We start from the raw sequence: 144,055 nt of genomic DNA on the forward strand, positions 1-144,055 counted from the left end.
CTTTCAGTACTTCTCAAAATTTGGTTACAGTTCGTTATTTCGAAGGTTTGTTAATTCGAAAACGAAATAAAGTTCGTACTTTCGAAAGTTCGTTAGTACGCACCTTTTTTTTTTCATTAACTAAATGAATAAAGAATCTAATTTCATATTCGGATGTATACGAACCTTCGGAATAACGCCACAAATGTTCGGATTAACGAATCTGTTGTTGTTGTTGTTGTTGTTGTTGTTGTTGTTGTTGTTGTTGTTGTTGTTGTTGTTTTCTTCGGATGAACGAACATCTAGGTATAGCATATGGAATTTTTGTATTTCAGTATAACGAACCTTCGGAATGACGAATCTTATTTCATCACCCCAAAATTTATACGCGACGTTTACAGAATACTATCAAACAAGCACACGATGTCACTAAGTTTTGTCCAAATCTGAGTCGTAAAAGCTAAGCAGGGCGCTCTCAAAACATAGACTAGTACTTTGATCTCTTGGTCAGAGGAATTGCTTGGTGAAATCGACGTAGACCTGAATTTCTTGTAAAGATTGATCGAACGCCGTGTTGTGTCAAAGCTTTGCGATCGTGCGATACGTCGTTGCTTTGGTCCTTTGGGCGACCATGGAATTTCTCCTTCAATCCTGCACAAGCCAATAAAGTAGTATACTGCCCTCTCTGGCAATAATCCGTACACGCGATGACATTTCGCTTGAGGTGGGTTGTATTTTTCCCCGTACATTTGTTTAGCTTTTGCCTTAATCTACTAACCAGGGACTGAGCTATCTATATAGCTCTACACCTTGTGGTCAGGACATGAGAACTAGGAAATTAAAGATACTGCAGAAAACATGGGAGAAAATACAGCTCACATTTTGTAATATGATATATACAGAAAACAAAATAATAGAAGAATAATCAGATCGAGTATGATTGTGATAGATGACTTCAACTGGGAAGAAATTAGTGAATACAATTGTAGTTGACATGCATAAGCATTGATGGTATCATGCAATACCATAATTTTATCATCCCATGATATGATTTAATGTAAGATCATTTACATAAAGAGGAAAGTTAAATGACTAAACTTTTTCTTTACAATTGTTCACATTTAACTGCTTTTCACCTGATGAATCAAATCCTAAACAGGAGAGGTATAATGTGAAATAAATAGAAATCGTTGCAAAGATGGAGACAGGACGGTGACCATGATCATGTAATCTGATAACCGTGAGAAACATCAGAATAGTGCCTGATCCCAAGGCTGAAGTCATCATACCCAACCTTCCATAATCCAGCCTCACTGTATAGGACCTACAATATGACAATTTAAGCTTGGGACAAAATAAAAGTTTTAATTGGTTGTAAGAGAATTTGTGTTGATCACCACAAACTGGAGGAGGAAGAAAAAGGAGGAATGGCATAGAAACAGTCTGTCCTCATGCACACATCCTAACTGACTAACAATCTCTCCTAAGAGTATAACTGTCTGTAGTAAGTATCTACAAGCATGGACGCAAACACCCTCACAAGCACTCCCCATAATATATTTCTTTCTCTCCCTCTATATATTTGTCTCCTATCTACCCCTCTCTCACTGTCTATCCATAACCCATCAAATCTACTATATTCTCTTTCCTCTTTTCATCATCGTACCCTCGCCAGACCTTATATATATTTCTCTTTCTCTTCCTCATTTGTCTCCTATCTTTCCCTCTCTCATTGTCTACCCATACCCACTGAATCTATCATTTTATTCTCTTTCCTCTCTTTATCATCCTACCTTCACCCTTGCCAGACCTCATACACCAGCTAGCTCCTTGCCGTGTTGCAAGTCACGTCGCCCTAGTTCCCCATCCAAGACCCCCATCCTCCTCCTTCCCCCCCCCCCCCTCCCCCCATGTTACGGTTTCCTTCGGGAAGTCACAGTAGAAGGAAACTGAAGAAGTGTTGCCATGACAACCAGTTCCCATCACTGATCCTTTAAGAAAACACGATAGTCTGCTACTGAAGTCGGCAAACAAAATTCTTGTGTCATTCTAGCCAAGGCACTTGTGACAGGTCATAGATATAGCTTTAATTTCTGTTTTTAGCAGGGAGTATATTTTGGCAGCCATTCTAACAAGGTTTGTTCTAGAAAACAGTGACTACCATAAAAATGTTAACTAATATGTGTAATGTGACAATGCAAGTTAATCAGAGCCCTTTGTTTTATTGAAAACATTTGGTTTGCTATAACATAAAGAAATTAGTCAAATTAATATGTTATTATATATGTATGTATATAATATATATATATATATATATATATATATATATATATATATATATATATATATATATACTGTATATATATAATATAAATATGTATATTTTTTTTTCTGTAGAAGTGTTGGATATAAAGGTCATACTGCACTCAAATATTGATTTGGACAGGCTATTAGACCATCATAAAGTGCATTCCCAGAACTTTCTAACTTATTCAGCATGTTCTATTTTTTGTTCTAGGTGTGTGAGGATTAGCAGCATACTCTACACAAAGCTTCAACCAATACTTTCTGGTAAAGGTTGCTCATGTAAAAGTACATTTCACATATGTTACTGTTCCATAATAAGCACTAATCTATAGACAAAGTGCATGATTATATTATACCTCACTTTAGGAGTGAAGTTTAGTAACAAAGCATATGATTTGAAAATCTGAGTGCATAATAGAAGAAAAGTTTATTTTCACTTTTATTTCCATTGTTTATGAATACATGTAGGTAAATAGCATTATAGAAGAAATCACATACATAAACTATCCAAGTACTCAATTGTATTAAAGATTTTTATCTAGCAAAGCATGTACACCATCAATATTTTCGTAGTGTTCATAAGCCTGGAAAGAGTAGCTCAGTGATGTGTAAAAGATCCTCCTTGAATCTTCTACTTGAATATACCTCAATGAACTTTAAGCAAGGGAAATTCCACCACCCTAAGGTCAAAGTACACACTAGACTTTCCTCCCTCAAGGCGACATTTGTTACAACAAAATTGACATATTTGTTATTCTTATGGGGGAGGGGTGGGAGTAATGAATGGAGAGTATGACTGAGGTGAAGGGGAGGGTAACATGTGACAATATGCCTTGTAGTGTTTCTTTTTGTTTGTTTCAGAATGTTTATGATGCATTGCAAAAGTTTGACAAGTAAGTTCATGCACACTGCAAACATGTAAATAATGTATGAGAGTTGGTAGTACAACATTGATATCAATAATTCTGTGTTTGTATTTTTCACATTGTGCTGTAGATTTTCCTCTTCTGTTCCTACAAACAAAACAAAACAAAAATCACCAAAAGGTTTGATTGATTACAAACTTGGCTGCATAATAGGATGGAGAAAGCTAATTTCATCTTCTATGCAAAATCAATCTCGCAGTCATCATTACTACTCTCCCCCATCTCTCTCTCCCTTTCTCTTTTTGTATCTCTCTCCCTGTCTGTCTGTCTGTCTGTCTCTCGACCCTTATCTGCCCCCTTAGTATGTCTTTCTCTCTCTCTCTCTCTCTCCCTCCCTCAGTCTCAGCTGTCTGTCTTTCTGTCTGTTTGTTTGTCTGTCCGTCTCTCCTTCTCTCTCTCCATCCGTCTCCATCTCTTTCTCTGTCTGTCCCTTTCTCTTCCTCCCGCTTCCTCCTTCCCTCCATTTTGCTCAATGTGAGATGTGAAAGGTCACCCATTGCATTGTGGGATACAGGAAGTGTGAAGTCATATGCAAGGCATTCAAGTATTCTATGCATTTGCTTTGCTCACTGTACAGCAGCGTGTGTATAATGCACATGATGTGCGATTCACCCCAAGCACGGCTCCAGTGCCCCTCAGATGAGATGCTGTTGGCATATGACTTAACTCAAAGAGCATTTCTAGCACTCTCATTATGGGTTCCACGTGGACGCCCTCTGTCCCTGCAATTTGAGACGAGCATCAAAGATGTTCAGATTCTGAAGTTCTGTCAGTTGCTTCAATCCTATGGAAAATATTGTCATTCTTAATTGTTTAACCCTTTGTGTGCTGTGAGTGCAGATTGACACAGAAAACCCCATAGCATTGTACACACTGTCCAAAGTCCCTGGCTCAGAAAGGGTTAAGATGAGAGGGTTGATTGTTTTCTCAATGTAAACACAATAATAAACAAACAAACAAACAATACACAAGTACAAAACAAACTGATTGGCCACTATGTTCTATATATAGGCCTATGTTTGCACTATTCTTAAATGCTTCCTAGCTGGATGTCATGTATTATTTCATCTTGTTATGTTTGATGTATTTGTCACTGAGAAATATGAAAATAGATTGAAAATGAAATTGAAATTGAAATGAAAAATAAATCTGGCTCAGAGTGATATGAATCCTTGAGATTTTTGTTATTCTTTTTCAGGCTGATTCTGGATATGTTTTATTATTTCCATAGGCAATCCATTGGCAGGGGAAATGTCAAATGATGAGCACACTTCATTTGTTTGTTTCTTTCTCTTTTTTCCCCATAGTAGCTGGATCGTACTTGGTAACTGGTTTCGTGCAGCATAAACACTTATCAATGTTTCAGAGCTGGACTGAAAATAATGCATCAATGTATACAAGCTTGGAGGATACAGAGACCATAGAAATTGTCATATTTGCAATATCGATATTTTAGATGTAACATTTCAGCTTTTTCTGTTTAGTTTGATCAATAGCCAGATAGGATATCATTTTTTTAATGAGATGGGGAATGGGAGGTAGATGGTGTTTTCATTTTTCTTTAGTCGGATGAGATGGAGAGAGCGAGAGAAAGAAAGAGAAGATGTCTCTCTGAATAAAGCATGATGATATCTGTGTGTATGTATGATTGCGATTCTGTGTGTAATGAAGTATGCATGATGTATAATGGTTTTTTAGCTGACAGGTGGCTGAGAACATGGTAAATTATAAATCATGGCAGGTGCAGGTGAAATATATACCATATGCACATATGTATCAGTGATATACCACACATGTACCGTAGGCCTAGATTTATCTATAAGCAAGTTCTGAGGAATTTGCAGGGTATATCACTCCTTGGGTAGATTTGTTTAAAAAAAAATCAAAGCAAGGAGCATGAATGGTACCCACTGTGAGAAGATCTTGTAGAGGATATCACATCACACACTTCCATCAGCACAACAAATTTCCTCATAACACGAACTTTTGAAAAATATATAAATTCATACATATTTATAGGCACATATATATGAATATAATAAGTATGATTAAAAATATACCTATTATATATTTTATAGTAATATATCAAAGATAGAAAAAGTAGGCATACATGTCATGTGCACACATTGCTTTAAAAAAGAAGAAGTTGTAAGGCATATAAAGAGATTATTAGGGACATAAGATTGTCAGGGCATTTATCAGGGAGATTTATAGGGATTTATGGAGATTTATCCTTCTTGGGCTCAACTTGGGACTTGGGGCTCTTGATTAAGAAAGTGTCTTCCATGGTAGGTCCATTCAGAAATTCTACCATAGAAATTGTAAATTGCTAATCCTTGACTCATATGATTTCTGACCAACCAAATGAGTGATGTCGGACACATGTTAACATGCATTATAGGCTACATCTTATTTTCAAATCTGAGGTCCCCAATGAAATAGACTCCTCATGGCTTAAGCTGGCAAAATCCCTGATTGCAACTCTATCTTGCATTTCAAACCGGCTATTTTAAAACCAAATGCAATATGGATTTGACTTAGATTTTGAGGGCTTGTGCAGATCTATTAGTTCGAAGCAAATATCAAAATAGGAATATCAAATAATCCTTGTACATCCTTGTATGTTTACTCCAGCCATACATAGGCCTATGTGTGCATTCTGCATTGTCATGATATCATATTTTTCATTATTAACCCCTTTCACAATCTTCATGTCAATCATGTTTGACATGAAATTATTGTCCATGTTTGACATGATATTATTGTCCATGTTTAGATCCTGGGGAATTTTATGCTGCCTGGATGTGTGCCTAATGGAACACCCAGACCAATAAAAAAGGGGAAAAAATGAGATTGTCCTAATGCTCGTCTAGTGCTGTCATACAAACAACCTCATCCAAATTAACCATTTCCTCAATAATACACTCCCTGCGATGTCTGAGATACCCAAGCCGCTCCATCAAGCCACTGATGGTACTACGCCTCAACAATAGTTACTCCTTTCTACTAACCGTTGTCTCTTTGGCTAGTTTAGGATTTCAGGCTTTCCTCTCACAAACAGTACATTGTGAGAAAAATATGTCATCTTTACTTATGCCAAATGGGATAGAGGGCACAGTTAAGCTATGATTCACTATGCATCTTAGCAGTCACATCAGGCCCATGTTGAATATATTGCACTTGGTGATGCCTGAAATCTATCAGGGTCTTGAGTGCAGACTAAGTGTCCTGTACAGAAGCGTCCCCTACATGAATCCTGTAGCATTCAATAAGGATAGCCTGCAGCAGTGCCCTGCTCACTCACACAGCTTCTACAAGAGAGTGAGCAAGAGGGGTGCTCCTTCCCATTCAAATGCACCGCTGCGTGACTTGTTCTCTTGCATCCACTGCAGGGCAGGGATCGTCCAATAATTGAACGTCGCTCGCTTCGTTGCCCGTGCTGCTGCCCCATACATTATCTCATGCCCATACGTCTGACGTGTGCTTAGCCTGCCGCGCCTCTCTCCGGTGGCTCACTATAGGAGTGAGGGAGTGAAATTTCTCCCTGTGCATCACACACGCACACGCACACCCACATCCACACACACCCACACACACACACACACACACACACACACAGACACACACAAATCCTCACACTGCGTAAGTAATAGCCGGTGAGCGCTCGTGCTGCAAATTACGCATTCAAATGAGATTGTTGCGATTGGAAGGTTTGTGCGTTGGCACGTATGTCTGTCTGCCACCAGTTGGTCTTCATATTGTGACCAGAGAATAGACAGGAGGCAACTCTCACACAATAGCCCCATCCCTCTGAATGCGGCGGTTGACAATAGGCGTGTCATCCTTCAGAAGCCAAATCCTATTTGGGTTTTTATGCGGCAAGGTTACAGACAAGTCCCTCTTAAAACTCAGAAAAGAAAACTATCAGAGAAACCTTCATCCTGCCATTTTGGAGAAGGTCGGCTGGGGGCTAAGCCAGGAGGAGGCGTTGGAGTCGTCGGCTGGCTCCTTCTCTCGCCCGCATCGCTGCATCTCTTGTCATCTCGTCTCTCCAGTGTGGGTTTCCTTTCCCAGCATCACTTGGTAGGCATTTAGAATTCCATCTATCATCTGGACAGATTCCTGAGGAGCACATTAGCTGAGGAGAACCTGATCGAGGGAATTCCTTCAGTGTGTCAGGTGAGTCTTACTACAATATGGTAATCTTGTGATTGTATTCATTGTGATGCATTCTGTTTCAGTGCTATGTGTATACAATCATCATGTTTCATCGTTCACTGTTTGTTTGCTTATGGTACTAGTTTCAAGGTTGTGTAGTCTGAATACAACTAGGATGTGCCATATTTATCCTGTTTTATGTGCATTAAATGTTATCTTCACAATTACAAAGACCTTAATGTGATGTACTACGCATTTGTGACGGTGATATCCCCTAGGGCCTGTTCTGATCAACATCAGCTTATGACTTATACTGTACTATTTCCAGAAATAGGCAGGATATTAAATCAGTGCTTTGATGAGAACAAACAGTAAAGAGTTTAGTTTACTGTGTTTATATATAGGGATGCGATCCAGCAAGTGCTCACAGTTTCAGACAAGTTTGGATGGATTTTTGGAGCACTGGAAAGTGCGTGTCTTTGTTACAATTTTGTTAAATTCTCCAGATGTATTAATGTATCAGCGTAAGGTAAGAGTTGCTAGTAATTGCCCTTTTATGAAGGCAGCTTCTAGTATGTTAATTTTTCCATTGCCTTTAGTAGCCTAGCTGTCACAGTACTATTGGCCAACCAGGGTACAAGCATTATTCATTAGTGGACCAACAGGAGGGGGCCACTACCATACTCTGGGGGCAGTAATTAAGAAGTTCAGCATTTGCATAAACTCTCATTGATTTTTCCTGCACCAAAGGCTTGTTGTCGTTGCCTGTCCACTTTTGAGCCCGGATAAATTGATTGTCATTCTTTGCTCCTTATATGCATTAAGAGTATCTCCCCTCCCCCTCTTCCCCCCCCCCCCCCCCCCCCCACTCAGTCTGTCCCAGAATATATGTCAATATTTTCCCCATCACTGATGCCATTTGTTTTTCCATCATCCCGTTCTCCTTTGTCTATGAAGATGCTCAGTTTGTATGCACTGGAATATATAATACTTCAGCACAGCTGTATGTTTATATACTGAGACTGCTATTATCTCTTCCTCTCTCCCTCTCTCACTCCCCCCCCCCCCCCTCCATCCCTTGGACCTATATCAGAATAGCTTTGCTATGGATATGTCATGGATATATTGATTTATGACATTACTTTCCCCCCTGCCTTGTCACCCACCAAAATGTTGGTAGTATACCGGTATGGGGTGGTATACTTTTCATCTCCATCTCCCATGTCTGTTCTCCTCCTCCCATTCTCCTGTCTCAGGATGTCTCCTATCCCCCCTCCCCTCCCCCCCCCACCCCCATCTCTCTGTCTGTTTCTAAATGTCTAATGTCAATATCTTATTCCCTGTCACTGTGTTTGATCTACCTTACTGCCTGGCTGGATGTCTTCCTTTCTCCAACATCTCCCTCTCTTCTCCCTCACTCACTCAATCATCTCCCTCCATCTCTCCTTCCAACTTCTCCCTTCTGTCCCCCTTTTTTTTCCTCTCATACATTTTTGTTTCATTGGAAAGTATCCTCTTAGAGGTCTATTCTGAATTAAAGCATATCACAATGTGACAAATAAATGCAAATCCGAAGGTGAAGGATACCATCTGTATGTTTATGGTAGAAAGTTACGACTACTTAGATTCAATGTTCCAGTCTGATCATACAGTATGACCATGTCTTCACATGTATGGCACTGCTCACCTTGTTAGTATGAATATGATATGATTGTTGCTAATTTCCATTTGCTTTCAAATGGTTTTTATAACTCTGATATGAGGTGTGACATAGAGAGTCAGTATCTTTTTAAAATCTATACAAAAATGAAAACAAACAATTCTGTTATTGTTTCCATGAAAATGGATAAATATTTTGTACTTATAAGACATTACATAATGATGGGTACTTTCAGGTATCTGTATGATGGGATGATTATGGCCATAAATGTTTTCTTATCTGCCCGAATTTCTTGCATGTTTCTACCAATTGATGTTTTCCTCATCTCTTAAAAGTTTGTTTTTGCCTCTATCTAGGGCACTTATATGCCTTTTAAAATGACAATTGCAATTTGCACCATATCAAATTGAATTACATTTTCTGGGCATTATGGCTCTCCCTGCAGCAGACATTGTCAAGTTGTTTTCATCCAAACAGACCCAAAGTAATTCAACACCCTCGCAGACGACCTGCGCCATAAATCGCCATGACAACCATGAGGCCCAATATGCTAGCTTTACTGCCTCGGGTAACTGCTAGAAATACTCAATTTAATGCACTGACACAGGTATAGAGCATACTGCTTGAAATAATTGTTGCCACTGGCCAATTCACATTCAAAGTAGGATGTGTTTATCTGTACTGCAAGGGTAAATACAGCCAGTGTGTTGAGTAAGAAACATTACATAGAAAGTTTTACAAAGCTTAATGCTTCCCAATTGAAAGCACTATAGTTTGACTTCTTGCACTTCATATTGCCAGGCCATATATAGTATATCTTCATAAGTGATTGATTTTCATGATTATCAAAGGCTTTGAAGATCAGTGAGGAATATCCTTAACCCATTGAAGACTAATCCTGTGAATACTTGGGCAGGTGTCTATGGGAAACATGTGTTATAGCAAAACAAGCTCATCCTCGAGGGATGACTGACCTACATCAATGTTTCATGACACAGGATAATTTGTAGTTAAATGGATGCAGGACAAGGAATTATCCATGTTTTAGGCACTGATTATAATAATATTCCCTACAGAAATCTTCTTAATGAAAAATCCTGTTTCAAAGCAAACTTTATTATTCACTTTGTAGTAAAATATGTCTTTTGTGCACTGCAGGTGAATTTGTTAACATGAATTGAATGAACAGTGCCCCATTATTGGAATCCATGGAAACTAAAATCCCACCCAGCTTCTATCAAAAGCACACCCTTTATTCATATTGCACCCCAAAGAAATATTGTTGGGTGATTGATGAAGAACTGGGTCATCTTTTGGAATTCCATTCAGGCATGGCTGTAACTGAAATATCCTGTGCACACCATAAAACTCAGTGCTCTACTCACATTCCTCGTGACATTAAATAACAACAGACATATATTCCATGGTCATGTTGTCTTTAAGTTTCTTAACCCATTGAGGCTGAGCTGATTTTGCTATATAACACACATTTCCCATAGACACCTACCTGAGCATACTAAACAAGCCTTCAACAGGTTAAATGAAGATTTGCATTTTTATAAGGAAGAAAAAAAACCCACTCACACCAGGATATCATGATATCTTAGACATCATATGTCACTGCTCTCTTTTATATCTATTGCATAAAAGAAATGTAAAATAATATGTTTTAATTCAAAAACATATCTCACGCAACAGAGTGTAACTGTGAGATCTATATATTAGGAGGGATGCTGGAATATATGACAAGTTCATTTATTTTTGTTTCTTTTCAATGAAACAGATAATTAGATAAATCCTGACAAGAAGAATGGTCTAGTAATACACTGTTATTACCTTGTCCCTTGTAATCAGGATTAATTGGGTACACATTGCCTTCAATTAACTCGTATTGCTCTCATAACTACTGCAGTGATATGCTGCCACTTTTAATTGATGCAGGGTATATGAGCCTATGTCCTTGCTCTAGCTTTAGGCCATGATGTAAAGAAAGAAAAGAACACAGAGTGCCAGAGGAGACAGACAAGCAATACAGAACACAGCTACTGTGGGGGCCAGGCAGGAACTCTGAGAAAGGCTGAGGGGAATTTTTGACTTGCAAAACATTCCCCGCCGGTTTCGCAATGTTGGCATCGTTTCAAGATTTGTACCCACAATTCAGTGATGTCAGTACAATGTTTCCTCCAACTAATTCATACAGATATTCACTTTTCAGATATATGATAAACCTCACCATTCAGAGATACTAGTGTAATACTGCCACAATGACCATTTTAATGGAAATGTAGTTTCTGAAGACATCAATGCGAACAATAAGATATTGTGTATCCTGCAAGTATGTATAACAAACTGATGCTGCATACGTTAGCTTGTTTTGTTTTTCCTCTACATTTGTTCTCCTTGCCAAGCTTATCACAATTTCTAAGCAGAATGGATTTGTCAGATGCTAAGGCCAATGTTGCACATACTCTTGCTGTTTACCACATCTCTAAGCCATACCCCCGCCCCTCTTCTCCCCTCCCCCCTCCCCCACAAAGGTGGACCTGCCACATAGTTTTCCATTTCATTAACATAGCTTTTCCATTTTAAAGAGAAGTATGATCACTACTACTTATCTAAAGGAGAATGAAACCCAAAATTATTATACACAGTTTGTAGATTGAGTGATGCAGCAATATTAGTTGGACCCTCTTGTTTTTCTTCGCTATAATGTTATTTGTTATCGGTTGCCAAACAGTCAAGTGTTGTGCTTATTATTGGCAATCGTTCTGTATGCAAATTATTAACATGTTACTCATGTAATTATACTACAGATGTATTGCATAATTGATGAAAATGATGAAAATTGTATAAAGTATACTACCGATATTTTGTACTTTGTTAATGAAATTGCAGAAAGTTGATGTATTTGAAAAAAAAAATGGCATACAGAGAATAAATAAATCAAATCAAATCAAATCAAATCAAATCAAATTAGTAGAAACATTAGTGAAGTTTGAGGAAAATTTGACAATCCTTTCAAAAGCAATGCTTTTATAAAGTTTTGGTGCCACCCTCACTGGATGAAAAGACTGGATACAACACTTTGTGGCATCATGTATGGACAATGATAAAGAAAATATTTAAAGAGAATTTGACAGAACTTCATTTGTGTGAAAGTTTACATTACCTCAACTTATTACTGACATGTGTTCAGGGTACTATTATTCTCTCTGTTTTCTGACAGAGGTAAGTCAAGTTCTTTTTCATTGTGCTAGGAAACAGAAATATGTTGAATTCTCTGTATATTTTCTTTATATGATTGTCCACCAGTGATATCATGAACATACTTATTTTCTTTTTTCTAGCACCAAAACTTTAAAAAGTCATAACTTTTGAATGGATTGTGTGATTTCCCTAAAACTGATGTGTTCTACTAATATTGCTCAATTCACTAAATCCACATACAGTATGATATTTCCAAGGTTTTGCTTCCTTTTAAGACTTGTACATTTCTCTAATGGGCTTTAGTGTAAATTATGCTACAAGGCATATCCATGTTATAAGTTTAGAGACCTTAACAAAGAAAGTCTGAAAAATAGACTATCAAGTTTTGTTTTCATCCAGAGTTCGTGGCAAGAAAAACACAGGAAGTGTCACAGGAGGTAACTCCTTGCTCAGCAGTACATTGCAGCGATGTTGCAAAGTTAATGACCTCAGTAACATAATATTGCCAATACCACTTTAACATTTGATATAGGCAGTAGGATATTCAAACTTCATATTTTACAAGGATTATGTGCATTCAGTGAAATTAGCCGTTCTTGAGATAAATTTAGTAAAATCAGAGGAACAGGTTTGTGGAAATGAAAATGTAATTTATAAACTTTCAGGATAGCAAGCACAGGTACTGTAGATGCTAGAAAAGACATGTGATTAAGGATCTAATGGATCTCTTGGCTCAATGAGTACTATGCTGTTTGCATGTGACAATAGATGGCATGTGGTAAGAATGAATAATCATTGGTATCCATAAGCTCAGTGTTCTGAATCTAATGCTTTGATTTCTCCCTCGTTTGAATGAACACTAAGAACTTCAGCCTTCACTGTCTCACATGTCTACACACACACACACAAACAGACAGAAACACACCTAAAGGAAAACCATTGTTTGGTATTGGAAGGACCTTTTGCCATAGATATGTTTTTCTACCGCTGAAGTCATATTGTGCCTGCACAAACACTGCCCAGCCTCCGGTGGTTCATTATGTCATTCAGATTTCAGATTCATAGAGCTCCTTGTCATTTTGCTTCACTGATTGACAGCTAAAAGCTTTGCCTGTTTATAGACCCATTCCTTTGAATGAGAGCCCCTCTCCCTCCACCCCCCTCCCCCCTCCCCCCCCCCCCCCCCCCCCCCACTCTCACTATTTCCATTTTCCCCTTGGTAGCCAGGTTCACTTGACATTTTATTTCAAGCCCCCAAATCCATGTTTCCCTTCCTAATTGCAAAGAGTAAAAGTCTGGAGGTCTGGAAGGATTTTTGAATCTTGTTCTTGTTTACAATGATGTCATGTGGTAGGATTTAGGAGACAACTGTGCTGGGCACCCTTTCACAATCGTATACTAATCTCTACATGCAGAGTTAGTGTACTCCAACAAAAGAAAAATGTTTATTTCACTTCCTTAAGAAGATGATTCATTCATTCATTCATTCATTCATTCATTTTATTTAACCACGGTACTAACATCAGCCACGGCTGTTTTTCAGTCAGTCCGTGCAATAAAAACAAGTATACATAACGTGATTCATCATCATCATAGATACAAAGCAAATAAAAACTACATAAAACTACACAAATCCATTAACATAACATCGTAGGCAAGACACAAAACAGGCAAGACTATCAAATTACAAAACAAAATAACATTTCATTAAAATCATAGATATCTTAAAATAATTGATTGACACATCCTTCCATTGAAATTATGTAACTGCACCTTTGTCAGAAAGAAATACAGAATTTTGATATCTTCTGTCTCTATGGAAAGGCATGAAAAGTTGCTGCACAAATTCAATGTCCAAAATATCTTAATAAGCCGTATTTCACTAGTGATAGACTGCAGTTACAAATTCATTTGATTATAAGTTCATATAGATATGCATACCAATGCCAAAACAAAAACAAAAAAGCATAACACGCCTGCACATCAGACTAAGTTGGTCATGTGAAATGGGGGTAATAAGCCTGCTATAAATATTACCATCCACTCTCTTGGAAATAATTCCCTTCCTTGGTCAAGGTTAAGATGTTATTTTATGATATGGGGGAGCACTAAAAGCAATTAAAGGCATGCACTTACAAGGGAAGAACACAGGCTGCAATCAAAACAATAAGAATAAATTTATTTTGATATGAAATGACAGTGTGGCTGTCAAAATCAAGTTAATTTAAAACCCATGTAGCGTGAAAAAATATTTGATAGTTTCTAATTACGAGTACTCACATGATATGCAGGAAAACTAAGATATTTTTACTATATTAATCATTCTCTCTCAGGACATGGATTCTTGATGTGATATCAAAGTTATGTGCTTTCAATTTTGTATTATTGTGAAAATTTTGACAGAGGTTAATTTCTTCATGTATAATGATGTCTTCCCGATGATGATGTAAATTGTGCTTTTCCAACATTCTCTAGTGATTAACTCACCTAGGTTTGATTCTTTAAGAATTGAAAAATAAAACAACAGTATGATACATTGTTAGAAAATTTGTCAAGATGTTTGCATTAAGATTTATATGTACTTTTTAGTAGCTGGCTTGGATGAGGGATAAGCAAGAGTAAATTTGCTCAAGGTTTAATTGCTTCCTCGGCATTTATTTGAATATATTAAAAAGTCAAACATTACAGTGGCATACTTCCTGATGACTTGGCTCTTAATCATTGTTTTCCTGAATCTGTCTGCTCAAATTAGGGTTCAAATATCCTAATTAGTATCTTAGTCGATATGATATTATTAAGCATGAATAGTTATTTTTGGAATAGTGGAAATTTTGTATGCTATAAAAAAAAAAGGTTTTTGCCATTAACTCTTTGTTTGCCCTGGCTACTGATTGGTACAGAAACCCTGTAGCATTATACACATTGTCCAAAGTCCCTGGCTCCGAAAAGGTTAAAGTGGAACAAAACCAAAATAAATGTGTGGATTGAATGAATGCAACAATATCAGTAGAAGACATCAGCAGAGTTTAAGGAAAATTGGGCTATCCTTTGAAAAGTTATTAAAATTTCAATACAACCATTGCTGAGTGAGGAGGCAACTACAGTATGTGATTTCATGTATGCAAAACAATATAAGGAAAATATATGGAGAAATCCACAAAATGTCATATTTTACTAAAAGTACATGTTCCTTTTTGATGCTAAATGGCATAGTCAATGGGTGCATAATTGTTTATATTGTTCACATGACAGAATATTTTTAAAGAATACCAGTGTTGAAATGCATTTGAACATCTAAAATCAACAACCATTTATCTCCCATAATTCATTCCATTTACACTTGCATTTTCTATGTTTTTTTTTTCTTTAAATGGGCACACATCTTCCAGCACAAAAGCAACGGACCTTTACTATATAGGCCCTACAAGTATTTCCTGAAATCTCTACACAAGCGTGATATCACAGCTTGTGACTTACATTGACATGATCCTAACCACGGACAAAAACAAATGCAAAACCAAAGCCAGAGACCAAAATAGCTCTCTCAGATGAGGACATGAGATGGGGAATATCCAAGCTGTCTGCTGCTATTGCATAAGCCTCTCATATGAGCTGCCAACACCAATGAAACCACAATGCAGTCAGACCATTCAACTGATCAATACAAGGTCTAAAGATAGTACCACAGGGATCACTCGTGAAGGCTTCTCATTACCATGGTGATTTATCCAGAAATAACCGTGTGGAAGTCGCTCCAAAATATGCTGTGCAATTTTATCATGAAGGGAAAAAAATGGTTTGATGTTTACAGATTCACATGAATTTTAAAAAGTAAAGAGGCTATACTCAAGAGCAAAAAAGTCCACAGAATTCTGCATTGTAATAACATTACATTTTGTAATGCATAAAGTAGAGACACAGCATGAATGGTGTGTAGAAAGGGTGTATAGAGATTTGATTTCTTTCATTCACAGAATTTTCAGAATTGCACAAGTACAGATTCAATTTAATTCAATTAATTTTCATATTTCTCATAAAATGTTACATTGTAAAATAATATTTAAAGCCCAAATTATTGCACTATGACCATACAGCAATAGCAAAAGTATGTAGATTATATATACATTAAAGTTGTAGTGGTAACTTGGCAATATGAAACGTACATGTTTGTTTGGTTTGGTTTGGTTTTATTTCCCGTCATAAAAAGCATACAATGAAATAACTTTACAAATATACAGAGTTTACAGAAATGCAATGTTATACAAACAAAAGAAAATTAACATCATTAAACAGTATGAGTGTGAGTTTACAAACAGAGAACCTAAACAATAATAACAAAGACAAAGTGATAGATGAGATAGTGGAAAACGGCTTGAAGACCCATATTCAGCGACACTGTTGTAGAGTCACTGGTCTTCCATGGGGACCAGAAGAAGAAGAAGAAGAAGAAGAAGAAGAAGAAGAAGAAGAAGAAGAAGAAAAAGAAGAAGAAGAAAAAAAAAAGATGTTGCATAATACACCGAGGACATTCCCAGCCAATAGACTGATGAGATATATCATTGTACAAATTTATTGGTACATTACTACAAGAAATATGAACCCATTGATCACATGATGTGCATAGAAGACCTTTTTGATTTGCTTTTACAGCAAGATTACATAAGACACAAGGATATTGTGTAACCATATTTGCCAGTTCAAATTCAAGACGAATGTGGATAAAAAAGGCCAAAAAAAAAAAAAAAATAGGAAAAAGAGAAAGAAAAGAAATATCAAAGAAACTACTTAATTGACATAAAAATTGCACAAATGTTTTAAATAATGGTTACAGTTGTACATATACTAGAAAAATATAATGGGACCTACAGATAATCAAGCTTATTGAACTGTTGGCACCACCAAAAAAAATGGTATGCGTGAAAGAACAAGAGTTGATAACAATGATTAGACCAATTATAATGATAGTATAAAAGAGATGAAAAGAAAAAATATATAGCAAAATAAAGGAGAACCACATCTCTGACCCATTCCATTTGTTTCTTCTTCAGAATAGGACATAATTTGTGTATTTTTTAATGCTGTAACATTAAAACTATATTCCTTTTTGACCAAAAAAAAAAGAGAAAAAGTTGATTCTCCAATAAGCAAGTGATTGGGGCCTGCAAAGATGCTCTTGGTAGAGAAAAAAAAAATAGCTGTAGATTTGATGATGATGAATTCTGAGAGCATGATGGCCAAGCTTGGACTATGCTCACCAGCATGTTGACAAGTCTAGAGGAGTGGGACAAAGATATACCAGCAATATGTTACCTAAGACATTGTAGACCTATTCAGTGTCCACAATATATCCATTGAGTAAAAGGTCTTTTAAATTTGATTTAAAGTAATATAAAGATTAGCAACTTGTTATTTGTGTGTGTGTGTGGGGGGGGGGGAACTTTCCTGTCCCTTGACCCTGTATGTTACCATGTTTTGTTTCGTTTTGGTTTTGTTTTTGTTTTGTTTTTTTAGTATGGAAGCTGAAATTCATTAATCTGTCATAATGCTGTGAATAAAAGTATTCTGAACATGTGAGCGTAAAAGCATCCAGCAGCCCTTTAGTGGAAAAATGAGACATAAATGATTATGCCAACATTGCAAGTAAGCAAATCTGTTGTTTTCATTATTTTTTTGTGAAGAATAGGTTTTTGATATCAAATAAGTATTCAGCATGGTTCATATTTCTTACAGTGCATATTTGGATACACCAAAGAACATCAATTAGATTTTTATTGAGTGTTTTCCCTACAAGAATTCCACAATTGAAAACAGAATTATCAATGTTAAATAAACATTCAGCATAATTTGGCTAGGAAAAACATGTTTAAGTTTATTAAGAGTACTGATGTTCCTAGAAAGGATTATGACGTAGATATAGTTAACATGAGATTTCCAGGATAAGCTGTTATTAGTCAGAAGCCTCAGAAATTTTGCACAGTCAGCTTGGTTTGATCCCATGCCATTGATCTTAATGTGATAAGAAAGTATTTTTAAACTTTAAGAACATACAATGAGTGTTTTTTTAATATGTTACATGATGATTTATTGGCATGTATCCAAGACTGCACAAACAGATGTGTGTGTCTCTAAAAATGTACTGTAGGTTTAAGGCATACACTGTCTGATACATTAGAATTTGCCTAGGATGTGAGTGAAATGTAAATTTCTGGGAGATAATCAAGCCACATGGTGACTATTGTATTGTCTAAATGGTTATGTCTTTATATGGACCTTTAAGACATTTATGATGTGCTGCTTTCCACTATTAATCAGGACATATAATGTTAGAAAGTGGATGTGAGCCAAAGCTGGCACAAATGATTTAATCTAAAGTTTGGAAAATGTCCATTATTGAGACTGATACATGATGGTGGTAGAGAACAAAAACTGTGGGTGAATTATTTCTTGTACTTCTAAAGACATTTTTATGTGAGGAAAGATCCCTACATTACATATTGACAAAGGATAGGGTCAATGAAACAAGAAATTCACAATTTACAAATTGAAAGGAAATAAGGAAACTTTAAGAAATAGAGAAAACTCAAGCCTACCCGAGGCACGGAGGATAAGCAGTGCTGAAATTTTGACACAAATTCCTGGGTAGTAATGGGTGTCTATACAGCATTTGACCAACAGATCCCACAGAGAACCATCAATTGGTTTCTTTCCCTAGGTGATGAGACAGGGTGTTGGTCAATTTTCTAAAGTGCTGCCAAATTACTTTTGTCAGACCGAAGTGACCAACGAGTAATGACAGGGCAGACCAGATGGGAGGCATTTTATAAACTCATGGGAACTTTGAAACTGTCTCTTGGAAGTCTGTTGTATTTTTGTGCACTTATGCCATCTTTCAGAGATATTTCATTTGTTGTTGTTGTTTTTTTTATCCATACAGTCTTCAGCAAATCATTTTTTTTTTCGGTGTCATGTATGTCATATGTCACTTCATGATGAGTGTATAAAGATTTTGAATGCAAAAACAGATATTCACCATTTTCATTTTTTTTTTTGGGGGGGGGGGTGGTTATAAAATAAGGACATCATCAAAATGTTGGGAAATTAAACTGCACTTGTTACATAACAAGAAATATTTTGGAAGATATCAAACAAAAATTATTACATACATTTTGATTATTTTCTTTGTTTTCAAATGATGTAATCTCAAATATATCAGATTGCCAGAAATACCTGTTTACATTGCATTTAAACTCTTCATACGTATGCATGTCAAACTAAAACCAAGTGCATTTTTTATAGAGTTTCAAATGTTATATATCAAAATAATATTTTATGTTACTGATATTAACTCTGCAAGATTGATAATGTTTGTGGTACTTTTATACTCTTTTGAAGAGCAGTAAAATGCTGCCTATGAGAGTAAAATAATGTCTTTCCCATCCTTGCACTTGTTTTAAGTTACAAGTGACATTATGCGTTGACCTGAACAACACAGTCATTAGATCTCATGACTTTCCTTCTGAATAATGTAAATACCAGCATTTTTTTCTTTCATATATAACTTATCCACTTATGACGACCATGCTTTGATTAATGGTAACAGCCTAGCTCAAGTTTAGTACAGTCTCGAAGCACAACCAAATACTCTCACAAAATATGTTTTGACATTTTTTTTTCTAGATGTTTCCATGAGTCAGTCTTTGCCTCAAAGCTTTTACCTCAATCAAGCCTTATTCTTCTTCCTCTGCACAAAGCTGGCCCCTTGATGGGCTCTTAAATTGTTTATTGTCAGCCAGCTTCAGATCAAGGTCTTCCTCCATCTAGAAAATTATATTCTCTGACTTTGATCATGTGATTGCAAACGCCATAGCAACCATGCCTCGTCTGGAAGAACCCTTGCCGTCAGAGTTGGCATTCAATGCATAATGATGCCAGAGCAGGTATCATGCATGATGCTGCATGAAGAGAAAGAGAGAGAGAGAAAAAAAAACGTGTATGGTCCCTTTGTAGACTATGCTCTCTGTACTCTTATATGTTTGCAAATATTGTCACCAAAGTTTTGAATCATTTCTCATTGATATTGTACCATACAATGTACGTATGATGTGTCTCAATTGTGTGTTGGATAACAAATGAAAAAAAAAATGACTAATGCTCATCTTGGTATAGAATGCATGAAAGTGTCCGTAAAATGTGATCTTTTCTAAGAACTTGGATTAGTACAGGTTGTCTCCATTACTCTTGTTAATTGAGCTGATAGAGGTAAATGCACTTTTGCCTTTCCCAGTTATGATGACATATTCCCTTTCAATGTAAATGTGCCTTATAGATGTAAGCATTAAACTTCAATCTTTAAACAGTCCATTTACACAAACTAATCTACTTTAGCTGATGTGCATAAGAGCACTGATTTATGTTCAGAATAGTTCTGATGAATATTGATACATATATTGGTACTGTTACTTGATACATAATGGTACTGTTTATACAATCATTTCTATGCATGAAATGTATTATACACTCCCTTTTTCAACAAGATAGTGTACCATGCTCTCTATGAAAATTAGTTCTTACAAAGACACTGTTGTCGATGATGAAATAAATTTTTCAAAAAATTATATGAAATGAAATTCTTGAAAGGTTGGATAATAATAAGTTGACATATTAACCCATACACATAACATGACGTAATTTTGAACAGAGAGGTGTAGTAATATTGGTAAAGCTATGTGTTGGTGAAACACACCGAGTTTACACAATGTAGGTAGATGCAATGCACATGAAATGCCCAGATGTACTGAATATGTGCATGTTGTTTGCTAGAGTGGAGAATGACGTAGATGTCTGTCAGATGCAAATGTCATCCAGGAAAGAATGTTCGGAAGATGGTGGAAGTCTAGAACATAGAAAATTGGCTATTCCATCTCAACCTGCCTTCTCATATGTTTTCTATTTCTCATCTCTGTATGTTTGCTATCTCTCATCTCCCATATTGGAGTATACAATATTCCCGTATGTCTCTCCTACAATATCTACCTCTACTCATCTTGTTTCATTCTATTTCTTTTTCTCTTCTCGTTTTAACTTCCATTCTCATTAGTTACATGCAAGTTTGTGTTTTGATTAGAGAACACAATGGCTCATAAGTCTTTCTAAGTGGTGAAATTATACGTTTTCTCTTGAGATGGCTCAATATTTTTACATTCTATTCTACTACTTTCTGTTCTTTTGCTCTACCCCCTCAATCTCCCACTCCTTGTCCATATTTCTCCCTATCTTTAAAGCTTTCTTCCACTGTCATTTGGTAGGAGCAGGTCTAAATTTGTCTGTTTGCATAATGTTACCACCTACCTCTTCACCTGCCATCTGTCTATTTGTTGACCTGTCAGTTTCTCTCAAAAAAACTTTACCCCTCATTTGCCATTTTCTTGCATCTCCGACTCTCGTAATATACCACCATATCTGTCTGTCTCCGTCATGTTCTTGTCTCATTCAGTTAATATCACTCATTAGTTTCAATTCATCTGTGCATCTCTTTTGTGTTTCCTCCTTGTTTCCATTTTGTCTGCCTCTTTGTTAGCCCCTTTTATCTCATCAGACTAAGATCCCTCATCATCTTTCTTTTGACACTTGATGATCCCTCGTCTCATCATCCCCTCATGTGCTCCTCTCTGGCACATTCCTTCTCTCTCCCATCCCTTTCACCCCCGTCTCCACATTTCCGTGGCAACGGCACCTCTCTCTCTCTCCAGGGGGGAGGCTGTATTTGTGCATTAACAAGTGTTACATTAGCAGTTTCTGTGAGAGCCGCCTGCTGAGTACCTGCAACAAGCATACATAATATTCCACCCACGTCTTGTTGGTGGTGGCCAGTGTGCTTGTGTCGTACTTGCTGTGTGTCTCGGTGTGAGCCGATATAGTCTTACTCTCTGTATATGATTTGTTGATGGTGATATGTGTGATAATCTCTTCACATCTCTTGTCTGGCATAGGCATTCATTTTTAAATAGATGACATACAGACAGTACTGTACTGCATGCAGTCTGAAGTGTGCAGTGCGTTCAGACAGAGATTGTGACCACCGCCCTGACAGGTGGCTTAGTTTTCTCTTCCCGTGACATTTTCAGACTTGTATTATTATTTCCATGTCTGTCTTGCTATCACTTCTAAGTTTGTGTTCCCATCTTTCACTATTCTTTAGCATGACAAAACCGTGTCCATCTTTTTAAAAAAATGTTATTATCTCCATGTCAAATCAACAAGAATGGTTTCATATCCTATTTGCATGTCCACCTCCGGAGCTCTAAAGTGGATCAATTTCAGGTTGCCAGCAGAATGGATTTATTCAGCATGAGCAAGGTTTTTATCAACAAAATACTTCATTCTCTGCACATACACCATCCATACAGCATTAATCCAAATGGTTTGGGACTAGGGTCACTAATCCAAATGATTGCCGTGTCTCCAATAATGTATTCACCATGATACTATACTCGGTTTGAATTCTCATATATGCAAGTGTTTAGCTCAGGAGATAAAGAGCTTAGATCCACAAGGCCACTATAATAACACCTTCAGTCAGGGGTATTGAGTTACTGTCATCAGCTTACATAGCATACTCATGTCTTTATCAGGGTTCTAATCCTCATTTTATCTCACCACATTGCTAAAGAAGAAAAAAAAAGAAAACCTAAATGTTCAGGCAACTTGTGGCTTTAAATTAGTGGGATATTTACTCATGCACTGGTTTTGAACCAAGAGTGGTACTAATGTGCATCATAATGCATGCTATATCAGATTGCACTAGCTTCACATATACATAATTCATTTTTGTACTCACATTTCTATCTTTAAAGGGGAAAACTACTCAAAAGTACTTTTGGTGTGTGTGGGGGGGGGGGGGGGGAGGAGGAGGAGAGAAACACACGACAGGTAAAGAGATGTTCCTTTTTGTGTATTTAGGCAAACCAGGGCCCTGCCTCATTAAGTGTTTTCAAGTATTGATTGCATCTTGCAATATTTACAGTTACCATGACAGCAGCTCTACAGCTAGGAATCATCTGTCAGCTGTTGTTGCCATGGTGACTACAATCAATGTGACTGCAATAAATTGCCAATGACTTTATGAAACAGGATGCTGTCAATTTTATGCTCACATCAACATTAAAATCAAAGGATAGAAAAGGGAAATCAATATTGATATTATGAGCCATCTCATTGTCACCTTATATATTCAGTAGGGCCTATACTTTTTTTTTTTTGCTTGGTAATCTGTGCAGTTCAGTAAATCTGATGGGTTTTGGATTTGGCCAGCATTCAGGCATATTGCATAGTGACAGATGGCAGATGAGGGGTTAGCAGGAACACAGGGTAGCAGGTGGCAGAGCTTGGTAAACTGTGATGCTGAAATTGTGAGGTGTCAATGTGAACAAGATTTAATGAGATGACAATTTTAAAGAGATGAGTTTTTCCCTTCTAACGCAGGGCAAGCATCTCATCAATATTCTACCACATCTTTTACATTCAAAAGAGATAAGATTAAGAACAAGCTTTGTTTGGGGTACTATATTGTGTGTATACATTTTGTTTGGTTACAACTCAAAATATTAAACCCCGAAGAGATCATGATAAAAAAAGATGAAATCTTCCCAATTTACATTTATCTCATTTAATGGAATGAACAAAAATGAAGACCCTCACAACTTCTCCTGGTAAATATTTCCAGAACTCCAAATTAACATTGAACTGATTGATGCTTTTCTATTTACAAGACCACCTCCTGATTAAAATTGTCATTAGTGACTATTTTAAATGCTATTTTCAAGGAATAATTCCTAATCTGTAGTTTGCCCTTTTCATCTACATATAGGCCTGACTGAATGTGTGCTTTTGTATTTCTTCTATGTCCCCTTTCTTTGTTCGTGTTATTCAGATTATCTTCATACTAGGGTATTCATGAATTCATTGGCATGGTTATGGTATGCAGTATACGGTAATACTTGTCTTTAGGGTGGGATCTAGTCTTGTGGGTGTACATTTTCATGTATCTTGATATATTTTGGGTCGCACTAAACGCTGGCATAATTCAATGACCGGGTTATATTCCTGTGGGTGAGATGTTCATAGAGCTAACACAGTTCAATGATAAACATAGAACTTTTGTCAAAGGGCCTGCACTGTAGCACCCAGTCAAATGCGTTTGTCACAAACATACTTGGGTATTCATGGTCTTTTTGATATCTTAGATTTTATATCAGAGTGCAGCTCAGATATTTACAGTAAACTTTTTATAACTCAACAATAACAATTCAACTTTAGTTTTAAACCATCAACCCAGGCTTGAGTGGTAAAGTAATTAGACATAAAATAGTTACTATGGTAAATGGAATTGTGTCATAATCTGCAATTTATTGAATTCTCAGTAGAGAGTTTATCATCATTATCCTCCTCATCATCAATAACATACTAGTATTCATTGGCGCTCAAAGTATTACTTTAAGTCATTAAAGCCATTATTGTCATTTACAGCTTAATCCTCAGTTACCTTATTACTAAATGCCATATATGTGTGTGTGTGTGTGTGTGTTGTGTGTGTTCTTTGTCTTACACCTGAAATCTAACCTACATTAAAGCACTAATAATTATGAAAAAGCTTCATATTCTGCCATTATGGGAGTTTCATGTTACATTATTGTCCATTAGACCCATGTCTTCATTTAACAGTGACAATAATCTGAAGTAAAATAATGAAATCATATAATAAAGGGAATTGATGAAATGACATTTTCTTTCCATTCATATACTATGAAACTAGAAACATTCACGGCATGAAACTTTCAAGAATTGGAGCTGACGGCCTTTTTCATGGCAAGAAGCTTTTAAGAAACACAGCTGTCATTCAATGGATTGTGTAGACAAACACTTTTGCCAATCCTGGCTCTTCACAAAATTTGCAAAAATTTACAAAATGTGTGGTTTAACAGTACAGTATAATCTGTCATGTCTTGGAAACTTCCTGGATTTGTTACTCTCAAAACATATACCACAACTAAAAATTGTTTTTTTTTCCAAAGATCTTTGTTTCAAAGGTCTTTGTATCATAAAACTTTTGAATGACCTCATCATTCATTGTGCAACTATTATGAATTATCATGTATGCCTTATTTCATTCCTTGAACTTCCATTAATAAAAACTTGGAAGCTATAAAATTCTATGCATATACTATCATGTGATGTAGCTATTGCTCAGATAGCACATAAGAAAAAAAACACACACAGTATGTTGGTGTATTATGCTGTGCGTTACAAAACATTGACTGAAAGATGAATTCTAACTGCTCTCAGATTGATTGAATAGCTTCATTGATATTCTGTTCAGAAAATTGGAAATATTTTAGTCTTCCTTGCATTCACAAAAAAAAGAAGAAATGAATTAAAATACTGTTTGCATTTTGAATCTACTTGGTCACTCACAATGCATGTTTCCATCTCTACGCTCCTGTGGGTTTAGAGTGATTTCTATAAGTGATTTATTGCATCGTTATCAATCATGATTCAGCTACCTGGCTATACAGGATGTTCCCTTTCGTTCAAGATTAAGAGGAGTGCCTATATAGAATTCTGAGGGATTATAATTCAGACACAACCGTGCTAACTACTTTTCTTGAGGAGACAAATTTAGGAAGCAATGTGATAGGCAGCAGCAAGTTTGACACAGTTCAACTTGGAATTAGAAGTGGATATTCCGAACTCCATGCCATGAATATGACTCACTCTTTAAAGACATAGGAAGGAAAATGATACCAAAGAGGGTATAAAGGTATCATTGGGCTTACTCGTCAACCTCTCTGGGGTTTTTTTTTGTCAGTGGAGTAGAGGTACATGAGATGGGAGTTTATGTGACAGAAGAGTAGCTATTAAGTTCACCCAAGAGACCTTCTTTTTACAGTAGAAAAGCTCAAGAAGGGAATTAATATTTTTCCTCAAAATTCCAGAGAGTGCCAGAAGCTATGAGTTTCCAGAGCATTATTGAGATGACACTCAGATTGTTAGGAAGTCATTCGTTATTAGAGTTTGATAGAGAACAAAATATTGTTTACCTTTCTTTTGGGAAGAGAACAATCTAGATAAAGATATATATAGAAAAACATTGATATCAGTTTGCTGTCAAAATAGATTTCTGTGAGTATGAATGACAATATGGGGAAGTTATGTTTGTGAGTTTGGACATAATTTAAAAGGACTGCGCAAAACTTTCCATAGCTTATCTAAGGTAGGCATGAATTACGTATTTATGGTGTTCTTTGTTTTATCAAATTACCATTAATACCCTCATGTACAAAACCTAATTTATTCTGTTAACAGAAAAGTCAGCTGTTGTTTTGGCATCCTGATGTATTGTTTCATCATGCAACAAATACGTATATATATTTACATTTTTAGTGGAATAACTATCATCCCGTTGACCTGTAACCATAAGCTGACTCTATTTCCCGAAAATAAGCGTTTCTTTTCTCCCTGTAGATACTCTTTCTGAAGTTTATAAACTTTCAGTTATTTAATACATTTCAAATCTAATTATTTCTGTACTTGCCCTATAAACTAGACTTTGCAGTAGTGCATTTGAGGTGTCAGCAAACTTTATGTGACCTATGTAGGATTAGTGAATATGATTGATAACAGGGGAACATTATAAGAGGAAGGCACACGCATGGAGAGGTAATTAGTGATGGTGTATGAGATGAAAACATCATGAAAGCTAATAGTGATCATGAGAATGACATGAAACATGGAGCATGTCAAGAGTATCAAGCACAGATGAAACGTTTGTGGAAATTGATGAAATGAACATCACCACATCATCCTATATCATCATGTAAACATCATCAATAAAGTCACATGATTGGTCACATGGTACTTTGCATCAAATATCACTGTCTGTTGGCAGAAATCACATGTATCTCAATATCATTAGCAGAAATTAAAAATAAACAAGAATGTACTTAGAGTGTGTCGATGAAAGCAGTAGAAGAGGAGGAAAAAATGATGTCAAGGATGAAGAAGATGAAATGTATTTCAGCACGGATGGGAAAGCATCCAAGACAATGATGTATATATAAATGTTGATTACTATTTAGTTAAGGATTTAAAGAAATTGAAATAAGTGTCAGCACAAACGGGGAAGCATCCACGACTTCAACTACAGTATTTGCTGATACTGTAGAACCAGGATTGTTTGCAACATGAAATTTTTGCGCATTGGAGTATTTTTGGCGCATTTTTTTGCAGCATGAAAATTTATGAATCACCACTGGCATTCAATGCATTGTACAGACAACCACTTTCATGTGCATTTTATTTTCATGAATCTCGGCTCCTCGTGAAATTTGCTCATGCACTCAAAATTCATGATTTTACATTAAGTTACCCAGCTGATTAAGCCTTGAACATAGAACTCATGCGAATTTTCATTTTACTTTTATTTTACAATGTTCCATTTTCTCAACACAGCATCAGTAAGGCATTCTAAGCATTTGTTGACATGAAAAAAAAAAAATCAAGGAGCAGTACAGGATATTGGTATCCAGTAGTTTCTTTGAGCAGGCACATCAATCATGCAGTTCTGATGCCAGACACAATCCTTTGATTGAAATTGTAAAAGTGTTTTATGCTGGAAGCACTGGAACAATGTATCTAGCATTACATTGTCTAGGAAAATGCTTAAACTGAGTGTAGGCGAATAGAGCTATGTTTCTTTCTTTCTTTCTTTATTTTTTGTCAAACAGAAATGTGTGTGAGTTTCTGTTAGAGAGATTATTTCCAAAGACACATTACATGTATATGTTTAGCTACTTCATATTGAATGTGTATATGTGTTCCTGCATGTGTGTGTGTGCATATATGGGTATGGATGGATTATGGGGGATTGTGTGTGTGTGTGTGTGTGTGTGTGTGTGTGTGTGTGTGTGTGTGTGTGTGTGTGTACTTGCATCAGGGTGTTGTGATTGTTGTTGACGAGTCAATATATTGTAATATCATGACTCTTTAATTATCTCTCTCTAATGTTATCCTCTTCAAGGTAATATATATTTTGGGTCAGACATTTAATATATTTTGAATTCAAGGTATGCTTACACACGCATACATTATCAGTAGAGAAATGCACTGGGGTGTTTTGTGCTCTGCATTACTAAAGTAAACCAAAAGTTCTTGAACAATATATGGTCTGTGCGTGTCAGGAAATTTATATATATATATATATATATATATATATATATATATATATATATATATATATATATATATATATATATATATATCACTGGACAAAAGCCATTAGAGTTCACTAGATCTAGATCACATACATGAATCATAATCATGCTTTTTTTTCTGTCATTTAGTGCTATGAAATGGTAGGGTACAGCTAGGAATTCCTTGAGTACCTCCCTGTTGTTAATGATATTGAATACATGTATCTTGATATCATACTATCTATGCAGTTAGGACTTTGCTGAAAAAAACATTCAGTGAAGCAATTAACTCTTTATTTATTGGTGTGAATTCATGAAGTAATCCAGAGTCTAGGTATCTTATATGACAAATTGTTTAATCCTTTGAACCAGCATTCATTATATATTTACCTCCATGAACTCACATTTCGAATGTTAACAGCCAACTTCACCTATATCAACTTGGCTTCTGCATTTGATTAACTCCGAGTAGAGTGTACTTTTGCCTTTCACATTAACTTATAACAGTCTGGAAGCAATATTAGCTTAAAGCCACAATAGTGCTTATGTTGACCGTAATTCCCTCTCGGTTTTCCATTTGTATTATCTTTCATTGCTTGTGAGTGTGGACTTATTACCTTTATGCAGACATTACTGAATGGAGCTGAGTCTGCTGCCATTATTTCCCCTGACTATATTTAATGAAGCAACATCCACTTTGCCTGCATATGATCAATAGCTCCATGGCTAAAGTAGCTGTACAAGGCCACTCCTACAATCAAATTTGGCTGGAGATCCTTTTAACACCAGCATTTCCTAATGCACTGGTGGATGCATCTCTGCAACTCGACTAATTTTGTACTTTTTCCAGCATACTATAGTTTATCAGCACAGCTGTTTGTTCCTATGATAAATTGTGCATCATACTTTCCAATTCTGCATTCTTAAATTGATATTGATTACTGTGCAAGCTACATCATTTTGTTAGATTAATACAAGACTAATTGGTGTAAAGAACACCAGTGAAGCATTATTTTATGCCACATCACATGCAGATGTGAATGCCTAGGTGGAGATGTGAGATACAGTGGATAGTTCAATAAGCATGATTACTACCATAATACATTAAATTGCCATAAAATGAGCAAACATTATAATTAAAGTAAATGTAGGGCAGTGACTCTAGTTTACAAAAAAGCAGCATAGTTATTCTAGCTGAGACTAAACATGACAGTTATATTCCTGTGCCTCTTTTAGGCTCATATTGAACGTCACACTCCGGTAGGCTGATGGCTTTAGCAGGTTCACTTCTTCCTTAGATTGGCAAGCTCCTGCCAGACATCCCAACCATGTGTCACATCCATCACGTTTGATTCCAACAGGCACGCGGAGGAGACGATGGACAATCCAGCGGAGACTGGTGTGCTGCAGAACGATCCTTTCTCGGCACAGTACGAGGTGAACAGGAACGAGAAAGACTACACAGAGGGGACTGGAGGCAAGATGGAGACCGGTAAGGAAGAGAAACAGTTGGAGCAGCTGCAGGTGGATGGTGTTGCCGGGAAAGGAGGGGATGGTAACGATGCCATGGGCGTCGCCGCCAACGGACACATCGACGACGACGTTGAGATGGCTGAGACGGAAACTGATGATGTCGCTGGAGAACAGGCAGATGATGGCTACATCGGTCACGGGAGCATGGATCAGACTTCGCCAGCTGTGATGGAGAACGGAAAACAGGACGGTGGACAATACGGTAAGTAATCACTTCATGAATTATCACCCTTCCTCATCTTTGCTTTCGTTCCTTTTTCAAAATATCCCCTTGAGGAGTAGATTCAGCATCTCCCTAAACTGAAAATCATTTAAAGGACAAGTTCACCGTCATAGACATGTGGGTAGAGTGAATGCAGCACTATTAGTAGAACAGGAACGAGAGTGAGAGTGAGAGTTTGAGCAGAATCGGGCAATCCGTTAAAAAGTTATGAATTTTTGAAGTTTCTGCTCAGTCACGGCTGGATGAAAAGACTACTATAGCTTGTGATGTCACATGAGTACAACGATATAAAGAAAGAATAAAGAAAATTCAACATATTTCCATTCTTCTCACATAACAAAAGAACACTCGACTTCTCTCTTTCAGAAGGCAGGGGGAATAATATTACCCTTAACATACATCAGTAGCAAGTCGAAGAAATGTGCACTTTATTAAAATAGTAAAGTTTTGTGAAATTCTCTTTTTATTTTCCTTATATAGTAGTACACATGTGACATCATACACTGTAGTAGTCTTCTCTTCCAGCAGTGACTTAAAATATTCGTAACTTTTGAACTGATTGTCCGATTTTCCTCAAACTTTCATTGATGTGTTCTACTAATAGTAGGCCTACTGCATTCTCTCAATTCTTATGCATATGAAGGTGGACTTGTCCTTTAAGTGGATTTTCAGTGGAGAGAACTTCACATAGCAAGTCTTTGTTGTTGTTGTTGTTTGTTTTGTTTTTTGCCACTGAATCCATGAATGCATAAATACACCCCATACACTGTTTTTACCATCTGTCTGCAAAATATAATACTTTGTTCCTTGACTTCATACAAAACACGTCTCTCATAAACATTGGATAGAATAATCATCCATTGGATAAATACAGACAGCAAGGAAATGGAGGTTTCCAAATAATTTTTCAAGTGTACTTTCCAACAACAATGAAAAAATCACCCCTGAAGAACTCATGCAGAGCTGCGTGGATACAAGTTGATGGAGCAATGGCAGGGGGCATACCTTAATTCTCTGTAAGTTGGTAATACCGTGTCCTGCATTACATTCTACCTTGCACCTTGAATGATTGGTTTGACAATGGAAGTTATTCAACTTGTTGTGATGGATTTGTCATAAAAACTCACCAGGGGATTCCATGGTCAGTGAACGTTGCACGACCTGTACTGTTCTAATATCATCTCTTGGTAAAATACCCCAATAAATAGTGTCCCTCCAATATGCCAGTGTCTTTCTTTTTCAGTCCCTCCCCTCTTTTTTTTTCATTCAAAGAGAAATATTTCAGACAGGAAAGGAAGAGATCAAACAGGGCAGAAAAATGAAAATAGAGAACACAATGAAAGGTGGCAGGTAGACTTTGCTAAGTGGATACCTACGTTTTCCCACAAGATTCAACAAGTTCCTAGTGTTGTGTTTTCCTGTCATAAGCAGAGAGAAAGGGGGGGGGGGCAAGAGAGGGAGGGGGAGGGAGTGATAGAAAGAGAGGTGAGAGGGGAAACCTCCTTCCTTTTAGGGAATTCTTTCAGGGTGACAGATATGGACCCCTGTGTCAATGGCATTTAGATTACATTTCAAGGGGTGCCTGCAAGGTAGGATGCCCCTGTCTGACCTCTTTCCATTGAAAAAAAGCAAAACAACAGAGGAGGGCGCTTTTTGGATTACTGTCACAAAGAAATTGTTTAATATTAAGTGCCCCTAGTTTCTTCAAGGTCAGGAAAAGAAAGAGAGAGAGAGAGAGAGGGAGAGAAGGATTTGTATTTTTGCATGAATCAAAAAGAAGTTATGACTCAACTGCCTACAGGGAGAATTTAACTAAATGCAAAGCTTCATTGTCAACTCTGGCAGAGAATAATGTAGATAGTGTTAGCATGTGCTTACTCACAACACAGTGGCATTTAATATTCCCATCCCTCACCATGTATGAACTATGTTATTCATTGAATGTAATTCAAAAACGTAAGAATCAGTGATCCAAGAGTATTGATTCTCATGAATAATGTTTCACCCGGAGAAATTAAATTTCTAATAAAATTGCAAAGCATGCATATCATTGTGCCCAGTCCTGAAAGATATGAAACATGACCATGGTAGCTATGTTTCCATATGTTGTAAAACGCGAAAAAGAAAAAAAAAAAGGATGGAATTAGTAACAGAATATGATTTTATATTTGGAACATTCTGGACAACCTCAAGCCTGTGTGTATCTAAAACACCAACCTTTACCTACACTGGGTGTTACTTCCTTCTGCAACTTCAGTCAATCGTCATTTCATCGTTCAGAACAATAGACTACATTTCAGATTCTGTGCTATCAAGAAATCCACACTTGCAAAAAGGAAACAAAAAGCAAATGAAAACAACACTTTCCTCATGGGAAGAGCAGATTAGCTTCAATTAACTGAATTGCTCACAGACATGAAAAAAAAAAGTGAGTAGTAAGTGTTTGTAACATTCCCTTCCAAGGAGAACATTTTAGAGGAGCTGTTCTGATTGTGTAACACAATCTCTCTCTAGGGTTTCAGAAATAACTGCGCATTGCATTTCATAATCATAGACATGATTGGTTTCCTGCTTGACCACCACAATACATCAATCATTTGTGGGCATCTAGCTCTCGTTTTCATCGAGTTGGTCACTTGCAACAGATATTGTAAGACAAGGGAAATGGATGTGTGAATGTTAATTCATATCGCACTGTTTTCAGTGTTGACTCATAGCTAAGGGACTGTACCCAGGAGTAGTCGAGGAACAGATGAAAGAAAGAATACATTTGAATCAGACCCAAGTTCCATTGTGTCAAGGTTGAAGTTCAGTCTATGGAGCCTCTAAACTAAAAAAGCAATCACTCTTGGATGGGTTCCTAGCTGCCAGATATATAAAAAAAAAAAACAACCTAAACTAAACAAGACAAAACACAGAAAATCAACCCTCAATGATTTCCATGAATAGTTGAAGGGTTCGTTTGCAAAAACCGATAAGTCCATTTTTGAAGATTTTGAAGCAAACATTTGCAAACAAACTCTTCAGTTGTTGTTGTTTTTGTTTTAAGAATTAATAAGGCGATTCTATGCCAACTTTAGCCAATTTGTTGTTATAAGTATTTAAATACAATAGATACAATTTCAGTGGCAGAAGGACACATCTTTGAATGAGAGGCACAAGGGTGACTCATCAGAGGAAAGTCTGTGTAGACATATTTCATGCAACCATCTGGCATCCTTTGGAATCGGTTTCCTAGGTTGCAGTTTGATAGGAAGTGGGGTCGAGTTTTTTTCCTTTTCTCACAGAATGGCTGTAAAATGACTCCACCCACTGCTACATCCACAGATCCTACATCAAAGAATGCACACAGACTATGAAAACATTCAGTGGCTGTGCAAACAAAAAGCACACTTGGGTTTCATGATTGATTCTACTCCCTCATACAGCAATCAATAGGTTAACACAAGATGGATCATATGTCGGACCATTTTGGGTAATATACTGTATAAAAGGACATGTTTCTATGGCAACAGATAGCAAGTTTAACAGGATGGTACTTCTTTTCTTTTTCTTTTTTTACTTTGATAAGATGTGGAAAAGGCAAACTGTAGTGGATGGACGCAAAGCTTTGTGCTTGATTGAATTAAGTGGCACTGTATGTTGAGACCGGCAGACAAGACATGCAAGGTACAGTAGTCTGGAGCAAACAGAATGAATAGGGCTGTAGCATTTCTGGAGTGCAGGGAAAGCTCATACATCACAACCTTCCTAAGTAAATGAAGAGAAGGGATATGTGACACCTCCTTGGCAAACAGCGTCATCTCTCTGCATGTACTTGCTGCATCACACGTCTCGGGCGCTCCTCGTGAGAAGGAGCAGGCGAGAGAACATGAATGTTCAGCTTGAGAGGTGAGGCCGGCTGCAGCGTGCCTGCCTGTCAGGCTATGTCTTGTGATATAGGACGAGGATGAATATGGGACATGCTCGGCTCAGGATGTGTGGATAGGTCATGGGTTGTGATGCAATGTACACCCTCTCAACACACCATCACACGGTGAAATTACAAAACCACTCTTCTTCGCTTGCTTCACACCTTCGTTTCAATCGTCACATCACACAAGACTCTACCTTACCTTGGGAAAGTATTTGACGCCATTTGTATTTTGTCCTTGTTTTAATCAAAAGTAGCATTTTATGTTTAGTATTTACTTTTCTAGGCTTTGCATAATGTGTGAGCAAAGACCAAGGAAAATGTAGGATTGAAAAAAGTTTGCTGATGCATCCTCTAGAAAATGTTTTGAATATCATAGGACAGAATCATTTACCATCCCAAGGTTGTCATCATCATATTTATTTACATCATGATATAAACTTGCAGCTCTTTTCATACAGAGGAGGTAAGAGAGGCCGACACTACTGAATCATGTTGCCGTTGACAACACCTCCTTCCGACATCTGAATTCTAGCTCCATTAATTGTTTCTATAACAACATCTTCCTGTTTGCTCGCATATCTCCTATCTGCACTCCACTTAATTAGGTATGATTAGATGATACGTCTTGTCCAGGCTTCATTATCAAACAGCTTCCCACTGTTATTGGACTTTCTCTTTTTTTTTTCTTTTTCATTTAATTTCTATAACCTAGAGTGTTTGGGTTTATTATTACTACTAGCTCTGGCTCTGAATGAAAGGCAATATCCATGCGCATGATTTCGAAAGTCATAAAGAATAGTATAATTTGCAGGAAACATGATATATGCAGGATCTATTTGCAAGCTACTAGGATAGCACAATATTTATCTAGAAGTTTCCTGTAAAGCCTGACATGTAATATGACTGCTGCTAGGGCAGAGAATGCTTGCCTTAAAGACAGAAAAATCTGACCTATGGAGTTCATGACAGGTGACTTGATGTGAGCAAGGAGGTTCTGGTTTTGGGATAGGTATCTCATCGTCATTAACCCGTTGAGGATGGACTGATTTTGCTACAACACGCATTTCCCATAGGCACCTGCCCGAGTATACTCGGGACTCGTCCTCAACGGGTTAACCCTTTAGCTCTTCAAGGTTTCTTGCAATATTTACCACCACTCAGTACAGGAACTTCAGGAATTGTCATGCTGTTTTGCATGGCTTTAGATAAATTGCTAGCATGTTTGAGGCTTTTACATTGCTAGTGGTTTAAGGACTAAAGGGCTGTAGAAGAGCTGCCCCGTCTTTTAACTTTTGATCAAACCAACTGGTGAAAACGTATACTCAGGAATCTGAAGTGTGAAGTTCTGAGACACAAATTTAGTATAAATCATGCAGGGGAGTACTATTTGTTTGTTATCATACATAAAATTAGATGCTAAATGACCAGTAATGGATTCACAACTTGATTTGCACCTAGTAAATGCAGGACAAAGCAACACAATAGCCTGTTGAAGAACATAAAACCGTACTGGTCTGATATTCCTTGTTTAGGGTATGGCTGACAATGATTTTCATGTGATTACATTTTAGAACATTCCTCACAGTTCTTGACTTTTGAAACTGCACTTTGGCCTTTATAGGTATTTCCAAGTATGCCATAAATCAGACTCTGATGTGTTTGTATTCCCTGCATGTTTTTTCATGACTCTGGTCTAATGCAAACTTCTATATGCAGATAGATAATAGGCAATGTGAGAGATACTTATCAAATAAAAAGTCAAAAGTCAGAGGAAAGTTTATGTACATTAAATCTTGGAGAGTTATGGTACCTATAGCTATGTAACCCAGTCCTACTTTTCACTTAACAACATGATGGCTATGAGTCAATCCAGTGTGGATGTTTCTTTTTCCACTGTCATATTTTGCTGTGTGTGGCATTGCTCGTTCATTTTTCTTCTTCATGTATGCTACCTGGTAGTGACATATTAAGGGCTGGGTTTTGGGCCAGCCGTGGAAGCAGGGATTAATGAAGTATCCTGTTTGGTTCATCTATTAGGCTGTTGTTGGCTCGATCCTTCAGACGTGCTATTTATGGCAGCCATATTTCCCACTTACCACTATAGCATCAAGAAATGCAACACGCAACAGGGCTGGCTGGGGCTGATAGTGTTGTCTGAATTTAGCTGCAGCAAAGTTGGCATATTTCTGAAAATGCAAGAAATGCAATAGAGGATACCAAGTAGAAAGTTTTGAATGAAACAAGCTGAGATCTATACCTTTGCCCTTTGTGCATTCATCAGTGATAATGATATTCTCTTTTTGTCCTGTGCAGTGATCATTGAATCAGATCTGTTTGACCTTAGCATCACTAAATGATATTCTTAACCTGAGAGTCTAAACCGAGAAAAAAAAAAATTCATGTAATCTACTGCATGTATCCAAGCACCCGACAAATATGTTTTGGAAAATCTCCTCCAAGAAACAGACCTTTTAGCCCCAATAATGTAGACCCTACAAAATCACAATCCTAGCCCCCCCCCCCCCCCCCCCCAAACTAGGTACACCAAATAATGTAAGAACAAAATTGACTGTCAAGCAAAGGAAAAGTAGGCAATTTAATTGTCATTAAAAGAGAAAAAAATCCATAATATATGTAGTTGCCTCTTAATGATAGGCCATACATTATGCTGTCTCAGTAAAAACAAGTTTAGTAATTTTCCAATCCTATGTCATGTAACTAGGTTTGGACAATAAATGACAATGAGGGCCGCTATATACTCCAAGACAACAGGCAATTCAAGGCTGAGGAAAGTCCAGCATTAGGATGGAGGATGACATTGCTCTAAGAAAATTCTAGAAAGAAAAATACATAGATATGACTGAATCTATGCCTGTAGCAGACTGATAATAAATTGATATAGTTACGCACAACTGCATAATTTGATGCATATCCCCTGCTTGTTAAAGATGATAATGTCAATAAAGAATAAACATGAAAAAGAGCCAGTGGGCAGGTTAATTTCTGGCTATCAATTATCATTCACCAGGAAGTTATGGGTGGTTGCACAAAACAAGTTGAGTGTGATGTGTTCCATGGCATAATATACTGTATCCTCCTTACCAAACAGAGCCTGAATTTCATAAATTTGTGGTAAATTGAAAAACATCTGAAATCTGGCTGTGCCTGGTAAACATCGCCATAATGCAGTCCTTCCCTGCAAGTATTGGATAGTGAAACTATATTTGGCAATGTTCACAGATGTTTGTCTGAGTTTAGGCACTTAGTGCCCCCCCCCCCCCCCCCCCACTGCGTCTCTCCCCCCTTCCCTCATACATACATACACCTGCATCTGCAACCATTTTTTTTTGGGGGGGGGGGATGGGAGGGGCTCAATTTGATATGTGCTCACAAAATGTCATCCTGAAACAATAAATATTTTCTTTCCTTTTCAAAAGTGAGGTCTAAGTAGAAAATACACTTTGTTTCAAAACATGTATTCCACCTCCACTTGAAACAAAAGCATGGAGTACCTCTAATTCTCAGGTCAAAAACATAAAATTATCTAAGAGAAATCAAAGATATAGCCTTGTCAGAAAGGAAAACATAATGTTGACAAAAAAAGAAAATTCTCCAGCATGTAATCAATATTTTCAGAACCCTCACATTTTAGACAGCTCACATGAATTCACTGGAGTAAACCTTCTAGATCTTTGCAGCAGAAATCTAATTTCTGACTTTGAGGCAGCAACTAATCATATATATTTGTTCACTTGAGCTGAAATTGTAATTCTGTTATTCATTTTTTTCTTCTCTCTGCCCGTTATTTTCTTCTCACTTATTCCCTCCCTCTTCCCTTTCATTTTCTGTAGATGGCATATGATTTATAGATCACGGCACATGGAGAACATTTTTTTTTTTTGTGGATAGAATCATGTTGTGCTTCTCAAGTCAGTCAGAATTCAATCACATGTCTTGAACCTTAAAGGTATTTTTTACCATTGGGAGCAGTGATTTAAAAATGGTTTGAGATATCACATTTGATGCATATGTGTAGGTCAGTTGTATCACAAAACATCCTACCATGTAAAAATGTCGCAATAAAGCCTAAAATATAAGGAGATATCACTATTTTTCTCCATAAACCATAACTGTAGGCAGTTTAGTCTAGAATTTTTTTATTATAACTATTGTTTACCTTTTGTATATGTAACAATACTAAACATTGATTATACTGATTAACATTTTACATTGACTGTTTCTATCCCTAACTCACATTATAGAACTATTTTGAAACACTAAATGGGTTTTTTTTTGTTTAATCTGCAAATGGTAATTGATGCCTTTAAAGGACAAGTTCACCTTCATAAACATAAGGATTGAGAAAATGCAACAATATTAGTAGAACACATCAGTGAAAGTTTGAGGAAAATTGGACAATCGATGCAAAAGTTATGATTTTTTTTTTAATTTTTGTGTTGGAACTGCTGGATGAGGAGACTACTACAGCTTGTGAGTCATATGCGTACAACAGTATAAAGAAAATGTAAAAGAAAATTCAACATATTTTCACTTTTTTCGCATAATAAAAGAGCACTTGACTTGCCTCTTTCTAAAGGCAGGGGGAATAATATTACCCATAACATTTGTCGGTAACGAGTCAGGGGAATGTGTACTTTTTTCAAAAGATGGAATTTTGTGAAATTCTCTTTATATTTCCATTATATTGTTGTACGCATGTGACATCTAAGTTATTCATACACTGCAGTAGTCTTCTCATCCAGCGGGTACTGCACAAAAACTTCAAAAATTCATAACTTTTGAACGGATTGTCTGATTTTCCTCAAACTTTCAATGATGTGTTCTACTAATATTGCTACATTCTCTCAATCCTTATGTTTATGAAGGTGAACTTGTCCTTTAAGGATGGATGATGCTAGATGATGTACACAGATCTGTTCAAAGTTCAGAAGAGCAACTCAGAGACATTATTTGTCATTTCTTTTCTTTCTTTGTTTCCTTCCTTTTAAAAAAAAATTACTGCTGTGTGCAGGTTGAATAGCTAATTCATATGTCTGAGGGTCTCATATATTCTATAGTGCATGTCTGAAAGGAAATTATCCTCAGTTCCTAGCGTTAGATTTCATGGACCCTTGATCTTCCTCAGCACATTCATGTCTGACGTTGTGGTTTGGGTGTGGTCAGATGGCAAATGTCATTTTGGATATGAGAGTCAATTTTGCATGTACCCTCACACCTCGATCAAATTGGCATTTGTCATATCACACAACCTGGGCAGCAAAAACGCAAATACAAAGTCAGTATGTTAAAGATAGACAAGATGTCTTTCTGTCTGCTCTTTAGAATGTCACATGATTGTTGTTGTTTTCTTGGGGTATATTAAAGCTGAGGTGAAGAAAATTTGTTTTTCATGATTCTGTTTGGAAGAAATCCACGTGCCAACTAAGCCAGCCCACAATATTTGGATTTCAAACATGACAAGTCATATTCTCCGAGCCTTACCCTATGTGCATAGAGTATGGTAATGAAAAACAACATTGTAAACAACATTGTATCGTTTAGCAGCAAGGAAGATCTTACATAATCTCTCAAAGCTACAGTATCATCTAATATTTCTCCTTCATCATGACATTTGGATACAACCCTTCCACCATTCCTTGTTACAAATTCAGGTGTATTGCACCATGAAAATGTGACATGAAAAATCCTCCTTATGGACCATTTCAGTTTGGAAGCTAGGTGTCCTGTTACTCAGCATGCATCTTTTTGCTAGGGGTGAATGTCAGTGTGAGGTATCCAGGCTTCCAAATTTAAGGCTTGAGCGAGCACACTGATCAGCCGAGGAAGGGGAAGTCATGATTTTTGTCTCTTGCCAGCTAGGGCAAGAAAGAGTGGAAGGAGAGATTGAGAGTTCGAGGGAGAGAGAGGAGCGAGGGAGATTCGAAAACAATTGGTGTGGATGATCATGAATCATTAACCCCACATGAGATATCTGTCAGTGTGTAGGACCATCAATCATGCAGTCACAGGCCACTGGTAGAAGCGGTACAGGAGAATGACTGCTCAGAGGCTCACAGTAGGAATACAATGCAGAGATTCAAGATGAATGCCTCTCTTAGTATCACACTTTCATACAGACACACATAGTCTGGGGCTGTTTCATTTTTTAGGACCTTTGCTGCTAAATAATGCATGGTGTGTTTCTACAGTGTTAGATGTGACATCCAAATACCATTTTCTTTTTCTTTCTTTTGTCATACCTCAGTTTCTTTTAATTTGTTGCTTTAGCTTTGCAAAAAAGTAATTCACCCGAAGCATTGAACCTTTTGACTTTCTCTCAAGAGTATCAAATTCTGTGTCTCTTTCATGCCTTAGATTATAAGATGTACAGTCACAAAAACTCACAGATTGTGTGACAAATAGATTATCTCGCTCAAAGTATATGTTTTAGAAAATATATGTTTGGATTGAGACTTGTTTTTGTCTCCTGAGCATGTGGGGATAGATTCTTGACAATTGTATTGCAAGGAGGCACTGTGTCTTAGATTTCTCAATGGCCTTCTCAACAGTGACCCTCCTTCACATGAACCTGAACACTAATTATGAACATTCAGTGATATATTTAGAATAAAACAATATTGTCTGAGGAGAAAGAGGATTCACTCTGCATGAAGATGAGCTTAGGGAATGTATATTAGGAGGAAATTTCCTCAGGTATAGGGATACCAACTACATCCAGTGGGACTGTGGTATCTGCTTCTAATTGAAACCAAACAGGTGCAGGGGTAAGGGAGTCTCACTACTATCATAAAGTCTGTCTTCACATCACTCTATTTGTTTTCCTCTCCCACCATGGCCCTGCCAGCTAAAGATCATGGACTGATGCAACTTGTACAAATTAGAAGGGGGAGGCTCTCAAGAGGTGTAAGCATCTGATTCGCTAACATTTCCCCTAACTGCATACAACCCTTTAGAATGTGTATGATCAAATCTGGTAAGACTGCCAGGCATTTCATATTCTTGGTCTTATGAGAGCTTCCCATACCACTGTGTCTATATAATGATATATGATATAGTGGTAGGCCCTACTTATCTAGGAAACTATTAGGTGTAAAAATTTGTAAACAGCAGTGATAATGAGAAACCAGGTAGAGTAAATTTCCATTTGACAACAATAACTGATAGATAGAAGCATTGAAGCATCCACTAAATCAGCTGATTAAAACAAAACAACAACAACAGTTAATTATCTTGCATTAAGTGCACCTGTTCATCATCAGTGTGTGACCAGGATGCTATATACATTAACTGACAGTGGATAGGTTCCATTGCATTTTTAGAAACATGCTATAATGTCATAGAAAAAATACACCATCTAATACAGAAAAACAACCAGAGAATGTCAATATCAAAGTTATTGAGAACATATTACTGTTTGTATATATGTGAATGTTGATAGCCAGTTACTACATTTCTTGTTGCAGGTTAAAGTTTGGTTTTTTTTTTCTTAAAGGACAAGTTCACCTTCATAAACATAAGGATTGAGAAAATGCAACAATATTAGTAGAACACATCAGTGAAAGTTTGAGGAAAATTGGACAATCGATGCAAAAGTTATGAATTTTTAAAATTTTTGTGTTGGAACCGCTGGATGAGGAGACTACTACAGCTTGTGAGTCATATGCGTACAACAGTATAAAGAAAATATAAAAGAAAATTCAACATATTTTCATTTTTTTTCGCATAATAAAAGAGCAATTGACTTGCCTCTTTCTAAAGGCAGGGGGAATAATATTACCCATTACATTTATCGGTAACGAGTCAGGGGAATGTGTACTTTTTTCAAAAGATGGAATTTTGTGAAATTCTCTTTATATTTTCCTTATATTGTTGTACGCATGTGACATCTAAGTTATTCATACACTGCAGTAGTCTTCTCATCCAGCGGGTACTGCAAAAAAACTTCAAAAATTCATAACTTTTGAACGGATTGTCTGATTTTCCTCAAACTTTCAATGATGTGTGCTACTAATATTGCTACATTCTCTCAATCCTTATGTTTATGAAGGTGAACTTGTCCTTTAAAAGCTGAAACTTTTTGATTTCTCATAGCATGTTGTGCAAATATCTGTGTGCTTAAATGTATGCCTTCCATGTTGCCTTCTGGAAGAGGTTGAAACCGGCTGTAGTTAGATACATATGCTGAAGCATTGTGCTTACCCCAGGATATTTTTGCATGGGTACCCCAGGATATTTTTGCACACACTGCAGTTCCCTTGATACTTAATAAGTACGCACTTAGACATTTAGCACATTCTGTAATGGCCCTGTGGGAGTGTAGAAACTGTCAAAATCTCGCAACAACCATTAGCTTGATTACCGTGCATAGATACAAACACACACACACACGTGTACACACATCCATCTATGCACACACTCACACAGTTTCTCCATTCTTTCTTATAATCATCCTTCACTCCTAATAGTATCCTGTTTGACCATGCAACATATCGGAATGGGAGCTAATGCATTAACCTATAATATCCACAACATGCAATTATGAAATCTAGAAATGCAATTAAAAGATTAAAGGTGAAAATTCCTTTCAGTTGTACTCCCTATGTACTTCCCTGGCAAAAAGATAGGATCTTGGAACCATGTATAAAAACAATCAACTGGAGGAGAACAGTGCTACAGATAATATTGATTTGATTTTTTCACTCATAGAATCTATTCAGTGGAATCAGAATTATGCCATCTGTGATTGGTACTGGATTGAATGATGACAAATGTACAGTGGTATTTCCCTTTGTTAACAGAGCTGTCTGCAACAGTATGGAAACATCAAAGTAATTACGTATCTTCAAATTTTCTGACTTCGTACCAATGATAATACATCATCCAGTAGGAAATTGCAACCTCCATATTGATTTAAGTGTTTTCATATCTTACACAGATCCTGCTTACACCACTGTTTCTTTGAAATCGCAGTGAAAAGATCATCCCTTCCTTTAAGCATGATGCCAAAGCAAAAAGGATACTCGTAATGATAAATGATCCAGACTATAATCATAGGATACTATGGTCTGCACTTATTGTCTGCCACAATGATTAATGAGCACCATCTTTGCATTCTGAGACCTTTTTATGTCTGCTCTGAAGTGGACAAGGTCACAATGAAAGAATTAATCTGAGTAATGATTGTCTGGGAGATGTTAAGCCCAGGAAGTAACCAATTAACAGACCTATAGGAGGAAGAGAAAGAAGAAGAAGAAGAAGAAGAAGAAGAAGAAGAAGAAGAAGAAGAAGAAAAGATGGAGGAGGAGGAGAAGAAGAAAAGATGGAGGAGGAGGAGAAGAAGAAGGGGAAGGAGAATGTGCATATTTGTCTAGCTATATATAGAGACAGTGTCATGTTCAGGACTGAATTGACAAATATGCAAGCATATAGTATCTCCCACACTTCACTGGCGTAGCCAGGGGGGGGCGATGGGGGCGGTCGCCCCCCCTAAGATTTGGACCGGGGATTTGGGAGGCGGAAAAAAAAAAATGCGTGTATACTGTATGCATGCACATGAAGCGGGTCTCCTTTGCAACCTTTCATCAAATAAGATATATTTTTTTAATCTTTCACTCAAAGTGTGCACCAGATCGTTGAATTTCAATTCAAAATATGCAAAATCTCTCGTGCTTGGGAGGGGGTATCCCCTCCCAAACCCTCCCCCTCTGTGCCTCTTTCCCTAGCCAAGTACACTTTTTAGATCTACAAAAAATTCTGAATAATTCTGAGTGCACAAGACTTATCACTTATATTCCGAAAACTGAAGGTTCCCTCATGTATCTTAAGGGGAATTTCCCCTTTTAATCGACCCTTTCCTCCCTCAGCCCCCCCCCAAAAAAAAAAATCAGTTTTTTTTTTGTGTGATTTCTCAAATGTTGATTCCATCAAATATGCGTATACGAGATATCTCAATTTCAACCTTAAAAAGATAAAAGCTCCATCGGAAGGGAAGGGTGGAGATAACACTCGCCCACGCCTTCTCCCTGCTCGCCCCCCCCCCCCCCCCCCCCCCCCGGCCATGCAAAGAAGTAGACTGTGGCTATACCCAGATCGCTTTATTTCAATTCTAAAAACGCAAAAGCTCCGCGAGCGGGAAGGGGAATCCCCCTTCCCCTAAGCTCTATACCTCACTAGACTTTATACATACGCACAGATGGTGCACATTCGGAATAAGAGCTAAATTCCGTGATTTTAACACTTCGATGAAAAAGTATTGCACCAAAAATTTGCACCAGATCGCTGAATTTCAGGTCTGAAAACGCAAAATCACCTTCGTGTGGGAGGGGATATGCCCCTATCTACACCCTCGTGTGCATGCTTTTTCTGTTTGATTGCTGAACAGACAGCGTTCATGATATTCAGTGTAAGAATTAATACAAGAAGACTAGTGTATCTAAAGTATACCATTTTATAGGCAAATGGTTCAATAATAATCTACACTAAAATATACTGCAACCTTAAACAAGTGGGACTGTTTCAACTCGTTAAAACACGCAAAAACGTGCATCAAATTGCACCATTTGCAACATCCAAATGCAAAAAGTTCTCGCCGTGGGAGGGGGGACACCCCCTCCCACACCCTCCCCTACCCCCTCGCTCGCTCCGCTCGCTCGGGTTCAGTCGCGTTCATGATATTCAGTGAAGAGAATTAATACAACAAGTGTATCTAAATTATACCATTTTATAGGCAAATTGTTCAATAATAATCTACACTAAAATATACTGCTACCTTAAACACCCCCCTCCCACACCCTCTCCTCCCCCTCGCTCGCTCCGCTCGCTCGGGTTCAGTCGCGTTCATAATATTCAGTGAAAAGAATACAAGAAGTGTATTTGAAATATACCATTTTATAGGCAAATTGTTCAATAATAATCTACACTAAAATATACTGCTACCTTAAACAAGTGGGACTGTTTCACGTCGATAAAACGCGCAAAAACATGCATCAAATTGCACCATTTACAACATCCAAATGCAAAAAGTTCTTACCGTGGGAGGGGGGACACCCCCCTCCCACACCCTCCCCTCCCCCCTCGCTCGCTCCGCTCGCTCGGGTTCAGTCGCGTTCATGATATTCAGTGAAAAGAATTAATACAAGAATTGTATCTATAAATTATACCATTTTATAGGCAAATTGTTCAATAATAATCTACACTAAAATATACTGCTACCTTAAACAAGTGGGACTGTTTCACGTCGATGAAACGCGCAAAAACATGCATCAAATTGCACCATTTGCAACATCAAAATGCAAAAAGTTCTTACTGTGGGAGGGGGACACCCCCTCCCACACCCTCCCCTACCCCCTCGCTCGCTCCGCTCGCTCGGGTTCAGTCGCGTTCATGATATTAAGTGAAAAGAATTAATACAAGAAGTGTATCTAAATCATACCATTTTATAGGCAATTGTTCAATAATAATCTACATCAAAATAAACTGCTACCATAAACAAGTGGGACTGTTTCACGTCGATAAAACGCGCAAAAACATGCATCAAATTGCACCATTTACAACATCAAAATGCAAAAAGTTCTTACTGCGGGAGGGGGGAAACCCCCCTCCCACACCCTCCCCTACCCCCTCGCTCGCTCCGCTCGCTCGGGTTCAGTCGCGTTCATGATATTTAGTGAAAAGAATCAATACAAGAAGTGTATCTAAATTATACCATTTTATAGGCAAATTGTTCAATAATAATCTACATCAAAATAAACTGCTACCATAAACAAGTGGGACTGTTTCACGTCGATAAAACGCGCAAAAACATGCATCAAATTGCACCATTTACAACATCAAAATGCAAAAAGTTCTTACCGTGGGAGGGGGGACACCCCCCTCCCACACCCTCCCCCCCTCGCTCGCTCCGCTCGCTCGGGCTCGGTCGCTTCGCTCCCTCGCAGACTAACCGCCCCCCCTAAGATGAAATCCTGGCTACGCCGTTGATCTCCCAAGGCTTTGTTTTATCCTAGTCTTGAACACATTTACATACATCAGGGCATTCAGACGCAAAAAAAAAATTTATACTAGAACGATATAGCTATACCAAAACGGGATAGCTACCCGGTATACGATGAATTTATACGTCTGAACGCCGACTAACGAAACGACGTACAACGAAAAGACGTATAGCGAAACGACGGTCAGAGCATCGTTTCGAACTAGAACTCGATAACGAATCAGCATTCCGTGTGCGTCTGAACGTATGGCGACCATAGAACGGTATAACTGGGCGGGGCTTAATGGGAGCGCGCATGAAAGGTGACCCCACAGCTGTCACTCATAACTATAACAGCACGCGCAGTGGGGAAACTGCACATCTATACGACCTTTCCCAGTTCGGTCGAAATTAGTGTCTGAACGGTCTGTCGGCTATACAATGATTCTTTATACGTCGTTTCATTATTGAGTTTTGGTATAAATTGGCATACGTCTGAATAGGGGGCATTTATCATTTCATCTATCATAAATATTACATGCTTCCAATGGTATCGTAAATATTACATGCTTCCAATGGTCATGTTATTCATATCTATCTATTTGAAGGACTTCACACATGACATATTGCAGCCATGTAATTGCACAACTAAGTGAATACAATAACATCAGCTTGGCTTGTGAAGGTCAATACAGGTGATTATCCAATTAACTTGTCTCAATTTTTTGACAGCTCATTTACCTTCTTGTTCATTATGAATAATTTATAACATCTATATTCATTCATCATATATGCAAGACAATATGTTATTGATTCATTATCTATAACACCATTTGACAATATTCTAATAACATTGAAACAATGCAGAATACTGAAGCCGGAGTAAAAGTACAAGTATGGCTCCAAGAAAATATAACTTAAGTGATATTTTGCTTTTGGATATAATCATGCCATTTTTCTTTGTATTTTTCACTGTAAGACACTCATGTTTTCACTTTAAAATTCATGTTTTTTTCTTCACTTTTTTTTTCATCATGTGAATTCCTTCTCATAATGGCTCTGTCATTTCTGCAATGAGTCTTGGTTGAAGATTAAATGAACCACAAATCAGCGAATACAGACGTTACCATCAATCAATACTCAGAGCCGATGTGTGTCCACACAATGATTAACGGTATCGATCTCAGCGGCCATATATGAATTCCACCTGCTAACGAAGTAGTTGCGTGCATGATGAAGTGGCATCATTTTCCGCCAAAATTTGACTCTCCTCTTAGCCATGATGGAGGTACAGAAGTTGAGAAAGCACCGATCAATACTATCCATGGGGCAGATCGCATAATTTGCCATTCTATGACTTGCTGTTATTTGACTGAGCATGAGCTCATAGTGTCCATATGGAATGCACATGTTCATACAAACAAAGCATCATTGTGTAATGGAGTAGGGAATCAGGCATTTCTTTTACCACACCTACTGAGTAAGACAAGCAAGAGAAAAAGTACCATTGCTGAGTTTCGAGCCACAACTTTCTTCAGCTGGCCCTGTGAAGAAAAAAAGTGTCTGCATCAGTATCTATACGATCTGGCACTATTTCCACGTGTAAAGGTAGACTTTATTCACAGCAAATAGTGAAATCATGTTTGCAAATAAATACATAGATTGCACCAAAGACCGTTATATCCAAGAAGTTGCTATTATTTGTGCATCATCTACAGTAGGTCTCAGCTAATTTTCCTCTCATGCAAGTGCAGGCTTTTGAAAACAGTGAAGTTTCGTAGTCACGAAAACTCTGACACATACATGGTAAACTATGACCCTCCAAATTGATGCATCATTGTTAAACAATGCATAAGCCTCAATTCATTCACACTCTCTGCATGCACTTAGGTAATTAGAATTATGTGTAGACCTACAGAAGCTTGAAGCCACAAAGTAGCGGCAAAGCATTTTATATTCTTTACCATGCAGTTCTGGTTCATATAATATTTGAGAGGGTGGCTGGTTTATGCTAATGAATTTCTTCTCCCCTTTTTTCTTGTGTCTACGAGACACTGCCCACGATGATTATCTTGCATTGGCACATGACTTTGTCGAGACGAGAAGGAATGTGAGAGTAGAGCAGGCAGTCAGCGTTGCCTAGCAACTCCCTGCCCCACTACAGAACATACAACGCATATGAATTCGCGTGGAAGTGATGGCATTTGCACTTGACAAATGGTTTTAATATACGACTGTTCTGGGATGCAGGACACAGGAGAAAGCATCAGCAATGCACGTCTTTTACTGAGAAAAAAAAAGGTGACATAGAAGGCAGTTTCTACTTCAATTTCATGAGAAAGGAAGAACATAATATGCAAGTCCTTTTCTGGCCATCAAAACAACATAAATCCTAGAGCATTACACATCCCAATGCATCTCTTCAAGAATGAATTTCCTTTCTCAGCTACTTCTGCCATGTCTGCTGTAAACTAGCAATCATGATGAAAAAAAAATCCATTTTTGAAGTCCCCTTGCCCATCTTGCTAAATTGTGATTGAACTGCAACAAACCAGTTAAGATTGTTGATGCACAGTGCTCAAACGGGTATCTTCATCAACACTGAAAGTACTTTCAGCTGTGAACTCAACGCCGCTACCCACATAAATGAGACAGGGATATGTAAACAGAGGGGAGTACATCTACTGTGGATAGTTTATTTTCGGTGGCTGATAATGACCACTCTGACTGCCGTATAAAGATGTCATGTCCCAACCCGTCTTACGACCCAGTTACGTCAGACATTCTTCTCTGTAATTTCATCTCTTGTTCATCTTCCCCTCTTTCCTATTCATTTGGTGATGCAGGGTGTCTGTTGTTATTTCTTTTATTCTGTGTGGGGATCGAGGGGAGTATATGAGCAAAACATCATTAATTTTTGTACATCTTATCTGCGTACAAGAAATGCACTTCCTTGATATAGATCATTCCCCTGAGCATAACATTTTGTTTGTCTCTTTCCACTCTAGCACACTACAGTAAGGTCTTCCCTGCATAAATTTACTGAGGAGGGATGCGCATAATGTGAATTGCATGTTTCCGTAGTGAGTCAAATTGGCTTTTAGTTTACATGGGTTCTGAAGTTTTATATATTCCATTTCCATTAGAAGTATAACCAAAGTATTTCTTTTTTTTTGCTTAGAACCTAGACATATCAAGATGCATTCTCCTTTCAAAGTGAAAAGGCCATATCTAATGAAATTCAGGAAATGCTGCTTTTTAAGATTTTTGAAGGAAAAGCTAAACAAGAGTTAGACATCAGTTTGAATTTTAGATGACAAATTTGACAAAATGAATACAATTTTTTATTCTGCCATGTTGAGATTTATCATTACTGGTCATTGTTGTAAATAGGAATTTGCTTTATCTTTGAGTATATGGTCACTCCCTTTGAAAGCATCCGTTGACCATCCTCACTCATATGCCCTCCAGGTAGAAAGGTTCAGGTGGATTCTCCTTAACTCTTTGATTACTGCTGGCATCTGTATTGCATGAGTATTTCAGAGTCTGAGATTTTGAGAGGGTTAAGAGATATTGTCCTCGAACTAGAACGTTCTCAAAAGCCCCGCTCTCCTTCGGGTGGTGATGATCATATTCCCACTCCTGCATATCAATTAGAGTGGTTTGGGCCTCTTGGGAGAGACGACAGCCAAGTTCTCAAATGCCAGGGTATGTTTACTGTATATATCCTGCAATACTCGGACTGAAACTCACAAACATCAGGAGAAGTGCCATGATTGTTTTTGTGCCCGGTTCTTATTGAGTTTGTAGTATAAAAGATAAACAAACAATAAAAAAAAATTGTCCATCTTTCCTGTAATGTTTAGCACTTGAATGATTGGACATTTCCTTGAAAATATAGGTCATGTTATCAGCTTGTTACATCATGTTTCCAAATTTCACATGCGAGGATAATTTTTAGCATGCTCCTCTTCTTTTTCTTGATGTTCGCCATGCATCTTCTTCAGGAGTAGGTCGTTACATAGACTTTTCTTTTCATAATTTCCATGCAACATGGGAAGAAACTTTTAGAGAGAGGCGAGCCTATGCCATCACTAATGATAACATTAGCTTGAGCACTAAGCATCACCCAGATGGGATAATGGCTTCCCTTGCCTAATATCCCCTGAAACAAAGAGCATGTTGTGATGTGACAATAATGAAAACAGCAGGCAGCATGACATTGCCACCTTGTTTTGAAGTGATCCGGATATTGGTGTCATTATGAGGCTGACATTATTATTCTCCTTATACTTAAAGAAAACCTTCAGTTACATCAGGAGCCCTTCATGTTGTGTGTCTACACTTGAAGTAAAGAGTGTTTCCTGTCAAGTTTTGCATTTATGAAAAAAAAATCGTAAAGTATATTATTATAGATTATCCCAAAACGGTTTTATAATGCATATTGTTGCAAAATTTTGCAAACCAGACTTTGAATGGGAAAGTATTCTAAGTTCTTTTTGATCAGTCCGACACACATTATTACAAGTACGTTTATGCTAATTATCACTTCACCTAAGTATACCTTATAGATGAAATTGCTGAGATTTTGACAATGGATTTTAAATTTCATATTCTGAGATGAGGCAAAAAACTTTTAAATGTTAGCTAACAGCAGGTGATATCTAACCACATTATGCCTCATAGCACAGGTTCATTGTTTGAAGGCACTGTAATTGATGTAGGAGTATGTCTACCAGACTAGGGAAATGTGTATATTTTTTTTTGAAAAGTAGTGTTTATAATAAGCCCTGATGATTTCAACTTTTTAAAAAAAAATCTATGAAGAGCTTTTTAGGAGGAAAGTATGTCTATGCCTGTCTATTGACATATTTCAGCTACAAGGTATTTCAGATGAATATGATTAAACATTAGTTGTTAAATGATTATGGATTGATATCATGAATATCAACCCAATGAAATGCTAGTACAGGCTTCAAAGAGCCAAATTTTTTGTAAGGGCCTCAGGCTACCATTCAACTGTATTGAGGTTATTACCTTGACAGACATTACCTGAAGAAGAAGGAAGACTTTTTGAGACAGCATCTTTCTTCAATCTCCATCACCCAAGGCCGTTGTGATAGACATGTCTGTCATCGGCCTCGTCTCTGCCATTCCTTGGGCCATCTGTCGCCCCCAGTGCCTGTCCCTGCATCCTGTTTCCCCTCCTCCAAACTGGCCTGTTATTGTAATCATGTCATGACTTCTTCCAAGAACAAGGCCATGACTACCCAAGGGTTTCTCAGGCCCAAAAGGTATTCATTGGTACTGGCACAGACTTAATTGGAAGTTACAGATCACCAAGTTTTTATTTTCCTTGGCATAAATTGCTGCTATGAAATTTATGTGCATGGATATTATGAATTCCAACTGCTTTGATGGCATCACTTTAATATTTCATTTACACCATTTACATGGTTTATTTACTTTTTTATCTACACACCAGTGGTATTACACAACAGTGCAACATATATCCATAGTAACTTGTCATCTTAGGTAGATATGCAAAATGCAGTATTACCCCATGAAAGTCAAGTCCAGACTGCTAATAATTTTAAGGCAGTGTACAGAATCAAGTCCTGACTTACTGTACAACTTCAGAATTGGGTACATCTCCATCCTAATGTGGTACAATTGTTACTTTGTTAGTAGCTGGACCACCCCTCAGTGGGAATGACTCGCAACACTTCTAACACCCCCCCCCCCCCCCCCCCCCCACACACACACACACTCACATACACAGTTTTCATCAGGACATTATGATAATAACCTTGGTGTGTAGAATACAAATGTCTATCTGATTATGTTTGATAGGATGTAATCACGTTTTAATAAACAAATGGCTCGGCAATGCATGTGTTTCAATAGAATGCACTTTTAAGTCTGCTTACGGACTAAGCGGTAGAACAGTCCATCAAAAGCTTTATTCGCAACATGCATGCACAGACTTCACAAAGTAATCGCTTTCACCGACACATGCAAGTAATCATGTGACATCTTTCGGATGGCATCAGAGGAAGCCGCTGTGAAGTGCAGGCGGTAGAGTTTATGCTGAACATAATCATATGCACCCATGTCTGCTCTATCGCCTCGCAAGAGCCTGATCAGGATTTACCAAACTATCAAGTATTCATAGTCAGAAGGCATTGACTCCATCATGTCTTTTCAGTCATCATCTGAGCATGCTGACATATTATATGAAGTATATAATATCAACACATTAAAATTCTCCATTTTTCCATATAACAAGCCAGTCACATCATTATTAAATAGTTTGATAAAAATAGATTTGGCCATGTGGAAATTTTCATTTATATCAGTTATGTTATGGGTAGCATAGAAAAAGAACAAAAGAAAAGAAAAGAGGAAAAATCCAGATTCATTACAGTTCTCAACATTCCTTTTGTTATTTTGGTCAGAAAAAAAAAGGTTCAGTTTAGAAATCAATCATGTAACAAAAATTAGATAAACAAAATATCGTTTTATATTTAGATCTATAACTGCATTACAAATATGCAATTAATATCTCAGTTGTGCTGGGACTAAATTCTTTGCCTGAAGTAAGCATATTTTCATTTTTTTTTTCAGAGTCCATTCTGATACGGTACCCATTTGCCTGATGTAATTTTTGTAAAGCAATATGCAAAGCACTAGAATATCAAAACACTAGGTACCCTGAGGGTACCTACTTTTCTTGCCATATTCATCATTTCTTCCTCCAAAGTGATCTATATGAGAGAGCAATCTTATTTGCTTCATGTCATGCATATTTAGATTTTTGCTATTTGTTGTTTTCCTTACATTTTTCTTTTATTCTGATATATTTTCTTTACATGTCACTGTTCCAAATGTCTTGAGTTCATGAAGGAAATAATATTTGGTGCATAGCCAGTTAGACAAAAGAAATCCTAAAATGTTTATAAAAAAGGGTATTTGTAGTCATAAATGCTCTATTTTTATATCAGTGGGTATAAAATGTTGAAAGGCCTCATGGTACACACATGTCCAGTCAGTGTGAAAGCTTGTGGTAGAAGGATTCTGTAAAACCTGATATATTCGTGGCATGAAATTTTCGCGAATTGGAGCTGGCGGCCTTTTTTGTGGCATGAAATTTTCGCAAATCGCCACTGGCATTCAATGCATATAGTGTAGACAAGAACTTTCCCATGCATTTTAATTTCATGAATCTTGGCGCTCACGAAATTCGTGACTTTAAAATGCACGCAAACATTCCTCGTTTTACAGTATATAGGCACCATGTCCATCACCAATATGTTGGCATGGAGGGAAGTTATTGATCAACCCCGGTATTATTTGACAGAATGCTCATATCATGGCTCTTTGAGGCCATCACTGAATGAAGTGGGACGAGGAAAATTTCATGCATGTTAATGAGTGTCTGGTTAAAAGTCATCGCAGGAATGGGTGTGGGCCTCGACCTTGTATAGTGTGCAAGATTGGTCCATGATCACATCTACCGATGCATTAGCCCCTGTTTTTTTTTAATTTCATTTCATTTGGACCATTTCACTGTCAACACAGGTAATTGCACAAATCTTTTTTATATTCAGCACCATTGCTGATGACCCTTACCTTAGGATAATGTCAATTTTAACCATTGATATTGAACAGGAAAGAGAGAAAGAATGTCAATCTGTAGTTAGCAAGTATTTATTCTGGTTCTAACAATGCCAAAACTTGTTTTGCTATGCATTGATTATGAAGACCATTGTTTAATGGTGAAGAAATTATAAATAACTACGAGCTATTAAGTATATACTAGCAGAACATGTCTGTTTTGATACTTCAGTAGGTCATATGTACCATCCAATACCCTAATAAAACTATTGTGTATCTGGAATAGAAGGTATAACGCATAGACCATGCTGCCTTGATTAAGGATGATATATAGTATTTCACCCGCCCTAGTTATTTCTGCCATTTGTGAATTTATTGTTCGACGGATGTGATGATTTATGAGTGCCCTATGATTCCTCCTCCTTCTATATACAAAGTGTAGACTGGTCTTCTGATGCAAGCTCACACATAAACTATACAGGCACATTGCAAGTCTTCTTTATCATCCTCTGGTTTTATGCTATTTTGTATGGTATTCACGAGATGAAAGCCTCCTTTTTGTGATAAATTTTGTCAGAAGTTGTCAGTGGGTATTGCGCTAGAACATATAGATTGTATCAAAAGGTGATTAACTTGAGGTGGGGGTTGGGGGTTATGTAGTGTTTGAATGTTATGTCATCTATTTTTTTTAATACACAAAGCATCTTGTAGTCATATGCTAAATTGATCAATTTTATTGTTAGTTTTAAAATGACGAAAGACGGGGAGTGATTATTTTATGACTCATTACTTAAGTCACAAGTAGTTAGTCTCCATCGGATGCTCTATGATGCAAACTTTGAATGATTAATTTTAAATTTTAAAGACATTAACTATTCAAATGCAAACATGTGATGAAGCAGTGACATTTACCCCTCTCAATTACATACTTGGTGGGTTTCATTTGTGTTTGTATAACTGTTTATGTGTTTATAATAATTCATAAACAGACAGAATTACCTCTAAAAAGACTAGCTTGACAACTACAATGTCCACCTGTTTTCAAGTGTGTTATCTATTGATGACATTGACTGATAGATCTTTTTGTGCATATATCAAAGACAATTCTTTTCTTTATTTGCCAATAATAGTGATGCTGATAAAAAACAGCATGTTACATCTATTGTCAAATTTTACTGTTGCAAGGAATAACATATTATGTTATGAAACTTCAAACCACCAAGCAAAATATATTCCCTTATCTATCTTCGCAAATTGCCTAATTCACATTTCAATTGTTCAATTTGGAACATTGTGTGAAGAATAATGGCTAGTTACTTTCAGCACAAGTGTGTATATATAGTAGAAATTAGCAGGGGGGGGGGGGGGGTGGAGTGATACTGTAATATCTGATCACCCGGGTCACTGCTGTGTGAATTAAGCATAATCGGCTTCTCATTTGGACAAGGTTAATGTACTTTGCTGGGTATTCGATCAGCCCTTGCTTTGGAGTTAGCAGGGTAGATCAATGAAAGCTGATAATCAATTCATGCAAATTCAAAAAATGCCTCAAAACACTTTTGTGAGGCTGGAACATCAAGTGTGTGAGTACAGAGCAAGGCAAAGAAAAATGTTGGTGTGTGGATGATAAACAAAAAGAGTAACTTCATATCAAGAGAAGATAAATTCAAACAAAGACATGACCCATAAAGTCAGGTTTGGATCTGTCCTGATGTGTTACTCTGTAGAAAAAAATATGTCAAATAAACTTTTTGTGATCATGTTTATGTCATTTAATTATTACTTAATCGTGACAAACAGATTTGGTTATGCGTGTTTGATATCCAATAACAGGACATTCCAAAATCCACACTTGGACACTGGTGTGAGTATATGCACTGAAAATCATGGATATATCATGCCATACATATCTACATGTATGTTTGACATGTATTTGTGGTACATCATCACGTTACAGGCATAAAGTCAGAGATCATCTAAGGAAGAAAAATGTGCATAAAGCAGACTTTGGCAATATACCCTTTATAATTACTAACTCTTAATCGAAAAAATATCCTTGTAAGGAGGTAGAGCAAATCATATAATTACTGGCTTCACATCTAACAAATCCATATCTGCCCAAAACCAGAAAATTATTTTCTTGATATCATATGGCTTTCATGATGACACATCACATTATTATGTGTTTACATGTTATGTTGCTGTGTTTTATTGATATCCACAAAATTGTCCACAATTCACTTGACAGTTGACAAAAATAGCAATGAATTGCCTACTTCTTATCAAGCACAAATAACGTGTAATAAAGCACAGGCTAATGTGGTCATCAGCATTTGTTCTCATGCATGGTTACATGCACTGATGATAGCCATCATTCAAGTACTGGACTGGATTTAATGATAGTAGTGGCAGTTTCCATTGCAGTCAGGGATATAGGCCCTACGGTATGTATGCATGTATGTATGTATGTATGTATGTATGTATGTATATACATACGCACACACACACACACACACACACACACACATATATATATATATATACTTTTTCACACACAGTATACACAGGCTAGTAATTTATGGGGTATACATTATAATATATGGTATACTACAATATGCTGTTGTATGTGATGTTTATGTATGGCTCTCAGGCATTTTGTTACATTTTGAGACCATGGGCGGATTTACCATTTGTTGTGGCCTGTCCTAGGAATCGTCATCGTCTTTGCTCGGTAAATAGATTTAAGTTTGAGCCCGCCTGAGGTATCTCCATGGAGCATTCATGATGCAGGATGTACGATTCAGAACCAGCTTGATCAGTGGCCATGTCCCCAAACCAAAACGCTTTCACTCTCACAGTCTGAGTCATGCATTCCAGAGCTTTGCCGTTCACCCATCTCTGCTATGCACACACAATGACTGCCAAGCAAAACCAAATCCACTTCATAAAAGGTCTGACATCTGGACCTGTGCTTCTAAATTTCATTCCTTTCTTCACTTCAGTGGAAAGTTTTTCTCTGTCGCTCTACCACTATGCATTATGTTCTCAGTCTAGAATGTGGTTATGGGAGAATTGCGTGCGTTGGAAAACAGCGTAAGTGGATTTATGAGAGGACCCGTTCTTGTTTATGAATATGACCTCTGATGCAGACATGATACTGGTTTGAAATCACATGAAAGATTACAGACAATCAAAAATTAAGGAAATGGGGATGATTCTAAGACACAGTGATTTCACTGTATATGCTGTATATGAGTGCCTTCTTTCTCTCTGACTTTAGGTCGGCACCTAATTGTTGAAATTCAAAAAAAGTATCTCACTTAAATGCCCAATCCACAGCATTTGTAGTCACATTTAATGTACATTTGTATAGGAGTAACCAAGACCTTAGCAGTGACAGGAAAATGTAAAAAAAAAAGAATTGATGGTTTCTAATATCTGATTAAATTGTTATAAAAGTTTTTGTAACCATTTCTCAATATCAATATTTGACAGAACAGTGTCAAGTGCTGTATTCTTGATACTTGTCATGATATTTGCATGGACTGCATGCTCTGTTATGCATAATGAACTTTTGTGATGAAGAAATTTGTTTTCATGACAGACTATTTGCTGAGAATATGAAAGCTCAGGAAGAGTATTTAGGAATGCTTTTGAATTGGTGATGATTATCAAATATATCTTAAGTGAATATTTAACATATATATGACTGTACATAAATGATTTCTATGTACACTATCAAGACCTAAGTAAGTACTGTAAAACGAGAAATGTTAGCGTGCATTCTAATTTCGCAAATTTCGCGAGAGCCAAGATTCGCGAAATCAAAATGCATGTGAAAGTTCTTGTCTACACTACACGCATTGAATTTTAGATTCAACTCGCAAAAATTTCATACCACGAAGAAGGCTGTCGGCTCCAGTTCGCAAAAATTTCATGCTGCGAAAATGTAGTGTTTTACAGTAATGCAGATTGAAGATATCTGTACTGGTCTCTGTTACTGGTACATTCAGTCCTGAAATGATACGGATAAGGTTCTTTTGCCACACTGCCAGTGCGCAGCAAGCTGTGAGATTAAAGTTTCTCGACCCAGACTTCGAGTGTGAAGTCAATAACTCCGAAGGCTAGAATGCATCCATTAAGCTCACTCACCCTCCGATGCACATCACAATGACTTTCATGCGCAGACAGCCAACCCAGACAGGTAATTGCCTGAAGAAACCGACCAATATTTGCATATCTTGCTGGCGCTAGCCTGTTGAAGAGCAAGTCGGGTCTTCTGTTGGGAAAGAGACTGGTAGGCAGGAGTCCATCCCCAGGGCCTGGGATGCATACACATTTTGGAAGGTCAACCTCATTTCCATTGAATGTATTTTGCTTCTCACTTGGACTGAACTAGAACAGCAAACGGCTAAATTGAGTAATGGGTTGCGAGGCTATGCTATTGTGTACACTGAAAACTGATGACTGATTACATCAATAATAGAAAATGAATGTCCTTTGTGGAGGACATTCCTTTCACCAAGTAGCTCTCTCTGCATATTAAAATGTAGCACCAAGATAATGATTGTAAATAATGTAACATTACAGTTAGCCTTTATCACACGCACACACACACTCACACACATGCACACACATATATGTATTTATATTTGTGTTTAGGTGTTTATCATATATTTTCTTAGGAGTACAGATATGTAGCCATACCTATATTCAAGCATGATAGAGGTATCTGTAAGAGATGTATATCTCTTTTGTTTAGGAATTGCCTGTCTTCGTAGAACTATAGGTCTACATGTTAAATCTGAGCGTATTTCGTATTCAGTGAACATCTGGATGCAATTCCTTGCCTTTGGAAACCTAGCTTCCTTGTCGATTCGAACAGAAATAGAAATACTCGCTACCTGAGGCAAGGTTGACGGAGTACGAGAGGAGAGTCTGAAAATATTGATCACCTGCCAGCCCTTACCATGTGGAATTCATTGACCCTTGAAATAGTAGATTTGTCTTTGAATATTCTCAGTATTTCCTTGAATTTCATCAAATTATTTAAATGAACATCTGGAAAGCAGCATTATCACAAAGACAAAGTTCCAGTTTGGCAAGCTTATATGAAAATGTATTGTGAGATTTCTCATATCTTACCAGAGATGCTAGGAATATACGACTATAGGTGTGTAGAGGGGCATTTTCACTATATGTAGGCTTTCTTTCGATGGATCATTCTGATTCAGGAATGCTTCCTCTCAGAAACATACATTAATTTCAGATCGATGCACCTGCTCCATGGTCAGATGAAAAGCATAATTTCCGGACCCCACCAGTTTGAGTCTTGCACATAAAATGAGTGGCTACTCAGCCATATACAGCCACATACAGGTATCTTTTCAATGCAGCAGTTCATCTCCACCACCCTTTAAAGAGAGAGAGAGAGATAGAGATAGAGATGGTGAAGGGAGGAAGGTACCCAGCAAACTGAAATAAAGAGCAATTAACCTATTGATAACAGCACTTGTGAAATATCCGGATGTGGAGTCCTTGGACTGTGTGTTTCATCTGATTATTTATTGCATCTCATGACAGGGAGACACAACAGCATAATATCATACAGAAACATGAGAATTTTCACACAAATATTTGTCCAAGAGCCTGGTGAAAAAGTCTGGGATTTGTGTGTGCATCCTTTCACTTCATTCCAAATCATCCAAAGGAGAAAGGAGACAGAGAGAGAGAAAAAAAAAAGCAAGGACAGAAATGTCCGCCACCATAAGGCCCCAAGGTCAGTGACTCCATTCATCCCACATGTCCTTGCTAAAAGGATTTCATCATCACTATCCTCACCCATACAACAGCAAGGGAGTCAGCATATTCACTCATTACACACAATCCTCTGCTTCATTATCTCAGCTTGAATTGGATCTGTCAGTAAACGACAGATGCTGGACAGTGTGTGTATGTAGCTTTTGAATCTCTGTATGTAAGAGGTGTTATAACCAGCTAGCTTGTTGTCCACAAGCAACCTCTTGAAGTAATAGTGCTTGACTGTGAAAGATGTTATACAAATTAAAGTGTAAGTACATGTAAATAGAATGTCTGTTGTGCTTTTATACCTTTACCCAGCAGAGAGATAGCATGCCATCAGGGTGCATGGAAATAAGTATAGGGGAATGTGAACACAGAGCAGAAGTGGCGCCAGGCTGGCACCATACCAATTAATCTAATAGTCAATATATTGAAGGTGGAGCTAGTTCTCATATAGACCATTTAATATGGACACAGACATATTTCTGAAAGAGTGTCCGTCAGCAATATTTGATATATTGAAGGGCAACAGGTGAGGTGAAGAACATTCCTCCAATTAAGGCTACTGATAAGCAGGTCAATATTCATAGAATACCAACAAGCTTTCCATGGTGTGACACCCTTCTCAAGGTACGACTGCCATTCTTTCTTGTTGTTCTTGATACAATCCAAGCTGAGCTTGTTCTTGCTACGATTAACAATGAAATTTGAGTCGAATAACATGACACCTTATCTGCCTGCCATCTCCCTACCACCATCCTTTTTTCTTTCCCCTCTTCCACTCTCCCAGGCTCTGTCTTTCCCTTTCTTCTCCTCTCGCCTTCCACGTTGGCAGACTTGGAGACAGGGAGCGGTTGCCATGCATGGCGCTGTGATGAGTCATCCATGGCCGTATATTATGCATTCACGTGGGGGGTCAAAAATAGACTTCGCCACAGGAATATGCACACAAGGCCACCATGTTTTTCCCACTCTCAGATTTTGTATTCCTTTTGTCGGATGATTATCTCTTCTCGTTTCCTTTTTTTTTCACCCATTATTGGGGGGTGGGGAGGATGATATATTGAGTTTGGAGACCTGTAGTCAATAGGCCTTACATGATGAGATTCAATTCCACCCATTATTAAACGAAACCAGCTTCTTATCTAATAACATCATTATATTACAAGGTGTACAGATGTCTATGAAAGTACTCCCTCGTCTTCAAAGAAATAATGAAAAAATAATAATAAAACAGGAAGAATATTTGCACTCTCAATTTTTTCCGACGTGCACTTGGTATGGCCCCTGAGTTGATATTTGGATGTGCATGCTAACCTTTAAGATGTTTTCATGCATCTGTCAGTAGGCAGACATTGTGCTCATCTTTATGGGCATATTTATTGCTTCATAGTAGGACAAAATTATTTGAGAGGGTGTACCTTGTGTCATACATGGGAATGTACTATTTGCTCATGTGATTACTGGAAGGGAAAATAGATTTGGAAGTTGTTATGTTCTTTCTTGCCAGCCCTTTATGCATTTTTTCATTATTTAGCAAGAGACTTTTGTTGCATAAAAAGACAAAAGACTGTGGCTTCAAATTAGCTAAGAATTTATGCCTGGAAACAAATGGCATTACCAAACACTAGCCTATTAATATAATTTTCTTCTTAATGTGCTACTTTGAGCAAAGACTGTTTAAAAGTGAAAGTATACCTCAGGAATCATATTGCTTTTTTTAAATTGCAATGGAACAATTCTTGCAGAACCTATGATGGTTTGGTGAAAATGATTGAAACTGCACCACAATATCAACTAATGGGTCATCAGGATTGGTGTATTTGTATGAAAAATATTGTTTATAATGCAAATTGCTCATCGCCCAAGCATTTCATAGGATATAAAGAATTGTGATTGCTGATGCTACATGATTTCAAGCTGTCTGTTTCAGTATGGATAGAGTGCATTGAGATGTCAAGTTCAAGTTGTACTATATAGGATATAAATGGTAGCCATTAGGGATAAAATTATGTCTCAAGACTGAATTTGATATCAAAGATAGATGGCAGGCACATTTTGTGATGAATATTAAATATCCTGATTAATCCTGGGAAAGTATTTTGCTTCAGAAGAGTGTACATATGCTGGAGTCACATGGGGAGTTGACAGGTGTCAGAAGGCGATGTCTGCAGCGTACTAATGAATCATGGTTATCAGACGCTTGCTTGACTTTCATTTTACGAGCATGCTGCGAGGAGATATGGTGGGCCGCAGAACGTTATCCAATTAATTGAGCCCACTGCGCGAGGGGGAAATGATGTCGATGCGCTCCGCTGACAAAAGACGGGGCTGAAGGTTACTCCCTGATAGGATTCTGTCGACATGAGGGATTACGGGCTTACAGAATTATAGATCGGGTAAAACATGCACAACATGCGTGTATTAATGTTCACGGGTAATGCCTACATGTACTGCTGTATACTATCTACATACTGCTGCTACCCATAATGCATTGCAGTCATGCAGACACCATGCGTACCCGTTTCCTGTATGGCATTTCTATGGACCATTCCCCTGACATTTTATGACTGCAAGAGCACTATTGCTTCTTTATTGCACAATTTTCCAGACATGAAAACATGGATTGTGGTGAGCATGAGGCAAGTGCAATTATCTCTTGGGATTAGAAAGTGATTGACATATATGAATTCCATTTCTCAAAAATTTAATTTTAAATTCTTTGCTTAAATATTATGTTAAACTAAGAAATGTATTATTGAATGTATGAGATGTGTGTCATTTAGTGTATTACACTCACAATCCCTTATCTATCTTGTAAATATTCAATACACCAACCATCTTCAACACCAGAATACTCAACACTGGGATTATGAATGTGACAGGAATACTTTGTAATACCAGTATTTAGCATTTTGCTGAAACAAAACAGTTCCTTTCGCATAAATAAACTGTGGACACGAAGAATTTTATGAGATAGTATCCTAACTAGTGATAACACTACTACTAATGATACTGATATACTTATGTATAATGTAGAATAATAAACAAAACTGAAGCAAAATATTCACAACATAAATTCATATACATGCCAATCCATATCATACCTGCATTATTATCAGGGAGGTGGGAACGGTATTGTATAAGGATGTAACATATAGTTTGGCTGAACAGCAATCTGAAAATGATAAAAAACGGCAGTCACACTAATGAATGACTACATGTGTCTCCTTCCATACATTCCCATGGTAGTCTGTGGGAAATACTCAAATAAATGTCCTTTTGGACATTTTAAGCTGACATATCATTTAGAGCATTCCTTCTTGTTGTGTTAACTTTGCAACTCCTTAGTCAAACCAAGAAGACATTACAAAGTAGTGACTTTTTCATATCAGGCACCAATATGCCAAAATTGTGCCAACTCTGACTAAAACTGTAGTAATGTTGTTGTCAAATCAGAGAATTTGTCATTTTAATTGTATTTGTGGTGTAAATACTCTCTACTAATTGCAGCTTGCCATTAGCATCAATTAGCTCACACACATACTGGTTTTCCTGAAGGGATCGTTTAGTATTCATATAAGATGCTTACAGAATACAATGTTTGTCAGCTTTTGTCATTTCAGGATATACCCAGCACTAGCCATCAAGGCATTATATGAAAAAGTCCACAAACTTTTAAACTAGTCTTATTTGTCTGACTTTTAATTTCAAGGTGCTGAGATGTTTTTTTTTTTTTTTTGTGGTTGTTGTTTTTTGTGTGAAAGAAATAAGCAGCTTGAATTAAAGTTTTTAAAGCAACTTATTTTGTGTTGAATATTTGTATACACATGTGAATATCTGTATACAATATATACTGCAACTAAGTTTGCATTCATAAACAAATAGTGTAACAGTATGCATATTTGCATAGTAGGCAGCTGTACTCTCTGATCAGGTCAGTTATATATCATTGTTATCGTAAGAAGATCAGCAATTCAAATACTTGTTGGTCGTAGAGTTATTTTATATCATGCCCTGTCTGGGACCTAAGCAAACATTGGAATAATTGATGTGGCACTTCAAGTAATATCAAAGTACAGGACTCATCAAACATTTTCCCGCCAAAGACAAGAAGGCACTACTTCATTTTCAGACAAAGTAATAGTACTGCATTATGAATGGCATTTAATGTCAGTCTGCTGTAGCCCTACTACCAAGATAGTCACTGGCAGACAGAATTCAGTTACTTCAGCTCACTTTTTTGTGGAATAAGCACAATTATCTCTGGCAAAATATTGTGGCGGCGGCTACTGTTGTACCCATGACACTCAATAGGTGAGCATCTTTTGCATAGCAAACTCACACTTTTATTAAATTAGACTTAAAGATGTGGCTGGGATAGGGGTTGGGTGTTGCTAAGCATTATTCCTTTCAAGAATGTAATTCAACCAGCACTGGTATCTCTGTCAAGAATGGTCTCCCGGGTAAATTTGTTATTAGCTTGTTTCATTGGGAAACATACTTTCCTCCTTCATAACTGATTTTGCTTTTTGTTGCTTTGCTTGTGCGATGTTTATGAAAAACAGCCACCTTGAACCTGTGCATTAGACATGAACATCTCAGCAGAGCATCTGAAAAGTGGCAAATGGCTAGGAAGATCACCCCAATCATATTACGGTTACAGTCTTTGTATTGATGATATTGCTAATTATTTTAGGTATATCACAGTTATATGATGTGCAGATGGTAACGATGGCCTGATTCTGTAGTAGCATTAATATACATTGTAACATATTCAGCAGCTTTTCCACAACATTTGGTGTGCAGTTCTTTTATGCTCTTTACATGTTTCCGACTCCGTCAACAGAATCAAAACCAAAGCAAAAAGTGAAAAACAAAACGTATGAATGCTTGTAAGCAAGCAACCATGTCAGGTGTGGCTTTAAAAGTCCCATCTGAAGGACTAGGCAATGAGAATAAAATGCCTTGCTTTTGGAGCACAACTAGTGCTGCTACGGGATTTGAGCCAGGGATCTCAAGATATTAGTCTGGGGTCTCATCTACTGAGTTAAAACAACTTCTACTATTCTATTAATTATTCTAAATAGAATCAATATTGGTCTTTACTTACGCCCAGTGATCGAAACATTTAATATTCCTTTAAAAATAAGATTTACTTCTTACTTTGGGATTTCATACTATTTCAAATGTGTCATAACAAAACTTCACCAAAATGTGATAGTTTGTCAAGAAAAATGATATGTATATATATTCTTAAGATACTGGTTTTACATCTATTAGGACTGAAGAAATAGCTTTGACCTATACGAAAAAATTCAACTTATGAGGAAGTAAAATCCCTAGATTATAAAGAGAAGAGAATTTGACTTTTGACTTGACTTATACGAGATTGACTTTAGCAAGGTTGACTGTATTTCACTTCACGATGAAAGACTATACAACAAATTCTTATAAGAGCCATTTATCTTATTTCAAGTTATCTGAGAAGAGTAACTCACTAAACTGGAGAATTATAAGCCCTTATATCAAAACAAATGAACATTATTCTTTCACTCACTCAGTTGCCCAGTTTCTAAGTCATAAATCATTTGAGAAGGAGAATTCTATTTACTGGTATGTCCCTCGCTTATCTATGATCGTGACTGCCATGAAATTATATTGATAGTGAGAAGTTGGCAAAGTCATGGCCGGGCATGTGAACTCAACAATCTTTAAATGTCATACACCTAGCTTCTTCAAGAGCCTCATTGAGCTATGCATAGGGGGAATACCATGCACTACATTCCATTGCTGCTTTTGCATCAGGGAAATGTTGACAATTGGTAGCCAGTGGCTGGGGTAGGATGTCTTCTCAGATGGGCAACAAACAGCAGAGATGTCAGGCAGCTTCCTGGATCTGTGTTTGAATTGTGGAAGACAAATTAGACTACAGCCTAGAGAGGGCACAGTCTGATGTGGGAATGGACCACTCTCACATGGCTCCACAGAGAACATCCTAAGCCTCCTTCAGTCACTGTACAACCCTCTCTGTTTGCTCTTTTAATTGAATTGCATTGCTCTTTTAATATCCTCGTGCCATGTATGCTGCAAACACTGCTTCCCTGGGAAGACAGAGTCATCAATTCAATGTCACCCAGAGACATACTGCACTGTGGGGATATGCCCATGAAATGTGCATGAAGATCTGCATAAAGATTTTGCTCATCATACTGCAATCCCTTTAAAACCTTGTAAGTCTCAGGTAGTGATATTTATGTGTTATACAAGGTCAGAAACATAATTCAAAGTGTCTAAACTAATAGCTTATAGGTGGAGATTTATGATTATTTCCAGTTTCTATCAACACAAATGGCATTCACTAATTAAATGTCCATAAAGCTGTGTTTCCGTGGAAGGATCAATCTGTAGAACATGAATTTTTCTTGTGTTTTCTTCTTTCTAATGATATGTAGAGTTCCATTCTTAGTTTTGTTTGTATACCATTTCAATGTTGATTTTAATACCACAGTGAAACTATATAATATGATTAAAGGGGCTGTACAGTTATAGTGGTTGAGGTGGGGATTCATGTTTTGAACATTCCTAAGTGAGATAATGAGAAACCTCTTATGAAATATGAAAGAGCATGTAATTTTAAGAAGGATTCAACATTTATTTGATGAAAATTGGTTTTCAAATAGCTGAGATATCCAAAAAAGTAATAATAATAAAAGGTGACAGGCTACGCCTTTTATTAGGATCTCTTTGTTCCAACTTGTTTTTGGATATCTTAGCCGTTTCAAAACTGATTTTCATCAGGTAAACTTTTGATATCCCTTAGAATTGCATGCTCTTTGACATCTCACAGAGTGGTTTCTGAATATCTCGCAAAACGTTAAAAGCTAAATCCTCACCTTGACCAGAACTGTACACACCCTTTAATGCGCTATGAAAGTATGATATTTAACAAGAAGAAAATAATGATAATGGCAACATATTTATGTATTATATATGTATATGTATATATATATATATATATATATTGCTCTTTCTTTTCCCTGCTCTTATAGACATAAACATACAGACATATGTGCATTTTATCTGTCCATGTGTTATTAACCAAAGTCCTGAACAGCTTATGTATGTCTCATAGATTTTTAGATAATTTAGTGGGTATACCTAAAAAAAAAAACATGATGGAAACTATATTTCTCCCTAGATTTCACTTTATTGGCTGAAAAGATCGCTCAACAAGTAATGAATTGATTGATGCATATGTTTGTTTGTTTGTTTGTTTGCTTTTTTTTAATAGGAGGAATAATGGAAAACCTTTAACTAATTTGTGTCTTTTATTTTATTTTCTTTCCAGATCCATTTCTATCACCGGATGATCAGCCAATGCCCCAAGCACCTTCACCAGAAGCTCAAAATATATATGATCTTCAGTCATCCTGGCCTCAACAACAGGAGGAGCCATCTCTTCCTACAGAGAGCAGTCAACCCCAATCAACTCAAGACGCTGACAGCTCCTTTTTGGTGACACCATCAGAGGAGATCTCAAGTCGGAAGGGATTAGAAGAAGAGGTAGAGCACAAACCAGACCTGACTGTCCAACAGCAATTTGTGCCACAGGACGCCGAATTACATGCCGCAACCCCAGAGAGTAAAGAAGTACAACCTAGTGTGATGGATGACAGAGGCATTGAAACACCACAGGAGCACTTGGAAAGCATGAGCACAAATGAGGTAGCAGATGTAAAGGCTGTTCCCCATGAAGAAGAAGCAACAGGTTATGATCCTATGCAATCTCAGCAGATGGAGTCAATCAGTTCTAACCAGCAAGAAATTGCTCCTGTGTCAAACAACTTCCAGGAGCTTCAAGTTGAAGCAAGCATGGATCCTTGTGCAGTGCCCAGGATAGCAGAGACTACTGCAATAGATGCCAGCTCCAATGGACAATATGATGAGAAACTGGAGTCTGGTGAAAATGTGGACTTGTATGAAGCAGGCCAAGGAGCAGTTCCTTGTCAAGAGGAAGAACTTAATCTGGAATTACAAAAAGCCCAAGAAACATGCATGTCTGAGGCCCAAATGTCCTCTAAAATTGATGGAACTACTGCACCAGGTGTGGATGATAGCTATGCACAAGATCAAGCTTTATTGTCAAGTGACACTCAACAAGATAGCAGCCAGGCTGTTGATGTGCATGAAGGCACATGCAGTACACAAAGCATTGAGCATTCAATGATCAGCCAAGAAGGTCCAGATGTTCATGCAGCAATGTACGCTTACCCAAGTGAAACATCTGATATTTCACAGCAGAATGGATCAGGTCCTCCTAGTCCTATTGGAGATCCCAGTCAAAGAAAAGAAAGTCCTCCTCCTGATGATTCAGGCAAAGAATCACACACACCTGCAGCTGATAACTTTGCAGCTACCGTTGCAGAGCCAGAAGTTCATATCTCTCATGAGGACAAAATAAAAGCCGAAGAATTGAGAGATGGTGACTCAATATCAAAAGTAGAAAGAGATCAATGGGGTATCTGTGAGGAATCGCAAGACCAACAGTCTGGTTTTGTTGATACTGCTGGTGAGGTTGACCCTGTTGATGTAGTTTTAAAAGCTAATTCTGAGGAAAACCTTGTAGGAATAGAGCCTGACCACAGCATGCATCCTGAGATTGCTGATGCTGATAAAGAGGTTAGTAAAGTGGATGAATCAACACAGGAGCATCAGCAGATGGAATCACCTGAGTCATCAAAGCCACAGGACTTACAAGAGAATGTAACCGGGATTCCTTCACACAGTGATCTAGAGAGGGATCATGCTGACAAATATATCGATGACAGTGTAGCTCCTTTGCCTACTGAAGATGTTGATACAAAGGCTCAAGAAGATGTTATCACTGAAACTGCATCAAAGGTAGAAGAAAGTGAAAGTTTAAAGCATCCACCTGAGCAAGATCTTAGTTGTTCCTTACAATCAGAAGACCTGCCTACCATAGAAACTGATGGCCAAACAGAAGAACTAGAAGAGAAATTACTGGACAGGCCATCAGAAATGGCTGAACAAGAAAAGAGATATGAAGAAGTACCTGTGACTTCAGTAGATGGCCAAGGACCAGAAAACACTGCTTTACAAGGTGTGCCAGTTCATGAGATCACAGAATCAGAACAAAAAGAATCAGAGATCATGCCTGCTCATGACACTGAAAAACAAGCAAAAGAAGCACAAGTAACCCCTTCCCACGATACCACAGAACAGGTCAAACAGGAACCTGAAAGTATGCCTGCCCCTGATATCATAGAACCAGACCTACATGGCAGCCTCCCTTCTTCTTCAGAATCAAAGGTCCTAGACAGTGATGCTGACCACAGTGTGAGTGAACCTGTTAAAAAACCAGCGGAATCAGAAGAAAGAGCTCAGCCAGTGCCACTGCTTGATCTTGGAGATGGTCTAGTGGAAGACCCTTCTCATGTCCAAGCAGAACCGTCCTCTGCTGGGCCACAGTCATTTGAGGGCTCTTTCTCCCCCATTGAAGACAATGTGGCTGTTGCACTGGCTTTGCAAGGGGAAGGAGATATGGTGCAAAGCAAGGCACCTGTAGAAAGTGATGATGATGCAGACACAGAGACAACAGAAGTTGAAGCAGAAATCAGAGATGATACTCAAGCAGAAGACTTACCAGGTGAAAAGTCAACTAACATTCCCTCTGAAGTGCCTCCTGCAGACAATATGAATAATCCAGAGCTTCTAGCAGAAAGTATTTCTGACATTGACAAGGATGTGTGTGAACCAACAGAATCCAAATCAAACGAGCAAGTTAGTGAGCAATCCTCCATGAGCACAGTCACTCATGAAACAAAGAGTGAAGAGGTATCGGAAGAACTGACATCGGTGGATCAACTCAAAACAGAAGAACTTCCTGTTGACAATACTGAGCATGTTGCCGTTACTGAGCCTGTTGGTGTTTCTGAGCCTGTTGATGTTTCTGAGCCTGTTGGTGTGTCTGAGCCCATTGATGTTTCTGAGCCTGTTGGTGTTTCTGAGCCTGTAGATGTTACTGAGCCTGACGTTTCTGAGCCCGTCAACATTACTGAGCCCATCAACATATCTGAGAACATTGACGTTACTGAACCCGTCAATGTCACTGAGCCTGTTGACATTACTGAGTCTGTCGACATCACTGAGCCTGTCGACGTCACTGAGCCTGTCGACATCATTGAGCCCGTCGACATCACTGAGCCCGTTGACATCACTGAGCCCGTCGACATCACTGAGCCCGTCGACATCACTGAGCCCGTCGACATCACTGAGCCCGTTGACATCACTAAGCCTGTCGATGTCACTGAGCCTGGCATCACCACTGGGCCTATCGATATCGCTGAGCCTGTTGATGTCACTGAGCCTGGCAACACCACTGGGCCTATCGATATCGCTGAGCCTGTTGACATCACTACGCCTGTCGACATCGTCAAGCCTGCCAATATGTCTCTTCTTGATGAACAAAAAGTAGAAAGTCCTCAACTTGAAGACCAGGACCTTCCATTAGGAGGTTGTGAAGAATTAGTGAAAACTGAGGAACCAAGCATTCAATCACCACATGATGCCCAGGACTTGCCAGCAGAAGATCAATCACTCCAAGACAGTGTCCCAACTATGTCAAAAGAAGTGGAGGAAGAATTAAGTCAGTCACCACAACATGATGTAGAAACTTTGCCAGCAAATGCTGATATAGACCCACTAGTGAAGACTGAAGGCTCATATACTCCAGCAGTAGAGCATGAGGCTGATGACATGCCCAAAGATTCTGAAGGAGAATCATACACACAGTCACAAGAACATGATGTCCAAGTCTTGCAGAAGGACATTGATGAAGAATTATCTGTGAAGGTTGATGAATCATACACTCAGGCACAGCCACAAGAAGTCAAAGACATACCAGGAGAGGTTGAAACAGAAATGCAGTCACAGTCACCAGACCATACAGTTCAAGACTTCCAGGGAGAAGGTGATGAGGAATTCCTTGTAGAAACAGCAGATGCAAATGCTCAATCCCCCAGACATGAAGTTCAAGCCATGTCAAAGGAGGTTGATGAAGAATCAAGCACCCAGTCATTTCATCAAGAGGTTCAAGATTTCTCAAAGGGGGTTGATGAAGAAGTGCCAGTGACAATCAAAGAATCAGACATGCCACCACCAAGCATTGCAGTTGAGATTCCAGCTGACACACCACAGGATTCCACTCCAGATGTTGCAAGGTATGAAGCTGAAGCTGGGCCATTGGAAGAACCTGTAACTGATAGAGAGGAAATGTCAACAGACACAACCCTCCAAATCACAGCTGATAAACTACTTGAGGACTCCCAAGAAAAGGCAGACAGTGAACCTGAAAGGCGTGCTCCAAGTGTTACACCACCAAACACACCAGAAGTGTCCTCTGTGTCTCCCCCTGAAGATGATCATACTGTTGATGATGCAACAATTCAAAAGCAAGTACAAGATGAGAAAATTATTGATCAGGTGCCACCTGAAACTCCACAAGTACTTCTATCAGAAGAAACTCAAATTCAAGCTGAGGCTGCAGTTGAGTCTGAAGAGAGCAAGCCTGCTGGTCAGGAAGTGGAAGAAGTGCTAAAAGCTGCTGTTACACAATCAGAGGAGCCAGAAAAGCCAGTCAGTGTGGAACCTTCAGTGATCACTGAGGCTCCTAAGCCGTGTGCACCAATACAAGCACCAGTTGCTCCAACAAGCAAGGCTGCATCAAAGTCAACAAAAGAAAAAGTGCAGAAATCAAGCACATCTCAGCAAAGCAAAAAGCCCAAAGTATCTCCTGCCAGCAAAGTTCCTGCCAAGGCAGCAACAACATCACCAGCAGAGAAAGCAAAACAACCTGAAATGCCAAAGGTTTCTCAAGTGCAAAAGAAGACCGTCCCTACAGCAACAAAGTCACGACCCAAGTCAGTGCCTACCGAAAAGAAAGAGCCTACCAAGACACCCACAAAGACACCAACAAAGACACCATCAAAGATGTCTCCTCATCTCCGCAGGACTGCATCACCAGCACCAGCTGCTGCCTCTCCTGGAAGAACCAGAGCAGCAGCATCAAGGATAGATACCAAACCAAGTGAAAGTAAACCAAAGCCTGATAAGGTATAAACACAAAAAACACATATGACACAGGTTTCAAATGATGTAGACTAGAATGACATTCTATGCAGTGGTATGTAAAGGTAATATTTTCAAACTATGTTGTCATTACAGACTCAGATTGTGACTGTAGTGTATTTAAAAAAATATATATTAAAGTGATATCTCTGAGTTCTTTGTTTTGATTGTCAAGCCATGGGAGTTTTGTGTATTTTTTATATACTGAGGAACATCAGTGTTGATATTTTCTTGAAGTTTTGGAATTACAAGCGGAGACACTTATCTATTCTATCAATTGAGTTCGTAGAGATGGTATTATATTTATCTGTCATATATCTTTATGTACCTTCACAAACATGACAAAATCAACTAACTTACTAATACTGCAAACTGTGTGAGAAGTTTTCCTATATAGAATTTCTAATGTCATCATTAGCTCTCTTAGATTGTGCCAACACAGAGGGAAAACTTTATTAAATGCAGTGACTAGAGCCATGCATGAAGCATAGCTATATATTTCTCTTCAAACAAATGGTATGATCTCTGTGAATGTGATTTTCTGTTACATTGTGATTTGTAATGACATTGGAAAATAAAATTAATTTTCACTTGCATGTTAACACATACATTCCTTCTCTCTTCAGGCTAGATCCCAGCATCAAATAATAATTGTTCAAATGGTAAAGATGGGTCTTTCAATCAGCATTTGATGAGACAGACAACTTTACTGAATCCAATTGTTTGTTTGTCATCTTTCTGCTCCTGTACAGCCTCGTCGTGTCTTAATGCTTTTTCATGAAGACAATTTGATGTTTATTTTTGTTCTTTCTCTACACCAGTCAGCACAATCTCTTGGATGTATTCTTCTACATTTAGATACCACCGAGAGTAAGTTTGTGTTACATTAACTCCACAAAATACAGCTTGTGACACAATGTCAAAATGTATTACATTGTTTTAAAACAATTTTGCAGGCCAAGATGTCGGCAGTCAAGCCAAAGGTTGGTGGAACAGTTTCACCAGTTGCAAGGACATCAAGTGCAGAAGTGAGGTCTGGGAAGTCATCACCAAGAAAATCAGGTATTTTTTAGCAATATATCTCCATAGCAGATGAATGGTGATGCATCATCTCTTTTGTAATACCTTTAATGTATATCAGCAATTGAAAATTCTTATTAAATAGTGTCAGTAAAAGCTCAAATAATGACTTTGGTATGTATAGTTGGTAATCTTTGATAATATAATGTGCTTAGAGGTGTTCTGGTTCTGCTCATATGTTCTGTTTTGCCTATTTGTCTTCACCTCATACATTTTTTTTTTGAATGGTATTGAAGGATGGTACAACCAGATATTGCCTCACAAGAGATAACAATTCAGTTATTTCTTTATCACTTAGTTTGTGATTTTGTTGATACAGTATGTGTCAAATAACTGTTGTATTACATAGAATAGGGAACATTTCAATGAAACACACCAATGCCGGTCACCTTTTGGTGTTAGCTGTGACATGCCAGAAACTCTTACTGTCCTACTTGTGTTCAAACCTGCCACTAGTAACCAAAGTATTCTACCAGAACCAAAATGGATATGAACTCTTCCAAAATGAATTGTTTACTGTCTCACCGTCTTTTCTATGTTCATGTCAGGTAAAATAAAGCATGTGCAATTAGATTTTTGGCTTCATTTCATCTCTACTCAACCTCTCCTCCCCCTCCCCCCCCCCCCCCAACTCAGCTGATGGGGACTCACCTCGTCTACGACAATCTCCAAGTAGGGGTGGATCTGCAGCATCCAGGATTGGTTCCCTTGACAACAGCAAACACACACCTGGTGGAGGAAATGTAAGGCTGCTGCCATTCTGGACATTCTTTAGATAATAGCTAAATCTGTATTAATCCATAAAGTTGCAGAAACCACATTTCTTGGGGTGATGCTGTGTCTTACTATCTTGATTTTTACTATTGCAAGTGTTTCATGAGGTATTGTGGGTAGATATATTATGTCCTTTAAGCCCTTTGGTTTTCTTGTATATTTCTAAAGCTTCTTCATTGCTAGATATATAACTGTTTCTTAATTGGCAACAAATTTTAGAAGATCAGTTTCTGTTTCTCTTGCAAACTGGTATATGTCATTTGAAAACATATTTTTCTTTAATGCACAGATCTTTTTAATTAGTTTCCTGACCCCAGGATAGTATTTGTCTAGGACAGTCTGTTCTATATGGACTATAATATCTAACTTATAATTAATTCAGAGATCAGTTACTGATTCAAATTCATAACATCATCTGTCAATTGCTTAAAATGTATTATTTACTACATAGACAGTATCCTATTTTGTTTCACAGCCAGCTCTTAGTATCAGACAAGTTGTACATTAAAATAAAAAAATTACATTTGCATAAAAATTGTACAACCTTAATGTTTCAAGAAAGTATTTCCATATTTCATTAACTGATGAAAAGATGATATGTCTTCATCAACAGGTAAAGATTCATACTGAGAAGACCGACTACAGCAAAGTGCAGTCAAGATGTGGGTCAATGGGTAATACCACACACAGAGCCGGAGGGGGTAACGTCAAGGTAACTATTTCTGAGTATAGAAAGAATCAGAAACTTTGTTTTCCTTGCAGGCTAGCTTCTTTGTAAAGGCTTCATAGCAAGAGATGCAAAATGGATGACTCCTTTTTCCTGGTGGTCCTCCCAGAACGCATATGCCATAATAAATGTGTTTCCTCTAGTATATAACCTGTGTCACAGTATTAAAAAGACACAAAATGATATCATTGTTTGTCTCAAGACATTTACCACTCTTACTATTTCATTCAAATAATGACAGATGAATTGATCTGTTTGAAATATATTCCCTAATAGCTTTCTTGTTTTCTGCTTCACTTACATTTTCTGTTGATAATGTTTTTGATGCAGGTCGGTGTGATCCAGGAAGTTATGATATTCTGACCTGAAAAGCATGTGATATGTCACATTCTTTTGTCACAAATGTTGTTCGGGTACTTTACCTCTACTTGTTTACATCCACTATCACACTGCCAAGAGTTGACTGACACTATTTCCCTCTAAACGTTTCTCAATACCATCCAAGCATCAAAACATAGCATGCTAAGTTTATGACATTTTACCAATGAATTTAAAATGTCAGTTTTCATCAACAATTACACATTTTGAATGACTTGAATGGATTGCAGTACTTTTGTGTTTCAATGTGTGTCTTTTTTTCAGAGTTTAGGAATTTCATGAGATCATGATATGCTGACAATGTGATTGGTGTTTTGTATGAAATTCCATACTACCACTTCATCGCATAATGTGTAGAAAAGTGCTTGGATATGCCATCCATTAACCTGTGAAGACAGAATTCTCTCACAAGTCTTTGTAACCATCATCAGATCACTGATCACAGCCATCATGTCTGTATCTGTTATTTCATGGCATTAGAAACTGTTGTGAAGTTTGAATTGTGTGCAGAGCATGAAAAATTTTAGATATTAGAGTTACCAGCAATGGTTGATTTACATGCTAATTTAACCACAATGACCTGTCTTTATAATAAGCTTTATCCACTTTTTTTCTCCTCATCAATGGTGATTAAAGAGGAGAATAATCACAGATGTCATAGAATAAGTCATAATACCAGGGAGATCTTTAGATAAATGCTGACACCGATGACAGAAATGAATGTAGTTTTCTTCCGTTTAAAGTAAAATCAATGAGTGTTGCACAATGACAGCGAGACAAGTATTTCCTTTACAAACTGATAGTTACTAAAAAAGAAAACCCATGTGTTTTAAGGAAAGATTGTTTAATTTCATCATTCCTTTATGTATAGTTTGTTTCAAGTTGTTTTCTTTCAGCCAGCAATTAGAGTAATACTAATTAATTCAGATGAATTATGGTTTCATCTGCATTTACATGAATAAAGACAAATGTAGGTGATAGATAATGAAAGACAACAGCTATGAATTGAAATTGTGGTAATTAATCTGTAAAATTCACCCATGGTTTCCATCTACTGGTTTCCATCTGAAGCTGATGATAGTCAATAGATTGATGTGTTATCTTCACATCTCAGCACAGGAACATATAAAAGTGCCAAGGAAAATAGCAATTAATATTTATTTTGTCATAGCATGAGTTGAGCATGACTACTGATAGAAGGATGTAATTTTGGTGAGCTGATCATACTTACCACGTACTTGCTTACCCTCCCATTTCTACGACCCTGGATAAATCTAGATCTTTGATGAGAAAGTGGACTTTAGATCGCGGGCCAACAGTCGTGTTGGGTCCCTGGAGAATGCACACCACTCCCCAGGGGGTGGTAATGTTAAGGTATTGCATGTGTGCCATCAACTCACATCCTGTTTAAATGGATTGGTCTGAGGCAGAGTAAACTAACCTTAACACTAGGATTACACCAGGATCTTGTGTCTGCATCACACTAATAGAAATCCATCTGCCAAGGAGCAACCCTGGGCATTAAAGAAAAAAAAATCATTGATATGCTGGGTAGACAGCTAATTTTCAGATATGAACTTCTTTTTTTCTTTGTTATGTGATTTCATTGATACATTCACTCTTAATGTTTGGATTTGTTTTATAATTCAAATCATGTTTTTTTTTGCTTGCTCTGGCATTGGGTGACCTCCACACTGTTAAACAAATGTCTGTTTCAAATATGCAATGAAAAGGAAGTTAACTAACAGTTTAGTGATCTGCAGCACATTTCTGATCTTCATGGCAAAAATTAAAAAAAAAAACTAAAACAAAAACAGACTCATTTCTTAACCATGATTTGGAGACAAGGCATTATAATCAGTAGCATAATATCATAAACAGAATTTGACATACAAATTATTTCAGTATACATCAGATGGATTTCTCCAGTCTGCATGCTGTGAATGAAGTTCTAACAAACTGACTTGATTTGATCTTCATGACTAACCATTTAGTGTGCCTTTATGAACTGAACGTGTTATCAGCATCCTAAATCAATCATAGTGGTTTCACATAAACATATTCCAACAAATCATATATTCAGACATCCCACATATGTATTAGATACATATGTCTGAAAAAAAAGTGACTCGTTTAGCTTGTGAAAGTGTCATAAGTATCTTTCAATAGAAATAAAAATGTGAGGCACTTCAGAAAGGGCTGAAAGGGATGAACTAACTTTGTCGTTTTGAAAAAAAAAAACTCTTCTTTGTACGAAATTGTCATACACTGTATCACCAGAAATGGGTGAATTACACTAGAGTAAACACTTTTTTTTTAAAATTGCTTATTATATCTGTTATATTTACATCAGTTATTGGCAAGAAAGAATAATAGAAGGCACAGATTTCTAAGTAAATGTAAAGGAGACACCTACTCGTTTCCACATAGAAAAACAGTTTTATCTCATGCTGACACAACATGCATTTAGATGCATTGACAAGTAGTGAGATTACCAGGTATTTGGGCATTTTTGGAAAGGTAATCTTTACAGTGCAAGGCCATGAAAGTTTTAATTTGTTTTGATTAGAGTTATTTCCTGTACACCTTGATGTAAATTGCTGGAAAATCTCAATTATGCTAACTAGAAAAATGCAATTCAAGAAGATTATGAATAGCCATAAATAAAAAAAAATATGGCTAAAGCTTATGCATGCTACCAGAAATGATATTTTGGAACAAGCCATTAAGAGTATGATATTGCATAGCATCGAAATATGATTTTTTTTTTTTTTTTTTGCAAATGAATTCTGAAATCAATTTTTTTTTTCTAACAAAGTTTGTGGGTAATTTATGAACTTGTAGCTCTGATTATTTAAGTTTACATGAAAGAGAAGCCAAATGGCTATTATGCGCATACTATTTAAAAGCATTTCAGCAAAGTCTCATTTGCAAATGTGCGCCAAATATCACAAGTTTGTCTCAAATTCTGCAGTGTAGCCTAAAGCATTCACTGCAGCGGAAAGCTGAACAAGCCATAGAGATGAAAACATGCTGCGCCCTCGCATGAATGCAATGCACCATGGGATACATCAAGTGCACTTCATTGAGCTCTCAACCAACTGTAGTTCAAGCTGATTTGCTGTGTTTGAAACCGTGTAACAGTTTGTTTACCATGTCACCTGAATGTTACATGATATGTTGTCATGATGGAAAACTTTGTGATATGGTGCATGCACATGTCTATGTATTTTGTGCCACAGTGTTGCATATTTTTTGTGTGCATTTTTCTCCCATTGTGAACAGGTGTATACTCATCTAACTAAGGTCCAGAGGGTTTGTTTTTCCTTTATTAAGTACACTGGTACCACAAGTATTTTCCAACAGTAATGACAAGTGAGAATACAGGATGCAAGCTAGTAGCTGAGGTAACAAACAAGTATTCATTCATGTGAAGACATGAACATGATTTTATCACATCTATTGAGAGAGGTTTTTTTTTTTCTAAAGACAAGATTTTTTATACTCCAAAGTTTTGAACATCAATGCAATTGATTTCATAAAGTTCAGCCATTTTTACTGGAAGTGCTGCATGAGCATTTTTAAGCTTGTATGTATTATGCATGGTTTGTTCTATGGAGGTCAAAGATGAACAGGCATAAAACCACACACACACACACATACATCCACACATACACACACACACGCAATAAAGATTTGTAATATTTGTAATGATTATGGATTGGTTGTAAAAAGAAAAAGAAGTAGATATTGATTCTCACCTGCTCGCGATGCTTGCACACCTCATTTGATTGATGATTCCTGCCAAAGAAACAGTAAACTTTAAAAAAAATTATCTGTGTCATTGATTATTTTATGCACAAATCTGTATAATTTGACCTGACAATTGTACCCTCTCAATCCCATCATTTTGGGTCCACGGTGCCACACACCTTCACCCTACTCTTTTCAGATTGTCCACGACCCTGTCACAATCTCCAAATCAGCAACAAGTCGTGTCTGCTCTTTGGAGAATGCCCATCACTCCCCGCAAGGCGGGAAAGTCAAGGTGATTTTTGTAAAACTAAACCTGTCAAAATACCAGTTTAACAGTACATGGGTTCAATAAATGTAACCCGTGATGATGGTACTTTGATTGGTGATGACAAAGTTGAAATTGCATAATCCAAATTGCAGTGAATCCTTTTTTTTTTTTTGCATGTTTATGATATTTACTGCAGCTATATTAACACTGGCTTGATTTTTATTCACACCATGTATCAAAAGTCACAGTTGCTCGATGCTGCTCTCACATAAGTTTGAATCTTTTTCCATCAATTATATTTGTTACCAATGCAGACAAACAAAAACAAAAAGACTTCTTCCCGAATACATCAGATCTCATTTATGGTCACCTCTGACATTTTCTGCACTGCCTTGGACAGTACTTGCTCATCAAGCACTGAAAAATCGAATAGATCTGTGCTATGGTGGGCATGATGGAGAAAATGATAATATTATGAAATCTATCTTTACTATATCTTTATCTTTATCTATATCTTTACTAGATATCAACCACCTTTAAGTTTGTTTTTGAGCAATTCTCTTCATTTCTTTTTTCCTCCATGTGTGGTGCTATAGTTTAATATACATTCCCAATAAAGACGTAATGCAAGCAAAGAGTTAAAGAAAAATTGTATAACCTACCAGTACTCAATTTATTGTCAATGTTTATGTTGTTGGTATTAGAACCAAGAATTTCATCATGTATAACTCAGCTAAGCTCACCATTTATTCTCTTGTTCATGTTTGCATGGGTATAAATGCATGTTTTTGTGCTGATTTCCATGCAGTGAGACATTTAGCTTATGCTGCTTTTGTCAGTGTTAAAAGGCATGCTTTGTAGCAAGAGACCAGCTATGGATATCACACATATCACAATTGCTTATTAGCCCTTTGAATGTGCATAGGCACTGAGCTTAACTTGTCAAGTTTTTTTGATCAGCATTCAGTAATGCGTCTGAGCTAATGCCCCTCTCTGGTGTAGCAATGTGACTCCGTCCAATAGGAACATCATGGTGACACAATATCGAATACTGTAAAAGTGGATATTTTCGCGCGACCAATTTTTCGCACTTGGCTGGGTAAAAAGAGTTTCGCATGTTTTTAATTTCACGGAATCAAGACATTACGCACAGGAACATATGGCAGGTAAAAATATTCGCATGCTTTTATTTTTGCGCTAGTTTCTGGATGCGCGAAATGCGCGAAAATTTCAACACCGCGAAAATTTCCACTTTTACGGTAGATTATGGAAAAATTGGGTAGTCTCTTTTCATTGAGTGCAACATCTTACAATCAATTTTTTATTCATAGTAAAAGTTACTTAATGAAAAACTGAGTCAGGCATCCACATTACTAGTGGTATCACAAATGAATTATATGAAATTTTTCAAATTGGGCAATCTGGGTACAAAATGCAAATGACAGGTTCAGATTGTGTATTTCCCTTACAAGTTCATAATAAGAAATATTTTGAGGATGGTTTGATATAAAACAATGGTGAGATGGCATTTTATTGAACAAAGTTAGGCCATCAAGCAAAGATGAAAATGAAAGAGTACTTACTGCTACTCATGGCAGGCATGCACATGCGGCTTGATGAATTTGTTCATTCATACATCAGAACTGAAGATTTGAAGTATAGTTTGTCAATGTCATCAACAATGAAGGGGATCTGAAGAAATTTGTCATAGGTTTTTAACCATGTTCACGACTGGCAGCAAAAGTCTACAATTGTGAGGTAGATTGCAATCACTACCACAACATTTCAAATCCCAACTACAGGAGATATGCGTCATATGCATATTTCATATTATTTCAAATTTTCTACGAAACGAGCACTTTTGGGTAAGATTGCAAAGCGAAGATGGAGATGGGACTGACTTGTAAGTTCAGAATGCAGAATATAAAGTCAAAGAAGTATTCAACCCCTGCATAATAGCTTAGGATGTGCTTCTGCCAAGACTTCAATGGGCAAGAGTACAAAATAGTCCAATGATATCTAAAAGACAATTTTGCAGCATCATGTGTGGATGGGTGTGCTTTAACAGATTTAATTTTCAGTTTGGGATCACAATTATTTATCTTAAAGATAATGTTTACCATTGGGAGCAGTGACTTAAAATATTCCAGTTATCACATTTGATGCATATGTGTAGGTCAGTAGTATCACAAAACATCCTACCGTTAAAGACAAATTTGCAATAAAGCCTAAAATATAAGGAGATATCACTATTTTTCCTCAGTAATTAAACCATAACTGTTGATGGTTTATTCTAGAAACAATTCTATTATAACTATTGTTCACATTAAATTCAACAGTACTTAACATTGTTTATAGGCCCTACTGATTAACATTCTTACATTGGTTGTTTCTATTCCCCTAACTCACATTTTAGAACTATTTTGTAGCACTAAAGCTGTTTTTTTTTTTCCATCTGCAAATGGTGAATAATGCCACTGGGGGCAGCAGAATGATTTTGCTGTATCAGAAATGTATAGTTCACAGTCTCCCATAAGAGGACAAGTCTCTCTCTGAAGATAAAACAAAACTAAAACTAAAACAGAAGAGAAAATGATTGTGAAACAGTCATAATTTGAAAACCATTGGTCAAACAACCACTAAACAAAAATACAGAGAGAAAAAAAAAGTAAATTTATGTGAAACAAAAAAAAAAAAACAACAACACAAACCCATAGATTACATTTTTATCATAAGTAGTATCAATAGAGTTGATTGGGGTGTGGAAGTACATGTCACAGCAAAAGAAAATTTAGAGCCTAGTCATACTGTCAGTGCCTCAGCCAAATGCAGAAATAAATGTGACTTCAAAGATGCCCTCTTGAGTTGAGGTTAGATGTGTACATAAACAAGTGACCCCCTAAATTGTGAATGTATCTACTCAATGCTTTGTTTGCATGCATGAAATGTGGTTTTGTGATTTGATCCTTTAATCTGTTGTTCTTGTTGTCTCTTTCTGTCTGCTGTTCTTGTTTTGCATTACTCTTCCTCCATAATGCCAATCTGTGTGCCAATGCTCCGTGCTGCCCTGCGTAGATCCTGCACGACCCTGTGAATTTCTCAAAGTCAGTGTCAAGTAGAGTGGGCTCCATGGATAATGCCCGCCATTCGCCAGGCGGTGGGCAAGTTAAGGTGACTATTTTAGACCTTGGGTGACTTAAATCATTAGTAATGCCTGCACTAAAGTTAATATAGCTTGCTGATTATTTTCTCAATATCACAACTTTTCTTCAAGGGAAGTTGAAGCATTTTTGAAAATAATCTCACAGTATAATCACTTAAAAATTCTTTGTAAACATTTTTTTTCTCCTCTTCAAATGTTTAGAAGACATTCACAAGTTTTATTTACAATTTTTGGTAATGTATATGTAATCACAGCACTCCACTGCTGTCTAATAAAAACAGTGGCTCAAACTTGAGTGATTTGATTAAATATGAGTGAAAAAATGAGAGCACGATTGAGAGAGACTTGAAAGAAATCATCAAAATTCAACACAATCATGATTACCAAACTGTTCACAAATAATTTATTATAACCTTCATGACTACTTAAATTACATCAAATGGAAAAAAAATGACTCTGAAGTGTTGCTTGTTATCATAAGCAGAAAGTAGATTTTGTTTTAAAGCAAGATTGTGTAATTATTATGGGGATAGTTGGAGCTCAACTGTTTCTTTGATCTTTAAAGCAAAGTTATACTCATCCTTTCTTTAGATAAAATGAAAGAGTTCATGTTGCCATAGCAGCTGTGATGCAGGCTCTAATACTATTTACATATTTTATCTTTATTTCATTATTAGCAAGGTGATACAAACTGTTACTGTCAAATTTACTTAGGCCTTCTATTATCACTACACCAACTGCAACAGAAAACAAGTTGATTATAAGAGGAAATCTGCTCTAAACACTGGATCTTTGATCAATGCTGATTTAAAATGAATGTGATATCTAATTATTCTAATGTCTCCTGAAACAAGGCTTTTTTTAAGAGCTAGGGACAAATCAACTCATGTTCATACAGTTTCACAGTAAGGGTCCACTGTGCCATGAATAACAGTCCACTTCAGTAAGCTCTTTTTAAATACATGTTAAACATGAATTTCTGTAACAAGTATTAATCCATGCAATAAAACATAATCTTGAATGTAAACAGAATCTTAGTTACAGGCATATCAAATTGGTATAAAAGTAGATGATAGGTTGATATAATACTATTCCTTTTCCTCTTCAAAATATGTGAAGTTAGGGTGTCTGTAATTATGTACCATATTTTATATGTGTTTCCCTGTCTTTATTCATGGTTATTTTTCTTTATTTTTTGTCTTATTTCCCCCTTTAAAACTTGAAACATTATCTGCTCTCCATCTCAACGTCTTCCATCATTAAAAAAAAAGATCACAAACTCCCCCGTGGATTTCGGCAAAAGTGCAAAAAGTAAAGTAGGCTCACTGGAGAATGCTCGCCACTCGCCAAGAGGGGGAAACATCAAGGTATGATGTATCAACTGTAGCTAGAGTGACTGCCATTAGTTTTTGTAGAAACTTTGTTAGGCCCAAAAATAATGAAGCATGGCGTTTATCTCTTGTAGAACTAGAAAGTAACCACCTTGGCACACATCATAGATTTTAGTAGTACTTGTGTACGTCATATGAAACAACATCAAAGATTGACATCGCAAGCAGATGAATGCACAGAAAACAATATATAGACTGGTTGAAATAAGAAAGGAAATGGTAGAGATGAAAAAAAAAATGTTTGATTTTCAAAGTATACACTCAATATACTTGTCACTCCACTAGGTATTGGCCAGTAATCTTCTCAGCAATTTGAAATTGTGGTTCAATGTAATTACCACTGTTTCTTTAACCAACTCATGGTTTATATGACCAGTATGCTATATTGACTGACATGTGTAACCCCATATGGATTACTGAACTGAAATCCCATGTTCGTGTTGAGATTTGTCACTAAATCGGTCATGAATTGAGTGTTTTTCAAATTAAAAGAAGAAAAAATGGTTATAGATTTGTACATTCTTCTACATTAATATTTTTGTAAATTATAAAATAAAAACCATTCTATTACATGTAAGTGACATTAACAGTTTCACTGGTAATAATGGTGCTTGTTATGGTCTGTGATAAATGATGTAGAATGAGTAGGCCTATAATGGTACAAAAGGAAGTAATTAGCAATATAGTTCTTACAGTAGTAGTAGAAGTCGTAGTAGTAGTAGTAATAGTAGTAGTAGTAGTAATAGTAGTAGTAGTAGTAGTAGTAGTAGTAGTAGTAGTAGTAGTAGCAGTAGTAGTAGTAGTAGTAGTGGTGGTGTGGTGTTGAACTAGTATTATTGTTCTGTAGTACAGAATACAGTAGCATCAGTAGCAGTAAATGTTGCAGTATCATAATGGCTGGTGTATAGATACTCAAATCTACTTTGTAGTCAGATCTGTAAAATCCACCCAGATATGGTTTCGTGACAGAGTATTGGTCATAACATGATTTTCACACAAGGTAATCTATGTTCCATTATCTAATGACCCATATCAGGTTGTTCAATTTGACATCAATTATTATCATACCATTGGTATTTGTCCTCAATTGCTTGGTATCAAGATTCCTAATGAATTTATACAAATGGCATATGACATCAGATGACATTACATTACATAAGCATTATATAAGATTTAATTTTTCACATTTTTTGGCAATGAAATTTGGATTCTTGAAAGTTCTCAGACTCTTTGATCAAATGAAATATTTAATGTTATTTCAAGACATTGTGGCTGTATTGTAGCATGTTTAACTTTTAAGTCACGTACTCACTATACTCTTAGTCAATATTTATTAAAAACACCCACAATTCTTTGCAACAGAAGGATGTTCAACCATACTCAGTTTTTACAGATAACCTGAAAGTAATGGTTGCAGTGAATCACCAATAATTCTTGTTATATTTTATGAGGGGGGAAGGCCGTAATCATGTAGTGCTCTGGGATATGCTCATCATTTGGATGTTGTTTTTTTTTTAAATAAAAAAACTGTCTTGAAAGGTACAGATATCTCTGTACATTCTCTTTTGTTGAGCTGGTTATAACTTATTTCAGAGTGTAACCCACTTGATGTTCAGCAATAGAGTGAAATAGAGTAAAAGAAGGATTGCTAGATAAGGCTAACCATGTAACCAGAGGTGATAAAGTGCAGGAACCTCCTTGTGTGGTGGCAGTATAAATTAGGTGCAATGAATTTTATTAACCCATTGATCCTTCCCAGAGTGATAGTGAATCAGTACAGGTGCTATGCCTGAATCAAGACAGTATACAAGACATTTTCACAGAGTGCCAGAAATTAAGACAGGGAAACATGTGTTTCTTATATGTCATGAGAGACATGAGTTCATGGTTATGTTTCAAAGAGCTTTGAAGATCAGGGTTCAAAATACAGATAACAAAGATATGGCTCTTGCTGATGATTTGTCAGAAGCTCTCTTCATTTTCCAGCTTTAGAATTTGCAATTCCTTTCTGATTTTTGAGAGTATTTAGGCAGATTCTAGTTATCAGTTGCTTCTGTTGCATTAAATCTTGAGCTCAGGATCTTTTAGCTCTGTTGATGTGTATTTAATGATTTATTTTCTCCACTCTTTCTTTGCATTTCAGGGCGGTGGATCGCAGTTAAAAGCTTTGCATTTGTCTGCAATATATCCACCTATGTTTCTTTTCCTCCTGAAACTGGCTGTGATGTTCTATTACATGTCAAACATATGCTGCAATTAAAATTGATTCAATGTTTACTTTGACAAACCAGTCATTCTTAGCTTACAATCAGGTAACTTATGTTTTTGGCATCTGCAAATACTCTTCCTTTCCATTCCTGGAAATTTTATAATCAAGAGGGGGGGGGGGGGGGGAAGAGAGAGAAAAAAGTTGAAGATTGATTGAAAGAGTTACATGATTGATTTGCATCATGTGACTTTAAAAAATAACCAAAAACCAAAAGAAAGGAATGATACTACGGAATGGCAAAGGATCCTTGAACCAGTTTCAATTATGCTGACTCTCTGCTTTGTGCATCTTTAAGCTGTTTCCTCTGCTGTCAGAAAACTCCGGATTGCTGAGTAGGATTATTCATCTGCCGTCTCTGGTGACTTTGCACCTCATGTATTTTTTTTTCTTCTATTTTGTTTTCTATTCTATTCTCCACAATATTTATAGATTGTTTCTCAATCAACCGATTTCTCCAAAACGGCGAAAAGTAAGATAGGATCCCTGGACAACGCACAGCATACCCCACGAGGTGGGAATGTAAAGGTAGTCCGCACTGTTCCTGTGCAACGTCTTCAGTGTAACCATTAGTGGCATTTTGAAATGAGACGGCAATTTCCTCATGTTTGAAAGAACGATGGGAGAAACAAGTCAACATGTTTTTTGTTTGCAGGTACAAGCAAGGACATGAGCTTTAGTACTTGTTATGTCTGTGTCCTGTACCTACTAACTCAAATCAGGTTTCCTTCAACAATGACAGACTTTGGGTGAAACTCATTTCCCAGTTCATAAAATTTTGCCAATGACCTTCTATGGAAGAAACAACAAAGTCTGAAGTATAAATATCATGTTTGACTGCAAGACAGTATTAAGAAATATGCAAAAATGATCACTGCTTGCCAAGAGATTTCCTTCCAAAAAAAAAAAGAGGAAAAATCCTGCAAATGCATGCCATGCTGATATGTATATTATTCTTGCACAAAAGAAGAGCTGCAAAGAGAGAGAAAAAAAAATCATGAAAATGTCATTGATTAAGTATACCTGCCTTGTAGCACTCTAACTGTACTGCGTCTTTCGTGGTGGTGTATACTCTGCCCAATACTGTACGCTTGTTTTACCCTCATGTTTTATCTACACAAATTTCTTCTAGATCGTCAGTCAGTCAGCAGACTTTTCAAAGACAGCAAAGAGCAAAATAGGATCCATGGACAACGCCAAACATTCACCAGGAGGAGGAAATGTCAAGGTAGTACCTTGTTCAACCGCGACCAAATCCTTGACTTTTCTCCACAAGAACATATTCTGCTGAAATGCCACACGCAGTGTTGGCAGTATATGACAAATATACATGTTTTTGTTCTTTTGTTCTCTATCTTTTTGGAAGAGATATTCATATTATGTTCCATTTCCCTGAGCATCTCCATTCTTTTCTTCATGGGAGCAACGGATACTCCTCTATATCAAAAGAAATGCCAGAAATTATATTCTATGTTTCTTTCAGTTGCGGAGGTGCCAGAATTTTTATGATTAAAACAAAGCAGGCAATATATCTTTGGCCTCAAAGCATCTGTGTGTTCAATAAATATCTTGGACAGATGCATGAATTCCACATGTATGCATCTTGAATTTGATTTTGATTTTGATTTTGGTTTTATGTTTCTTGAAGTGGATTACAACTTCATCTTATGAATGCTTTTCTCAGGAGTTCATTTGTGTTTAGGACAAAATGTATGCTCACATACCAGTGAACTTCCTGACACGTTTGTGCGTGAAAATACTTCCATTTGTGTTTGCGAGTGTCGATTCCACTCTGCATCATGTGTTTCTGCCCTAATGATGTCTGTCCTCAGAAACAAGCTCATCACTTAAGTGAGAAGGATTAAATTATTGATTCAAAGAGATGATTGATCCATTTAATGATTGCCAAAATTACTTTGAAAAATTCCCACATGCATGCATCCCACACATCTCTTCCAAAGACATAAGCATCAATGAAAGAAAAAAAAAATAGAGACTTTTCCATAAACCATGTAGTTGATAAAAATGTGGATATATCTAGATTGTGTTTTATTCTTTTCATTGCTGTGAAGATTGAATCCAAAAAGGTAGACTTTAGCAAGAAAGTGACCTCCAAGATTGGTTCCCTGGACAACGCCTCGCACAAGGCCGGTGGCGGGAAAGTGAAGATCACTTCAGAAAAACTGGAATTCAAGGACAAGGCTGCCTCCAAGATCGGATCCAAGGACAACATCAAGCATAAGGCTGGCGGTGGACAGGTCAGGATTGAGAACAAAAAGCTGGACTTCAAGGAAAAGGCCACTTCCAAGATTGGATCCAAGGACAATATCGAACATAAGCCTGGTGGAGGTCAAGTAAAGGTCAGTTCCTGCCAACTGCAAAAACAACAAGCACAAGTTTGATGTCTTTTTAGCGATCTTAAAACATTCATTTTTTCCTCTTTACTTTTCTGTCTAGGTAGGACATGGCGGGGCCCCACTCAGACACTGGCTTAAAGCTAAAGACATTAGAAATCACATCAATAACTCAAATCAGTTCAGACCAATCATTCACAATTAGTCATAATATACTATCAATTTACCTTGATGTCACAATTTTGATGTAAAGCAGGATCATCATAAATGAAATGAAATGCGTCTATGGTATTTCAATAGTGTTTGTTACCTTCCAAAAAACACAAGTAGGCCTAGTTTTTCTTTGGAATCTTGATAATTACTTAAGCTGAGAACTGTCTCAACTTGATTTTTCTCAGTAAAATCAATTTGAATAATCCTGTTGCATGACATCAACTAGAACCAGTCACTTGTCTGACACCACGTTATGTCTTTTTTTTTCAGATTCAGGATGAGAAACTAGAGTTCAAGACCAAGGCCCAAAGCAAAGTTGGCTCGCTGGACAATGCAAGCCACAAGCCTGGTGGGGGAGACGTAAAGGTATTGAAGAGAAATGCTCATCCCTGTTCAAATTGACCTCGATAAATAGATAAAACTCAAACAAAGAAGACAGCAATAATTCCATTTGAAGCAGCCTTAAAGTAATGAAATCTGTAAGTTCAATTGATTTCATGAGACAGTACAATCAGTAATACTCTAAGACAAACTTGGTGACAATGTATCAACTACTGGTGTGTGCACAAAGTTTTACAGGCTTTATTTTCAAAAGAAATAAATCTGCAGGACAGATCCACTCTGTTTGTGTTCAAAGAATCAAACTTTGATACACGGAATAAAATCAGGCTATAAAACCGAATTGTATGAGTTTCATCTAAAGAGTACTTGCAATTAAAAAATAAAAATGTGTTTTTGATTACAATCCCATAACACAAGGTAATAATTGCTATCAACTCACAATTTCTTCAGTAGTTTGTTTTATGAATGTCGTGAACGATATATAATCGATCAAATTTAACCATTCCTTTTTTTTTATTGCATATGGAAAAAGGGGAAAATTTAGTGAAAATCTGTGTACAGGTAAATGGGAGATTTTTGAGACTATGCCATCATCATCACATCTACTTTGTGGTTGCTATGGTAATATAACTGTTTCATGCAAACAAGTGAACCTTTACGATTTCATATATTTCTCATTTCCAGGTTGATTCTCTTTGTTTTGATTTTACTTTTGTTATCAAAGTAAACTGGAACATGGTGTGGTATTGCATTATGAAGAGAAGGAAATTAAATCCTCTGTATGAAACTTTAAATCACTTGCAGTGACTAAACGATGACAGTGCTTGAAAGGTGACAAAGACAATCCCTTTTTAAATTTTTTGCATCAACAAACCAAAACTTATGACTTATAAGATTTTGTCAATCATGACATTCACTGTCATCATCACTGCACATATTGTAACTATCTAAATCACTTTCAACTAAAAATCTTCACACTGAATTTTACAAGTATGAAATTTCTTCTACCACTCTGATTAGACTTCAACATTATGTATTCAAGTTGAAGGTGAGAGTGACTCTCATTCTTACTTAAGCAAACTCATTCATTAAAAAAAGACTTGCCTCTTTCACATTTACAAATTAAACTTGGGTGATGTTGTAGCTCAAACCAAAAATAACACTTCAGCCCTAAAATTCATTTAAGGTTAAAGTGTCTTGCCTAGAGATATGGAACAACACCAAATCATCCTAATCATGGCATAATGTTTATATCATGAACAGGGGCTGCAGCGCTGAATGATGCATTATCATACAAAAATGGAAAGTTCTGGTTGGTTCAATTCTTATGTAAATATTTTCCTCTTAAAGGAAATCTTTCTAAGTGACCAGTAACACACCAACATAGTCGGTCAGTAAATTGTTCTGCCAGTATATGCAAGAAAAGTATAATATAATGGTGATATGGATCCTAATCAAATGATTGGCTGAGAGCAATCACATGACCAGTATCTCATTCTGCCTAACATGCCCACTAGTGACTGGTACTAATGACTGGTACTAACGATCACTCAGAGATACTATTGCTTAAATACAGTGCACTCCCATTATAACGAACACAGTTATAACAAAATTCCCGTTACAACAAAGTAAAAATTCAGGCCACAACATTATCCTCTCTATGCATTTTTATTGTTTATTTGTGTGGTTATAACAAAATTTCGATATAACAAAAGCAAACCGCCGGTCCCGAGGACTTCGTTATAACGGGAGTCCACTGTACATGACTTCGTTCATGCAGTTGGCTGGCTGTAATCTAGAAAAGCCTTGACAGGTCCACTGTAGATGATTTGGCCATGAAATGTTGAATATGGATGATATATGAGCAGAAATTAAATTTTTGGTTGAGTTGTCTCATTACCTGTTGATTTCCAAGATAACGATCGTCTGCGCTCTGCTGCATTGCCTATTTTTCATAATGTAATGTCCGGTGTGCAGTTTCGCAGTTAAACATTAGGCCTACTTAGCCTGGAACTGATGCTGTGGGTGTGGCTACAATTAAGTTGCATTATTGAATGACAAGGATCCATGTCGCCATTTTATAAAAACAAATAATGCACACTGCTTAGTCGGGCCTTTGTGAGAATTATCCACCCTCTGTAACTTTGGAACAGTCCAAAGTTGCTATAGGGTGGATGATTCTTACTAACACCGTCTGTATTGTGCATTTATTTGCATACTTCAACCTTGCACTTCAAAGTCATAGCAGACATTTTCAACACATATTTTGTCTTGTGTGACCAGCAATTTTACAAGAATTTTAATGCATGTCAAACCATCTCCATCATCAGATTCAAGATGAAAAACTGGAATTTAAGACAAATGCGCAGAGTAAAGTGGGCTCACTTGACAACTTTGGACCTCAGGACCCTGGCATAAAGGTATATCATAAGTTTATGTATGCAGGTGCATATGTATATAATTATGATACACGTAAATACACAACAAACGCAAACATATTATGAATATGTATATATATATATATATATATATATATATATATATGTGACCCACTACAACAAAAGGATCTGAAAGTATGGGGAGGACGATTTTCTGAAAATGACATGAGATTATTCCCTTGCTCTTCTTCTTTAATTTCATATTTAAGACGACTCATAATAGTACTCGGTTGCAGAAATATAGATAATTTTATTAGCACATGTCACGTGATTTAGGAAGTCAGTGTTTCGAGAAAACCGCCTTCAAAGTTTTCCTTCCAATGCTCTATGATCAAGGGGAGGCAAGACAGCTTTCACCTTGTGACAATAGAAGGTATGCTCCTAGCAACTTCCGCAATGTTCATTCAAGCTTAGCGCCAGCAATCTACGCACGACCAATCAGTAACCAGGATGCCATGCACTGACCAAAAGATCACTCCCTCGTTGCTAGGGGCAGAGTCTATCTGTGGCACTAAATCCAAATCTTCGGACACAATTATGTTCTGCTGAAAGTTGGAAAATCATGGCCCAGAAAAATGTTAATTTCTTGCCTTTCCTTTGATTATTTAGCTTATAGAAATTTCAGCAGATGATAGACGATCCATTAGACTACAAAATTATGACTAAAACAGAAATCCTACCATTTTGACCGATTTTGATGATCTGACTTCAAACTCGATTTTCTCGGCTCAGCCGTCAGCGACTTTAGGATCCTTTTGTTGTGGCAGGTCACATATATTTACACAAATGTGTATTCATGACATTGTTTACACAATTGACATTCCATGTTATAGATAAAATGTTCACAAGATATAGCACAGGTGGAAAACATATTGATGGTGAGTTGAAAAGTGCAACGAAAGGAAAACAAAAATGGCTGAATATTGCAGAACTTCCAATTCACAAAAATGGCTGACTTTTGGCTATAGAGGTACATGTATTTAATGCCTTAGCTTCACTTTAGAGATGAAGTAAAATGCTTACATGGGAAACTTAGGTATAACATTGAAAGAGTTTCAATGCTTTTCCATGAATGCTGCTAACAAATAAAAAAACAAAACAAAACAAAACAAAAACAAAAACAAAAAGATAACAAAATCAACTGATTCAAAAGCATTCCAAAAAGCTCATGTAAGCTCCATTTTACATTGACACATATCCCATAGATCTCTTCGCTTATGAATGTCAATACATAAGGGCCTTTGAAAAGGCCAGCTTGATTATCTAATATCAATATAGTCACAGATTTCAGACACATAAACCACACCACCCAGATTGCAATCAGAGCATAGTGGATCGCGTGTTATTAATTTAAACAAAACTCGTCTTTATCTATCTCGATGACTTTACAATCATTTCAATGTCTTCAGGAATCTGACGAAGCCGATCCACCACAAGAGAGCTTGCCACCTCCAAACGAAGAGGACATTCATTGAAAAAAATCCCGTCATCAATACTTCAACCCAAACGCCATCTCCACAACAAGTACCGACAGCTTTCAGAGAAATTGCGTTCATCAAATTTCTCACCCCCATTGTCCATAAGTGTGTACATATGTATTTTGTAGGGTCTGTATGTAATCGTTAGTGTATTTCTGGTGTAAATAAGTATACAAAAGAAAAACTGCCTGTCAATGTTCCTGTTTCAAAATGCAAGCAAAATATATATATTGAGGCCTCTCCGTGTTCAGTGAGAGGAAAACTTATTCACGCAAAGTCACTGAAAACCTGGGATTATTGCAATAAAATAAAATGGTATTATGTTATTGACCTCTGCGTATACAGTATTTACAAAGAGATTGCATAGGATAAGTTAGTGGTCTGCAACTGAACTGGGGTCCTGGATAAATTGTAAGTCAGAATTATATCCAAGGTATTGGATGGTGTTTCATAAAGCCTTATAATCATCTGTATCCCTTCAAGGAGCATGTTACTCCCTATGGTTATTGTATTACGGGCATTCAAAACACATTTGTAGTACTACATGCCTAGTCTTACATCAGTATCTAAATATGAGAAGCATTATTATCAGTGAAGATGTGCAAAAAAAGAAAAAGAAGATAATTGTAGAAATCATATGCAAGGAAGTGAATCATATCTATTAAACAAGTTTCACTTTGCCGTCAAAATTTGAACATTCTATGGGTTAAGTGCATCTGTTTGTGCATACTATGTCAGTGGGTGTCAATTTGTTTCTCTTAAGGATGTAAAAAATGTATGTGTTATTTATCAGCCTGCTGACTACTCATGTGAATGTTAATGCAGTTGTCACTTGAATGCAAGTGACATGATGAATGAAATCGTGACTACACACTCTGCCGCGTCTGGTGTAATGGCTGACACATTGCTCGAGTACTTCTGTGACAGCTTGTGATGTATGGCATGTCTAGATGTTGTATTTCTAAAGAAATAATGCTTGGCATTAATATCAGCTGAGTACCCCTCCGATTAGTATCCAAGGAGAGATACTGTATATGAGATTGACCTGGTCTACCGAGGGATTTTCTACCAAGCTAGCATGCACAACTAATCGCTGGTTTATAACATAGTGGCAACAAAATGCAGATTGTGCACATACTTTGAAAAAAAAAGAAAGAAAAATATACCACATACCCATGTCAAACAAAAAGCAGCTCTCATTTCAATGTAATTGACCCGTATGTTTTTGACTGTGTCGGAAGGCTTTATTAGGAACAAATAGATATGATGGTCTGTCATTATTAGGAAAAAGCAAGAAATATGTTGGTATTTATGTTTGCAGCAGCGTACATAGCTACCAGTGGGCTGTATCATATGATTTGTAATGAATACATCAAATAGCAAGTAAGAATCACGTATTGGCATTTCAATGGTAAACAGGCAGTAAATAGCTGACCGGTGGGAAAAATATTCTGCCAGCTGCACTTGTAACCATAGCAATGCGAAAGTGTTAGAGCTTTCTATACACTGCAAGATGTCATTAAAAAAAAAAACTGGTGTACAGTAACATAATAAGGAGAAAAGTTTCAAAAAGAGAAGTCATAAAGCAAGATGACTGTGAAATTACGCTGAATATCACTGACATTTACCAAGGAACCCCAGTTCAGTGCATCAGTACATTCTGCACTATTGTGTACGGAAAATGTAGGGAAAAAAATAAGACCGATCAATTGATTTCAGAACTTGGCATTTCCATACTGAAGAATCTAAGGGATAATTAGAGTGCAAGTATATTGTAGTATTTGAGGGTTGAAATACCTTTCTCTTATTTGATATCGATAGAATCAAGATATAGCATAAGACATTTGCAGCTTTTTTAGCATAAATGATAGTCACATTTTGTGAGAAATTCACAATTAGTAGCATATTTGATCTATCCTTATACTGTTTATGATGTATATGCAAGCACAGGTTGGCATTTTCCTTGCATAAGATGAGCATTTTATGTCAAATACCGGTACCTAACAAGTGATTTTAGTAGTTTTCACTTAACATATATATCTACTTTGCTGAACCTTTGGTGAAGTAGTTAACGTGTTGAGTTAACGTGTTCATTCCTCTTGAGATGAGGGAGAAAGATCGAATCAGATATCTTGTGCTTTATGACATAAATGTGAACGATGCAATGTTGTGCTGTCTTGGCTGTCATTGCATCTCATGCAATGATACATACAAAAACATTTTCATAGATTTCTTGTATGCAATGATATCTGTCAAACATAATGCAGAATGCCATATATTCCTATAGTGCTTTGCCTGTATGTATTTATCATTTTGAATACCAATGACTCAACATCTTGCATGATCTGTATGCATGTCAACATAACTACCATGTTTATTTTTACAGTGCAAAACATCATATTGGAAGTCATTACTTTATTGCCCATTTTATACATGAATTGTGAATCACACTTAACAAATACGGTCATTTTAGAGCAGTATTGATATTTGTCTAAAATTCTCTTTACAGGTGTAGTGGCAGTTTCCTTTGTGAACAAAACAAATAGGACATCCTTACATATCATTTTCTCAGATTATATTGCCGACCAGTTTACAAATACACGTGTATTGGTGACACAATGTCATAACTGTAAGTAAGATGGTCTCAAACATACATCAAGATATTCTGATATTTGACCGGTTTGCTCTTAGATTGGCACTCAAATTATAACATGACACACAGATATCAGCTGGTTTGCCATGTTCTACAACAAAATATGATTAAGATATGTCAGAATATCTGTTAATTAATTAATGTAAATACTACATTTGTGGAAGCTCCAACAATGTTGGGGTTTGTTCCTGCTTGGATGGTTGCTGTGTTATCTTGAAACTCAATGCATGGGTACTTCAAACTCTGTAAACTCTCAGTGAATATCCTTTTGTAGACATTGTCAGTATTGCCAATCTGTATACAAGTAAGGCTCAGTCAAGCATATTAAGCGACTTTTCATATTCAAAGTAGCAAATTAGCAACATATAACATACCAGGATATGCATAATTTTTTTAAGATTAAGGACAAAAAAAAGTGAAGAGCATAAGTGATAACATGCAAAATGTTTTAGCTTTCTAAGTGGATTTCTTCTTGTTCTCTAAAAATCGTTCATGATATGAGATGTCTGGGACATCTTTCGAATAAAGTTGCTTGTAAAATAGCCATTCTTGTTAGGGCTGATGCTGAATCAGGTACAGAAAAAAGAAAATGTGTGATGAGGCAGTTACATGTGAGGAAAGTATGTAATAAACCATGTGTATTGCCATACACAATGGTCACTGGTCTTCTCAGCTATCACTGTTCATTCTCTGAAATGAAATGTTCCGTACCTATGAAAAATGCATTCATTTCTGTTCATGTTCTTTAAAAGCCGTAGCACTGCCCAAGTACTGATTGCAGATGTGTAGATCACTTGAAAGATGCAAATATTGGAAATCATGTGCTGAAAAGAAATAACAAAATCTTGGAGCATTTTCAAATATTACATGGCGTAGTATAGAAAGACTAATAGTCATTATATAAGTTTGCAACAACAAAAAGAAGTATGTGTGTCTGTTGGAGCATGTGCAAGTACAGTTGTATCTGTCTTAAAAATGAAATGCAGTTTCCTCTTTGTTTTCAGTCTAATGAATAGCTCCATCTAATACTACCAACTTTGACCTGTATCTAAGGGGATGCATATGCCTCTCATTCTGTACAAATCAGTATTCTTGGCTATTTAGACCACTAACAATGACCAACTGAAATCAAGATTCATGCCATTATCAGCTAATAATAAATTTGAAATGTCATGGTCAGTTGGTCTAAAATAGGTTAAGTATCTGAACTTTGCTAACTGCATTGTATCATTTTCTTGTTCAAGTCACTTGATTGTTGATAACATACCTGAACCACTTGTCTGAAATCTGACCATGTCTGTACCTTTGTGGCTTTGTGTGTATTTTTAACACATTTGCAACTGGTTTTGGAAAAATGTTGAGGTAACTACACAGTCACGCATGCATTGCAACATTTTCAATGACCTAGTAGCAAGTTCTCAAGTGAAAACAAATGTGTTCACACATGTGGTACATCTTCAAGTTTCTACACCAAGTGATGTGGTCATTATTTTGTCCACACAGTATAACATTGATTTGATGGTGAATACTCATATCTATTTCTGTCACAAGCAAAAACTGTGTATGTAGATGCTGTTCCTCCTATATATATCATGCCTAGCTTTGATGTGTGATTTCTGTAATGTAGTTTAGCAAGCTTGATAATTAGTTGTTTTACAACACTTATCTGTGTCCTTTTCTCATGATGTTAAGCCCAAGAGCCTTCATAAATGTAGTTTTTGCTTTCTTGTAGAAATGTGATATCCTTAATGAAATATACATTCCTGCTTGTTCAAAATGTGTACAATAGCCACTCAAATACACACACAAAAAAAAAATGATCAACATGTCTATTAAAACTTGTCTTTTGCTGACATTTTTGAAAGTCATACACAGCATTGCAACCTATACCCACCTAAGAAAGAGTAGATTGTTTTATCATATATCTTTCCTTTTCCTACAATCAAGCCTGACCATTGAGTTATGCATGAGAAAACATGATATAATAATACTGCATGGAATTTTGCTGTACAGTAGTTACACTTTCATAACAATTCGAAGTTACTGGGTCACTTTTGACTTGCATACTATTCAACTTACTTTAAAACAAAAATTACTGTACTTCAGCTTATGTAGTTTATAGATGTAAAATGTAATTCTCTTCATAGATGAAACATTGGGATACCAGTATACTAGTAGTACCACACTCTAATCAAAAAGGTGGTGTCTATTATTTTGACAGTATAGTTGTGATGCATTTTTTTTTTTTTTGCCAATTATGTATTGGTTTGTTTTAGTTTGTAACTTCCTTGCTTTCCTGCTTGCAGCACTGAGATTATCAATTGTGGGAAAAGTTAAGCATCTTTTGCAAACGTGTTCATTCATTGATGTCATGCAAAGATATTTTATGCATAAACGAAGATGTATGGACATGCAATTGATGGTCACTTATACAGCAGTCTCCTTTCTTGCTGTAAAATGGCAGAAAGTTGGAACTGAAAGGCAGTAAAGACTTGATTAGCAGTATTTCAATCGGTGCCAAATACCGTATAGGCAAATGGACTGGCTGTGTTAACCCTTTGTTTCATTAGTTTATACCTGTGTGGATGCAAATGAGTACATGCATGATACTCAGAAAGATCAATGCATTTTGTAAAACTTAAAAAGAGTGATTTAGCAAACACTCATTAAACTATGATATATATTTCACGTACAGGACTATTTGTAAAAGCAACATTGAATATTAACATCATCATATTCTTTCTTTTATATTTTGAAGTGTAATGCAACAACTGTCAGCAAATGAACAAACGAAACTAGAAAAACATAAAAAAATAAATGTTTTAGAAGCCCAAATATGAAACATTTCTGAAGGATACATTGTAGGAGGCATACAAGCATGAAATGTAACATGGAATGTTCATGTGGACCATCCTTATCCTGTAATTAGAGGTTAGAAAGTATTACACAATCTTCTATGGTATACCCATACTTTAAATGGTATCAGCAATCCAAAAGGCATGATTTTTTTTCTAGTGGTATTTATACACATTTGAAAAGTATTCACACAACACATGTACCATGCAATACGTTTATCATAAAACCGTACAAAGATTATGCTGATACATGTATACAATTGACGATAGCAATACACAGTTTAATCTCTACATTATTGTATTATCCCCCTCCCAAGAAAAAGAGACAAAGAATAAATAAAAAACAGTTCTTATAAGGCTACCACTATAATCTTATGAAATATAAGGGTCTTAATATATCAGCTTATACTTCTTGCATTTAATGGAGTTTATGATTTCTGAAATAAAGTTTTCAGAAGTCACTGGCTTCAAATCATTATTTTGAAGCTGGCTGCTTCAAAAACCTATGAATTCACACCATAAATTTATCTTTCTTCTAGGCAGTCTGGATGAACAATTTCCTGACACGTGAAGATCATATCATTTACATACTCTCAACTTCCTTTATCATATTTTAACGTAATACTTCTCATTTAATCTCATTTTTGTCGTTAGAATGTATTCAATCAATACTATCATCAGAAATGTATTGTGTGATTCAACTGAATCAAGAAACAGTAGTAGTTTCACAACCATCATATCTCCAAAAGCATATCATTTAGTCATTCAGGAAGACAGACTTACTTCATTGGTTTTAAGTTTGAATTACTATTCGCATTGTATATCAGTAACCTTATTAGTGTACTTTGTCACAATGCGTCAGCTTTTCATTTGTTCTTCTCTTGTACTGCTCTGATTATTTTGACCTTCTATTTTGGGACCTTCCTCTCTCTCTCTCTCTCTCTTTCTCATTCTGTCTTTCAGTCTCTCCTTCTGTCCTGAAGTTAGGCAACATAATGGTACCAATGCTGTATTTCTGACAAGAATATTGCACTATGTCCATTGTACAAGTACAGTAAACAGTTAACTCTGCACAAGTCCTATCTCCTGATGGAACTAAAATATAAGAATCAGCTGTGTGACTTACATGATGTAATCATCACACTCGTTTCAAACTTTGGTCTGAGAATTTACTTCCACTTCATAATAGATTTGACTTACAGGACTTTGACATACACAAAGTTGACAGTATTTGAATAATTAATCTCAAGAGATTAGCATACACAGGCAAACATACAACAAAGTAAACAGCTCAGACTATTTTTTATATTTTACTGATTTCACAAAATTGGACCTTTATATGACAATGCTCAATTGTGTATTTTCACTTTTGATGAGTAATTACTAATTTAAAAATAACAATTTCATGGTATTTCCCCTACAATGTCATGAAATTTGAGTGTTAATAACTTTTGACTGTTAAGAGTAACCACATTGAAAAGATAAAGTTGTACTGAAGTGTTAGTATTGAGTTTGACAGAAGACCAGGCTATAGCACCGATGTAAAGCTTCAGTCGTGTAGAAAACATTGCACTGGAATATGTCAGCATTGTTTGCAGAATAGAAGAATCATAGAGGAGAATTATGTAAAGAAGGTATTGATTTGGGACATCAATATACCAAATGTTACAATATGGACAGCAAAGAATGAATGTCTTTTTGAAAGAATCAAACCGTAGAGTAACAGCTTGTCCACTTTTGCTGACCTCTCCGAGCAAGGAATCATACTGTGGATCTGCTGCATTTTAGCATTACTGGACACAGTAGCTCTGGAAGATGTACAAGACCTTATGAAGGTGTTTTGATTCAAGTGTGTATATCTACGGACAGGCTTGGACATAAAAGTGTCCAGGGTTTTTTTTTTGTTTGTTCGTTTTTTTACAGAATGAATTGATACTGCATCATGTGAAAGCAAGTGAATAGAATAATGAGCGACTCTAACTAATTTTTCTTCCCGATGCAAGTTTTGTCACGAGTGCTCATGTGGACATTCAGATTTTTCTGCCGAAATGATATCCCAATTTCTAAACATTGTTTCAAAATTTGCCTAGATATGCATGATCTATCATACAGATTATTTTCTCTTTTTTTCATTATTTTAAATGTCATATTTCATTGTCTAGTGTTGGATGTTGCATGGCTCTCTGTGTAAATAAGTATACACTTTATTTGAAGAAAAGATTTATTTATGGATTTTGCGCAATGATTTTAAATCTATGTATGCAAGCAAGTGTAGCCATTTTTTTTCCAGAGGATGCTTATTGGTTGTGCTTTGTGATCATTGCTCTGTGTTTTCAAATGAAATCCTTCAAGACATTTGCAAACAATAAAACCTGTGAAAACCAACAAAGACTCTACTTGGTTGTTTCTTATTCGTGTCCCTGATGTACCCTGGAATACCACAAAGACGTCTCCAACCCAACTTTGAGTCAATTACACACTAATAACCATATCATATACTCCAACAGCACATGATATGTATTGCTATTATATTTGAATATCAGCCTTGCCAATGAACCTTGGGCTTCTGTGTTCACCCGATGCTAACATTAAAGGGAAATAAATAATTGCAATGGTAAAAAGGATAACAATATCCATAACCCTACAAAACAAGACACTTTTAATATGCATCAGTATGTACATATATATGTATTTAAGAATAAAGACTCAAAAAATGGATGTAAAAAAATATAGTTACATGTAATACAAATGACCATTTGTAATACAGTGTATATGGATAACAATGCCACTGTTATTCATATCTGTATTAATTTTATATATCTATATCAATCATATCTAAAATACTAAAATACAGCTGTTGCCTTTGGGACTAGGTGGTTTAGAGTTAGTCTGTATATACATCAAATATACATGTGTGTATTCATGCATATATGTATATATGTACACAAATATAATGGCCCAAATTCAAGAAGGTGGTACAAATGAAACCATGGTTTAATCCATGGACAAAAACCATGGAGCGCCAAGTGGCACAGAATATTTCGTTACGAAATTGGTCATTTCGTCCACAAAATGACCGTTCGTTAATGAAATTATTATTTCATGGACGAAATGTTCATTTAGTTACAAAATGTTGTCATTTCGTTACAAAATAATCATTTCATTGACGAAATGACTGATTTCGTAACGAAATATTCCATGCGACACTTGGCGCTCCATGGTTTTTGTCCATGGTTTAAACCATGGTTTCATTTGTACCACCTTCGTGAATTCGGGCCAATATGTACAGGCAGACCCTATTATCACAAACACTGACACAACAAGAATTCATATTTGTGAGAGGATTTTCCCAGTACAGATTTTTTTTAATTTTTAATTTTTTTTTTACACGCACATCTATTGCACAACTAGTTTCAGAAATACATAATGGGATTCCGATAGTACGAGGGAATGTTACCAGAAAACTTGTCATTATTTCCCTTATATTGCTTTATCTGTTACCACCAGATTGCAAAAAAAATGGCAGGCAAGTATAAGAATTGCTTGACTTTCAATCTTGTACCAATGTACACATGACCGCACACAAATCATGTGGCCTACGTCACACCTTATCACACACTAAGCGGAAAGGTAATAATGTGATGTGCAGTACAGGGTGAATAAGTATCATGTTTGCAGCTGGCAGTATACAGCATACTTTGGACCAATTTAAGCATGTAGTGATGCTACTGCACTGAAAGTTTGCATTAGTAATGAATCGAATGGGTTTAGATAGTGTGCGGAATTTCAGCATAATCTGATAATCCCTTCATTGTGGTTGCTGTGGAGTTCTACACTCTTTTTTTGTCTCATTCATTGCACAGAGCAGAGCTTACAGAGATTAAAGGAAACCAAAGCCCAAGTATGAATGGGATTTGATTGAACGAAGCAATAGTGGTTGAACACGTCAGTGAAAGTTTGAGGAAAATCAGACAGGCGATTCAAAAGTTGTGACTTTGTAAAGTTTTGGTGCTGTCAGTGCTGGATACTGAGACAACTACAATTCATGACATCATTATGGACAACAATATACAGAATATAAAAATAAACGTTGACATATTTTCACTTTTCTAGCATAATGAAATAATAGGGTGACTTGTATATGTCATCAATGTCTAGCGGAGGTAGAAACTCTCTGTGGGAATAAACGCCTTCCCATGATAAACTTTTCATGTTACTCCAGTAACCATGGCAACCTAATGGGTGATTCTGTGCAAATTCATCGGGGATTTCAGACTCTCACAAGGAGCAGGTGTCAATGCAGCATGTATTCACTATAAGTGTCTCGAAATCCTCGCACTATGGCCAGCAGATTTAGAACAAATGAATCCTGGCATCACAGGAGTTGTCTACTTCACAGACCCGGTAGAGTTGTGATTCGTGGGCTGCCCAATTCATTCGCTGACCATCGGGGTGCATACGAAAACCACGAACAGCACCGGTCAGCAAATACGTGTAGCACAGCATACGCTCATTGGTAACAGTCTAATCAAGTCAAGATTCTGTGGCTGTGTGTGAGTGTACTTACATAGAGATCAGTGATAAAGATGTACACAGTTTGTTGTGGGGATTCTCGAATATATCGGAATTGGGCCCTCCTTCCTACTCCATGAATCCCCACTCTCCCGGGTCTTTAACCCGTTGAGGCCAAGAGTCAAGTATTGACTGATTCTGTGAGGCGCTATGTGTATTTTTGGCATGGCCAGCGCCATTACGCGGTGTCTCAGCCGACCCCCCCTTCCCACTCCCCACCCCTCTCCCTACATTAGCACGCGCGCAGAATGAAAAACTGCTTTAGCCAATGGGCGTCTCGTACTGAGTGCGCGAATGCTTGCTTAGTGCGCGAACCTTTGTTAGAAATGTGTGATAAACATGTTGCCCAGGAGTGGGGGAGAGCAGGAGGGTCAGCTGAGACACTGCTATGGCTGCGCCCAGTCCCATAAAATGTCTGCTGCCCTCAACGAACCCGAATCGGTCAATACTCAGGCAAGTGTCTATGGGAAATGCGTGTTGTAGCAAAATCAACCCGTCCTCAATGGGTTAAAGGTGTATTTTTACTCTACTTCCACTCCCTAGGGGGTCTCTCTCACTGTTGTGCCCAGTGGCGTGGGTCAACTTATGGCAGGCACTGGGATGGTCATTAAGTCCTCTGCTGCCGTCAGTTTTCCTCCTGGGAATGCTGCCCGGGCCTGGTCCAAGAGTTTCTGGACAGACTCATCTCCTTCCTTGTGAGGGACAAAAATAAAAAGAAATAATGCCAATGATCTGTAAAACACACACAAACATACCTTTTTTTCAAGAGATTTTTTTTTTTTTTTTTAATTAAGTTTCATTCAATTAACCTGTTGAGGGCGGACTGATTTTGCTACAACACATATTTCCCATAGGCACCTGCCCGAGTATACTCGGGACTCGTCGTCAATGGGTTTAATACATAACTAAACAGTAACATAATTCAGTGTTACTATACCAGGGACAAAATTACAAAATTTGACCATTAACATACACAGCCTAGCAATTAACAAATTAGAACATTGTTTTCTTCATACTCTTGTTGCAAAAAATACACCAAAACTATAATATATACTAGTAATGACAATGGGAACTAGTGTTTATAAGAGATAATGCTAAAAGCAAGCTTGGTATAACTCAGCAGGATTATGCATTATATTTTACAATATCACAGATATCCAAAAATTAACAACAATAACAACAAATTGCAAGTACTGGTACATGCAATGATCCAGCACACTGTTAATGTCCTATGAAAGCTCTGCATAAATAGTGACTATACCCATGCACTGATGAAACAGATACACAGAGTATAGGGCAATTTACCTTCGTCTCATGAGATATAGTATAATACCGCTGGCTGAAGTGACTAAGCACTAGGTGCTTACACTTTACTTTCGCTGCAAACTCTCCTGCCATTGCTGTGAGACAAATGAAGAGAAAAATAAAACTGCAAATAAGAGTTTAGCTTGTAAAAACTTTGTATAAACAGTGAGTGCATATATCTTCAATCTAATATATGGCATGGTTATTGAAATAGATAGAAATGCCAATGGTGAGAATCTATAAGGAACACATTTAGCCGGTTGATTTATATTCTGTTATGGCCATGCTTTTAAATAGAAGATTTACTAGAATTTGAAAAGAATTAAAGGCACTTGCATTTTAAACTGCGGCGATACTATGATATTTGTGATGGGGATGAATTTTAGCAATCAATTTTGATATCATCTTTAAAATTACAAACATAATTTCTGAAAATCATAGTCATTATCATTACTATTATTATCATTAGTATCATTAATAGAAGCACATAGCAGTAGTATTGTTATTATTCAAATCATAGTTTCTCATTTTAAGTCTTGCAAACTTAGATAACAAATAAATACATCCAAAACATATTTTCCTTAGATCTTTCTTTCTTCCCCCCCCCTCTCTCTCTCTCTCTCTCTCTCTCTCTCTCTCTCTCTTTGTTACACTATCAATACAATAAACAAATAAAATATACAGCATGCAAAACATACATGTTCATACAAATTTAAGCCACAGGTAGCACCACAAAAAAAAAGAAAAAAAAAAGTGACATTGTGATGACAACTACACATTAATAGATGCTGCACATATATATAACCACAGCAATCCTCATGGAAAAAAAATCTTGAGTAATGCTGTACTTTTCATATGATACTGAAGTGAAGAAAACTATGCTTCAGGGATTATCAAAGGAACAAAATTACTTGAAAGGTCACATTGATATTTTTGCAATGTCTGTTTGTTTGTTTGATTTTTAAATATATATATTGCATATAGTTTAATACTCAAAACCGATTTGAAGGAGAGAATATTCCACCAGTCGTACCTGGAGTAGAATGACCTCTTTCTAGACACAAAGCCTGATGCTCATTGGCCAATGTGGCTTCATGCACAAGAAGATCTGTTTCCATGGCAATGGGAATCATACAGGAAGAATCGCTGGTGTCTCCAAGGATGACTTTAGAGGAAAAAACATAGAAGCACAGGTTATCATATCCTTTCTTTATTGGAGAGATATTGTACTGATCAATGGAACACACAGTCATAATCATACTGATTTCAAACAAAACAGCACACTCAAACACAAATGAAAGCATTTAAAGATATTTAGCCATGTCATCTTCAACAATTCAACACAAATTTTCCATATTTATGCAGGAGAGTTGTTTACATAATTGCGGAGTCTTGAAAGCTGACCCATCTGAAAGACAAGACTTCTAGCAACCAAGCTTCTGTCCTCCATCAATGGTCAATCATTCAAGGCTTCATTCAAACTTTTTTGACAAGAACATGGTTGCATAAGTGTATTTCAGATCGTGGTTCATATTGGCAATATAGTAGTAACCCATCGGACATGTAACAATGGTAAGGGCAGAAATAACTGGCATTAATCCTGTAATTGCCTCTATACTACACAGCAACACATGAATCAAAATGTGAGAAGCAGTTTAACTGAGTTTGAAGCTCCTCGGAGCAGCAAGAATAGATAGTTTTTAGTACTTTGTAATCATAACTGGTCCAGACAGATTTCTCACACCTATTTTTCTGCCTGGTCGAGGGGGTCCTACTGCATCTTCTGGTCTGATGGTGGTCCCATCTGGGGCCTGGATGTCTTGGCCTGACTTGAGCTTTGCGTAAAGCGGGCCTGGTGGAATACCTTTTGCCCGTAAAATGGACGGATCTAGCCTGCAGAAAACCAGTGACAACCACACAGTTACATGGTGAGCAAAGTGTTGTGGCGTACAATTTTTTTCTCAGTGAAATAGTAAAATTTTACTTTAAAAGTCACATTATTAAGAAAAACAATGCACTGCAATACAATTACCATGTATTTTCTCTGCTGCAGAATTGTAGTGTTGTGATTGATAATATTATATGTGTCATTTTCATCCCCAATTTGCAAACCTGAGTGCTCTTCTCCGTTGCTCATTTACCAATGCAGTAATACAATTACACTACCCAAGACACAATGTAATAAAGATCTGGTAAAATTCTAAAGCAGATTATCTTTGAATATTGAAAATACAGATTGAAAGGAAAGAAAAAAGAAAATGATTCAACAACACATGTACAAGAAACACTTTACAGATTTGTACATTCTATTTTAATGATTTTATTTCTGCATAGATACCTGCCTGGTTGGGGCTTTTCATGGAAAGCATAACCAAAGCTTGGTACCCTGTGACGAAGAGGGGCTGCCCAGATAGTGAAATGATCATCCTCAAATCTACAGAGACAAAACAGCAATAGGTTTAATAAGAGGCACTCAGAAAGAACACGCTTGCCCATGGATTCTCTAACTTAGACATTTATACATAACATAATACACAATACCAGTACACATGCACATATGCGGCTCACAGTGGCTTGGAGGCCACTAAAAAGTGATGTCGGGACACCAAAATTCCATAAAGGTCATTCTTTGGTGGCTTGATTGGGCAACTAAGAGTTAAAATGGACTGTTACGTTCATTTTTTATTTTAAGGCCACTACGTATCTCTTTTGGGCCACCAAACTTTCAGATTAAAGGATTGTAGTGGCCCGAACGGGCCACCATATATAAAAGTAACTGTTAAGCCCTGATATATGTGAACACATACACATACACATAAACATACACAGACATGATATACATTGACACAAATGTGACCCTCATCACAAAACCAACAGAAAGTCGCCAGACATGGATTTTTAGTTAAGGGCAGCCCCTGAAATAGCAGAATCTAAGCTTTAAAATGATGTATAACTCATTTCAAATGGACTCTCCTAACCTATCTAAATATTAGAAAGAAAGCACATCCTCTGGAAAAGTGTGAATGGAGAAAAGAGGTTCTGAAGTACAGGGTCTATTCAAGTGCTTTTAATCTTTACCAAGTCATGCTCGCTGTGCAATGAACAGGACAAAAAACAGGATGTAAACCACCTTATTAACGACAATGAAAGGATAATGTGATTAAGCTGAAATTGAGTGTGCTCTATTACCCGTTGAAGATGGTTTGATTTTGCTACAACACACATTTCCCATAGACCCTTGACCGAGTATACTCGGGACTCGTCCTCAACTGGTTAACACATTCTTTCCATGATAAATGCTAACTTTCAAAGGAGTATCATCATCCTTTCAAAAGTAATTGGAGTTGAAAGTGAAGAGTGTGTAAAGGACTTTTAAGAAATAAAAGGGGGCCTCTGAGACATACCTAATCACACTACTCTACAAAAAAAGGGTTGTAGAAAAATGCTAAAAACACATTTTTCCCATTTGATTTATGATCCCAAATTTAAGAATAATGTAGAAGAAGAATAGCTCTATCATAAAGTATGAAAAATTCAAGATTGACTTGGCAGACTTGTTTCACCTTTTTGATTCCTCAAGTTAAATCAAGTGGTGTGACTTTTTGTTGGTTTTGTGATGCACGGTCAAATATATGCATGTACTGTACATAGCATACAAGAATACAAAAAAAAAAAATGCATATGTATCATAGACATACATATAAAATGAAAATTTGAAAAGCACAGGTCAACTCATTTAGTAAGTGAGTAATGCCAAACAACTTTTCTCTTCTGTGGGGATTGCATGAGGAATAATTGACTTACAGATGGTAGGTGCTGGTTCCCTCATTCATGGAAATATCTTGTCCCTGCTGCTCATTTGGATGAAGTGTCTCCTCTGCATTATGGGAAGGGTGCCAGGACTACATTTAGCGTTGCCACACAAAACAAAGGAAAGAAAAGAAAAACAGACTTCAAGCAGTTGGATAAGCTGTGGGGTGAAGTTTCAGCTTTCAATTTCTATTTCATTGTCAATATCATAAGTTTCATACATGGAAGGTTGAAGCCCCAAAAGTTGTAAAATTTCTGAAGTTGTGATATAGATTTTTACAGAAGTCAAATTTTATAAAGGTCCATATTGTTACTAATCTTGTGACTTATTCCCAAGATTAAACTCGTTATTTAACTGTGATTAACTTTCAGTATATGGAATGCCTTTCAGTAGTAGATGAAGTCTTTTTGTGTGCTTAGATTATGTAGATGTAATTCAAATAGAGAGTACGGAGCATATCATGGTGTGACAATTCCAATATTTAATTAGAAACTTTCTGAACACGGTTTTATACATGACACACACAAAATGGTTTCTGTTACGGTATGCAATACCCCACGTTCAATCCAGAAAGCAGTCAGTTCATCAGTAACTAACATACACACTTACAGTATACATTTATTCACTATGTACACTGTACATATCATTATTTTGCTCTCCCATTGCATAATCTATACAACTAATTGCTTCGTTCGAAAATTCCAATTCTTCATTGAAGTTTGGTTCAAATTTATGGGTGAATAACTAGCCATATAATTTGCTAGTACCGACAGTAATTTCAACTGAATACTGTTGATGAAAGAAAGCAAAAATTGGTGACACTACTAACAGTACTTCTTCTTAAAAGGGAAATGTTTGTCAAGAAGTAGCCTTACTATCCTAACTCTTGAAGAAAGGATATGTGATGCATCACTACAAAAAATCTGATAAAGTTGCTGAACAACGATTTTCTGATCTTCATATGATCACATTTCTAGATTTCTATACTTGTTCTCTGGTGATACCAGCATTCTCTTCAGAAACCTATCACAGAAATGGTAAGGAAGCTGGCTATAAGACAACAGTACTTGAGAAAAATCAGCTTTGAAGCTTAGATGCAGATCATGCATGTATTGGGTAGATTACAGCATTAAAGTACTTGTATTAGTTTTCAAATACAAAATGTCTCAGTAAAATCACCCAATTTCAGTTTTCTAAGCTAAAATGTCTCATTTTAAGTATTCAGGGAAATGTAGTGATAGGTCACATTAAAATGTACTAGAATACTTTAGAAACTTTGTCTTACTTCCCAGTCTGCAGGCCACTCTGTGTCGGCAACTCTCAATTCATGAACAGTGTATGAATATGTCAACTCTGAACGAGACAGTTCAAGGCTCACACGAATGTACTTCCTCAATCCCTGTTTAACAAAATGAACAACAAAAAAAAAAGAAAGAAAAGAGATACATATTGTACAGGAATGTCAATCATATGCCATGAATCTTTTTTCAAGACTTTACACATTGTTTCAAAGGCAGAAAACCTTGTACATTGAAGTAATATCTATTACTATAAACGTACAAATATATTTGCTTTTTTCCACTGACCAGTCAATGGAGATTGTATAAAACTAGTGAGAAATAAGGAAGTACAAATGTATATACCACCATAGTTTATTATTGTCTCTTAGCAGCTGTCGTCTCTTAGTAGCTAAAGGTTTAATGGAACACATTATCATTTGAGTAAGAAAAGAAGGTATTAGTAAACCTTGAATTAAAGATAAATAAACACTATTTTATCTACAGTTTGGTAATAATCACCAGGGCCCCATTTTATCAAAAGATAAAATCGATTTTAAATGTCCTTACTACACAGGCTGCCATAGACTTACAGTTGAAATCAACTATATAATCAATTTTAACTCTTCATAAAACAGGGCCCTGATACAATAATAGTGGCCCCATTATGCTCAACACTAGGGCCATAAATGTATCTCAAATCTATTCTACTTCTCGAACTGGTTTTCAGGATGTACAACACAGTGGCCCACTATAATGAAGTCCTCACGACCAGCAGTTTTCTTTTGTAATAACAAAATTTCATTGTAACCAAACAAATGCAGTAAGGTATAATGATGAAAACATGCAAACCATGCGTACCCTGCATTTTGTTTACTGAATACTCATCATTAGCTGAAAAGCAATGATGAATACGATGCTATCTCATTAATTTTGTGTTAATTTCATATTTAAGAGAGATCATAAAGTTGTCTGTACTTTCAAGCTTCAGTATGAAAACACATATGAAAGATAATGGTTTCTGGAATTGGCTGCAGTTCTTTATTCTAAAGGTTTGTTATTCCTAAAGCTCATTATTCCAAAAATTCGCTACTTCCGAGATTTGTTATTCTGAAGGGTCGTTAATCCCAAAATGACATGTACTGGTTAATTATTTTGAAGATTCTTTAAACCAAAAACAATAAGTTTGTAATCCTAAGGATTGTTTGTATACTTACTTTTTTTTTCTTTTTTGGATTAAGGAACCTAATTTCATTTTCCAACTAGAAAAACACTCTGAGAGTGCAAAGATGCAAACAAAGATTCCTATCATTTTTGGACTTTCATAACAATGAACCCAATCTCATTTTTGGATTTACAAATATAAGGAAGAACAAACTTTCGAGATGATGTCACACGTACTGTTGTTTCCACTCATTTATCACAACAACAACAAATTTGTACAAGCAAATATGAAAACAAAGACTGATAACCAAATATTCATATTATGTTAATGGTTATCTATGCTTGAGTGAGTTTTATAATAGGTTTCTAGTTCTGTAAAGGCCAATCAGTGAGAAGAGAAAGAGCAGGAACATGTAAAGCTGTATCATGTCATGTCCCTTTGGATTATAGATGCAGATATAAGAGTAGAGTGTATGTGATAGGCAGGGAGAGCCTGATGTTTTTGTATGTGTGTGTATTATGAATATGGGCTGAAGCATTGGTGTATAGATGGGTGATACATGTGTAGTTACAGAGGGGAGGATATACATCTAAAAGTTTGGACACTACACTATTGAATTAATCATTGCTATCAGACAGCTCTGTTTCTGAAGAATGATCATCAACCACAAGTGAAATGCTTTGGAGAAAAACAAACAACGAAATCCTATACCGAAACTTACTGATTTATTCAAACTGAAAAACTCCAATACCGTTACAAACCAAACGCTTTGGAGAAAAAACAAACAATGAAATCTCATCCAGAAATCTACCGGTAGGCCCTACTGATTTATTCAAACTAATGAATAACTCTAATACAAACCTGTGGCCCATATATATCAATTGTCCTTCGCCTGCCCTCCTCTGGGTCTACATAGGCTGAGCTGAGTGTGCACAGCAGTCCAGGCAGTCCAAAGGAATGGTCTCCATGGAGATGAGTGATGAAAATCTTGCAGAGCCTCCCTGGTTTGACTTTGCTCCGCATAAGCTGGATCTGTGTGCCTTCCCCACAGTCCACTAGCCACACCCCTTGATCTGTCCAAAGAAAAGAAATACTAGCTACTAAAATTCTAGTGCAAATACTGTACAAGCTGAAATTTGCGCAAATTTCTCGAATTGCCTTTGAACCGCAAAAATAACACGCGAAAATAACAATGCGCGAATAAGTAAGTTCAGACTTTCCAGTTAGACCCTCGCAACCGCGAAATTAACAACATGCAAAAATGTCCTCCAAGTAGCAATTCGCGTAAATATCTGTACCAGGTACGCGAAAATTTCAGCTCGTACAGTACATCTCATAAAGAATCTTTTCATATCATCAACACTTCAAGTTCTAGACCGTCCTAGCTAGGTTCGGTGTAGAAGATTATTTATATTGACCAAAAGATCGATCTGCAGGGCCGGGGCACTTCCTTTTCCTTTCTTTTTTTTCCCACAATACATAGGAATACATTGGCTGTAACCCTTTTGTCCCCTCCCCCAACATTTTTTTATTTACCCCAAAAGTGGCAAAAGAAGAAATAGAATTCAAACTGTTACTGTTAAAGAGTAAGCTTTTGCAGATTGCGAGTTGTAGAATTGTATGGTTTTTTTCTTCTTCTTCTTCTTGCTCGCTTGCTTGCTTGTTGGCTGATGAAACCCTGAAGTGGCAGCAGATCAGAAGTTGGGCTGAGGCCGTGAAGGCCATTTTTTTTTTTTTTCTATTTTGCTTGTTAGCTGATGAAACCTTGGAAAGTGGCCTCACCTGGGATAAAAAAACTGACCCCCATCCCCCCCCCCCCATAAACACACACACATTTAAAACGTGGGGCCAGCCGTGTTTTGTATGACTTGTGTAGTTGGGGATATCAAGGTCCGCACTGCTTTATTTGGTCAGTCACGCACTTCAGTCAGGGCTGCCAACTCTCACTCATTGAGAGTGAGATTCACTCATTTTGGTCCTTTCTCACTCTAAAACTTTATTTCATTTGCATTCATATCTATTGATCTCACTCATTTTGACTCCTTCATTTATTAACTATACACAGCCCAGTCGCTGTAGGTAGCGACATTCGCACAGCGTACACAGCGTCTGGTTGGGCTACCTTATTATATTATATCTTTATTAAATATTATGCTATAAACTAAGTTAGGGAAGCATATTGGCCTAAAAATATAGTAGTATGTGGGAGTCTCACTCGACTCTCAACTAGTTTCCAACGTTGGCAGCCCTGTAATTGGTAGACAGAAAGATCCGTCTGTCCGGAGGACTCTTTTATATTTTGCCATTAGGCTGCGTTCACATAGAAGTATTCGGTATTCGGTATTCGGTATTCGCTATTCGCTATTCGGGCACCGAATACACCATCACCCGCACCGTTAACTCAATATCCCATGCAGTGAGGATTTCTTCCTCCTACATCCCAGCAAATCTTATTAACAATTTCTAAACTGCATCAAAATGTCAGTCTACATGCTTATTTTTGCTAAAGGGCAAATCCAGACCAAAAGTGTCATTATTTCATAAACAAGAGACGGTATACAGTACGCTGCAAGAAAGTCGAACAAGTTCGATTCCCACTTCAATGACTTTGCTATACTGTACTTTTCGCAGCTATTCGGTACTTTCGAATAGTGCCCTCCTATGTGAACCGGTGTGAGGAAATCCTATCGTTCGATTCAAGCTATATTCGCGTGCCCTCGAAAAACGAGCCCGAATACCCGAATAGTATACTTCTAGTATGTGAAAGCAGCCTTTACACTGACCTCCGTAGACACGGAGGGGATCCGTGAAGCCAGACGCAGTCTCCGCGGAACATTCCCCGACGGACAGATACAGACCGATCTTTCGGTCAATGTAATTGGTAGCTTTTTAGTTTGTCTTTTCACGGCATTGAATCCTTTAAAAAACTATTTACGAGTGAAGGAATACTGAATCAAAGTTAGAAACAAGGAAAACAAAATGAAAGGAGTGTTCTGACATTACACTACACAAATATGATAGAATAGGACTGTGACAAAATGTAACGCGCCCTAAACGTGCACTTGATCACAGATCTCAGCTCAGCGTTTTGGTTGAGATTGTTTTTTGCGCAATGGACGTGAACTCTTCAAATATTGATGGCACTTACCACTTCGCAAAATGGTGCCTGATACACCACGAGATGGAGATGGATGCGCCGATGCGGTTCCTAAAAATGTCACATCCATATCAACTGAAGAGTCGAGCAAGCCAGCCACAGAGCAGTTTAGCGGTCGAGGCCCGGGCGCTGCGCCGACCCGGACCCGGCCGGTACCCCGGCCCGCTCCGGCGACTCGACGTTTCCCGATATAAGAGCCGACCGTGCAATGTTGATACCGAGGGCCAGGGCCAGGGCAGGGCAGGGATAACTGCACCGGCCACCACGCGACGACCCCAAGTTAACGTACGCCCCGCCCGCCGGGTACGCGGGCATGCATGCAGCGATCGTGTAGTTCTCCCAAAGCGATCGTTGGCTAGGCGGATCGGTTGGACATCGGACTGGTAAAAGTCCACAAGTTGGAGACCACCGAGATCACGAGGAAGAGGACGAGGTAGTAGCCATGCTTTTGGCCTTTATATCAGTTATTATTATAAAGATTTTTAAAAGTAATATTTGGGAAGAAATGATGCCTTGATACTTTTAAGGGGGGGGGGGGGGGGGGAGGGGGGAGGGGGGGGGGAGGGGGGGGGGGGGAATGTGTCAAAAATTTTGAGGTTCCTGTATGGAGTTAACTACATTGTACATGTATACACAACCCAGTCGCTGTAACAGCGTCTGGTCGGGACTAGGTATGGAGTAGGCCCTATGCATACTTCTGCATTCTTCCTGGTTCCAGTACTTCCAGTGCAACGTTGGAATGATGAACACAGACGTTTCTATAGACGTATGCCTACTAATTTTTTCTTCTTCCGAGTAAGTGCAGTCCACTGTCTGGTGTATTTTCGCGCTGTTTGGCGGGTCTGGTGTGGTGTATGTACAGTGCCATATAAAATAACTAGGTCTAGACCTATACATGATAACTAAGTAAGTGCAGCTAAAAAACAGCATTCCTCTTCGGAGCTGGAGTTTCTGTACCTCCTGCCTGAAACTGTCAGCAGAGGTACATACATTTGATGATGGCTTCTGGCAGAGAGTTCCACAGCCTTATGGAGTCAGGAAAGAACGATTTCTGGTAGAGTAGGGAGGGTTCTTGCAAAAGGGTACTTGAAAGCTGTTGAGAGTGTCAACGGTTTGATGTTGTTACCGGAAGTAGATTGGTATGAGGGATATCTGTGAGTTGGTTGAGGATGCGATACATCACCATCATCTTGAGCTGAGCTCGGCGTTCTCCAAGAGATGGCCACTGGAGTTGGTGCAACATCGTTGTCACGCTACTTGTCCTGTGATAGTCTCCTACGACAAAGCGGGCATATCGCGCGACGTTGAACCATTTCCAGCCTCTGGATATTTTCCTGGGTATGGGGGCCCCAAACTGTGCTGGCATATTCCGGGATGGGACGAACTAATGCCAAGTAACACAACATTTTGGTTTTTCGAGGGCAAGGTCTGATGTTTCGTTGCAAGAATGCACTGATGCTACTTGCTTTCTTGGTGACAGCTTTTATGTGGGGAGTCCAGTTCATGTTGTTCTTGAGATGGATTCCGAGATATTTGGCTGTTTCTGCTTTTGCCAGGATCTGGCCATGGCTGTTGTAGGACCACTGGACAGGTTTCCTCTTGTTTGTGATGGTGAGGACTTGGCACTTGAGGGGGTTGAATTCCATAAGCCAGTCACTCTCCCATTTTTGCAGGGCGTCCAGATCCTCTTGCAGGTGTTTTGAGTCTGCCTCTGAGTTGATTCTTCGATAAAGCATGCAGTCATCAGCGAAGAGCCTGACGGTGCCACCGAGCGAGACATACTCGGGCAGGTCATTAATGAACAGGAGAAAGAGGAGCGGGCCTAACACACTACCTTGAGGTACACCACTCACCAGAGGTGACCTTAGCAGCACCTGATGTTGACCCTTCAAGGATTACTTGTTGGCTCCGGTTGTGAAGGAAGTCGGTGATCCATTTGTGGGTGTTGTCACTGATGCCATAATGATGCAACTTGTGAAAGAGTCTGGCAACTTATGAATGATGCAACTTGTGAAGGAGTTTATACATGTAGTTGTTACCGGTACCGTACTAGAAGAATCTAGTTTAGATTGGGGTAGAGGCTCTGTCCTGTCTCAACAGCCAACTGTACATTTAGAATCTTCAGTTAACTGTGGTAATACTTACACCACTAGCAGAAACTTCTCCAACTGAAATTTCTGCTAGTGATGAACCACTTCCTCTGACTGTACAATGGCAATAGTAATGGTTTCATAAAATTGGTCAGTTTCTAATTCTATTGGTAATCTGAAGGATCAGTCAAAGTTACCATGATTTCATTCAACATGATACCGGTATATTGCACAAAATCTGAAGTTTTTGCCTGTTCTGTACTTTTATATTATTTTCTGTTTCAGGATAGTTGTATTCTAAAGTGCATGGCCTTTATTTAATGGAAAAAAGAAAACAGCAGGACTATCAGAAGTTGACATCAATTTGGAGACATCATGCAGGAAAGAACAAAGAGTAAGACGACAGAAGAGGTGCAGCAGATTAATTTGGGCCTTAAATGCCAGAAATTTTCCTACGGAGATTTCAACAAAGCAAGTGAGTCTTTCTTTAATAGTAGGCCCTTTGGGTTTTGATATCACGTCCATATCAGATAGGCCTACAGTGGACTCCTGTTATAACAAAGTCCTTGAGACAAGCGGTTTTCTTTTGTTATATCAAAATGTCATTATAACTGAACAAACAAAAAACATAAACTGGATACTGTTGCAGCCTGAATTTTCACTATTTTGTTATAACTGTGTTTGTTATAACAGGAGTGCAGTGTATTCAAATATGAGACTTTTCCACCAAGGTAAAGTCTCGATATTTCTAATAATTTGTACTGTCTAGATGTAATGGAATATCTAACCTTCCCTAACTCTCCTCATTTGCTGTAACATTACCCACTTGATAGATCTGATACTATCTGTCAAAGCCATAAAGTCTAGATATCAGTCTGACTCAAACTACATACCTACTTATATGTGACCCTGCTTCACAAAACCTACAAATAGTCACCAGACATTAGATATTTTTAAAGGACAGATTCTGAAAAAAAAAAAGACTTTAAGCTTTAAAATAATGTAAAGAAATAACTCAATTCAAATTGACTCTCCTAACCTATCTAGATATTAAAAGAAAACAAACAGGCTACTAGTACTCTAGAAAAGTGTTCACAGAGAATAGGGGCTCTAAAGTATATAGGGTCTGCTCAAGCAATTAATTTTACCGAGCCATGCTAAAAAAAACAACAAAAAAACAGGATGTAAAACTCTGCAGCAACAACAATGAAGGGATCATCAGATTGATCTGAAATTGATTGGGATCTATTAACACATTTTATCTATGACTAACAATAACTTTTAAAGCAGTAGCATCATCCTGTCAAAAGTTATTAGAATTGAACATGGAGAGTGCAAAGGGTTTTTGAGAAATGAAAAGGGGACTCTAAGACACACCTAATCACACTATTCTACAAAAAAGGTGTTCTGGAAAAAAACTGCTAAAAACACAATTTCTCATTTGTTTTAGGATCCACAACTAACACAATGTACAAAAATTGTTGCTCTTTCAGAAAATATGAAGTACTCAAGATTGACTATGTTGACCCATCTCACCTAATTTGAGTCCTCAAACAAAATCAGCATTTGCAACTTGGTTTTGTGATGCACGGTCACATATGCTGACATTTAAATCATGTTTTGCTGATATTTTAGCCTGTTGTAAAATATGTTTGAAAGCAAGTTTAGTCGGGATTAATTGCTGTGTGAGCTCAAGTAATTTTCTTCATGATCGAATAATGTATACAATATATTTCTGTGTATTTGTAATTTGCAATTTTACATTCTGATGATGAATTGAATTTTGTGGTTTATACACCCAACATATTCGTAACTGCTTCAAATGTTTGACTGAACTTACTATCTGCACAAATTTTACAGGTTCACTGACAGATTGTCTACAGGAATATAAAGTCCATGATTAGTAGGGATAATGGCATTGAAAATGCATAAAAACATGAAGAGAATTGGCTAGCCAGGATAAGCCAGCCCACTTCTGGATAATAGAGAGATCCATCCAGATAAGTGATGGTCGGATAACTGAGGTCAGACTGTAAGCCTACTGTCTTCACACAGAAACTAACATTCTTTTGATGTTTTTCACCTTCAGGCACTATTGACCTGTGGAGAATTGCAAAGGCCTTCGAAAGTGGACGGTCAGCGGCTTTGTTTCAGGGACTGAAGGATGGCATACAAATAGATTCTAGAATAGGATTATTTGTACGATTCCAGCAGATAGACCTATCTGAAACTTTCCATTCTATGGCCGATGTGACTACAGTTTGGGATATGCCTGTAAGGGTCAGTTATGTTGGAAAGACTTCTTTATGCATGGACAATGCCATCATCTGCCACAACACTGGGATAGAACTTGGTAGGAGTGTGTGCCAGGCTGTGCGGGTGGACAGGACCACACGCCGTCCAGTCCCACTGCCTCAGGAGGTCGCCACCGCCTACCAGAAAACAGCGACCAGATCTGGGCATCCACAGTTCGACTTTCCTGCAGTGATTCCCGGGAGAGAGTTCACCTATACCATTTCAACCACGGCTTTCCCGAGTGACACAGACAGCAATCAGCACGTCAACCAATCGCTGAGCTTCAAGTATTGTATGGACTGTGCAAGTGTAGCTGCCATGGAAGGGAACGTCTTCTCAGGTTTCAGCACAGACATGGCCTACTACCTGGTCAAGACGTTTGCAGTAGAGTACGTAGGAGAGATGAAAGTAGGGGATAACATCGACATTGTATGTTGGGAGGATCAAGATGATTCCTGCTTGTTGTGGTTTTTGGTGAAGGTTGAGGAGCGTGTTGTTTCCAGGTGTAAAGGGGAATGGTATGCTGACTCAAACAGGAAACCTTTGAAACGAGCAAGACCCAGGCGATTCTTGTGGCACAAACCGGCTTCAAACTTGTGATTTGATATCTTCCACAAATGTGTTTCAACTATATCCAGATTAATTTTGTCATCAGAAAGCCTCAGGAGTTTTTAATCTAAACATGTTTGTATCATTCCAAATTCTGTTGGATTTTTTTTGTTGTAAATCAATGCTTAAATTTACTTTCACCAAGGAGCAATATTCTTTGAAAACCTGCCTGATTTCAGACCAGTCCTGACAAAAAGACTTCAAAATTTGGAATAACATAGCTGGAAAGCATCTACTTGATTCTAATACATGTAGATTCTATGACATAATAACTTTTTTTTGTGCAGGCATTTGTTGAAGACACAGTTTTTCAATTACAGTCATATATGAGTGGTTTTTATTGAACAGCACAATTTAAATGATAAAGAACAAGATGGGCTCATGGATTAATTGTTAACATGGTGCATATTCATTTTTCTCACATGTACATGAATTCTGGGAATTCAGGAGAAGAAAATTCAGCACATACACCAGCCAGAATTAGATTTCTGTTATGCAAGATATCTAAAAGTCTGTGTGGCAAAATCCAAGAAACTCTCATAAAGTGTACAGTGCACTCCCGTTATAACGAAATGCTTGGGACCGGCAGTTTTCTTTCGTTATAACAAAATTTCGTTATAACCGAACAAATACAATATATAACGAAAACAAGGAGACAACTTATATACAAGTATATCATATTCTGTTTGCTGAATACTCATCATACACTGGAAAGCTATGTGAAATGTGATGGGATAACTGTATTACAATAATAAAAGCAAGTTCCCCTCAGAAACTGTGCGTGACACGAGGAGCGAACACACAGTGGTGTGAAGCATTCACCCATGCAGAGACGCTATAAATGCTCGTTCCACTACGTATTTTCGAAAGCAATTCGCATTTTGCTATAACGGAGCACATTTCTTTTGTTTTTCTTTGTCTGTGACGCTCGGAAAAGACTTCGTTATAATGGAAATTTCGCTATAACCGTGTTCGTTATAAGCGAATTTGTACCATAGACTTTAATGGTGATAATTTTGGGACCAGAAGATTTACTTCGTTATAACGAAATTTCGTTATAACCGTGTTCGTTGTAACGGGAGTGCACCGTACATCACATTGAAATGCAAGCATGCAGTGCAATTCCATGATCGGATGATGTGATGTGTTATGCATTTTAATGTGTGATTGCCAATATCTCAATGTTTTGCTTCCCCGATTCCCCTCTGAGCTACATCAAGTGTCTATCAACAATGTTCAACAGGAAAATGGAGATAAAGCTTTATTCATTCTTTTTTTCTGACCGACAATGAGTTAATATACATTAACAAGGGAATCCTGTTAATGATGAGATTGGATACAATGAGAAATTGTCTAGTCCAAGGTAACATTGTGTGTTAACCTATGGGAATTCGAAGTTCCTTTTTATTATGAGATCAGGCCTAAAAACAAAGAAAGACAAAGATGAATTTGTTTGAATGTAGCAATGATTTATTTATTTATTTGTTTATTTGTAATCAAACTAAACAGTGGGCAAAATCATGGGCTATTTTAAAATCAGAAACTGCTATTGAATGCAGTTTACGGTCCACTCTTTGTGAAATTTTCTGAATTCAATATTGTTGCATGCATACAATGATTATACTGCCTCAGATACAGAATGCAATCAAGAAGTGCTGCAAGTTCATTTCTCTTTCTGAGGGCCACGATGGAACAGCATCAGAATATTGAAAAGTGAGGGCCCTTGCTAAACAATACACGAAAATGTTATCAAAAACGCTTTGATTTGAATTAGTGTTCTTCCTGGCTTAACAAAGAAAGTATGGTGTATTTTTGTGTCAGAAATATTCTGTTAACCTTTCAAAAGAGTGTTTGCGAATGAAGCAAATTGTAGGTTTTCTGAGAAAATTTTGAACGTGTTCCAAATTTCTTTATGATAAGGAAAACTATCAATTTGCAACAATGACAACCATTTTGAGTTTGATCGCAACTATTATTGAGAATATATATACCAATATGCTTATAACTGCTTTAGCTTGTTTAAATAGTGGTCTGCCTATTGGAATCTGGAAAAAAAAAAATGTGATTGTGTGTATGACAGAAGCCACACAAGTTAAAGCCAGGATTTTAAGACACTGCCTGAATTTTTTACTATCATGGCCATTGTAATCTTGCCTTGTCACCAATTCACAGAAATGTATGTGATATCTTGATATTGCTTTTATATAGGCCTACTCAAAGTACAAATTGTACTATTTCATGTTAATATTATAGCAGCAAATGAATTGTTATGAATTGATTAGGTGCAATCACTTGATATGTGGGATTATGTTGTCAAATATGTATGAAATATAAATCCATGTTTAAACAGCCAATTAGAGTTTCTTGCATTCAAAGTTAGAATCTTTAGTAGTATTTTGTGTTTAAATTCTAGGTAGTTCATGGTCAATGAAAATGCAGTCTATTGGCTTGTTTCAGCAGTGTGGCACCATGTTTCACGGGTAGAGGTGTACATTGTATGTGTCTACTTATTACTTTCATGCAACATTAACAGCATATACTGTACTTAGCGGCTGCATGATATGTGTGCCTGTGTGTGTGTGTGCAAGTATGTGTGCCACATTTGTCATTGATCTTTGTTCTTCCTTGTGAGATGCATACATTCAGTATTAAAGGACAAGTTCACCTTCATAGACATGTGGGTTGAGTGAATGCAGCATTAATAGTAGAAGACATCAGTGAGAGTTTGAGGAAAAACGGATGATCTGTTCAAAAGTTATGAATTTGTGAAGTTTCTGCTCAGTCTCGGCTGGATGAAAAGACTACTTTAGCTTGTGATGTCACATGAGTACAACGATATAAAGAAAGAATAAAAAAAAAATCAACATTTTTCCATTTTTCTCGCACAACAAAAGAACACTCGACTTCTCTCTTTCAGAAGGCAGGGGGAATAATATTACCCTTAATATACGTCAGTATCAAGTCAAAGAAGTGTGCACTTTAATCAAAAAGTCAAGTTTTGTGAAATTCTCTTTTTATTTTCCTTATATCGTTGTACACATGTGACGTCATACACTGTAGTAGTCTTCTCACCCAGCAGTGACTGCACAGATACTTTAAAAATTCATAACTTTTGAACGGATTGTCCGATTTTCCTCAAACTTTTACTGATGTATTCTACTAATATTGCTGCATTCTCTCAATCCTTATGTACATGATGATGGACTTGTCCTTTGATTTTGTCACACTTTACACACACACACACACACACACACACACAAACATCAAGATGATGATATTTTTGGTGGTTTGCACATGTATGAACTGATGACTAAACCAACCTAATTCAACTCCTTTAGTCAATCTTACCCAATTTGATGTTAAAATCCCTTTATATTATGTGTGTGTGTATTAAAACTACTTTTAAATTTGATAAGTTACAAACTCCGTTGTTAAAAAAACATGTTAACCGCAATTACGGTATTGTTTAAACATAAAGGATTCTTTTATATATTATGTCCTATTAAAAAAATATATATATATGTAAGAATAAGAGCAGACCTCTTGAACAATCAAAACAGCTGTTGCAACATCAAACAGTGACAATGACATCTTGGGGAGGGGAAGGGAGGGGTATGGATTACACACTGTTTTTTGCTTGTACACCTTGTACTTCATTCAGATGGATAGGCTCTACTAGTAATTGTAGGAAGACCTGCAAGTGAACCAGATAACAAGATACAAAAAACAAACAAACAACCTACTAACAATCAAGATTTCTTGAGAAACATGCACAAAACATCAAAAACATATTTCCTCTTCAGATAAAGAGAAAATATAGTATGAGCATGTAGCTCCATGGTTTGAGGATGATGTTTGCTCTGTTCTAAGCGATCTTATTCTACATTTTATTGACTTTTTTGTTTATATACAGTTAATTGTAATGGAGATTCCCCATCTGTGCTTCAAATGCTGATCTCTATGAAGGTTACATGGAGATCAGTGGCTTCAAAACAATATCATTTTTAACCATTCATTACTACAGTGCATATCAAGAAAGGTAATTCAACTTTGGAGAGTAACTACTTCATAATTATCAGCTATGGAGAGCACAATGTTGGTTGTGAGGAATGGAGAACTCTTCCTCTTTCCATCGATACCTAATTATGTTGATGAATGTCATGCATGACAGCACATAAATTTTTAAGACAACAAATTGCACTATTTCCAAGTTTGAGTGTTATCCTGAAGACACAATGAATGTCTCACTGAATGGATGATATCTGTCATTGAAAGTGCTCATGCAGATGAACAGGCCAGCCTGCACAACTGCAAGTTTGTGTTAAGGGTTTCTTTTAACCATTTATGGTCAAAAAACTGAAGACACAATGAATGTCTCACTGAATGGATGATAATCTGTCATTGAAAGTGCTCATGCAGATGAACAGGCCAGCCTGCACAACTGCAAGTTTGTGTTAAGGGTTTCTTTTAACCATTTATGGTCAAAAACTTTCAACATGGCACGTTGTCTATAATTTGGTCACTCCCACAAACCCTAACCCATTATCCATTTTTCTCTTCATAATCAATATGTGGTCATTATGGTCTGTCACTGCAAGCTATGTTGAATATGAACAGAGAAAAATGGACTGTGTGGGTTGGCCTTTGTGAGAGTGATCAAGTTATTGGACAGGTGGCCATGTTCAAGGTTATGGAACATGGTTATGGGGGTACCAATGGAATGAAGAAGAGTTCTTCTTTCCTCACACTCGACATTGTGCTCTTCATAGCTGACAATTATGAAATACTAGTAGTAGCCCTCCAAAGTTGGATTGTTCGGAGTTGTTGCGCAACAACAAGATCGATTCAGATGTACGATTATCGATTATCAAACGAGTATCGATTGAGCACATGTGCGTGCTAGAAGAGCGAAAATGGAGGCCGGAAAAGAAGATGAGTGTCCCCAGATGCCACAAAGAACATTGGCTCATGTAAAGAATAAACAAAAGCGTCAAGAAATGTTTAGGAAGATGCAGATAGAGAAACGGAAGGTGAGTAGAACTTCTATTTCTAACGTTAGGCCTATAAATGCTGATATGGTTGCACGTCTTCTCTCAGCTCGCCATTCATGGCATTGTCATTGAAGTCCCATACACTGCATTTGCTGTGTGTGATCGTAATCAATGCCTCGATGTCAATCAATGTCACTCTTGTGTCTTGTGTACCGGGTAGTTAAGAGTAGATAAAGGATGTGGCTGAGATGTGACCACATTAGCTCTTTCCTCAGTAGAAGATCGCCAGATGTCCTTCACTGCCTGGGCTTCACTTAGTGAAACTGAAGTGAAGGAGTGAAGCACTTCAGTCCGGGAAACCCGCTCATGAGGCCCCCCGGGGAACGCCTCATGAGGCCCCCCATTCACTTCTTATTCATCTCACATCTGACGTATAAATTGTCGCAACTTTGCACGGTGATTTTTTGTTACACACACATGTCCACTATCCATGATGAAAAGAAGAAAAAATCCTGTCTGTTTTTTTTTTTTTAATCGAGTTTTAATCACCCGATGCAGAGCGCCCATCAAAACACGGGCGCCAGCGCGTTCGCACAATGCAAGACTGCCGCACCTAGCGGCCTGATCCGACTAAATATTTTCGATGCTTTTTTCTGCGGCTCTCACCTCTCCGCGCACGAATCAGCCTCGTGAAGCTGAAGTCTGACATCTTTTTACACAAATTCGTAACGAGAAAAATTAAATCAGTACTAACCTGATCTTGTCCATATATTCCAAATTACTATTCCACACTGATAGAGTAGGTGGGTAGATGACATACTCCAGTTTGTTAGCAAAATAATCATTTTGTAGGTATGACGAGTTCACTTTCTTCGTCAATTCCGCCCACGATGCCGCCGTTTGGGCGCTTTTTCTGGAATCATCCCGCGACGCGACGTACGTCGCATCACATCACGCATCCAGCACATACTAAGTACCAGACTGGTATGTGCTGGATGCGTGATGTGATGCGACGTACGTCGCGTCGCGGGATGATTCCAGAGAAAGCGCCCAAACGGTAAGCGGGCGGCGGAATCGTGGGCGGAATTGACGAAGAAAGTGAACTCGTCATACCTACAAAGTGATTATTTTGCTAACAAACTGGAGTATGTCATCTACCCACCTACTCTATCAGTGTGGAATAGTAATTTGGAATATATGGACAAGATCAGGTTAGTACTGATTTAATTTTTCTCGTTACGAATTTGTGTAAAAAGATGTCAGACTTCAGCTTCACGAGGCTGATTCGTGCGCGGAGAGGTGAGAGCCGCAGAAAAAAGCATCGAAAATATTTAGTCGGATCAGGCCGCTAGGTGCGGCAGTCTTGCATTGTGCGAACGCGCTGGCGCCCGTGTTTTGATGGGCGCTCTGCATCGGGTGATTAAAACTCGATTTAAAAAAAAAAAAAACAGACAGGATTTTTTCTTCTTTTCATCATGGTTAGTGGACATGTGTGTGTAACAAAAAATCACCGTGCAAAGTTGCGACAATTTATACGTCAGATGTGAGATGAATAAGAAGTGAATGGGGGGCCTCATGAGGCGTTCCCCGGGGGGCCTCATGAGGCGGGGGGAGGTCCTCATGAGGAGGGACCATCCTCGTACGCGGGGGCGGTCCTCATGAGCGGGTTTCCCGGACTGACTTAGGCTTAGCACTTCACCAGTTTCTAAATCTAAAAGTTTAATCTAAATTTTAATAGATTGGTGAAACAGATTAAATTTCTAAGTTCGCTTAGTGCCCACGTGATGGTTTCTAGATTAACTAGAACTAGACAACTTGTTAGACTCTAGAAGGTTAGTTTGAAATTAAGATCTGCATTTTACTGAGTGTGGCATGTGGCATGCTGTTTGGAATGCAAGCCCTACGATGGCGGCGTGCTACACATGATGTGGAAAATGTTGAGAGAAGAGCAACAAATTTTACTACACAATCTAAAGGCAACTGCACCTTCAGGTTTTTCACTGTACAGTGATGAATGCATGCAGCTGCAGCATGCATTATAATTAAATTTATCTAGGATCGACTCGGAGGCTGACTCAGAGCAAACTCAAGATGCCCTGCTCTTACTGAAGCGCTGCATCCGTCTTGGTAGTGACACCTAGTGTACCAATGTAGTGCGGCTAGGGTGAAGGGGCTATTTGCCCTTAAATAGTAACCCATTGATAATTTCAATTCTGTTTTGAAGCCGTTTATTGATGTTGCATGAACTGCAAATGCAAGAATGGGACAGATGTCGGACTAGCCTATGTTATTCAAACCCCTTGATTGCCAACTCCTCACCATCATGAAGGAGGAAAGCTGTCATGTTGAGTGGTTTTAGTTTTTACAGCATCCATATGGTATCCATCTTAAGAAAAATATGATATCTTGTGCAGCTGTGGCATACATCTCAAGATCAAAAAGAAATGGACCCATCACAGAAAAAGTTGTCACCAAGAAAGCAAGGAACACGAGTGCATTCCTGCAACAAAACATCAGGCCTTGTCCTAAAAAGACCAAAATGCTGCATACTACTTTTAAGTAGCATAAGTTCACCCCATCCTGGAATATAAGCAGGGTTTGGGACTCCCATGCAGGAAGTGGAAATGGTTCAGTGCCAATACACCCGCTTCATCATAGGAGGCTATCATTGTAAAAGTGGATATTTTCGAGTGAGTAAATTTTCACACTCAGTCGAGTAAGGTGGGTTTGATTATTTTTTTATCCCGCGGAATCAAGACATCAATTACTGAAACATATAGCAAGCAAAAATATTAATGTGCTTTTATTTTCGCAGTAGTTTCTGGTTGCGCAAAATGCACAAACAAAATTTTGCAGCGTGGCAATTTTCACTAACACAGTACCAGACAAGTAGAGTGACATTAATGTTGCATCAACTTTGTTGACCATCTCTTCAAGAAAGCCAAAGCTCAGCTCAAGATGATAGTGATGTATTGCTGTAACAACATCAAATTGAGGACATTCTGTGGATCATTAGCTTCAAGTACCCTTTGGGAGAACACTACTGTACCAGAAGTCATTCAGATAGTCCCCGATTCCATAAGGCTATATGGAACTCGTCAAATGTACAGATGTAAAAATTTCAGCTCCACTAGAAGGGGGACACTGCCAGATCTGCCAGACAGTATGAATATACACCAGATGGTGGACTGTACGTATTCATCACAAGAAGAAAAGGGCTATGTAGATAGATTTAATCATCTGAACATTGCCCCCCCCCCCTCCCCATTCAGGCCGTCAACCATACACATATATATGCCTGTTCCAGATTCTTAGAGATAACCCCTTAATAAAGGATGGAAATGGGTTAGGATGTTGACCCCCTATCACAGGCTTTTGGAAGGGAAGCCATCAAAATAACCCCTAGAAGCCTTTTATAAACTCTCTGCCCCCTCCCCCCCCCCCCCCACAAACACACAAGTCATTTTTACGTCATTGTATTCAAGTGCTTTGCTTGAAATAAATAAGTAAATTTCGAGAATATTTCTTGTATGAATTCTTGTGTTTCAGTCATTGATAATTTCTGTTCATTTATATGTTCTTTCCCTAACAGGAAAAGCTGAAGGAAAAAAAGAAGAGAAAGAAGGAAGAAGAAATGGCAGGTGACAAGGTAAGACACAATATGAATGCTGGAGACAATTGGCAACTAGTGACCCTTGTATTACTACTGTGGACTCCCGATATAACAAAGTTCTTGGGACTGGTGTTTTTCTTTTGTTATATCAAAATTTTGTTATAATCTAAGAAATCAATAAGAAATATCTAGAGTGGATAATGTTGTTGCCTTAATTTTGAATTTGTTATACACTGTACCCAGAATTTTGCTATACGTGTAACCGTGTTTATCAGAACAAGAGTGCACTGTAGTATCTGATAAGTTCTGTGTTAGTCTATAGTCATGAATCTGTGTCAATAGTAAGAAATAATTATTCTCCTTTAACTGGTGCCCTAAATTAGTTTCTGACAAATTGTAAGACAATATTGAGGAATGATATAAACTGTTGAAAGGAAAAACTAAGCAAATCCTTTTACCAGTGTTTTTGTTTCTCTTTTACTTCAATATATAGACTAATGGTTGTATACAGTATGTCATACTTATGTTTGTTTTTATTGTACAGGCCAAACCGAAGCAAGTTCCAAAGACCATAGAGAACATGAGGGTCTTTGATGAAACCATGGTAGATCCTCAAGATCAGGAGGTAAGGCTTAATTCTACAGAATGGTAAGAAGTAAAATGTCAGCTTTATCCCAAGATGTGAACATTAATCAGTACTAAGAGACAGTATAAACAGGCAGAGTGAGCATTGCACACCTCCTGAAGCAATTGCATAATATTGTGGATGTAATAGATCAGAAAAGCAAAACTTGCACTCAGCAAGGAAATGCTTTCTTCCATTTAAAAGTTTTGGAGATAAAAAGAATTCAAATCTGTTGTGAACACTGTTTATGCTCTTCACTGTGTTTGTATGTGTGTTTGTGGGGGGGGGGGGTGCATTTACACACATGTTGATAAGCTCTGTTTGTGAGTTCATGCAAGTAAAACAGGGATATTGCTTCTAAGAGTAGTTGAAGTTCAATTGTTGATGGGTCTTCAACCATAGTTTTCCATGGGAACCTGAAATGATATCAACATTTTTAATAGGCATGTGTCTGTTATGTCAATGAGTGCTTCACTTATTTTGTATTACCTACATATATATATAGGACCTTGCACTTCTACTACTATACTGCCTGTTGTACTAAATAATGCTAGCTGAAGGATGTACAGTGGAGAGCATATTTATTATCGATACCTCATGAGTAGAGATACGCTGTAGAGTGTTTTAAGTACAGTTTTGATGAGTTACACTGTGTTGCACACTGATGCCATACATGTATTGCAGTTCCCCAAGTCTGACGTACATTGTAAAAGATGATTTGCTCAATTCAATCACTGATAACTTTCTTTTAGTTTATTGCATGCTGAAACGTTAAAGAAATTGTAGATATCACCTGTCCCCAGTGCAAAGTAACTCACAAGTAGATTACTTACCATTTGATCGCTTCTGCTATTGTTGTATTTACTTTAAAATGTATAAACTTAAAACTGTGAACTCCAGACTGACAGCAAAGAAATGTTGCTTAACACGAGACCATCTTCCTTCAATGTTTTGGATTCTTTATGTGATTTGTTTTTGTGTGATGTTTGTGGATTCTGGGAAAACAAAAACATGTACACAAAATGTAATGTTCCTGAGTTTTCAGAGTACTGCAAATTTGATGCTATCACAATGTCAATACTCTGTATGTAAATTGGTTTTAACTCTCATGCTGTAATGCAGAAGTCAATTCTTGTGACAAATAAAGTTGGTAAGTATTTAGACTGATTTGGTCCTTTCTTTTTCATTTCATTTTCTAAAGCAAGCATTGATGACATTACCATACACTAAAATGTGTAAAATTTTCGGTCTCCTACCTAGAGTTTAAACATATATCTGAGATGTCCGTTGATATCAAGGCCATGAATTTAAATTGTGATGCCTAATCAATTTCTTCTTATGCACATTTTTCTGACAATTTATAAACTTCTGATCACAAGGTGTCATACGATGAGACAACAGATGAGATGGCACCATACTTCAACAGAGAAACAACACCCAAAGTCCTCATCACAACATCAGACAAGGCAGCATGGGTAAGATAGAAGTCGTGCAGGACTTGCATTTATTTTCAGCTCTTGCTCTTTCACCTGCACTTTTTTTTTTCTTTTTTTTGCAGAGGTACATTCATGGCTAGTGAACTACAGTCAAACCTGTTTATAGTGGCCACCTAAGCAAGATGAAAAAATGTCTGTTACAGACAGGTGGTAGACTGTAGACAGGTTTGTCAACATGGCTTTTCTCTTGGGGGGTGGGGGGTGTTTTTAGTGGCTGTATACAGCATGTGGCTGTTAATGACAGCCAGCCGCTAAGGCAGGTTTGACCAAATATGGCACTGCATGTTGAGTGCATTATCAGTCATTATTGCTAAAATTAGTATCAATATTTATATTGTATTATCTTTAGGGTTACTATTATGATAATTATCCTTCCATTGTACTTTTTGTGCTATTATTTAATTTTCATCTAATGCTTTTATTACTGCAACTACTATTACTATTATTAAAATCAGTATTGTTATAATCATCATTATCATTATTATTGCAAATATCAAGGAGCATGCCTGAACAAGGACTGGGAGGCAATCACAAATAGAAATTCCAGAAATAAGTCATGCTGCTTTCAAAATGTGTGAAAGATTATCTCTTGCTGCTAATCAAAGAATTTTGATACATCATTCAACTACAATTGTTAGCATACTTTTGAAAGTTCAACCTTGTCTTTCACTTTGCCAAATATCAGAGAACAAGGAGGCTGTGCAAAGAGCTGAGTAGCTGTATACCAGACTCACAGGTGCACCACCGGAGACACCTGCCTCTGAAGAGGATCATCAAGAAGGCCCAGGAGAATGACTTCACAGACCTCTTGGTCATCAATGATGACAGGGGAAAGCCCAGTATCCTTGTCACATGGCAGTATATGTAACCAAGGCCTACGTTGGGTCTGCTCTCTTAGCAGTTTGTCCCAATATGCAATTACAGGCAGCTCCTGTTATATTGAAGTCCAAGGGGCCGGCAGTTTTCTTTCGTTATATCAAAATTTTGTTATAGTCGAACTGTAAAGTATACATAGACAATAATTCTGAGACATAAATTCTTATTTTGCCGTAACGAGACTTTTGTTGTAATGGGAGTACATTGTAATAACTTCAAGCACGCTTTTGTTGTCTTAGGTTTTAATCGTGCACAACATACATGAGAGAGAAAAAGAAAGAGAGCCCAAACTGGGGGGGGGGGGGGGGGGGGGAGTAATATTTCATCATCTCATGAGTATCATTAGTTTGTATGTGAAAAATATCATGTAAAGGGCATTTTGGGTTGACATCTTTTAAGCTGCAATATTCTTTCCCCCGAAAGTCATCATTACTAGGTTACTGCGACTTGACACTAATGAATATGTCTTTTTCTGACATCCACTTGACAGCAGCAACCCTTTTTGCACTACTGATAAGTCACCATTTATACTTAACTTGCTGCTTGACAAAAGGTTCTAACTTTACAATATCCATATGTTAGAGTTCTTGGTGCATAAAGTGCATTTTGTATTAGTGGCTCATATTGACAACATGCAATTTTTATGTGAATGTTCAACACGTTTAAGAGGAAATTGTGAAAACTTAAATTGCAATTCATGATTAGCTGGAAAATTTCTGCATGTTACAAATTTTGTGTTGTTTTGTAGCCAGTGAAAAACATGTTTGATTATAAAGATAAGTAGTTTCAAAGTCATGTTTTTTCCTTAATACATATTTGTTCAGATGGACTGGTCATGAGCCATTTACCAGAAGGTCCAACTACACACTTCAAGATGTCAAACGTGAAACTCAGACAAGACATAAAGGTATATGATGGACTATAAATTTGCTCAAATTTGGTGTTAGTTGTGCTGTTTTGATATTGGAGTTCAATTGTGACTGTTATGTGATCATAGAGCATACTTGAATTACAGTTGCAGTGTAAGCATTACGTGGTGGAGGTGGTTATGCTTGTATTGTTTTGGTATACATAATATATTTTCTGTTGTTTTATTTGTTTTGAGTTTTAGGAGTCAACTAAAGATAACAACTTGAGAAATGATCCCATTACAGAAATGCATTGTATTGTAACCAAGGTGGAAACATGCTAAATTTTGGCGTGCAAAGAAGCCATACGTAAGTTTTCATTGTGTCACTATAGTTTTCAATCCCGATTCCCCCATTCACAAAACTGTCATACATGTCTCAATTCTCAAAATATATGATGTATACAGTATTCCAAGTACCTTAGGATTTGAAGGATTTGGGTTGCAATATTTGCATAAACTAGTAATGTATTGCATCTATTATCAATATGTATGGGTTAATCAGTGTTCCTGTAGCAGAAGTCATTACATATCATTAATTCTGCTTCATTGAACTCCACGCTTTTACTCATACAGAGATGTGGAAAGACCAGCGATCACAAACCGGAGTTGATCCTCAACAATTTCAACACTCGCCTTGGCCACACCATTGGCCGTCAGATAGCATCTCTCTTTCCACACGATCCAAACTTTGTGGGGCGACGGGTTGTGACTTTCCACAACCAGAGAGACTATATATTCTTCAGGCATCACAGGTTAGTAAAGTTCCTGCTTGCATGGTGTGTTCTTGGCTACCACACATTTGTTTGTTCATGCAGTGTATCGCCAATTCTTTGGCTTTACAAAGTTATTGTGAGTACAGGTAGTGAAATAATGGTAAATTATTCAAAGTAGGTTGAAAATACCCAGTGAGGCTCAGTGAATGCAGACATTGGGCAGTTCATTATTTTGCAATATGTAATTATTTTGTGATTAAGTAGAAACTGCTTACATGCTTGTACTGTTGAGACGATTATTCATGCTATGATTATAATGAAGAATGGGTCTGTTTAGCATATAGCATTGTATATTGAGGCTTTGGTAGAATACTGAACGGTCATGTGAACAATAAACCTGGTGAATTTGACTTCTGTAACAGGTATGTTTTCAAGAACAACAAGAAGGCAGGGTTGCAGGAGTTGGGTCCAAGGTTCACGCTCAAGCCGAGGTCTGTCCAGAAGGGAACTTTCGACTCAAAGTTTGGTGAATACGAGTGGGTACACAAGGTGAGTAGGTCACGGTGTATCTCCTTTTGCATCACTGGCATTTGCTTTAGATATTGTCCCTTTTGATGTGTTGATGCCACTTGAGATTTTAAACTGCAGAGTTTTCTGCTATCAGATTGTTTGAATGCTAGATCCTCTTGTTTGGAAAGTGGGTTGATAAAAGGAGTATTTAGTGTCGTCTTTACTTGGAAATTAAAGCGATTTGCTCATAATTTCATGAATGTGAAAATGTGTATGAAAATGCTTTTAGTACATAATATATGACTCTTGCTACTGAAAAAAGTTCTTTTGCCTGGGTTTAGTTAACTCAGAAAAAGTATCCTTGAAATTGTATCATTATGTGATTTTACTAGATGAGAAAATGTTTACTAGAAATACCTTGTACCCTATCATACCATCTTCAGTGGTAAAGGCAAGTAAATCTTCATGTTTTACACATCTCTACCACCTTTTTTTGCAATCCTTCATTTACACTAGATTTGTTCCTGTTTTTATTCCTCTTTCGCCCTTTTTTGCATTTTCCCTTTTTACTATGAATTTGACCTACTTCCCGTCTTATTCTTACGTTTCATTATTTTTTTTCAGCATGTGCAAGGATATATTATTCATTACACTTTGTTAATTCACTTGTTCAATCATGACAGTGCAAATAACAATCACCCATTTCACTGACCTGAGCTATGTTTAAGCAATGCATTTTTCTCTTTTATCTTTATACAGAGACATGAAATGGACACCAGCAGGAGAAAGTTCTTCTTGTAGAGATGATATCTTCCCATCTCCATCATCATTCTCTGCTTTAGGTGTTGATATCATGCCTAAGAGTCAGCATCCTCCTTGAACTGTACATGCATTGCCACAGAGTCAGGGCCGTGGAAATTGACAGGAAACTCCCCGAGGCTGGATCCCACAGGAGCTAGTTAACAAGAAATTTGTAGGCTGCAGGATTTTGTTTTGTAGCAGTGTCGCTACTCGGGATCGGTATGTTTATTGTTTGATGTAGAGGTACCAAGTCCAGATAATATCATGTGTAAGTAGATGCAAGAGAAACATAAGTCTCGGAGACTGGATTTGTCTTTTGGAGTAGCTTTTTTCTTGAGTTTAGAGTTTCAACTCAAGACTCCAAAAGTTTACAAATGCAAGTCACCTTCACAATATCAGAGAGCAATCCGAAAGTCGCATGCTCCCATGGTGGATGTTGAATCCGAACTCCTTTCATTCTTCTAAAGTGTATCCAAACTCTGGAAGAACCTTCTACTCAAGCGCATGGAGAATAGAGCTTATGATTGGCTAAAACTACCCGTCAATTACAGTTGTTATGACTGCAAGAGGAGTGGCGTTTTACAGGGTTTCTCGGAAATAGATGAGGGAGGATGTGTCTTTCATCTTCTCAGTAGTTTGGATTTGGTGAGCGAAATGGGAGAGAAGCGATGACCACATAATTACCAAAGGAACAACCAATGATTGGGTTACTGATAAATGAAGAACAGAGAGAATGAAAGTCTCTTTGTTCTGTCAGAGTAAATTTTTAGATTTATAGGAGGGTGACCTGTTGTAAAACGAAGAGGGTATTCAACTCTCTTCTTGAAATAAATTTAAACTGAATAAGATGGATTTGTCTATATAATAATCACTACGTAACAAGATGACAAATCTGTGAAAGTCATGCTAAATTTCTGTGCTCTTCCTTACTTTCCTTGATATGTTTGCAGACTAGGGTAGTGATGCCATTCATACCTATCCAACCATAACATATGACAACCTAAAGGACACTGAATTTAATGTACTGTAAGGGTGTTGATTTGACTTTATAGTCTGTAGTGCATCTAACTCCAAATCCAAATGGCTTGGGTTCCAACCCAAGTCTGGTTGAGCAATGTTGTGTGTAGTCATAACAATCTTCTCTAGTATTCAAAGATGCATAACACTCTGTCCCTTGGATAAAACATAAAATTGAAGATGTGCTTGTGTTTGTCATACTGTAAAAGTGGAAATTTTCGCGATGTTGAAATTTTCGCGCATTTTGCGCAACCACAAACTAGCGCGAAAACAAAAGCACGCAAATATTTTTGCTTGCCATATGTTCCTGTGCGTGATGTCTTGATTCCGCGGAATTAAAAACACGCGAAACTCTTTATGCCCGACCAAGCGCGAAAAATTAGTCACGCGAAAATATCCACTTTTACAGTAACTCGCATATAAAAGATCTCCCTCCATTCATTCATCGCAAAGAGCAGGGTGCTAACCCGGTAGAGTGGTCCGCCTACGTATCCACACAAGAAAAATGAACGAATGATAACATCCCCTTTGCCAAACGAGATGAAGAAACATACTGTGAAAGAGATATGTTTAACATGTAAGAAGAGTTTGAAGTTTAATTAACAAAGAGAGAAACAGTTTTTCAGTTTTGAGAATGTTGACAAAAGATATCATTGATCAGGAAGACCCTCATCTGAATTAAAGTTTATTGCCCATGCACAGCCTTGTCAAATAATGTCATTCACTTCACATGAGCCTAAAAAGCAAAGCAACAGATATGTTCAAGATTTGAACATATGCTGAGCATTACTTATAAAAAAAGATATAGGCCTACCTTTGAATTCAAAGAATGTCACAATAACATGTTTCCCTTCTCACTTTCTGAGCATGTGGGATGTTTATTATTTGAACAAAATAAAAGAAAATAGATGTTTGCCTATGTTTGTTTTCATACTCTATCTGACAAGCTGGCTAGATAGCCCATCGATTATTCAGGTGCACTAGCTTATCTCCATGGGGTCCAGTTGTGAGTACTCAGTGCACATAATACTGTAAAAGTGGATATTTTTGCATGCCTAATTTTTCGTGCTCGGCCAGGCAAGAAGAGTTGCGCATGTTTTTAATTCCACTGAATCAAGACATCAACTACTGGAACATATTGCAAGCAAAAATATTTGTGTACTTTTATTTTCACGCAAGTTTCTGGTTGCACGAAACTTTCAACACCACAAAAAATCCACTTTAACAGTTCAGGCAACTCCTTGTTATACCAAAGTCCTCAGGACTGTCAGTTTCCTTTCATATTAAAATTTTGTTTTAACCAATCAAATAAAGTATATCAAGATATATTGACAATGATTTTGGGACCTGAATTTTTTCTTTGTTGTAACAAGTATTTCATTATAGATGCTGCCACCCAGAAAATGTGACAGAGGCATTGTGTTTTTGGGTTGCCTATTTGTGTGCTTATACTGTACATTTGTATGCCTCAGTTACCTTGTAATCTCTTTAAGTTTCTGTTTGTTTTTGTTTCATGTGAGTGTTTGTGTGTTGTTGGGGGGGGGGGGGAGGGGGGATATTTGATGGATTTACTTGATGTTCTGTCCCAGGTATGCTACATTAGGTTTAGCTGCTGTGATCAGATTTTAGGAAATATCCCTCTAGGTCACATATTCCAGAATTTGACTAGCAGTATAATTTTCGAGCCATAATTTCATGTGAAAATATCCAATTTCCTTTAACTCTGTAGGAATGATAGAAATAGGCGATTGTTGGCATGAAATGATTGCAATGAAAGGTCTAAAGTCGTCCCTGTAGTTCACCCCCTCCCTCAAACAAGAAAAAAGATCATAACAATGATAATTTACCAGTCATAACGTATGGGCTATAAATTCAAGTGCTGATGTAAATGTTTGGATTAAAAATAAGTTACTACAGTGCAATTTGGATGAAATAACAGGGTAGTGATAGATAGAATGCAAAGGTCACTGCTTTGGCGAAGCTGCAATTTTTCAGCCAGGACTAGTGAGGAGTGTCTGATGCATATAAAACCATTATTGGAAAGATAAGAAATAGACAATAAATCACTTCTAAATTAATGATCACTTTTGGTCCATTGTCAGAAATGGATGGGAGAGGAGAGGGAAAAGGATGAAACAATTTACTTATTCATTCAGAGTGAAGTTATGGATACAAATTCCACAAGATGTACCCATAGTTAGATGAAGAGGGAACATCAATAAATCACTGGGGTTATACAGGCGATCCCCTTTGTAATGAATTCCTTGGGACCAAAAAGTTTCTTTCATTATATCTAAATGTTACAGCCCCAAAATAAAGTATATAAAGATACGTAGACAGTAATTTTGAGACATTAATTTCACTTATTTAGTAAGGGTTTCATTAGTGGAAAAATGAGCAAAGAAAATGGGATTCCATCGGGATTCCCACCTGAGACTTCCAGAATGCTAGCCCGGTGCTCTACCGACTGAGCTTTAGAAAGCCCTAGTGCAGTGTTCATCCCAGAAACCCTTAATTCTCAATGCTCATGTCGTTAGGAGCTATGGCAGTGTGTGTGTGACACACATGCACACACTTAAACCTGACATAAACCCGAAGGATAATTCAACTTCGGGATATATTCATTTTTGATCAGTTTCCCTCTGTTTGCGTTTGTTGTTGTTGTTGTTTTTGTTTGTTTGTTGTTTTTTTAAATCAGAAATTAGCAATTATTTGCTCCCATGGGTGTGCCAGCGTTTTTAGTCATTATCAGTCACTGCTTATACAACAGATGATGGATATATGCATGTAGTGTTTGTGGGGAGGGGTTGAAGAGAAACTTGTCATCCAACCCAGAAAGAGAAAAATAAAGGAGAGGGGGATGGAGAGAAATGGGCGAAGGACAGAGAGAGGGAGGGGGAAGGGAATCGTACAGCATGAATGTTATTAGGATTAATGTGAACTAGTTAGTTACTGACTGTAAAAATGACATTTAAAATTGCATGTAATTTACTTTGTAATTGTTACATTGTATCTCAAAATGGTGGAGAGACAGCAGTGTGATAGTGTGATGGGGGGGCACAAAAAAAGTCTTCAGTGCCAAAACAAAGCCTTACAATGCTCAAAGGTTTTATTCTCATATTCTCATCATTATTTTCATCTTGACACTTAGTCTTTGAAGGATAACGCAGTCAAGTTTTATGGGGATAATCAACTCAAACAAAGTAGACCAGGGCCCTGTTTTATGAAGAGTTAAAATTGATTATATAGTTGATTTCAACGGTAAGTCTATGGGGCAGCCTGATAAAACGGGGCACAGGATTAATCTGGAGCTGTTGTAGTATGAAGGATACAAGCATCTGTGTTGTACACTACCTCAGACAGAACATCACTGCCATCTCAATATGAGTTACAGGAAGACACTGCTCATTCATCACATACATGAAGCCTCGTAGGACGGCTTGTGCACCAACAATACTGCAATAATTTAAAAACTGTTATGGAAAACTCTGGTATTTATACTACAAAGCGTAGCCACTAGTTCAGTTTATTCAATGCTTTCAGTACAAAACAAACTACAAATACAAAGCAAACAATATATCTTTAAGCAAGACCAGGTAGGTAGGTAGGTACTTATTTCCGTTAAAAACATAGAAAAAAATTACAGTTTAAAACGGCTGGAATGCCCATAAGAGTGATGATCAAAAAATGATTAGAAAAGAATAACAGTAAAAATACAACATTACAAAATAACAATTACATTTTAAATTTTCGGAGACAGATGGGCTATAAAGCTATGCCTCATAAAGAAGCTTGTCCCCTTACAAACATTTTTATTGATTTTATCACAATATAAAATATAGATTTGCACATGCACACATTGACAAGTGATTAGGAAAATATGATATAACATGCAATTTCAGTATATTGATTTATGAAATAAAACTTTGCTTTCTTTTTAAATATATGTACATTTAACAATGAACTCTGTCTTATTTCAGTCAGAACGCTATTTCAAATTTTGGGCCCATAGCAAAATACAGAATTGTATGATGACAAGGTTCTGGCATTCAGAAGTAAAAAATTATCTTTTGTCATATCGTACCTCCTGTTATCATTCAATGATAACAGTTGATCAAAAGTTGTGGCAGCATTTCTAAAAACATAAGTTCATGAATATCAGTCAATTACAACATTTCAGAATGAGAGTTTGAAAAAATATATGCGTTGTGTGTGCAATTAAATCACTGTGATAAATAATACAGACCATATTTTCTACTGAGGTAAACGTAACTTGACATTAGTCATACCTGAGTTTGCCCAAGCTGTTGCATAATTCAAATGAGGTAGATTTGTTTTGTTTTGTTATGTTTTGTTTTTCTTTAATAGGTATAGTACATTGAATATTCCGATCTTTTCCCCCCTTTGGTTGCATACAACACCAATATGTTCATCTCAATAAAATTTGTTAAATCCAGCAACTTATTCGCACGAACCTGGACCCCGTTTACAGTGCGGGGGCTGGGCCGAGTCGCGGCCGAGCCCCGCAATTTTGTCTGTTTACACTGCCGGGCACGGCCGCGCTTTTAATTCAAACCTTTCAATATTTTGTCGTAGTGGCGCTCTGCTTGTAAACAAACCAGTGCCATATATACGGCACTGAAACAAACGCAATTTGGTATAGTCTGGTTTTCAGACCCTTTGCCAACTGGATTCCGTGGCGACGTCGTCGTTCAGGCGAATCCATTTGTCCTTTTGTCCTGCAAATCCTTTGCAGGACAAAACCACTTTAAACTATACTAGTTTTCGATGTTGAGGGGGTTAATATCCTGAATAGCGAAATAGTACGGGCAGAGGGTCTGGATGCCAGACTAAAATTGGCCGCGCATTTGGCCCAGTTTGCGTTCACACTGAGAAAAGGCCGGGCTCGGCTGCAGCCGAGACCACCTCCAGAGCGTGGCCAAATGCGCGGCCAATTTTGGCCCTGCATTTGGCCTTTTGCGCGTTTACACTGAAATGAAGGTGGGCTCGGCCGCATTGTAAACGGGGTCCTGGTAATTATAAACATGTAAATCATTATTTTTAATCTTGATTTCATTAACATGTATATGCATTTTTGTTAAAAAAAAAACATATTATTTGTTTTATTTGCATCAAGAACAAGTTCATTAAAATTTAACCAGTCAAGTTTGGTGAATTCATTGTTAAGTTTTTGTTTTTTGTTTTTTTGTTTTTTTTTAGATGATATCTTTTTCCTTTTATAGACACACTGATATCACCTGCAGACATCAATTGCAAGGAATCCGAAACATTGTAAATGGTAATGTGTACCAAAAACAACAAAATATAGGACCATGTGTAAATCCTTGGGGAACTCCACATTTCACTGTCATATCAGATTTAATGATATTATGAACATGTTCTTTCCACCTACTTAGACAGCTATTTGGACCATTGTAATGATCCACTTTGACCATAAGGCTTTGTAAGATAATTCTAGAGTCAAAAGGTTTACTGAGATCTAAGGAAAAGACCGAGAAAAGGCCATTTATCTCTTTGTTATTGAAAGTAAAGAGTGGCTATCTTCTTTTTCTTGGGTCACTACATTCCACTCATCCAGTACTCCACTACAACTACAGTGACTACAATGACTACAGTGACATGTACATCGTGTACATGTATGTATAAATTCAGCAACAGCAGAAAACATGGAATGTCCCACTGGTAACCCGAACTGTTAATAAGTACATTGTAATTGCACTTTTCCAAAAACACAGCAAGTTAAACACACACTTCTCTTAAATTTTGGGGGAAAAAGAATAATAGATAATGGGCGTTACACTTGTACAGTAATTGCTGATTTCTTCCTTTGACCCGCATTATTGAATTGGAATAACCTGAGCAATTTTCATCTGATTTGGAATAAGTGATGTAAGCGATAAATCGGCACAGGCAACTACCATTATAACGAAGTCTTAAGACCGGCAGTTTTCTTTCTTTATGAAAGAAGGAATTTGCACCAAAGTCAGCATTTGTCAGTGTAAAGAAATGAGTTGTCACTACATTTGTACAACAGCATTTTTCTACATAATCTTGTACAAAATTTGTGGGTTGAACAAGTCTCAAACCACTTCTCCCGTTTTTGAGCGATTCGAACAAAATTTGCAAAACACATTTTTTTTCTTTAAACAGCAGATAGTCCACTGCCATGGTAACAGCACATTATGGTCCTCAATATCAGGTAAGACGTGGTTGTGAATCAAACTGCTTCTCCAGTTTTTCAATAATTCAACAGAAAATTGGCACACATGAAAAAGCTGATGTAAAAGTTGTAAAAGACACATTTCTAAAGAGTACTGGAAAATGCATTGCCATGGAAACACTGCATTATGGCCCCAAAATCAGGGGAAAAAAGCCTTGGAGATGGAACTTCTTCGCTATTTCAGTGATGAAATAAAATTTTGCACACTTGTACTTGATGCAGAGATGTGCAGAACAAATTAATAAGAATATGTTAACGAAAATTGCATTGACATGGTAATTGCGCATTATGCCTCCAAAATTAGCGTAAAGCCTTGCAGATTGAAATTCTCCAATTTGTAAATAATTCAAAAGAAATTTGGCACTCATGATTATGATGGAAAGATGTGCATGACAAATTTGCAAGAGTAACAAAAGGGCATTGAGTCCCATGTTAACAGTGCATTATGGCATCCAAATGAGGAAAAAAGCCTTGCACACAGAAATTCTCCAGTGTGTAACCAATTTAGAAGAAATTTGGCAGGCATGATGTGATGATTTTGATGTAAAGTTGTGTAGTACATACAGTGTATTTTGCAAGGGACACTGGAAGTACATGTCAGGAATATTTGTCACTTTCAGATATATTTCAGATTATTGTGGCTTAATCATACATTTCATATTGACAAAATTGGAGAATGATCACTAGTGTCTGCTAAAATGACACTCGGGAATGTATTTACAAAATCATTTGTAAAATATTGTCCAGCAAATTAGCTGAATTATTAGTGACATCATCCAGTATCAGAAAAATTGACTATCATAGTCTGGCAATATGAAACATCAAGTTAATTCAAATTATTATCTCCTGAAAGGTAACATAGTTTGTTTTTTATTCACAATTTAAAAAAAAAAAGTCATCTAGAGTATAATTGTAGGATTGCACAGATAGGCAAGGTGGGCAGTGTGCAACACCAACTATTATATTTCTACCAACCTTTTTTTTTTTTTAATCTTATCACTGACAATTTTATATCCAATGTAGTAAAGCAACCATGCTATCAGTTTCTGTTTAAGCTTCTGCAATACAATAAACAATGAAAAGAAGCATGCCCTCCACTTCCATCCATGAATTTCTTATACACTTGTAGGTCTCTTATTTTCAATTTTATCATGTTTACTGTGGTCACATCAGCTTTAAAGTCTGAAATGTGCACATGTAACAGGATCTCATGTATTATTCCCTTTGGATCGCTAATGAACAGTTAATTCTTGTCTAAATTTCTATTATCTCACAGCGTACAATTACAAAATAATGGAAAAGTTTTAATTCACTGTGCTAGGATTTTTGTGAGAGAGCGAACTTGGTTATTTTGTGAACAACAAGTTAGTGTCATGCCATAACTTTATCACGCTTACATTTAATCAACCAAATTGTTTCATTTTTTGAAGCATACTATTAAAGATGGGATGGTTCAATCACATTTCATAACTTTGAAAGCCATTCAATTATTCCATCTAAATGTAATAATGAAGTTTGTCAACGGCATGTCACAAAGAGCTAAAATGGAAAACCAAACAGATGAACTCCAGCAGCAAACCCTAAAATATGCCCCCAAGTGGACTAAGTGGACATATGCCCCTAAGTTGAAACATATCACTGAAATGAAATAAAATTAGGATACAATGGTCTCTTTGCACCAAAGTAGCCACTGGGGTCATTATTACATTCATTTAGACCATATCCTGTCTCATATTTATGCACATTGCACACTAATAACAGTGCTTTGACAAAGATTGATATTAATATGGACAAAAAGTCTGCCAAACGGCATAATTAGAGAATGATAACCAAAAATGTTGCTGTTTGCGCATTATATAATTTGAATTTATTGATGTATTAAGTCCTACAGAAGTTTTTTACTATAGCTAATGGTCATGATATTGATTGTATCAATGACACTAACTGCACTAGCACACTATAATGATAACAGTGATACGCAGTCATCTCAGATCCAGACATTTGTCTCACTCTCTTATCAGATCACAAAATATCATATGCCAATTTCCTCATAACATGTCTACACTTTTTCTCGACATCTTTTTTCATTGCTGTTGGAATGCTGTGTTTCCATGCTGTTATCACCGCTGGAGTGTTTCTCTGGCGGGTAAATGGGTTCGCCTCCTCGGGAGTTTGGTTTGTATTTTGCTCGATCCAATCCATCACATCTCGGTGAATGGGAAGTCCGAGCGCAGAGTAAATACGTTTCGTCTCTTCCACTGGGTTTCTGGCAATGTCCTCAAATCGAACCATAATGTATTTCCCTTTTAGCCACGAGGGAGGATTGTCACGATATTTTAAATTTCGTGCCATGTGCTGACACAAATCTAGAATTTCATCTGCGTCTTTGCCCTTTCTTAGTATGAGATCAACATTTTCTTCCTCCAGTTTCCATCGGGAATTCATCACCGCCCGCGGGTCTCGTATTAGATGAAGAATTTTCATATTAAGAGTTGGATCCTCAAAGAAGCTTTGCAGCTCTTTTATATCCATAACCCTGATTGTTTTGAACACGGCGAATGAATGATCTAAGCACAACTGAGATATGACATAGCCAACTTTCTCTGGAGGAACACTATGTCTTTTGCACAGCGAGCTGGATCTGCTCAAGGCATTACTCTTACCACACATGTTAAATCTTTCAGTTTGAACCCACTTGGTTGGTTTTGGATATGAGGTAGAATAATTGCATCGCAATATATGGTTCCAGATATTCAAGGATTCCTTCACGACATTCTTCCATGAGAGACGATGGTATAAAACATCAAATGTAATGCAGCATAAAGGTTCAAACAAGTAGAATATTTGTGGATTGGAATTGAAGAGTTCTCCAACAAAGGAAGAGCCAGACCGTTTAGTCGAAACTATGACGACCTGAGCTGGTGGTGGCGAGCTGCCAATTCGTAGATCATGTTGAGCAACTGATGGTGAAGACTTCCAAGTTTGAGACTTGACTCGTGAGACAGGATGTTTGGGTCGTTGAGGTGATACTCTGGTACGGAATTTGGAAGAACTGTCAAATTCATCTGAAGTATGTTTTCCAAAGATGCCTTTTGAAAATTTCCAATAAAGGCTTGAATTTGTTATCCCACCCCCAGCTGTCGTAACAGAACTGACGATGGTGCTGTAATCTTAAACAAACAAACAAAAAGTGGGGAAATACAATGTAAGACAAAATCTTTCTCTTCAAAGGTAAAAAGGCATGATATATCATGCTTTCAACATTTTCAATTGATAATTGCAAAAAGGATCAAAATATTACACAGTTCATACCTTTCCAATACAGTGCACTCCCATTATAACAAACAAGGCTATAACAAAATTCGGGTTACAACGAAGTAAAAATTCAGGCCCCACTATTATCCATGCTATATTTTCTACTGTTTATTTGTTCCATTATTACGAAATTTCAATATATCGAAAGAAAACTGCTGGTCCCGAGGACTTTGTTACAATGGGATTGCACTGTACCTTCATTCTTTCCATCATGTCAATAATTATATGTAGGTAGTCTTGCCATCAATATTGAATTATGACATCAACATCTTGTTATATATCTGTACATCTGGCAAGCACTAATGTTACAGAATTACAAATTAGCAAGCGTTGCCATCTTTACTCGGCTTCCTGAAAATACTTTGTGTCCAAATTTGCATGTGCTAAGGTGATGTAAATAAGAACTTTCAGATGTAATGTCCTAACTGAAGTCCTAACTAAATGGTTTATGTTATCAAGTCACATGCCAGGGGTGGATCCAGGAATTCCATAAAGAGGGGGTGCCTTTACGAAATAAAGAGGGGGGGCGCACGCACCCCTCCCCATTTTTTTCTTTTTATTTCTTTTGTTTTGGCAAAAAATAAAGGGGGGCGTGCACTTGGTGCACTCCCCTGGTGCGCTCCCCCCTGGATCCATCACTGCATGCACACATGCACATTACATACATATGATACATTTACAGAAACTGAGGTCAGTGTGCCATGAGGAAAGATAGGAATAAAAGCGAGTCATTTCTTATGAATCAATTCCAGAACTTCACAATCCACTGTGGAAAATTGGTGTAGGGCCTCAAGTTCGCTCACATAATAGGCC

The 144,055-nt window shown here is 37.3% G+C and overlaps 5 protein-coding genes across 17 annotated transcripts; 3 read left to right on the forward strand and 2 right to left on the reverse strand.

Moving 5' to 3' along the window:
* Window positions 1-6,964: 6,964 nt before the first annotated feature.
* LOC139722581 (uncharacterized) lies at window positions 6,965-94,925 on the forward strand. Of its 13 annotated transcripts, XM_071633872.1 has the most exons (15): window positions 6,965-7,391; window positions 29,846-30,219; window positions 66,919-71,702; window positions 72,674-72,779; window positions 73,434-73,540; window positions 74,185-74,283; window positions 78,629-78,724; window positions 81,776-81,871; window positions 83,135-83,230; window positions 85,953-86,048; window positions 86,653-86,748; window positions 87,593-87,880; window positions 88,358-88,453; window positions 90,760-90,849; window positions 92,277-94,925. In XM_071633872.1, the coding sequence occupies exons 2-15, from the start codon at window positions 29,862-29,864 to the stop codon at window positions 92,340-92,342; spliced, it is 6,474 nt and encodes a 2,157-aa protein (XP_071489973.1). In that variant the 5' UTR covers window positions 6,965-7,391; window positions 29,846-29,861; the 3' UTR covers window positions 92,343-94,925. The 13 variants fall into 13 exon arrangements, with proteins under 13 accessions (XP_071489973.1, XP_071489974.1, XP_071489975.1 ...); XM_071633873.1 differs by lacking the exon at window positions 90,760-90,849; XM_071633874.1 differs by lacking the exon at window positions 85,953-86,048.
* Window positions 94,926-102,853: 7,928 nt separating this feature from the next.
* LOC139722554 (zinc phosphodiesterase ELAC protein 1-like) lies at window positions 102,854-113,253 on the reverse strand. The gene is made up of 9 exons (XM_071633842.1): window positions 113,132-113,253; window positions 110,845-111,056; window positions 108,827-108,940; window positions 107,535-107,632; window positions 106,069-106,164; window positions 105,475-105,623; window positions 104,764-104,895; window positions 103,731-103,825; window positions 102,854-103,117 (listed from the first exon to the last, which is right to left on the reverse strand). The coding sequence occupies exons 1-9, from the start codon at window positions 113,208-113,210 to the stop codon at window positions 103,004-103,006; spliced, it is 1,089 nt and encodes a 362-aa protein (XP_071489943.1). The 5' UTR covers window positions 113,211-113,253; the 3' UTR covers window positions 102,854-103,003.
* A 242-nt stretch (window positions 113,254-113,495) lies between these two features.
* Window positions 113,496-118,125, forward strand: LOC139722622 (uncharacterized). Its single transcript, XM_071633922.1, has 3 exons — window positions 113,496-113,573; window positions 115,516-115,705; window positions 117,320-118,125. The coding sequence occupies exons 2-3, from the start codon at window positions 115,606-115,608 to the stop codon at window positions 118,123-118,125; spliced, it is 906 nt and encodes a 301-aa protein (XP_071490023.1). The 5' UTR covers window positions 113,496-113,573; window positions 115,516-115,605.
* Window positions 118,126-123,024: 4,899 nt separating this feature from the next.
* On the forward strand, window positions 123,025-132,824 carry LOC139722555 (ribosome production factor 1-like). Its single transcript, XM_071633843.1, has 9 exons — window positions 123,025-123,164; window positions 126,718-126,774; window positions 127,283-127,363; window positions 128,743-128,838; window positions 129,545-129,698; window positions 130,560-130,642; window positions 131,219-131,397; window positions 131,781-131,907; window positions 132,628-132,824. Exons 1-9 carry the CDS (start codon window positions 123,048-123,050, stop codon window positions 132,667-132,669), a joined length of 936 nt encoding a protein of 311 aa, XP_071489944.1. The 5' UTR covers window positions 123,025-123,047; the 3' UTR covers window positions 132,670-132,824.
* Window positions 132,825-141,949: 9,125 nt separating this feature from the next.
* On the reverse strand, window positions 141,950-143,097 carry LOC139722623 (carbohydrate sulfotransferase 1-like; the record flags this gene model as incomplete). The annotated part of the gene is made up of 1 exon (XM_071633923.1): window positions 141,950-143,097. A coding segment is annotated over one exon (1,148 nt), but the record flags the coding sequence as incomplete, so codon positions are not given.
* Between the last annotated feature and the right edge of the window lie 958 nt (window positions 143,098-144,055).

The sequence above is a fragment of the Diadema antillarum genome, unplaced genomic scaffold, assembly GCF_040938485.1.
Source record: "Diadema antillarum isolate AM-2024a unplaced genomic scaffold, OU_Dant_1.0 scf00000167, whole genome shotgun sequence".
Lineage (NCBI taxonomy): Eukaryota > Metazoa > Echinodermata > Echinoidea > Diadematoida > Diadematidae > Diadema > Diadema antillarum.

What these genes read in the sequence shown, in the direction of transcription:
- LOC139722581 (XM_071633872.1), top strand. Translation starts at nt 29,862, where the DNA reads ATGGACAATCCAGCGGAGACTGGTGTGCTGCAGAACGATCCTTTCTCG. An exon ending in ACACACCTGGTGGAGGAAAT is followed by an intron (nt 73,541 to 74,184) that starts GTAAGGCTGCTG and finishes CTTCATCAACAG; the next exon opens with GTAAAGATTCATACTGAGAA. An exon ending in CTGGTGGAGGTCAAGTAAAG is followed by an intron (nt 87,881 to 88,357) that starts GTCAGTTCCTGC and finishes TTTTTTTTTCAG; the next exon opens with ATTCAGGATGAGAAACTAGA.
- LOC139722554 (XM_071633842.1), bottom strand. Translation starts at nt 113,210, where the DNA reads ATGGATGTGACATTTTTAGGAACCGCATCGGCGCATCCATCTCCATCT. An exon ending in TTGATATATATGGGCCACAG is followed by an intron (nt 108,941 to 110,844) that starts GTTTGTATTAGA and finishes TTTGTTAAACAG; the next exon opens with GGATTGAGGAAGTACATTCG. An exon ending in GAAAAGCCCCAACCAGGCAG is followed by an intron (nt 105,624 to 106,068) that starts GTATCTATGCAG and finishes GGTTTTCTGCAG; the next exon opens with GCTAGATCCGTCCATTTTAC.
- LOC139722622 (XM_071633922.1), top strand. Translation starts at nt 115,606, where the DNA reads ATGCAGGAAAGAACAAAGAGTAAGACGACAGAAGAGGTGCAGCAGATT. An exon ending in CGGAGATTTCAACAAAGCAA is followed by an intron (nt 115,706 to 117,319) that starts GTGAGTCTTTCT and finishes TTTCACCTTCAG; the next exon opens with GCACTATTGACCTGTGGAGA.
- LOC139722555 (XM_071633843.1), top strand. Translation starts at nt 123,048, where the DNA reads ATGGAGGCCGGAAAAGAAGATGAGTGTCCCCAGATGCCACAAAGAACA. An exon ending in TAGATCCTCAAGATCAGGAG is followed by an intron (nt 127,364 to 128,742) that starts GTAAGGCTTAAT and finishes TCTGATCACAAG; the next exon opens with GTGTCATACGATGAGACAAC. An exon ending in AACTCAGACAAGACATAAAG is followed by an intron (nt 130,643 to 131,218) that starts GTATATGATGGA and finishes TTACTCATACAG; the next exon opens with AGATGTGGAAAGACCAGCGA.